This window comes from Ornithorhynchus anatinus, chromosome 11 (assembly GCF_004115215.2).
Source record: "Ornithorhynchus anatinus isolate Pmale09 chromosome 11, mOrnAna1.pri.v4, whole genome shotgun sequence".
NCBI lineage: Eukaryota > Metazoa > Chordata > Mammalia > Monotremata > Ornithorhynchidae > Ornithorhynchus > Ornithorhynchus anatinus.
This window is the reverse complement of record NC_041738.1, coordinates 59,578,434-59,704,105: the sequence shown is the minus strand read 5'-3', so window position 1 is coordinate 59,704,105 and position 125,672 is coordinate 59,578,434. Positions and strand designations below refer to the sequence as shown.

The window sequence follows — 125,672 nt, the reverse complement described above, 5'->3', positions numbered from 1 at the left end:
GTCAGGTGGATGGAAATGCTTTGTTTTGGGGGTGTCTAAGAATCACCTGCCTGTCCTGGAACCATTTAGGTGTGTGTTTGGGATTGGGGAGGTCTATCCAGGGGCAGAGAAAAGGACATAATGACCTCTGGAGGCCTCTCCCAGCCCATGTCTGTGAAACAAGGAGACCCATGTGGGGGAAAATAATAATAATTATCATGATAATAATAATAATAATGCTATCTGTTAAATGCTTACTATGTGTCAGACACTGCTAAGCGCTGTGATGGATACGAGCAAATCGGGTTGGACACCAGTCCCTGTCCCATGTGGGGCTCACAGTTTCAATCCCCATTTACAGATGAGGTAACTGAGGCACTTAGTTACCTCTGAGGCACAGAGAAGTGAAGTGACTTGCCCAAGGTCACACAGCAGTCAGGCTCAAATAGATGATAAACCATTGCAAAACGCCAGAATCCGCTCTTTTGAAACACGATAATACAATTGTATATAGGCATTTGTAGGGAGTTGGAGCGGTGGAAAAGCGAAATCTGCCAGTTCGGCAAAGACTTTGCAATTTTAACCTGGGCTCCGGGGCATGTCAGAGTTTCCCACGCCTGCCACCGCCTCCAGAAGCAACGTTATCTATTTAATGTATCTTTTAGGGAGCCTCGGGCAGCGGCCTGAGAGCACACCCTGTTCTAAGGCCAGCGATGAGTTAGCAAACATTACCGACTCCTGCCCCTTCCCAATCCACACTCCGTACCCTCGGTTGCCCTCGGATCTTCCCAGAATGTCAAAATGAATGAAGGTGGAGCCTATGAAGGAGGAATACCAAGAAATTGCAGGCCCTCGTAGGGGAAAAGGTTTGTTCGGGCCGTTTCTTTGGGTCCGAGGGTTGCCGAACAGGGAAATATCCTGATGGTTCTGCCAGCTATGGGTTGGGGAGAGGCGGGGTAGAGCGGAAATCTGGATCGAATGATAATAACAACAGTAATAATAATTGTGGTATTTGTTAAGCGCTTACTCTGTGCCAGGCACTGTAGTAAGCACTAGGATGGATATAAGCAAATCGGGTTGGACACAGTCCCTTGTCCCACGTGGGGCTCAGAGTTTCATTCTCCATTTTACAGATGAGGTAACTGAGGCACTTGTGAAGTGACTTGGCCAAGGCCTCTCAGCAGGCAAGTGGCAGAGCCGGTATTAGAACCCATGAGCTTCCGACTCCCAGGCCCGAGCTCTATCCACTATGCCAGGCCACCACGCTGCTTCTAGGAGAGCAAACTGAATTGACAGTTCTGGATTTGCATCTCGGCACTTGCCTTTGACCCGGATTTGCTGAGCCCCGGTTCCAGGCGGAGCCATGCACCACGTGCTGGAAGGAGAGTCCCTGCCCTCGAGGGACTGCAAGTCTGATGGGGGAGACAGGGCACACACACACACATATATTATATTGGGTGCTGGGGAAGGACAGAGGGAGGAGAGTATATGCTTACAAGGGACTGACATTCTGATGGGGGAGGCAGGACAAATGCACACACATGCCGTGTACTGGGAGTTGGGAAAAGGGCAGGAGGAGGAGTCACAGTCCCTCCCCTCACCCCCCCGATGGGGCTGCCACTCTGGTGAGGGAGACAGAGCACACACACATACATACACATACTCTGCTTGACACTGGGGAAGGAATAGCAGGAAGTAGAGAGGCAGTCCCTGACCTTGATGGGGAGACAGCCACATCAAGGCCTGAAGCACCAGGGACAGAGGCAGATCCCTAGGAGCACAGAGAGCAGATGGGGACACACACACACACACACACACACACACACTCACTCACCACTGACACACAGTTACAACCAGTTCCAGAAGCAACCGTAAGTGACTGGGAGGAGCTGGAGGGATTGCAGTGATCAGAGCCAGGGCCATTCAATCCATGCAGGCTTTCCTGGAAGAGAGTTTCTTTTGCAGAATGTTCCAGCAATTAGTTGTGTGACCTTGGGTCAGTCACTCACCTTTCTCGGCCTCGGGGTTCTCCGCATGCAAAATGGGACTGAATGCCGGTGTCTATCAGCTCTGTTACGCTGTTCTCTCCCAAGCACCTAGTGCAGTGCTTGGCACACAGCAAGTGCTCAATAAATACAATCGATTGATTGATTGATTGGGAAGTTCCTGTTTTAGATGAGGAGGCAGAAAATGAGCTACTTTGGATGAGTGGAGATATGAGCCCAAAGCATTGTTGTTTATCCTTAGTTGCCCCGCTCGTGTTGAAGAACAGGGCTTAAAAAGGTAGGTTAAGAAAAATGGAAATGATTAGGTTGGAGGAGAAAGATAGCACCCTAAGAATTGGTCTGCTTTGCATTCTCTTCCCCTAAAATGGAAGAAATGTGACCTGGAGAAGCAGCATGGTAGTGTAATAATAATAATGTTCATATTAAAGAGCACGGGCCTAGAAATCAGAGGATCTGGGTTCTAAATCCAGCTTGGCCACTTGTGGCAAAGGCTTGTGGCAAAAGTTCCCTACCCCTGGGGTTGGGAGATCCTGGAATGGGTTATGGGGAAGGGTGGGGGTGTCTGCAGTGTCCCTGTATGGACCACTTATTTCCCTCTAGAATGTAGACTCATTGTGGTCAGGGAACATGTCTACCAGCTCTGTTCTATTGTCCTCTCCCAAGTGTTTAGTACAGTGCTCTGCACCCAAGTAGAGCTCAATAAATGCAATGATTGACCTTGGGTAAGTCACTTCACTTCTCTGTGCCTCAGTTTCCTCATTTGTAAAATGGGGATTAAATTCATTCATTAATCGTATATATTGAGTGCTTATTGTGTGCACAGCACAATAGTATAGTAATTGGAAAGTACAATTAAGCAATAAAGAGAGACAATCCCTGCCCACACCGGGCTTAAATCCTTCTCCCTCCTATTTAGACAGGGAGTCCCACTGGGTCAGGGACTGTTTCCAATCTGATTATCTTGTAGGAACCCCAGCTCTTAGTACAGTGCTTGACGCATAGTAAGCACTTAACAAGTACTGAAAGGAAAAAAAAAAAAAAAACAGGAGCAGATGGGGCTGGAACTGCAGCAGGAAGGCTTGTGGCAAAACTTCCCTACCCCTGGGGTTGGGAGACCCTGGAATGGGTTATGGGGAAGGGGTGGGGGTGTCTGGATGTAGGGGGATGGACGAGCTGAGGGCCCCTCCCAGCTGAGGCACCGAGGGTGAGGAGGGTGAAGATGGTGAGGATGGATGGGATGGTCAGGAGACTGGGGCAGGCGGTGGAGAGCGGCAAACTAGCACTTGCTAAAAGCTTCTGGTGATTTTTCTTCCTTGGAGGTGCAGGAAAAACCACCGGGATCATGAAATAATAATCTTCCCGGAGCTTCCCTCCCTAGCGGCTCCCAGATCTCAAAGCGCGTAGCTCAATCGGGACAGGGCCGGAGGATGGAGTGGAGGTAGGGGGAGAGGAAAGGGCTCCCAGGACCCGAATCCAGGTCGTCTCCATAGCCGGGGGGGGGGCGAGAGGGGAGGGGGTGGGGCCTGGCTCCTAGGACCTGAATCCAGGTCGCTTCCAAAACTGGGGGCGGGGGGGGTGGTGGGGGACACGACGACTCCCAGGACCCGAATCCAGGTCGCTTCCAAACCCGGGGGCGGGGCGAGGGCTCGAGTTCCTTTTCCTGTTCCATCCTCCAGGCCAGGAGTAAGGGTCGGGGTGGCGAGGAAAAGCCGGGGGTCAGAACTGGGGATCCCGCCATCAGGCCCGGGGAGACAACAGGTGCGGGGGGAGAGGAAGAGCCGAACCGTTAGGTGACCTGCAGGCCGGGCTGGCTCAGGAGGGGAGGATGCAGTCTCCCCCTCCCCAATTCCCCAGACCCGGGCGAGAGCAGGGGTGGTCGAAGGGCCGAGGGGAGGGAGCATATAACCGAGGGGCCGACAGGACAGAGGGACGAAGAGACGACGCCCCCCCCCCAATATTGGGGTACCAAACCTCTCAGGGAGGAGCCCGTAGTAAATGCTCAATAAATACCATTAATCGATTGAACGGGATCTTTGCTGAGGACCGGGGATGGGGGTGGGGTGGTCTGCTGGAGGGGGCCGTGCCCACCTTCGACCTGTGAAAAAGTGGGGGGCGGGGGCCGAGCTCCCCGAAACTCCCCTTCTGGGCCGGGCAGGGCCAGCTGCAGGGCAGTGGGAGGAGGGTGGGAAATGGGGGAGGGGCACAGGAAAGCAGCAGCCGCTGCTACAGCACTGAGGAGGTAAGAGATGCAGGAAGCAGATGAGGAGGAGGAGGAGGAGGAGGAGGGGGAGGAGGAGGAGGAGAAGGAGGAGGGAGGCTTTGTGCCGGGGAGTTCTCTGGGTCCGCGTGCCCCTCGTATTCTGTGGGCCTTCTGCGACCCTCGTGAGGGGCCGGGGACGAGGGCCTTCACTCCAGAAGGGTAGGCTCTGCAGGGAAAGAGAAGAGAGGCCGGGTCTAGCGAGGGGGTGGGTGGAGCGGTGGGAGGGACCAGATCTGGAGAGATAGGCCTTCCATGTCGCCATCCTCCTTCCCCCACTCTAGACTGTGAGCTAGTTGTGGGCAGGGATTGTCTCTCCTTAGTGCTCTGCACACAGTAAGCGCTCAGTAAATACGATTGAAGTGAATTGAATTGAATTACACCAACAACCCCCCTAAGCACAAACACACACACACACACACACACACACACCGCTGCCCTAGATGGCCGTCCGAGGTGCCCGCAGACATAAATGGGTGTTCAGGGTGAGGAGAGACACGGAATGGAAGGTTGAGGTGGGTAGCCAGTCCCGTTCTAGACCCCTGCCCCTGACTCTATGGACCTTGGTGCGGAGGCGACCCACCCCCTCCGCCCCCCTCCCCATTTTTGAAGGCTTCAAGGCATCCCCTTCTGGACGCCAGGACAAGGGAGGGTTAAGATTGGCACGGATGAATTTTCCACGCCGGTGGCGCCTTCTGCCTTTACCTTTGCCAGTCGGTGTGAGCTGCACACGAGTCCAGTGACTCATAGCTGAGAGACGGGACCCAGGAGTTCCCACCCCCTCACCTCCTGCTCTGAGCCTCTGTGTGTGTGTGTGTGTGTGTGAATTGGGGGGGGGGGGTTCCTGGCCTCAGAGGCCAGCCCAAGGGGTCCCCTCCTCCAGACCCTACCCCATTCAGGGCCACCCATTGGGCTTCCCACTGCACTGTCATTTATACTGATGCCTGCTTCCTTGTTTTGATCTCTGCCTTGCCCCCTTCTAGCCCTTAAGCCCTGTGTGGCCAGGGACTGTCTCTCCTTATTGCTGTAGTGTGCCGTCCGAGCGCTTAGTACAGTGCTCTGCACCCTATAAGCCCTCAGTGAATACGACTGACTGAATGAATGGGGCTCCCGCAGCCTCCCCAGAGCTGGGCGCATCGAAGGGAAAGATGAAAAATGAAACCATCGGCGGATGGTGGGGGGAGTGGGAGGGGGCTTCGAGGGTATCCCTCGGAAAACGGGAGGGTCGGGCGGTCTGCGCTTCGGGGTCCGGGCTGGGATGTCCCCCGGGCGGGGGAGGGAAGGCGGCGGGGAGGAGGAGGCCCTTTAGGACCCAGCGCTCCCGCCCCCCACCCCCAGCAGCCGATTACGGCAGCGCTGGGCGCTCGGGCTCCAGCGGCGGTAGCAGCAGCAGCCATTCAAGCAGGAGGAGAGAAAGGCGGAGGAGAGGGGGTCTCCGTGCGGGGGTCGTGGGGGAGAGGGGACAGAGACCGTGGCCGGCCCCGGGGTGGCGGGGGAAACCCCGTGACAGCGGCAGGAAAACGGGGGGCCGGAGCGGCGTCGAGGTAAGGGCCATGGCCCGGGCGCGCCCGAGACCCCCGGCTCTCTGATCTGGGGGCTTTGGGGGGGAGGGGGCCCGGAGCCCCGGGGAGGGGACGGGGGGGAGGACCCGGCTCCCGGCTCCCGGCTCCCGGCTCCCGGCTCCGACACCGCCGGGGCCGGAGGATGTGAGCTGGAACCGGGCCTCGCCGCCGTCAGCCCGGGCGAGAGGAGGGGGGGGCGTCCGGGGTCCCCCTCCCCACCCCCCCCTCCCCACCCCCACCCGCCCAACTATGATGAAGACGGAGCCCCACGCCTCCAGCCCCGCGGGCGGGGGTCCTTTGCGGAGCTCGTCCCCCCACCGCAGCGCCTACGAGGCCGGGGTCCAGGGCCTGAAGACCCCCAAGGATGGACCCGGCGCGGACGAACCGGCGGCCAAGAACCCCAATAAGAAATACGGCTCCAACGTGCACCGCATCAAGAACATGTTTTTGCAGATGGGGACGGCCGGGCCGGGAGGGGGCGAGGCGGGGGCGCCGGGCCCGGGGCCCGGGGAGCCCCCCAGGCCCCACGACCGGTCCTTGCGGCTGTCGCTGCCCCGGCCCAGCAGCCGGCACGACCCCGCCGCCCCGGGCGCCCTGCTCAAGCTGAGCACCAGCGTGTCGGAGCGGGTCAGCCGGTTCGACGCCAAGCCGGCTCAGCCGCCCTCCAAGCTGCAGGAGACCCGCAGGATCTTCGAGGAGAGTTCGCAGGAGAAGGAGGCGGCCTCCCGGCTGCTGCTGAGGAAGGAGCGGGCCGGCCTGCAGGCCCGCCGGCTGGACGTGGTGGTGCGCTTCAACGGCAGCACCGAGGCCCTGGACAAGCTGGACCCCGAGGCCGTGTCGCCCACCGTCAGCCAGCTCAGCGCCGTCTTCGAGAAGGCCGACCTGAGGAACACCTTACACCGCGGGCCCGGGGTCTTCGGGCCCAAGCTCGCCGGCAAGCGGGCCCGGGGCTTCCCGCCGCCGCCCCCCGCCCTCGCCGGGCCCGGAGAGGCCGAGCGGGGCTCCGGGAAGGCGGGGGCCGGGCGGCCCGCAGAAGCCCCCGGGACCCCCGCCCAGGGTCGCGAGGTGCGGAAGATCAAGCCCGTGGAGGTGGAGGAGAGCGGGGACTCGGAAGGGGAGGGGGCCCCGGGGGGCCCGGGGGAGGCCGTCCGGGCCGAGGTCACGGTCCACGCCGCTCTGGAGAACGGGGGCGGGCCCGGCGTCCAGCCCCCCGCCGCCCCCACCGCCGCCCCCGCCCCCGCCACCGCGCCGGCCGCCGGGGATGACCAAGAGGAGGGGGCCGGGAAGGCCGAGGGACCGGCGCCGGAGGACTTCTCCGAGGCCGAGCTGGTGGACGTGAGCGCCTACAGCGGGGGGCTGGGGGAGGACTCGGGGGGCAGCGGGCTGGACGAGGAGGAGGAGGCCGAGGCCCCCTACGAGCCCGAGTCCAGCTGCCTGGAGATCCCCGGCCTGTCCGAGGAGGAAGAGGAGGAGGAGCCGGGCCGCAACCGCCGCATCCACTTCAGCACGGCGCCCATCCAGGTCTGTCTTCCACCGCCCTCCCCCTCTTTACCCCCCCACCCCGTCCCCACCAGCTCCAGAAGCCCCCCTCCATCCCTCCCTCCTTACTAGGACCCTTGCCGGCTCTGCCCAGAGCTGGTTTGAATTCTGTGTGTGCGTATGAGTGTTTGGGGGGCTTGTATGTGGACAGGGGTCCTCCCCACAGGCCCAGCCTCCCATCCCCAAGTGACTCGGTCCCCCCTGGCGAGAGAAGAAGGGTGGGGGGCGCTGCGGCTGGGGCTGGTCACCACTGCCTGGCCTAGCCCCCTTCTCTCCTTGCCCCAGCCCTAAACCTGACCTGCCTTTGCCCCTCTGTGCAGTGCCAAGAGCGAGGCAGGTAGCATCCTGGCATCCAGCCAGATGCTGCTCACTCCGCTGAGGAGCCCATTTCTACCTTGGCTGTCCTCACCCCCTTCCCCAGCGACCTAATGGCAACCCCCATCTCCCCCTTGGCAAGAGGAAGGGAGGAAGGGAGAGAGAAGGGAAAGGAGGAGCGCCCTCGAGTGGCTCTCACGGGGTTCCTGCAGTTGCCCGTGGTGGGCATCAGTGGCCCCTGTGCCCCTCTGTCCCCTGCAAAACCCTAGACCTGGACTGAGGGCAGCCCTTGCCCATCCTAGGGGCCAGCTGAGCTAGGGGGTGGCACGGGAGGGCCAGGAGGGAACTCCCACTCCAGCCCCGGCTGCCCCTTCCCACCGGGTTTGGCATGCCCCTTCTGATGGCCCGTCACCTCCGGTTTCCCACCGGCCTCCCCCTGCCCTGCCAGGGGCCCTGGGCCCCTAGGTCCTGTGGCATTCTACCCTGAACCCCTTCTCCATCCTGGGCCCCTAGTCCACCGTCCACTGGCGTGAGGAGTGTTGGAGGAGATCGGGAGCCCAGCTCTGTCCCCTTCGCCCCTCAGCCGTTGTCCCAGAGTCCAGAGGGGCAGGGTTGGGGGAGGGGTGCAGGCTGAGGGAGGCAGCATCCACTACCCTACCCCAGCTTCTGTGTGCAGAAATGAAAGGGGAAGTTGGACAGGCCGGCAGAGAGCCATCACATGACTTGACCGCCTCAGGCCTCAGACTTCTGCAGGCCTGGAGGGAACCCTCGCCTCATTTCCGTGGTCTCAGGGCAGGAGGGGGCATAGGGTTGGCACTTTGAGAGCCTTAAGGGATGGGGGCCTCAAGCAGTACGTGGGAGCCAGCGCCAGGATCCCAGCTGGGAAACCCCAGCCTGTATCTCGAGCCAGGGATGTGGGGAAGAGCCAGGGGCTGACCCGTGTGGGGGCTGGCAGTGACCCTCTATTTCTGTCTACTGACACTGGTACCAGAGGCCTCTCTGCCTTGTCGGCTGGGCAGCTGAATGACTAGGGCTGGGGAGTCCTGACACCACCCCTGGGGCTGGCTGCGGAGGAGAAGGCTCTCATGCCTCTGCAATGAGACAGGGTGGGAGGGAAGAACTAGGTGCGGAAACTAAACTAAGAAGGGTAAGCCAGAGAGCTGGGGCCTAGGTCCTCTTCCTCCTCAGGGGACCCCTCCCTCCTCTCCCTCTTCACCAAATCCCACAGGACCCTGGAATGGCTTTGGGATCCTTAGAGGCACTGTAGCATGGTGGATAGAGCATGGGCCTGGGAGTCAGAAGGACTTGGGTTCTAATTCCAGCTCTGCCACTCGCCTGCTGTGTGACCTTGGGCAAATCACTTCACTTCTCTGGGCCTCAGTTCCCTCATCTGCAAAATGGGGATGAAGACCGTGAGCCCCATGTGGGACAGGGACCGTGTCCAACCTGATTAGCTTGTATTTACCCCAGCACTTTGAACAGGGCCTGGAACATAGTAAGCACTTAACAAACACCATGATTATTATTATTATCTTTAGATGTGAGAGGGGAAGGGAGGCACTGGAACAGGTCCCTGAGAGGACGGCTTTTAAATGCCCAGCTGTGCCTCAGAGGGGCTGGAGAGAGGCCTGGGAGAAGCCAGCCCTTAAACTGGGAATCCAGGAGATCAGGAAGGACATCCATGCCTGTGTCACCCGGAACCAGTTTCTAGCATCCCTGAGATTTGATGGGAGTTTCCATAGCGACATCCCTGACTAGGACCAGCCCTCCTCTTCCCAGAGACTGGTTGGAGGGTCTGGGGATCTGGCTCTCGGCACTGCCCTCCGCCTTCCCTGGGTACACAAAGATGCTAAGGTTCCCACCCTGGCCCTCTTCCCATCAGTCTCCACCCACGAACAACCCATCAAGGGATTCAAGGGTCAAACCCCCAAGGTCTCACCTCCATGTGCCCGCTTCACACCCATAGCATGCCGGCTGGGCTGTAGGCCAAAGGGGGGCTGGATTTGCTTCTGGGGCTTCGGAGCCTTTGACCTTTAAACATTACCGGGCCCCTCAACCTTTGTTTGGATATTTCCCCTCCTCCCAGCTGCACCTTCCCTTCTGACCTCCTTAATTCCCACCTGCAAGCGGAAAACTGAGGCCCAAAGACCATTTCCATTGAGCATGGGGCCCAGGGGTCTGGATTACCCGGTAGGAATCTCCTCTGATCCCAGTGTGGGGAGGGAAAGACGGGGGTGGGGGGCAGGGCAGAAAGGGGAAAAACTCTTTCCACCCACCCTCCCCCCTCCCTGTCCCTCACCCCCAGCTGGCACCACTCTGCCAGCCTGTCGCTGGCAGCGGTGAAACATGCAAATGCCACCGTGTGGAGTCCGGGACGGTGCTCATTAATGTGCCACAATGAGCACCCCCAGTCGGGCCCGGGAGCAGCCAGCCCCCGCACAGCCTGGCAGCGGAGTGGGCGGGCGGGTGGCACTGCTGGCAGCGGCAGTGATAGGGGAGGGGGCAAAGACATCTGGCCTCGGGGAGGCGGGCAGAGTTATATCAGGGCACCTATGCCCCTCTTCCCTATCTCTCCTATCTGTGGCTCTTCCCAAACTGGCCCCGTGTTGGGGAGGGCTTTGGGAGCCCGCAGAGAGGCTGGCACTGTAGGGGTGCCAATGTGATCCCCGTCTCTCTACCCTTCAAAGAGCTTCCCCCAAACATCCCCTCTGTGCCCGCCCCTAATCCAGGGTGGGGTCGATATGAAGGTGTTGGGAGGACTGGGTTAATCATGGGGGTCAGCCTGGGGCTCCAAGTCTTCCATGTCCACTTTCATCCACCCACTTTGTCTCACATCTGCTCTCCTCTTTTTTCCTTCTTTGCCTCTCCTCCCCCGTCCTGCTTTCTCCACCGAGCCGACTCACCGGCCGAGACTCTCCCTGCTACCACCCTCCATTCCTTGACTTCCTCACCTCCCTCCCCGCTCATTCCTTTTTTTTTTTTTAAAAAAAAGGTATTTGTTAAGCATTTGCTATGTGCCTGGCACTGTTCTAAGCATTGGGGAGGATACAAACTAATCCGATTGGATGCTGCTAATGTCCCACGTGGGACTCACAGTCTTAATCCTCATTTTATAGATGAGATAAACAGAGGCACAGAGAAGTGAAATGGCTTGCCCAAGGTCACACAGCAGAGGAATGGCAGAGAGGGGATTAGAGAATGGCAGGCCCTCCGACTCCCAAGCCCAGGCTCTTTCCACTAGGCCACGGTGCTTCTTCCCTGCTCTTATCATTCTTTCTCCTCCACCAGTTTTTCTCCTCTTTCTTTCTTGTGCACCCCCTATGCTCCCCCTCCTTATCCCTCCCTGACACCCTCTCCTCCTAATATGGATTGTGGTATTTATTAAGTGCTTATTATGCATCAAGTAGTTTACTAAATGCTGGGATAGATTCAACATCATCAGATCAGACACAGTTACTGTTCCATATGGGGCTCACAGTCTAATTAAGAGGAAGAACAGGTATTTAATCCCCATATTACCAATTAGGAAACTGAGGCACAGAGAGGTGAAGTGACTTGTCCAAGGTCACCCAGAAGACAGGGAGACAAGCCTGGATTAGAACCCAGGTCTCCGGACTCTGAGGCCCATACTTTTTCCTCTAGGCCACAGTATTTGTCTTCCCATCTCTCCATATCTTCAGGGTTTTTTTTTCATCTCTCTGCCTCTTTCCATCTGCCCCCATCTCTCTCCTTGTTCTTCTCTCCCACTCAATTCCCTCCAGTCCAATCCTACTTCTCCCCTCCCTTAACACCCCCCCAACACACACACACACAAGCTCACACATTCACACACACACACACACACACACACACACACACCCCACCACTTCTTTGTACCCGGGCTCCTATGCCAGGATTTCCCTTGCCAAGAACCTTGGGGGAGCCAGACCCAAGCAGATCAGAGGAGTAAAGGGCTGATGGGGTTAGATATGAGTGGGGGTGGAGACTAGCCCTTCCCTGTCCCGTCCCCTGGCTGCTCCCTCCCTTCCCTGTCCAGACCCTGCCTCCTTGTGGCCTGTGCCTTCTCTGGCCCCTCCCTTTCTTGTCTACACTCCACCTCCAGGCTGCCCCTTCCCTCCCTCCCTCCCCTTCCTGTCTGGAGCCCTTCCCCTGGTCCCACCTTCACACCTTTCTCTGTCTAGGCCCCACCCCCGGCCCCTAACTCCCTTCCCATCTGGGCCCTACCCCCAGCCCCTCCCTCCCCATCTGGGACCCACTCCTCCCACTCCCTCCCTCCCTCCTTGTCTGGTCCCCACCCCCTGCCCCCTCCCTCACACCCTCTCTGTCTGCCCCCCCCTTCCTTCCCTTTCTGGGCCCAACCCCCTGGCCTCTCCCTCTCTCCTTGCCCACCCCCTCCCGCCCTGAACCTCATCCCCTGACACCTGTCTCCTGCCACCTCCTCCAGGTGTTCAGCACTTATTCCAACGAAGACTACGACCGTCGCAATGAGGATGTAGACCCCATGGCTGCCTCGGCCGAGTACGAGCTGGAGAAACGAGTGGAACGCCTGGAGCTGTTCCCTGTGGAGTTAGAAAAAGGTGGGACTGGGTTGGGGGGCTGGGGCTAAGAGTCAGGGCCAGGGATGAGGGAGAGGGTGGAGGACCAACCCTCTTCCCTTCCCTCCCTGCCCCTTTTCCCACCCTCTCCCTACTTAATCAATCTATATCATTTATTGTGTGCAGAGTGCTCAGGAGAGTACAACATTTATTTATTCATTCAATCATATTTATTGCATGCTTATTGTGTGCAGAGCACTGTACTAAGCGCTTGGGAGAGTACAATATAATAATAACCAGACACATTCCATGCCTACGAAGATCTTACAGTCTAGAGTGATTGTGGACATGTTTTCTGCCCACAGTGAGCTTACGGTCTAGAGGGAGAGACAGGCAATATAAATTACGGATATGGACATAACTGCTGTAGGGCTGAGGGTGGAGGTGATTATCAAGTGCTTAACAGGTACAGATCTAAATGCAAGGACTGACGCAGAAGGGAGAGGGAGTAGGGGAAATCCCTGGCTGGCATACACACCCACCCACCCTCACACACACACCTGCACAAGCCCAACTCAGCATGGGTGGGGAGGGGGCCTCCCGAAAGGGGGATCAGAAGCACCCAGGCTTTTGAGTAGGTGGAATTGGCCCCAATACGTCCATGATGGGCTCTCAAGGGACCCCAGCTTTCAGGTTCCCCATGAAGCAGTGCTGTTTTAATCCCATTTCCCTGGACGCCTGCAGCTGGCATCTCCCCACAGCCTCTCCATGCCCACCTCTGTCGGCCTCTTCCTCGCCCCCCTCTTCTCACCCCTACCAGTCCAGACTCCTCCTGCCTCCATGCAAGGTTGAGTCAATCCCCACCTGCCCACCTCGTCTCTTCATCGTCCCTGTGCCCCCCATCCTCTCTGCCCTCCTTGCTTGCTGCCTCGACCCCTGGCCCCCAGCACCCATTCCCTGCTGAAGCCAGTTTGGTTCACCCATCCACCCACCTCTCCCCCGGGCTTTGTGGGCACCCACTGGGTTGTGCTGAAGCTTCCCACCCCATGCCACCCCTGCAGACTCAGAGGGCCTGGGCATCAGCATCATTGGCATGGGCGCTGGAGCCGACATGGGGCTGGAGAAACTGGGCATCTTCGTCAAGACAGTGACCGACGGCGGCGCTGCCCACCGGGATGGCAGGTAATACACCCCGCCTCCCTGATCCTGCCCCACCTAGTCTCAAGGCCCCTTTGGAGAGGCAACGGTGGGCAACGGGTGGAAACCCGGCTGGCATCACCCTGAGTGGTCCTTATGGGGTGGCACTGGGGCACCGACCCTGGTCACACTCGGGAAGACTGGGCAGGAGTGGGGTTAGGTTGGAGAAGGTCTTCACTGTTGCCAGGACCAGCATGCACAGTGTGCCCCAGCCTGAAGGTTGTGTGTGGAAAGAGACTAGATATGGAGGGGCAGTGTAGACAGGTTAGCGGTGTTAGTTGGGCTTGCGGTGTATGTTGTGTAACCCTCAGTTGTGAGGGTGCTGGATCCAGTTGAAGGGTGGTTGGATGGGGACGAGAGGTATGAGTGTGTTTGTGTATGTGCACATCTGTTCTGGCATGACTGAATTGTGTGTCTGCAAAATGCTGGTCTGCAAAACGTTGAATTGTGTGTCTGCAAAATGCTGGTCTGCAAAACGTTGAATTGTGTGTCTGCAAAATGGGAGAGCTGTGGGGAAGGCTGGAGGACACAGAGTCTAAATCGTGGAGTTGTGCACGTACCTAGGCTTCTCAGGGAAATTGTGGTGGCCACTTCTCAGGGAAATTGTGGTGGCCATGGGGGCTGTGTCTGGGAGAGACCCGGTTGGCTTTGTGCATTCTTAGTTGTTGACTAAGGGCCTTTAGATAGGTGTTCTATGGGCTAATGGAGTTGTGCATTCATGGGCAGCCTGGGAGTTTCAGCATGTGGGTACCGTTGTTGGATCTGCCATGATTCTGTGCCTGTGAGGCTGGTATGTGTGTGTCGGTGTATGAATATGCTTATGTACGTATCTACTGCCAAGGAGTCAGAGGACTAGGGTTAATAATAATAAGAATAATAATGTTGGTATTTAAGCGCTTACTATGTGCCGAGCACTGTTCTAAGCGCTGGGGTAGACACAGGGAATCAGGTTGTCCCAAGTGGGACTCACAGTCTTAATCCCCATTTTACAGATTAGGTAACTGAGGCACCGAGAAGTTAAGTGACTTGCCCAAAGTCACACAGCTGACAAGGGGCCGAGCTGGGATTCGAACCCATGACCTCTGACTTCAAAGCCCATGCTCTTTCCACTGAGCCACGCTGCTTCACATTTGAAGGGTTCTGATCCCAGCTCAGTCACTTACCTTGATGTGTGACCTTGGGGAAGTCACTTAACCTCTCTGTTCCTCAGTTCCCTCATCTACAAAATGGGGATTCAATACTCCTCCCTCTTCTTAGTCTTGTCCCACTTGGTTATCTTGTATCTGTCCCAGTGATTAGACCAATGCTTAGCACATAGTAAGTGCTTAACAAATACCACAGTTATTATTGTTTGTGTCTCTTTGTGTCCGTGTGTGAGGGTGTATCTGTTTGTGTGCGGGTATGTCTGTGTATGCAGGTGTGGGTGTGTTGTGGGTGTGAGTTGTTTCCAGTGGGCTGCTTCCTCTGTTTCCTCATGGGAATTCCTGGGCAAGCCATCATCTCTAGAGCCAGAGGTCCGGCCTAGGCTGGATCCTCCCACTTGGGATGGACCGGAGAGGCAATCAGTCAACAGTCTTTATTGAGCACTAACCGTGTGCAGAGCACCTGAACGAAGCACTTAGAAGTAGCAGTAACACACTAGCCTGGTCATGACCCTGGCCATCTTTAGTCTGCCCTAACCCTAATGGTACTTGTTAAACTCTTACTTTATGCCAAGTGCTGTTCTAAGCGCTGGGGTAGATAATAATAATAATGGTATTTGTTAAATGCTTACTATGTGCGAAGCCTAAGCACTGAGGTAGATACAAGGTATTCAGGTTGTCCCATGGGGGGCTAACAGTCTTAATCCCCATTTTATGGATAACTGAGGCGTAACAGAGAAGTTGAGTGACTTGAGCAAAGTTACCCAGCTGTCAGGTGGCAGAGACAGGATTAGAAGCCACAACCTCTGACTCCCAAGCCCATACACTGTCTGCTAAGCCACGGCGCTTCTGGCTCGGTCATCTTCAGTCAGCCCCAACCCTGGCCCGTGCTTAGGTCACCTTTAGTCAACCCCAACCTTGGCCTGGTTATATTTGGTCAGTCCCAACCCTAGTCTGTGCTTAGGGTCTCTCCCACTTCCACGCAGAAATGGAAGCGAAAGAACCAGTCAGAGGGTGTGTGTCATGTTGCGGGGGGTGGCAATCCGGTGTCCAGGAGTGGGTATGAGGATGTGTGTATGTGTGTGTTTCTGCAAGGACATATGGTGGTTGTGCGAGACTGCGGAGTGTGCCTGGCATGTGACTGTGCATCTCTGTCTCCGGACACGTTTGTGGGTTCATGTGTTGCATGTATGTGTGCATATATGGAAGAAGCAAATGAGGAGCATGGGTGAGTGAATATGCCATCTGCATTAGAGTTTGAGCATTGCCTGAGCCCATAATAGGAACTGTGGTTTTTGCTAAGTGCTTGTTACGTGCCAAGCACTACTAAGCGTTGGAGTAGACACAAGATAATCAGATCCCACTTGAGTCTCAAAGTCTAAATAGGAGGGAGAACAGGTGTTGAATCCCCATTTTGCAGATGAGGAAACTGAGGCACAGAAAAATTGAGTGATTTGGCCAAGGTAACATACTAGGCACATGGCAGAGACAGGATTAGAACTCAGGTCCTCTTCCTCCCAGGCCTGGGCTCTTTCCACTAGGCCATGCTGCTTCATATGCCCGCCGGGGGCCCTCTGCTTCTACTGGCACAGTTGCATGGGCAGAATACAGAGCTGCAAGTGGGCACACTGGAGTATGGGTCTGTACATATCCTAGAGTGGTGTGTGGTGTGGGCTGGTCCGTTGCCGGGGTCTCTGGGCCTGGGTCCCCAGCGACTGGGCAGACTGGTTAGTGTCTAACGGGTGTCCTTACTCTGGTGTGTGGTGGCTCTCTGTCCTGGAGCCATATGGCCAGGATTACATCTACACAACTGTATGTGTTTGTGTATGTGTGTTTGTAAGCTCTCTAAATCTAGGTACCTAGGACTCTGCTTGTGTTGTGTGAGTATTGATGTGTGTGTGTTGAGGTTGAGGGTGTCCGAGACTGCCTTTAAGAGGAAGAAGAAAGAGAACAGGCTGAGAGTCAGGAGACCCAAAAAAGAGGAAACTGAGGCATTGAGAAGTTAAGTGACTTGCCCAAGATCACATGGCAGGCAAGTGGCAGAGCTGGAGTTAGAGCCCAGGTCCTCTGATTCCCAGGTCCTTGCTCTTTCCGCTAGGCCAGGCTGCTGTACCTTAGACTTTGAGCTCCATGTAGGACAGGGACTATGTCCTAGTGGAGTGTCTTGTATCTACCGCAGTGCTTAGCACAGTGTTCGGCACAGAGTAATTGCTAAACGAATATATATGTGTGCCACTGATTGTCGGGGACTGAGTGCGATACTGCTTCTGGGAGAGGTGGTATGATAGAGTGGCCACCCTGAGGAGGTTGGGGGAAAGGGAATCAGCCTGCAGCTGCAAGTGGGGGCTCCCAACACTACTGAAATTCCTATCTCGTGTTACCAATCAATCAGTCCATCCATGGTATTTATGGAATGCTTGTTGAGTGCAGAGCACTGAACTGCATACTTGGGAGAGCATAATAGAGTGAGTAGATAGTACGCAGAACGCTAGGTCCGGTGGGGGAGAGTGGGTGGACCTCTGACCTGACCCTTGACCTGACCCCACCCTAGGATCCAGGTGAATGACCTTATCGTGGAGGTGGATGGCACCAGCCTGGTTGGGGTGACGCAGAGTTTCGCCGCATCTGTGCTGAGAAACACCAAGGGACAAGTGAGGTATGAGAACTGAGGGGAGGGGAGGGTGACTGGTAGTCAGGGTTGACCCGCAGGTCCAACCCCTGTCCTACCCCAGTCCATCCCAGCTCTGCTCCTGTCCCTGGAACTCTGTTTCCCTTTGTAGACAGAAGAAGGAGGTCTGGGTTTCTGGAAGTATGAGATGGCTAAGGGTCCCCTCTCCCCCTGCCTCCTGTCCTCCTTCTCCTCAGCCTCCTGCCCTTTATTTCCCCCTACCTCCTTCCCCCTATCAATCTCCTTCCCTCCCTATCCTTCTGCCTTCTGTCTTCCCTCTCCTCAACCTTCTATCCCTCCCTCTCCTCAGATCCTGTCCTCCCTCTCCCTCCTGCCCTCCCTCTCTCCAGCTTCCTGTCCTCCCTTTCCCCCTACCTCCTTCCCTCCCTATCCCTCCTGTCTTCCCTCTCCCCAGTCTCCTGTCTTCCTTCTCCCCTCCCCCATCTTCCCTGTCCCCTGCCCCTTTTCTTCCCTCTCCGCAGTCTCCTGTTCTCTCTCTCCCCAGCCTCCTGCCCTCCTTTTCCCCCTACACTTTTCCCTCCCTCTCCCTCCTGTCTTCCCTCTCCCCAGCCTCCTGTCTTCCCTCTTCCCTCCCTCCTGCCCTCTCTTTCCCCCTACTTCCTTCCCTCCATTGGTCTCCCCCCCGCTCTCTCTTTACCTCCCATCTTCCCTCTCCCTCTCCCTCCCAACTTCACTCTCCCCTGGCTCCTGTCCTCCATCTCACATGCCTCCTATCCCCCCTTTCCTTCTGCCTCCTTTCCTCTCTCTCCCCAAACTTCTATCCTCCCTCCCCCCAGCCTCCTGTCCTTCCTCTCCCCCACTTCCTGTTCTTCCTTTCCCCCACTTCCTGTCCTTCCTCTCCCCAGCCTCAGTTTGTCTCAAAGCCTGAAGCCTAGACTAGCCTAGCCATAAAGCCTAGCCACATAGAAGACAGATAACCCTCACTCCTCTCCACTACCCCTTAACCCCAAACCTCCCCCTTTCCTTCCTCACCCATAGGCCAGAGGGCTTAAATGGCACTGACATTGATGTATCATTTTCTTTACCTATACCCCGCCACTCCTGTCTCCTCCAATCCCGAGGACTGGGTTTTACCATCCAGAGCAGCCTGGGTCTGGGGCCTGCAGCCTGGATTTGGTCAGCGATGTTGCGAGAGTCCTTTGGGAACATGGTCACCACTCTGGTGCCTGGAGCACTGCTGGCAAGTCCCTGGGAGCTGCCTCGGGGCCATGGGAGGGTATCCAGCACGGTGGCCTCTGCCCAGATCTGCTGTCTTTTGAGCTCCGATTTTGCCACGTCTGGGTTCTAATCTCAGCTCCGCCTCTTGTCTGCTGTGTGACCTTGGGCAAGTCACTTCCTTTCTCTGTCCCTCAGTTCCCTCATCCGCAAAATGTGGATTAAGACTGTGAGTTCCATGTGGAACAGGGACTATGTCCAACCTGATTAACTTGTACCTACCCCAGTCCTTAGAACAGTGCCTGGCACATAGAAAGCTCTTAACAAATACCATAAACAGAACAAACAACAAACCTAGCAGTGAGCTCTCTAGTCTCATCCAGAAATAAACCTCACATTCCACGCCCTAGGTGTTGGAGATTCTGCGGGTCTGGTGACCCAGGACCTTCCCCCCCAGATCCCATCATTCCATTCTGTACCCTTTACCCCTGGTTTGTCGGGCCCCAACTCTGTCCTCCACCCAGGTTCGGAGGAGGAGCGGCTTGGGGTGTCCAGTTCCTTTCACCTCCACTACAAACTGTCAACCCCCACCCTCTGGGATGGGAAGCTGAAGGAAGCAGGAAGCTGGGGCGGGTGGGGGTCGGTGGCGGGGAGGGGAGGGGACCAATGGAGGGAAGCAGGAAGCTGGGGGGGGCGTGATGAGGGGAAGCTAGGGCCACCAGCCATTTCCTCCTGCTGCTAATCTCAATGTCAACATCTCCCCTCCCCTTCCTGTAGCTCCGCAGGGCTGGGGGAAACCCAGGGAAGTCACCTGGGCCAGCCTCCTGCCTCTAGGTCCTTCATCAGACCCATAGGCTTTCACTCCAGCCACTAAACCCCACCCTTCAATCACCCCCCACCCTCCAATTGCCCCACAGGTTGCCATGTTCATTTTCGTGCTGTCTGGCATCTTGTTTGCTCCTTGCCATCACCTGTGGCTTCCCAGCCTGAGCTGTAGAGACACAAATGGTTAGGGGTCTGATTCTGGGGGTCCTGGGGATCCTGGGGGTCCTGACTCTCAGTCCAGGGGGAAGAGGATCTGAACTCTCCTCTTGTCAATGGGAAAGGGGTCAGGGGCAGGTCCTGTGTGCCCTGGTGCCAGAGTTCAATTCCCAGATCATCCTTTTATTATTTTTTTAATGGTATTTGTTCAGCACTTACTATGTGCCAAGCTCTGTACTAAACACTGGGGTAAGTGCACACTAATCAGGTTGGACACAGTCCATGTGCCACTAGGGGCTCACTGTCTTAATACCCATTTTGCAGTTGAGGTAACTGAGGCACGAGAAGTTAAGTGACTCGCCCAAGGTCACCCAATAGACAAGTGGCAGAGCCGGGATTAGAAACCAGATCCTTCTGTTTCTCCCTGCTCCTCCTGTTACCCCTCCTCCTCTTTCTCCTCCTCTTCCTCTCTAAGCATCCCCCTGCTGCAGAGCTAACGGAGTCATTTATACCACTCTGTTAAGTGCTTTGAGTCTCTGGGGCCATTTGTGCTCTGAAAGCTGCTGGGAAGGAGCTAATGGGCAGCATGGTGATGGTGATGATGGTGACCTCAACTCAGAGGGAGGGACTTTTAGCTACCTGTCCCATAGCCAGAAGATTTAAAAGGCAACAGCAGATTACTGAGGGAAGCTGGCTGTCACCTGGGAGAAGCAGCGTGGCATAATGGATAGAACACAGGCGTAGGAGTCAAAAGGTCATGGGTTCTAATCCTGACTCCTCCATGTGCCTGCTGTGTGACCTTGGGCAAGTCGCTTTACTTCTCGGTGCCTCAGTTACCTCATCTGTAAAATGGGGATGGAGACTGTGAGCTTCATATGGGACTGGGACTGTGTTTAAACTGATTTGCTTTTCACCTGCACTTAGTACAGTGTTTGGCACATAGTAAGTGCTTAACACATACCACAATGATTACTATTATTAGTGTGAATGAAGTCAAGATCAGATTTATCTGAGAAATGACAGTATAAAATTAGGACCCGCTGAAACCACCCCCTCAAAGGTCACCAATGACCTCCTTCTTGCCAAATCCAACAGCTCCTACTCCACCCTCATCCTCCTCGACCTCTCAGCTGCCTTTGACCCTGTTGACCATCTCCTTCACTGACTGTGTTCTCTCCTTGTTCTCCTCTTATCTTTTTGACCATTCATTCTCAGTCTCCTTTGTGGACTTCTCCTCCCCCTCCCAACCCCTAACTGTAGGGCTTCCTCAGGGGCCAGTACTTGGTCCCCTTCTATTCTCCATTTACATTCACTCCCTTGGTGAACTCATTCGCTCCCATGTCTTCAAGTATCATCTCTATGCGGATGATACCCAAATCTATATCTCCTCCCCTGTTCTCTCTCCCTCCCTCCAGGCTCACGTCTCCTCCTGCCTTCAGGACATCTCTACTTGGATGTCCTCTCACCACCTAACACTCAACATGTCCAAGACAGAGCTCCTTATCTTCCTTCCCAAACCCTGTCCTTTCCATGACTTTCTCATCGCTGTGGACGGCACTTCCATCCTTCCCATCTCACAATTCCGCAATCTTGGTGTCATCCTTGGCTCCGCTCTCTCATTCATCTCACCTATCTAGTCCGTCACCAAGGCCTGCCAGTCTCACCTTCACAACATCTCCAAGATCTACCCTTTTCTCTCCATCCAAACTGCTACCACGTTAGTATAAATACTCATCCTATCCCTATTGGATTACTGCATCAGCATCCTTTCTGACCTGCCAACCCGCTATCTCTCTCCACTTTAGTCTGTATTTCAATCTGCTGCCTGGATTATCTTTCTACAGAAACGTTCTGGGTATGTCCAGGAGCACTGTGGCTTAGTGGCAAGAGCATGGGCTTGGGAGTCAGAGGTCATGGGTTCTAATCCCACCTCTGCCACATGTCTGCTGGGTGATTTTGGGCAAGTCACTTAACTTCTCTGTGCTTTAGTTACCTCATCTGTAAAATGGGGATTAAGACTGTGAGCCCCAAATGGGACAACCTGATCACCTTGTATCTACCCCAGTACTTAGAACAGTGCTTGCCACATAGTAAGTGGTTAACACATACCATCATCATTATTATTATTATTATTATGATGATGTCACCCCTCTCCTCAAAAATCTCCAGTGATTGCCTATCAACCTCCATATCAAGCAAAAACTCCTCACTATGGACTTTAAAGCTCTCCATAATCTTGTCCCCTCCTACCTCACCTCCCTTCTCTCCTTCTACATCCCAGCCTTCACATTCGGCTCCACTGGTGCTAATCTTCTCACAGTGCCTTGTTGTCGCCTGTCCCGCCGTTGGCCCCTGGCCCATGTCCTACCTCTGGTCTGGAATGCCCTTCCTCCTCAAATCCGCCAATCATGCTGTCCCCTTCAAAGCCCTACTGAAGGCTCATCTCCTCCAAGAGGCCTTCCCAGACAAAGCCTCCCTTTTCCTCAGCTCCCCCTCCCCTTCCCATTGCCCCAACTCTCTCCCTTTGCTCTACCCCCCTTCCCTGTCTCACATCACTTGTGTATATATGTACATATGTGTAATTCTACTTGTTTTGATTTGTATATATTTATAATTCTATTTATATTGATGCTACTGATGCCTGTTTACTTGTTTTGATGTCTGTCTCCCCCCTTCTAGACTGACAGCCCATTGTGGGCAGGGATTGTGTCTCTTTATTGCTGAATTGTACTTTCCAAGCGCTTAGTACAGTGCTGTGCACACAGTAAGCGCTCAATAAATATAATTGAATGAATGAATCACCCTCTTCTCCGCCCACTCCCAACCCTTCCTCTGACCAGGATCCACTAAGGGGAAGACAGGGGAGACCAAGGGGGAGGCAGAATGAGAGAAGGGGCAGTGGCAGAAGCGAAACCTGGTGAACTGCCCTTCCTCAGCCCTGATCCCCTCTGCCCCTGCTGGGGAGACTGACCCCCCAGTTTGGGGCGGGGGGGAGGGGCTAGATCTCTATGTGGGTGGGACTTCTGACCCCTCACTGCCTCGCAGGTTCCTGATTGGCCGGGAGAGGCCGGGCGAGCAGAGCGAGGTGGCGCAGCTCATCCAACAGACCCTGGAGCAGGAGAGGTGGCAGAGGGAGATGATGGAGCAGAGATACGCCCAATACGCAGAGGACGACGAGGAGGTAACGCCGGGGCGGTGAGCTGCGCCCCCTGGTGGCTGCACCCGGCACCGCGGGACATTAGTGGAGTCAGGAGGACCTGGGTTCTAATCTCATCTCCGCCACTTAACTGCTGTGTGACCTTGGACAAGTCACTTAATTCCACTTAACATTTAACTTGGGGATAAAGACTGTGACCTCCCACGTGGGAACAACCTGATTACCTTGTATCTACCCCGGTACTTAGAACAGTGCATGGCACATAGTAAGAGATTAGCAAAGGCCATGGTTATTATTTTTATTATTAACTTCTCAGTTCTTCAGTAACCACATCTGTAAAATGGGGATTCAATACCTGTGCTTCCCACTAGTTAGGCTGTGAGCTCCATGTGGGACTTGGTTATCTTGTGTCTACCTTAGTACAGTGCTTGGGACATAGTAAAGCTCTTAACAAATACCACAATTATTATTAATTATTATTACCCAATCGAAGCCTCCCTCTCTGGTGTGCAGTACCATCAATCAATCAGTTTATTATGTGCAGAGCACTGTACTAAGTGCTTGGGAGAGTACAATACAACAGAATTAGCAGACACATTTCCTGCCCATAATGAGTTTATAGTCCAGAGGGGGAGACAGACATTAATCCACAATTCACCTTAATCCACAATCAATATCAATCAATCATATTTATTGATCGCCTGCTGTGTGAAGGGCACTGTAATGTAAGTGCTTGGGAGAGAACACAAAATATGACAGACACATTCCCTGCCCACATTGAGCTTACAATCTAGATAGTAAATCAATAGTATTTGTTTAATCAATTAGTGGATAGAACATAGTCCTGGAGTCAGGAGGACCTGGTTCTGCTTTGTGACTTTGGGCAAGTCACTTAACTTCTCTGTGCCTCAGTTTTCTCATCTATAAAATGGGAGTTAAGACTTTGTCTAATCCGATTAGCTTGTATTTACCCCTATGCTTAGTACAGTGCCTGGCACATAGTAAATACTTAACAAATTCAGTAATAAAAAATCAATCAGAGGAATTTATTGCTCACTTATTGTGGGTAGAGTACTGTAGTAGGCACTTGGGAGAGTATAATACAGTAGACATGTTCTCTGTCCACAAGGAGATTACAGTCTAGGGGACTATGCACTTCCCCACAATTCATCGACGGCAATGTACAGTACTCTACAGTACAGTGCTCCGAACACAATAAGTGCTCAATAAATATGATTGATTTGATTGATATGGGGTTCTTGGAAGGATCCAGTAGGGGTAGAAGACATGGTCTCTATCTTCAAGGAGCTTATCCTCTGATGGGAGAGACAGATCCGAAATTTGGAATGGGAGGAGGAATGCGATTGGTTATTACAAGAAAATGGGAAGGTGCATAAGGGGATAAATGGGTGCTTAAATTCTAGAGGACAGAAAATCGATTGGCACTTAGGTGCAACAGAGGGCTGTGAGTGCTTAAGTGCTGAGATGGTAGTTAAGTGATGCAAGAGAAGGATAATTAATTGGGGAAGGCCTCCTGAAAGAGGTGGTATTTCAGGAAGGCACTGAAGATGGGGAAAGGGTGGGTATGTGGCATGAGTGGTTATGAAGACCCAAGATCAGTAATACAGTGCTCTGAACACAGCAAGTGCTCAATAAACGTGATTGACTAGTGATAATCAATCATGGTATTTATTGAGCATTTACTGCATACAGAGCACTGTACTAAGCGCTTGGGAGAGTATAATACATTAGAATTGGTAGAAGGAGGGAGGACAAGCTTTAAATCTCCATTTTACAGATCAGGAAATGTAGACAATCAATGAATCAATGGCATTTTTTGAGCACTTACTGAGCGCAGTGCTCTGTTTTAAGCACTTGGGAAAGTATAATACAAAAAAGTTGGTAGACATGATTCCTGCCCACAAGGAGCTTACAGTCTAAAAGGGAGACAGGCATTAAAATAAATTACAGATAGGGAAAATAGTAGAGAATAAGGACATGAATATAAGGGCTGTGGAGTTGGGGTAAATATCAAAGTGTTTAAGGGATACATCCTTAAATGCATAGATGAAGCAGAGGGGAGGGCAGGTAAGGGAAATTCATTCATTCATTCAATAGTATTTATTGAGCGCTTACTATGTGCAGAGCACTGTACTAAGCGCTTGGGATGAACAAGTCGGCAACAGATAGAGACAGTCCCTGCCGTTTGACGGGCTTACAGTCTAATCGGGGGAGACGGACAGACAAGAACAAGAACATGAGGGAAAGCGCTTTGGAGATGTGATTTTACTAGGGCTTTGAAGGTGGGGAGAGAGGCGGTCTGTCAGATGTGAAGGGGGAGGGAGTTCTGAGCCAGAGAGAGGATGTGCGGTAGGGATCAGCAACATGATAGATGAGATTGAGGTACAGAGAGTAGTTTGGAGTTAGAGGGGTGAAGTATATGGTTTGGGTTGCAATAGGACATCAGCGAGGTAAGGTAGGACGAAAGAGAGCTGATTGTCTTAAAGCTGATGATAAGGAGTTTCTGTTTGATATGGAGGTGGATGGGCAACTGCTGGAGGTTCTTGAGGAGTGGGAAGATGCGTATTGAACTTTTTTTCAGAAATAAGATCCGGGCAGCAGAGTAAAGTATGGACTGAGGAGGGAAGAGACAGGAGGCAGGGATTCAGCAAAGAGGCTGGTTCAGGAGTCAAGATGGGAAATGATGAGTTGCTTGTATCAGCGTGGAAGTAGTTTGGATGGAGAGAAGCAGTGTGGCCTAATGGAAAGAGCCCAGGTCTGGGAGTTAGAGGACCTGGTTTCTAACTCCGGCTCCTCTATTTGCCTCTCTGTGTCTTTGAACAAGTGACTTAACTTCTCTGTATCCCTGGAAAATGGGGAATCATTACTTGTTCTCCCTCCTGTTTAGACTGTGAGCCTCAGGTAGAACCTGATAATCTTGTATCTACCCTAGTGCTTGGCCCACAGTAAACATTTAACAAGTGCTGTTATTATTATTATTAGAAAAGGGCAGATTCTAAAGATGATCTGTCTTGTGATACAGGGAAGATGGTGGTGTTGTCTAAGGTGATAAGAAAGCCGGGGAGGATAGGATTTAAGTAGGAAGATGAGGAGTGCCATTTTGTTCTTCTGACTTTCAGGCTTGTGTTTTCCCCCTAGGCCACGCTGCTTCTCCTAACCCCAGCTCTGCCAGCTGTCCTGCTGTGTGTCTTAGGGCAAATCACTTAACCACTCTGGGCCCATTTCCTCATAAATTGGGGATAAGATCTTCAGCTCTCTCTACCTCTTAGACTATAAACCCCATGTGGGGCAAGGGAATGAGTCTGATCAGATTATCTTGTATTTACCCCTGCACTTAGTACAGTGTTGGAGCAGATTAAGCACTAGCAGCTGTCAAATTAGTTCACAACTCACTCCTCTGTCTCTGGAAGAGGCAGCGAAGGCAAGCTAGACTGCTCACTGTGCCTTATTCTCAACTCTTCTATTGGAGTCGTCTTGGCTCAGCCCCTCCCTCCTTATTGATTGATTGCCTGGGACTTCCTCCCCCTTCACATCCAGCAGAGCAAAGCTCTCCCCAACTTCAAAACCCTTCAGGAGGCCTTCCCCGATTAATCTTTAATCTCCCCCATCTTGTATCTATCTCCTAAGTACCACCTCAGTCCCTCTGAGCCTTCTAAGCACTTAAATTCTCACACCGCCCTTAACACTTAGGTACATATCTTGATACTCCATTAAATACATCCTTCCTGACTGTAATTTATTTAAGTGCCTGTCTTCCCATCTCAAGTAAGCTCCTTAAGGGCAGGGATCATGTTCAAAAATTCTACTGCACTCTCCCAAACGCTTAGTACAGCGCTCACAGTAGGGGCTCAGAAAATGCTCTTGACTGATCGATTGATTAATAAGTACCTAAACGATCATAATAGTGATTGGATCCCTGCGGAGGGCGTGGTGACCCTGAGCCCCTCACACCTCGCCACACCTCATTTCTTTCTCCGCAGACGGGTGAATATGCCACCGATGAGGAGGATGAGATGAGCCCTATGTTCCCGAGCAGCGAGATGGCCATCGAGGTGTTTGAGCTGGCAGAGAACGAAGACATGCTGTCCCCTGTCGAGATGGACCCCGAGAAACTGGTGCACAAATTCAAAGAGGTGAGAAGTGTGGGGTTCGGGGGAAGACCTGTAGCCCAGGAAGCAGGAGCCAGGGGAGGGTGGTACCCCCTGTTGGCCCACCTCCAACTCCCCCACCCCACTCCACTGCCTCTTCCCTCTTGATGCTCCTTACTGAAGGCACATCTCCTCCAAGAAGCCTTCTCTAACTAAGCTCTCCTTTCCTTTACTTCAACTCCCTTCTGCCTCCCCCTAACTTGCTCCCTTTCATCCCCCCTCCCAGCCCCACAGCACTTACATACATATCTGTAATTCTTTTATATTAATGTCTGCCTCCCCCTCTAGACTCACTGAGGGAAGGGAATGTGTCTGTTATACTGCTATATTGTATTCTCCCAAGCTCTTAATACAGTGCTGTGCACACAGTAAGTGCTGAGTAAATATGATTGACTGACTGATTCTGCCCAGGAGAGAAGCAGCATGGCCTAGTGGATAGAACTTTCTAATCCCAGCTCTGCTCTTTGCCTGCTGTGTGAACTCGGGCAAGTCACTTCACTTCCCTGTCCCTCAGTTACCTGTAGAATGGAGATTAAGACTGTGAGCCCTATGTGGGACAGGGACTGTGTCCAACCTGATTACCTTGTACCCAGCCCAGCGCTTAGTCCAGTGTCTGGCACATAGTATTAATGCCAGAATTAAAAAAAGGAGATACAGCTGCTTCTGGGGTGGAGCGTGGTTGCCTGGCAAACCCAGGAGCAGGCATGGGGCTCCAGTGGCCCCACTGGGGCATTGGACTGAGTGCTCTGTCCACCCCTCCTTGGCAGCTCCAGATCAAGCATGCTGTCACCGAGGCAGAGATCCAGCAGTTGAAGAGAAAGGTGAGCTGTGGGGAGTGGGGTGACCATTGGGTAACACCCTCAGCGAGCGCCCCCATCCCTCACTCCCTTGTGGCCTCCACCATAGTTCCAGAGCCCCAGGGAGGGCGGGACCTCCCGCTACTGGTCCTCTTGCCCTCAGACCTCCCCAGCCACTGTCCACCCTTGCCCTCCCACCCCAGCTCCAGACCATCGAGCAGGAGAAGGCGCGTTGGAGGGCGGAGAAGACGCAGTTGGAACAGAGTGTGGAGGAGAACAAGGAGCGCATGGAGAAGCTGGAGGGCTACTGGATGGAGGCTCAGAGCCTGTGCCAGGCAGTGGACGAGCACCTCAAGGAGACCCAGGCCCAGTACCAGACCCTGGAACGCAAGTACAGCAAGGCCAAGCGACTCATCAAAGAGTATCAGCAGAAGTATGTGGGTTAATGGGAGGGACACGCGTCATAGTGGGGAGCAGGTGTGGCCTAATGGAAAGAGCACAGGCCTGGAAGTCAAAGGATGTGGGTTCTAATCCTGGCTCTGCCACATGTCTGCTGTGTGAGCTTGGGCAAGTCACTGAACTTCTCTGGGCCTCAGTTACCTCAGCTGTAAAATAGAGATTAAGACTGTGAGCCCCTTGTGGGACAGGGACTGTGTCCAACTTGATTGCCTTATATCTACCCTTGCGCTTAGAACAGTGCTTGGCACATAGTAAGCACTTATCAAATACTGTAATTATTATTATTAGTAGTAGTAAAGCATGGGAGGGCTATGACGGGGAACAGGGTGGGCCAGGCGGAGGGAGGGGAGTGGGATTGTGGGAATCCTGGGGGCTGAGATCAAGTTTAAGTTCCCCTGGAAAGCGGGATATTTGGGAGTGTTCTCTCCAACAGTAATCCTTGGATTCCAGAGACAAGACACACAACCCTCAGTGGGGATGAGACCCCAGGTCCTGGTCTCGCCCTGCTCCAGCAGCCGAGAGAACCAGGGGCTGGTAGAGGGTATTCTGAGGCTGGGTGGTTTTGCTGGATGCTGACAAAGGTCCAGACCCCTGGCCTGCCTATCCCCCTTCCCTCTTGTACCAGGGAAATCGAGTTCCTGAAGAAGGAGACTGCCCAGAGGCGGGTGCTGGAGGAGGCGGAACTGGCCCACAAGGAGGAGACGGACAAGCTGAGAGAGAAGGTGAGGAGCTAGGTCACTGCTGGGGTCACTGCAGGGTCATTGTAGGCGTCACTGCCGGGCACCATCCAGTCCAAGGTAAGCACTGAGCTTGCAGAACTGGACCCAGCTTGGCACCACAGGGCACTGCCCTGCTGTAGGGTGGAGATGCATATCACCTGGGTGAACCTGGAAGGACGGGCAATTTTAGACCCCTCTTGCCCTCACCTCTCTGGCCTCCTGAGGAGACACACGGGGCTGAGCCTGTGTGATTTGGATCATGGTTATTGGGGGCGACATGGCTGTCTCAACAACACCCCATCTCCTACCTCTTCCTCCTCCACCTCCTCCTTTTCCTCCTCCACCTCATTCTTCTCTCCTCCTCCTCATTAATTAATTAATTCAGTCATATTTATTGAGCACTTATTGTATGAAGAGCACTGTACTAAGTACTTGGGAAAGTCCAATACACATGGCTTAGGAGTCAGAGGACATGGGTTCTAATCCCGTCTCCGCCACTTGTCTGCTTTGTGACCTTGGGCAAGTCACTTAACTTCTCTGTGCCTCTGTTACCTCATCTGTAAAATGGGCATTAAAAGTGTGAGCCCCATGTGGGACAACCTGATTACCCTGTATCTACCCCAGTGCTTAGAACAGTGCTTGGCACATAGTAAGCATTTAGCAAATACCATTATTATTATTATTATAAACAGTGATATTCCATGCCCACAGTGAGTTTACAGTCTAGATGTGGGGAGACAGACATCTATACAAATAAATAATAGTAAAGATACGTACATAAATGTTGTGGAGCCAGGAGGGGGTAAGAGCAAGGGGAGTAAATCAGGGGAAAATATGGAATGTTTCATGAATTTGTGTGTCCTCCTCCTCATTCTAATGCAGAGTCCTCATCCGTCCCTGTGGATCAGGAAACCAGTGGAGGGCCTCCCAAGAGATCTGGAAGCCTCCATTCATTAATTCATTCAATCATATTTATTGAGTGCTTACTGTGTACAGAGCACTGTACTAAGTGCTTGGAAAGTACAATTCGGCAACAAATAGAGACAATCCCTACCCAATAACGGGCTCACATTTTTTTCCATGCCTTCTGGAGCATGGATCCTGTGCCCCCTTCCCCAAACTGTTCCCAGTGTCTCTGTCCTCCCACTATGCCCTGTACACCCCAGTGCCCACTGTGTCCCCTCTCTCTGTGCCCCCCATGCTCCCAGCCCAATCCTGAGCAGAGACTTATCTTTCCTATTTGTGTTTTTTTCAGATCTCGGATTTGGAGAACAGTCTGCAAACACTGAGAAATTCTAATTCGACTTAAAACCCTGAAGAACCAAACCAACCTTAGCCCAACCTGTTGGACGATTCCCCCTCCCTCACCCCACCAGCCAGCCCCCAACGCCCAAGGGGACAGGCTCCCCACCCCCTACCCCCACCCTCCCCGCCCCCCTCCAGCCCCTGGGCTCTCTGGGAAAATCTCCCGTTTGCTGCTCACAGCGGCTTCTCTTCGATGGATGTGCCGCTCCAGCGATGCCCTCTGGGAGGTCTGCCCGCCCCTCGCCTGCCCTCCAGGCCGGAGCCTCGTCCGAGCCCCGGAGTGGACAGGTGACCGGGTGTGCCCCGAGACTTACAGCCATCATCTCTAGACTGAAGCCGGAGTGAGGGGGGGTCCCTGGGGGCTGCTGGTTGTGCCCCCTGCCCCCCTCTAGGCTCACGGACTACAGAAGCGTCCTCGACTGCCATGGGTGGCGGGAGAGGGGTTGCTCTCTTGAACTTTGACTTTTCGTTCCTTCCTCTCCCCTAGCACTGCCGCTTCCAGCCCCACCTCTGTTCTGATCTCCCCTCCCCTCATTGCCCCCGGCCTGCCCCTCTCACCCTGCCATGCCCCCTTTCCCCCTGCCCCCTCCCCAGACTCTGGGGTGAAAGTGGCCATAGAGGGAGGAAAGGAGGGGATCCTCACTGCCCCCTGCTACCGGCTTCTCCCAGGCCCCTCCCTAGAACACACCGGCAATGTGCCAAACAGACATTATTCTTCGTGTTGTTATTACCATCATCGTTATTATTATTATTATTATTAATAATTATTATTATTGCTATTATTGTTATTATCATTCTCCAGTCCCATCTCTGGGCTGCTCCACCCAGGCCACCTTTGAGGAGAGAGAAGAAGAAAGTGGGGTGGCAGACTGGGGGGATGGAGAGATGGGGGTGTTGGGCAGGGTTGACGTGGACTCCTCGGGGCCTGACCAGGGTAGACTGGCTGGCGTTAGCCCCAGGCTAGGGGCCAAGCCCTGGTCCCTCCCTCTATGCTATTGGTTTGAGTCTCTGGCTTTGCTCAACGTCATGGGGGAGGGGAAGGAAAGGAGAGAAGGAGGGTTGCCCACAGCCTGCTTTCTCAAGAAAGTCTCCTTCTCTAGGAGTCCCTGAAATCCCCCCCACCCACTCAACAAACACCCAACTCTACTCTCTCGGCTGAGGGTCCCAGAAGGAGCTGGGGGGTAGGGCTGGGGGGGGGGGGGCGTCATCTCCTTTGCCTCTGACATGCCAGCTCTAGACTTGGTTATCTCCCCTGCCCACCCCAATACCTCTCTCCGGTTCTGGGCAGCTGGGTGCCCCCTCCCGGTGCCCCTCACATCCCCTTGCCCCAGGGTACAGTGGGTTTTTAAGTGAAAATGTGCCCATCCCCTTCCCACAGCTCCTCTGTAAATAACCCACCAGTCAGTATTCCCTAGGGTGCAGGCCTCAGGATGAGAAGGGGGCGGGGGTCTACCCCTCCTTTGCCACCTTCCCCCCCAAACTGGATCCCAGCAGCCCCAACAGCCACTGGGATCAACTGGGAGACCCTGGGGGGAGGTGGGGGAGGGCAAGCAGGGGAAGGGGGAGGGTTGGGGACTGGATATTTTTCTGATCCCCCTGGCCGGGGCCTAGCGTGTCTGTATATAATATATATATATATATGTATGTATGTACTGGTCTTGGTTTTGTAATGCTAAGTCCTTGGTCAAGTCATTCTCGATAAACAGGCCCCTCATGTGCCTCCACCTTGACTCCTTCCTTCCTGCCGGGGTCGGGGGAGATGGGCAGGTGGGAAGGAGGGAGGGAAGGAGAGGTAGGGGTGGGCAGGGGGAGTGGTCATGGAGAGGGGAGAGCAGTGAGATGGGAAGGGTTTGGGTGTTTGAGGTGGATCCAGGGAAGAGGGGGACCTCTCCCTTTCCATTATGGTGGAAACTGCAGCAGAGGTGGGAATCATCGTGGCCTAGAGAAGCCACGAGTGGCCACTTACGGCCTAGAGAAACCCACTAATAATAATAATAATAAATTATGGTAGTTGTTAAAAATTTACTATGTGCCAAGCACTGGGGTAGATACAAGTTAATCAGATTTAATGCAGTCCCTTTCCCACATGGGGCTCACCCTCTTAATCTCCATTTTACAGAGGAGGTAACTGAGGCTCAGAGAAGTGAAATGACTTGCCTAAGATTAGAACCCAGATCCTGCCAACTCCCAGGCTTGTGCTTTAGCCACTAAGCCACTCTGCTTCTCTAGGCCACTAGTGTTTACGTGGCCTAGAGAAGCGACATGGCCTAGTGAACAAGCATGGGCCTGGGAGTCAGAAGGATCTGGGTTCTGACCCTGATCCCGCCACTTGTCTACTGTGTGACTTGGCCAAGTCACTGAATTGCTCTGTGCCTCCGTTAGCTAATCTGTAAAATGGGGACTAAGACTGTGAGCCCCATGTGGGACATGGACCGTGCCCAATCTGATTAGCTAGTGTCTACCCCAGCGCTTAGTACAGTGGCTAGCACATGGTAAGCACTTAACAAATGCCATTCAAAAATCAGGTTGGGAGGCTTGGGCAGGGTAGGGGCAGGAGCCCAAGTACTCCTCGCACAGGAGGAAAAGGGTCAGGGAAGTGTGGCTGTCTGGAAATCTGAGCTCTCCCCTCTGGCCCTGTGTTGAATTTAACCCCAGATCTGGGGAGATAGAGGGGGTGGGAGGTGAGGAGCAGTGTGGCCTAGAGGAATGGACACGGGTCTGGTAGTCAGAGGACCTGGGTTCTAATCCCTGCTCTGCCACGTGTTTGCTGCATGACCTTGATCAAGTCACTTAACTTCTCTGTGCTTCTGTTCCCTCATCTGCAGAATGGGGATTCAATGCCTGTTCTCCCTCCTATTAGACTGTGAGTTCCATATGGGACCTGATTATTTTGTGTCTACCCCGGTGTTTGGTACAGTGCTTATGAGAAGCAGTGTGGCTCAGCGGAAAGAGCCTGGACTTGGGAGTCAGAGGTCATGGGTTTGAATCCCGGATCTGCCACTTGTCAGCTGTGTGACTGTGGGCAAGTCACTTCACTTCTCTGGGCCTCAGTTCCCTCATCTGTAAAATGGGGATTAACTGTGAGCCTCATGTGGGACAACCTGATTACCCTGTATCTACCCCAGCGCTTAGAACAGTGCTCTGCACATAGTAAGCGCTTAACAAATACCAACATTATTATTATTATTATTACAGTGCTTGGCACATAGTAAGCGCTTAACAAATACCACAGTTATTGTTATCATTATTAAGAGACCTTCTTGATCTCTAGCAGTCTTTTTTATGGTACTTGTTCAATTCCTTCAGTTGTATTTATTAAGCAATTTCTGCATGTAGAACACTGGATCAAGCACTTGGTTAAGGGTTTACTATGTGCCAGGCCCTGTACTAAGTGCTGGGGTAACACGTGCTAATCAGTTTGGACAAACCCCATGTTCTTTATTGGGCTTATGGTTTTACTTCTATTTTACAGGGGAGAGAACTGAGGCACAGAGAAGTGAAGTTACTTGCCCAAGGTCACACAGCAGACAGGTGGCAGAGCCGGGATTGCAGTGGTGCTGGGAGCCTGGGAGCTAGGGGCAGGATGAATTGAGTTCTGAGGAGTCCTGTTTTCTGGAGGATTCAGGAATGTTCTAGGCCTTGTCTAAGAATGAGATTGGAAGGTGGGCTGTGCCTCAGTTACCTCCCCTGTAAAATGGGGAGTAAAACCGTGAGCCCATTAAGGAACATGGACTGTGCCTAAACTAATTAGCTTGTGCTACCTCAGCACTTAGTACAGTGCCTGGCACGTAGTAAGTGCCTTGCCTAAGAATGAGATTGGAAGGTGGACTGTGGGGGACAGAGAGACTCTGGGGGTCCAGGACTTGGAGGTGTTTTCCACCTCAGCAACCAGGCTGTAGTGTGACTTAATGGAAAGGTCCTAGAATTCCGAGGACCTCGACGTAGTGGACAGAGGCCGGGCCTGGGAGTCAGAAGGTCATTTCTAATCCTGGCTCCTCCATATGTCTGCTGAGTGACCTTGGTCAAGTCACTTCACTTCTCTGGGCCTCAGTTCCCTCATCTGTAAAATGGGGATTGAGACTGTGAGCCCCACATGGGATAGGGACTGTGCGCTATTTGTCCTGTTTGCTTGTATCCACCCCATTGCTTAGTACAGTGCCTGGCACATAGTAAGAGCTTAACAATATGCTGGGAAGCAGCGTGGCTCAGTGGAAAGAGCTCGGGCTTGGGAGTCAGAGGTCATGGGTTTGAATCCTGGCTCCACCACTTGTCAGCTGTGTGACTGTGTGCAAGTCACTTAACTTCTTTGCGCCTCAGTTACCTCATCTGTAAAATGGGGATGAAGACTGTGATCCTCACATGGGACAACCTGATTACCCTGCATCTACCCCAGCATTTAGAACAGTGCTTTGCACATAGTAAGCACTTAACAAATAACCACAGCAACAACAAATACCGCAATTATTATTTTTAGTCCAGGCTCAGCCACTTGCCTGCTTGATGACCTTGGACAAGTTACCTAATTTCTCTATGCCTCAGTTCCACATCTGTAAAATGGGGATTCAATGTCTGTTCTCCCTTCTACTTAGACCAGGAGCCCCATTTGAGACAGGGCCCATGCCCATCCTAGTTACCTTGTATCTACTATAGGGCTCTATTTAAGAATAATGATGATAATAATAATGATGATGGCATTTGTTAAGCACTTACTATGTGCCATGCACTGTTCTAAGCACTGGGGTAGATACAGGGTAATCAGGTTGTCCCATGTGAGGCTCACGATCTTCATCCCCATTTTACAGATGAGGTAACTGAGGCACAGAGAAGTTAAGTGACTTGCCCACAGTCACACAGCTGACAAGCGGCGAAGCTGGGATTCGAACTCACAACTGCTTAACAAATGTCATAATAATAATTACTATTTTGTATGATATTTGTTAAGCACTTACTACTCTGTGCTAAGGCACTGTACTTAGGGTAGATCCAAGGTAATCAGGTTGGACACAGCCCATGTCCCAGATGGGCCTCACATTCTTTAATCCCCATTGTACAGTTGAGGGAATTTAGGCACAGTGAAGTGACTTGCCCAAGGTCACACAGCAGATGAGTGGCAGAGCTGGGATTAGACCCCAAATCCTTCTGACTTCCAGGCCTGTGCTCTATCCATTAGAGTTTACTGCTTCTTCTTTCCCCTAGGCAATTTTGAGTGGTGGGGGTGGAGCCACCTTGGAGGGGCTCAGTTTTAAGAGCTTGGAAGAGAGAGACGGTCACTGGACTAAACCGGTTTTATCGGGCTTTAACTGGTCTACTGCAGCAGACCCAAGCCCGGCAACAGGACCGTTTCCAGGGACCCAGTGGGGAGCCCTGAACCCATGGCTTTTCAGATCATTTTTTTTTAAATGGAATTCATTGTGACAGGCACTGTACAAATAGCTGGGATAAATACAAGCTTATCAGGTTGGACACTGTCCCCATCCCACATGGGGCTCACAGTCTTATTCCCCATTTTACGGATGAGGTAACTGAGACACAGAGAATAATAATCGTGGTATTTGTTGAGTACTTACTAAGTGCCAGGCACTGTACTAAGTATTGGGGTGGATACAAGCAAATCGGGTTGGACATAGTCCCTGTCCCATGTGGGGTTCACAGTCTCCATCCCCATTTTACAGATGAGGTAACTGAGGCCCAGAGAAGTGAAGTGACTTGCCTCAGGTCACACGCCAGACACGTGAAGAGCTGGAATTAGAATTCACGACCTTCTGACTCCCAGGCCCACGCCCTATCCACTATGCCATGTTGTTTCTCAAGTTAAGTGACTTGCTCAAAATCACACAGCAGACAAGTGGTAGAACTGGAATTAGAACCCAGGTCCTACTGACTCCCAGGCCTGTGCTCTATCTACTAGGCCATGCCGTTTCTCCCCTCCCTACCCTGTCCCACTGGGCATTAGCAGGAAAGTATGATTACTAATTCATACTGATGGTCTCTGGTTCCAGTACTAATGGCGACGAGAGTGGGGGGAGCTGGGGTCCCCCTGGGGGATGGGGGAGCTGGGGCGAGGCTCCAGGAGAGAGACAGAAAGGAGAAGAAGAAGCTAAACTTTTGGTCCCTGGCCCTGAGGGAACCCAGAGAAAGATCTGGACAGATCAGCCTGGAGTCCCTCAGCTCTGACAATGTGGCTTAGTGGATAGAGTATGGGCCTGGGAGTCAGAAGGAGATGGGTTTTAATCCTGGCTCTGCCTTATGTCTTCTGTGAGACCTTAGGCAAGTCACTTAACTTCTCTGGGCCTCAGTTACCTCATCTGTAAAATGCGGGTTGAGTGTGAGCCCCATGTAGGACAGGGACTGTGTCCAACCAGTTTAACTTGTATTTACCCCAGTGCTTAGAACAGTACTTGGCACATAGTAAGCATTTTAACAAGTACCATAATAATAATAATAATAATAAGCTCCCCTAGTGCTTCGAATAGTGCTTGGCACAGAGTAAGTGCTTAACAAGTCCATAATAATAATTATTATTATTATCTACCCAACACTTAGAACAATGCTTGGCGCATAGTAAAGAAGTACCATAATTATTATTATTATCCTACCGGAGTGCTTAGAACAATGCTTGGCACATAGTAAGTGCTTAAGAAGTGCCTTAATTATTATTATTTACCTGACTACCCAGCCACTTGGGAGAAGTCTCCAGGGCATCCATCCACCTGTCCCTTGTTGTCCAGGGAAGCCACTGCTGGGAGAGGTTCACTCAGTGTGGGGACCTCTTGTGGGACAGGGAGTGTAAATGATTTGATTATCCTGTGTCTATTACAGTGCCTAGCAGTGTGCTTGGCTCATAGTAGATGCTTAACAAATACCACAGTTATTGTCACTAGTGGGAAGAGGTCCCCAACCTTGAGGCACTAACAGTTTAATAGAGGAGATAAGAGTCACCCCTGGACCACACACACATACACACACACACTGTTTTAAGCGCTGGGGTGGATACAAGCAAATTGGATTGGACGCAGTCCCTGTCCCACGTGGGGCTTGCAGTCTTAATCCCCATTTTACAGATGAGGTAACTGAGGCACAGAGAAGTGAAGTATCTTGCCCAAGGTCACACTGCTGACAAGTGGTGGAGCTGGGATTAGAACCCTTGACCTTCTGACTTCCAGGCCCCGGTTTTACTCACTGTGCAAGGTTTGAGGTCAGGACAGTGCGATGCGTGGCAGGTATGCTGATGTGTATGTGGTGTGGCTTTATGCCGGGACTGTGTGTTTTGTGGCAGCAGTTTAATATGTGTGGTGTGACTATGCTAGGATGTGTTGTGCAGTGGTGTGTTGGGGTGTATGTTGTGTGTTGGGGTGCATGGGGTTTGCCTTTATGATGGTATATGTGTACTGCAGTTGTGGGCTGGAATGTGTGTTGTGTGGCAGTAGGTTGGAGTGTGTTGGATTTGCCTGTATGCTGGTGTATGTTTTGTGCCGTTGTCTTCTGGGGGGTAAGCTAGACTGTAAGCTTACTGTGGGCAGGGAATGTCTCTGTTCATTCATTCAATCATATTTATTAAGTGTTTACTGTGTGCAGAGCACTGTACTAAGCACTTGGGAAAGTAAAGTACAACAATAAAGTGACAATCCCTGCCCACAGTGAGCTCACAGACTAGAGGTGGGGAGACAGACAGCAGTACAAATAAATAAAATTACAGATATAGACATAAGTGCTGTGGGGCTGGGAGAGGGGCAAAGAGTACAGGGAGCAAGTCAAGGCGATGCCAAAGGGAGTGGGAGATGAGGAAAAGTGGGGCTTAGTCTGGGAAGGCTTCTTGGAGGAGAAGTACCTTCAGTAAGGCTTTGGAGGCAGAGTAATCTGGCAGGTTTGAGGAGGGAGCCTGTTCCAGGCCAGAGGCAGGACTTGGGTCAGGGGTCAGTGGCAAGACAACAGAGATGGAGGCACAGTGAGAAGGTTAGTGGCACCAGAAGAGTGAAGTGTGCAGGCTGGATTGTAGAAGGAGATAAGTGAGATGAGGTATGAGGGGGCTAGGCTCTGCTGCTTGTCAGCTGTGTGACTGTGGGCAAGTCACTTCACTTCTCTGGGCCTCAGTTCCCTCATCTGTAAAATGGGGATGAAGACTGTGAGCCTCACGTGGGACAACCTGATTAACCTGTATCTACCCCAGCGCTTAGAACAGTGCTTGACACATAGTAAGTGCTTAACAAATACCAACATTATTATTATTATTATTAGGTGATGGAGGGCTTTAAAGCCAATGGTGAGGAGTTTTTGTTTGATACAGAGGTGGATAGGCAACCACTGGAGATTTTTGACACGGGAGTGGGGAGGGTGACAGGTCTTAAACGTTTCTGTAAAAAGATGATCTAGACATTGTTATATTGTACTCTCCCAATGACTATTATAGTGCTCTGCACACAGTGGTTGCTCAATAACTACGAATGAATGAATGCCCCTGGGTTGTGCATTATGTGGCAGCGTGTTGGGCTCACCGAATTCTGCTTCGAACCGGCCTCCTGGCTGTTGTGCTGGTCTTGTGCCTGCGTACGTGTGTGTGTCTGCAGGAATGAGTCCAGCCCACGTTGTGTGTTGTGCTGGGTAAGCGTTTTGTGGCCTGCTGAGAGGGTTGTGAGAGAAAGGTGTGTGTATGCGTGTGCGCACATCAGATGTGCTACTGCATGGCTTGCTGGGGGATGCACGGTGGGAATCTCTGACTAGGCCTCTGGGTGGGCTTCTCCTGCTCCCCCCCTTGTCCACCCCCCACGACCACCCCTCCCCGTCTCCCCATCAGCCCTTTTAAAACCGCCGAGGCGGGATTGGGGACCCCCCACCCCCCATGTTAAGGGTGCGGATCGCGGGACCCTGGGATTGGGAGAGCTACGGACCCCTGCCCCAAATTCAGATGCTGTGGGGGTCGCTCCTGGCCTCCCGTCCCTAGCGTCCGGTCCCTCGGGGCGGGGGGCGGGGGGGGAGATCCGCAGCGACCTGCCGGGGCCGGGGGCTCGGAGAGGAGTGTGGGGGGGTCCTCTGTCGTAGTCCCCCTCCTCAAAAAAACAACAACAAAAAAAGGCCTCGGTCCTCCCCAGAAGCAGCCGCACGCATCCTCCCGCGTCCGTTTTTCCGCTCCTCTTTGTCTCTCCGGCCCCGGTCTTCCGGACCCCGGCGGCCGGTCCTCCAGGGTCCGGTCCCTCGGGATGCGTGGCCTTGTCTACGCCGAGGATGCGGGCCTCGAACCGGGCGTCCACGAGGTGGGGGTGGACACTGGGCGGAGGGAAAGGGGGGACATAAGGGTACGGGGGGGAGGGAGAGAGGGACAGAGAGGCGTGCACACATGCACACCCAGACACACACACACACACACACACACACACACACGCACACACACAGTGGCGCGCGCGCGCGCACACACATACACACACATCACGCACACACTGCCACACCGCATCCTCCTCTTCTGTCTCCCAGCCTAGCCGGCTCCGCCCGGCCGACCCTCCCCCTCCCCCCCGCCCCCACGGAGGTCAGGGAGGCCCTCCCGGAGGAGGTTCTTCCCAGGAGAGGGAGCGGGGTCCTGGGGGAGGGGTCTGCCCCGCCGCCCCTTCCCCCGCACGCTGGATCCGTGAGGCGCTAAGGATGCCAGATCCTGGAGGTAAGAAGTCCCGGGCCGAGGGGCCGAGCCTGGGAAGGGGTGGGGGTGGGAGAGGGTCTCTGCAGCTTGGGGTACCTTACCCCCCCTTCCCGGTTCAGTGGTCGACTTAGGCCCCTTGGTCTGGAGATGGGGGTGGGGGGAAGTGTGATTGGGGGTGGGAGATGCCCATGTTCGGAGAGCTGAAATGGGTGGAGGGGGTTATTGAGGTGAGGGGACTGGCTGAACAGAGGTATTATTGGGGGGGTTATTGGGAGGGGGGTTATGATTTGGGATGGGGGTTATTGGGGATTTGTTGGGGTGAGGGACTGGATGAAAGGGGATGCTATTGGGGGTTTATGGGGGATGAAGGCTGTGATGAGGGTTATTGGGGGTTTGTCGGGGTAGGGGTCTGACTGGGGGTGATGAGCTGGGATTGGGGAAGAGAGTTATTGGGTTTATTGGGGTGGGGGTCTGGCGGGGTGGGAAGCTGTCATTGGGGAAGGGGGCTGTGGGGTGTTTATTGGAGTGAAAGGTTGACTGAGAAGGATGTTATTCAGGGTTTATTGGGGCGGGGGCTATGATTGGGGAGGAGGGTTATTGGGAGTTTATTAAGGTAGAGGTCTGACTGGAGGGCGGGAGCTGTAATTGAGGAAGGGGGCTATTGGGGTGGGGGGCAGACTGAGGAGGGGGGTTATAAGAGGTTTCTTGAGGGTGGGGGCTGTGATTGGAGCGGTGGGGGGCTCATTGGGGAGGGGGCTGGGCTCCCCCCTTTCCCCCACCAAAGCCTGGGGGGCTCCGGTCGGTTTAGGAGTGGGCGGTTCCGTGGTAGGGGCTGGCGGAAGGCAATTTGATGTTTGAATCTCGAATCCCCCGGCTCTCCTCATCCTGTTGCGATCGATAAATTAATAAAGAGCGCCGCGGAGGGGCTGGGAGCCTGAATGGGGTGGGGGGCGCGGTGGCGCGAGCGCTGGGCTTAACCCCTCCCTGCCCAGTATTCCCCCTCACCCCCCATCCCACGATTCGGAGAATCCAGCGAGGGGGCCGGGATGGGGGGGGCCGGGAAGGCAGGGCCAACTGGGGCTTCCGTAGCTCCATGTCCATCTCAACGGGGTCGTCAGAGCCCCCCTCTCCTCCTGGGGGGCGGGGGTGGAATGCCAGTTCCATCAGAGGGAGACCCTCTCACCCCCTCCGGAGGCTTGGGGGCTGGGGACGGCTTCTACTGGTCTCGGCCCTGTCTGCCTCCAGGGTCCAGCTTCACCCCGCCCTTCTCCTCTCCCTCCATCCTTCCTTAAACTGCCCTTTCATTCATTCATTCATTCATTCATTCATTCATTCATTCATTCATCCATCCATCCATCCATCCATCCATCCATCCATTCGTATTTATTGGGCTCTTACTGTGTGCAAACTGTACTAAGCGCTTGGGAGAGTACAATATAACAACCTGCCCACAATGAGCTCACTGTCTGGTTGGCCCTGGGTCTCTTTCCTCTGCCTTCCACTGGTCTTTTCTCGCTCCCTCCTGGCTCTCCTCTCCCTCCCTCCTTTCTCCATCCTTCCCCTGTCCATCCTTCTCCACCTTTCCCTATCCTCCCTCTCATTCATTCATTCCTCTCCCCACCCCTCCCCTCCCCTCCCCTCCTCCTCATCAGGACCGGTCTCTGGCCCGGGGGGCGTGGGCAGGGGGAGTGCGCCAGGATGTACCGGACCCAAGAAAGGGTCTGAGTTCCCCAGACCCACCCCGCCGTGTCTTGAGGGTGACCAGGTCGGGGGTGGGGGGGACCTAGTCTCCGGGAGATGGAGAGGGGGGAGACCTGGGTTTAGAGCCAAGGGGCTGATCTGCCGAAGGACCCTCCTCCCTCCATGTCTCTAAGCGAGTGAGGGGGCTTGGCTGGGGTGTGGATGGGAGGCGCAAAGGGACTTAACTTCTGCTGAGTCAAAGAGGGGCGTTGCCAGAAGAAGAGAAACCCAATTCCCGGGAGGGAGAGAGGAGTCGGGCAGACGGGCCCCTCCTGGGCCAAAGCCTCTGGGGTTTGTCTGGGTTGAGTTGTACCCCCCAAGGTGCACCTGCCGCACGGACCCCCTGAGATGCGAAGGGCAACTGAACCCCCCTTGACTCCCTCGACCTCAATCACAACCGGGGACCCCGTGCCAGGATCTCAAAGCTCTTAGCAAATAGGAGTGGGACGAATTAGTAAACAGACTTCCAGGCCTGGGAAGGCTGGAATGGGCCAGCTACTTCCCCCAGTGGCCTTCTGGAGTCCAGGTCCCGGCCCAGTGGCCCCAAACCACCTGTTAGCCCGAGCTGAACCTTTTCTGTTGTCCTGCCCAGACCACCCCACCCCCTGCCCCTGACAGTCAGTCCAGTCCAGTCCAGTGCTGGGCAGAACACCATGGGGTGGAGCCAGTATTCCTGCTTCTCTGGGACAAGGACGGTGAGAGGCAAGTGGGCCGGATCTTAAAGTAGAAAAACAGGGCAGGGGGTCAACCCGGATTTGCCTTCAGCTCTTCCCCCCCTCCCCCCGCCGTTAACTCCTTTCTGTCTCTGTGATGGGATTTGTTCTACTCCTTCTTCCACCTGCCACCAAGAAATTAGAGGGGGATGGCAGGGGGTAGAGAGCAAGAGTTCTCCCAGAGACCCCCAGGTCAGGGGGCCAGAAAAGCCCCCCCCAACCACCTCTGTTGGCTCCAAAGTCAGATTTCCTGACAGACGCCTGGCCATGAGAGACCAGCTTGTAGAGGGTCACACGTATTCTTAGGGGGACTTGTGCCCTCATATGCATAGGTCTGTATGGATCAGGCAACCCACCTTGGTCAAGGGCTGTCTTTCCTCACCCAAGAGTGACTTAAGGTCTTAGCACAGGGCAGGGCTGGCTTCAGACCTTCAGTGACCCCGACACCAGGCAGAAACAAAGAAACCAAGATGGCACCACCATCTTTGGAAGATCCATCAAGGATGGCTGCCATCTCTGGAAGGACCCATCTTTGGAAAGCCTCATGTAGTCTCCCTCAACATATGGTGCCCCAAAATGAATGCCTAACTTGCTTATGGTATGGTACTGGCCCTGGTGGAGCAGGCCTAGGAAGAGGCTAGGTGGATGGAGAATGGGTGAGGGAAGTCCAGGAAAGCCTCTTGGAGAAAGCATCTCTAGACTATAACACCACTGTGGGCAGGAAACATATCTACTAACCTTATGATATTGTAGTCTCCCAAGTGCTTAGTACAGTGCTTTGTACATAGTCACAGCTCCGTAAATACAGTTGATAGATTGGTTGATTAAAGCTGCGATGTGAAGATGGGCAGGCTCAGAGGGGAAGAGGGAGGATCATTCTCTTGTTTGCATCCTACTCTCTGATCCAAAGCTTTACCTGGGGTCCACCCCAGCCCCATGGCCTTTCACCCCATTCTGGGCAAATAATAAGCAGTCGACAAGTGTCACAATTATTGTTGTTATTATTATTCCTCCAGACTGTAAGCTCATTTTGGGGGCAGGGAACGTGTCAAACAACTATGTTATATTGTACTCTCCCAAATGCTCATTAAATAGGACTGATAGTATTATTATTATTACTATTGGGCTGTGGAGGTTGAGAGAGGTGAAGAGACTGACCCAAGGCCACAAAGCATGTCAGTGGCAGAGCTGGAATGAAGGGAGTAGGGAGTGGTAGCAGCTGCCTGAGGAGGAGACACCTCAATCTCTCTCTCTCTCTCTCTCTCTCACACACACTCCCTCCTCCAGTTCTCCTTCGCCATGGCTTCCTCCAAGCTACGAGACACAGACGAGGTTTTTGGTAAGTGACCTGGCCTTACCGGGAGGGCGGAGTTATCGCATGGAAGTTGGGGATCTGCTGGTCTCTGTCCCACTCGAAGCCTGGTATGGGGACGTGGGCTTCATCTGAGAGAGAGGCTCTGGAAGGGAATGTATCTGTTATTGTTGAATTGTACTCTCCCAAGCGCTTAGTACAGTGTTTTGCACACAGTAAGCGCTCAGTAAATACAACTGATTGAATGACGGAGAGGACCCTCGTGGTTGAGGGAGGAGAGGCACCTCCCTCTTCTAGATGGTAAGTTCATTATGGGCAGGGAATTTGTCTGTTATATCGTTATATTGTACTCTCCCAAGCTCTTAGTACAGTGATCTGCACACAGTAAGTGCTCAGTAAATACGATCGACTGGCTGGCTGACTCCTCTGCAGTGAGCCAGGGGCTGACAGGCACCTAAGCAGGGGAATAAGGTGACGTGATGGGGGGGCTGGTTGGCAAGGGAAAAAGAAAGCCAACTGATGGTAAGGATGGCTCCTTACCAGTGCTTAGTACAGTGTCTAGCATATAATAAGCACTTAATATATACCATCATTATCATTACCTCTCTCTTCCACCCTTCCCAAAAAGGGGGGGGGGGCGGGCGTCCAATCCAGAGCTGACCAATACTTGAGTGAAGATCTTCCTCCCTTTCCCTTTGTCTATCCAGTTACTTTGACGTGTATTTTTTGTGTGAGATTGTGGTGTGTGTGACTTTGTGTCTCAGTTTTCTCAGCTGAGGACTCAACACCTGTTCTCTGTCCTCCTTAGGCTATGAGCCCCATGTGAGACAGGGATTGTGTCTGTAGTTATCTTCCCCAGCACTTAGTACAGTGCTTTAACAAATACCACGATTTTATTTTTGAATGGTATGGGTTAAGTGCTTCCTCTGAGTCAAGCACAGTTCTAAGTGGTGGGGTAGATATAAGTTAATCAGATCAGACACAGTCCCTGTACCACATTGGGCTTCTGGTCTAAGAAGGAAGGAGAGCAGGTATTGAATCCCCATTTATACAGCTGAGGAAAGTGAGGCATAGAGGAGTTAAGTGTCTTGCCCAAGATCACATAGCTAGCAAGCAGCAGAGCTGAGATTAGAACCCAAGTCCTCCAACTCCCAGACCCGTGCTCTTTTCATTAGGCTACGCTGCTTGTTATTATCATTTCACTACTTCTTATTATGAAGGGGCTTAGATAGGTTGGCTGTGTCTAGGCATATTGGGGGGTCTGTCTCGCTCTCCTCTTCTCCCTAGCCTCCCAGAGGCGGCTGGAGTTGCATTTTGATCCCTAATTCCCAGGAAGACCCCGCCCCTTACTCATCCCCGCCTGATTAAATGTTAATGAGCTCCCGCAGACCTAACGCTGAGCTCTCGCTAACGAAGGGTTGAGACGGAGGGAGGAGATTTTTCTCATCTCCCTGCCCCGAACCCGCCCCATCTATTTGGATCAGAAATCTCTGCAGTGACCAGGGGCACCGCCCAGGTAAGGGGATTGGCACCCTAGCCTGCCCCCTGGCACTACCATTCTCCTATCACTGTATGTCCATCTCCCTGCCGACCCCCTCACCCATGTCCTGCCTCTTGCCTGGAATGCCCTCCCTCCTCAAATCCTGTAGACAATGACTCTCCCCTTTTTCAAAGCCTTATTGAAGGCCCATCTCCTCCAAGAGGCCTTTCCTGACTAGGCCTCCCCTTTCCTCTTCTCCTACTCCCTTCTGCGTCGCCCTGACTTGCTCCCTTTGTCCACCCCCTCCCCTCCCAGGCCCACAGTACTTACGTACATATCTATAATTTATTTATTGATATTGACGTCTGTCTACCCCTCTAGACTGTAAGCTCACTGTGGGCAGGGAATGTGTCTGTTTATTGCTCTATTGTACTCTCCCAAGCACTGTGTGCGTTTTCATATCATGCCAGAGTGCCCAGGCATGTTAGAAGCAGCCTGATGTAGTGGAAAGAGCACGGACCTGGGAGTCAGAGGTCCTGTGTTCTAATCCCCGCTCTGCCACATGCCTGTTGAATGACCTTGGGCAAGTCACCTAACTTCTTAGTGCCTCAGTTCCCTCATCCGTAAAATGGGGATTAAGACCCTGAGCCCCACATGGGACAGGGACTGTGTCCAACCCGATTTGCTAGTATCCACCCCAGTACTTAGTATAGTGCCTGGCATGTAGTAAGCACTTCACAAATAATATTATTATTGTAGGGGCAGCACATGTAGCCCAATAATTGAGGACGAGCACTCAATAAATACTAACTATTTAGTATTGGGAGAGCACACTTGGGAGACTACTATATAACTGAGTTTGTAGGCATGTTCCTTGCCCACAGCGAGCTTACTAGAGGGTAATGAAGATATCACTGTAAATGAAGTTGTAAATGCAGATAGTAAGTTATTGATTCATACCCCTCTCCCATCCCCATAGCACTTATGTACACATCTGTAATTTTTTTATATTAATATAATTTATATTAATGTCTCTCTCCCCCCTAAACTGTAAGCTCATTATGGGCAGGGGAACTATCTGTTATATTGTTATATTGTATATTGTTATATTATAACAATATAATGAACTCTCTCTAGCACTTAGTACAGTGCTTTGCACACAGTAAGCACTCAATAAATATGATTGACTGATTGACAGAGTCAGGAGAGATGGAGTAGGAATGAATGAGGAGGGGGGCTGTTTTACCACCTACCTCACCACCTCTTCATCTCTTGCTATCTCTTTCACTGTGACCAACTCTGTGTGTCTTCATCATTATTACTGCTTACTGCTTCTGCATATCTTTCTATCTCTTCCAATATCTCTGACAATCTCTGTGTCTCCTCTATCCAGACCTGGATGACGCGGTCCCAGAAACGGCCCGGCTGGACAGCAGCCTGCACAAAGCACGGGCTCAGCTGCTCGCCAAGGGCAGACGACACCGGCCATCTCGCTCCCGCCTGCGGGATAGCGCCAGCTCCACTGAGGGCGACGAGGGTCCTGAGCGCAAGGTGAGAGGGTCGGGGGGCAGGGGGAACCCCCTGCGGGTAGAACACCCAGCCACGTGGGGACTAAGCTGCACCCGGGCCCCTGATAATAATAATAATAATTATGGTATTTGTTAAGCGCTTACTATGTGCCAGGCACCGTACTAAGCGCTGGGGTAGATGGCAAGCAAATCCCTGTCCCATGTGGGGCTCACATTCTCAATCCCCATTCTCCACAAGAGGTCACTGAGGCCCAGAGGAGTGAAGCGACTTGTCCAGGGTCACGCAGCAAAGTGTGGAGCCGAAATTAGAACCCATGACCTTTTGACTCCCAGGCCCATCCTCTATCCACTACGCTATGGTGCTTCTCTGATGTGACCAAGTCCCAGTGTGACACTCCCCCAGTGCGAACACTAACTGGGAACCAGGCCCCTCACGCAGTGTGGCTGGAACCAGACCCCCCAGCTCAGACACTGTGGTCAGGCCCAGGCTCTTAGCATGTGTCCAGTGTGTCCAGAACTGGCCCCTCCGGCCTGGCCCCTGAGGTTGGACTCAGACGGCCCACCCAAGGCGCGGGGGGTCTCACGGTCTCCTTCCATCCACAGGCTGATGGTGCCGGCAGCCCCTTGCACCGGCTACGCTCCCCGCTGCACTCGGCCCTGCCTGGGCTGGGGTCCGGCCTACCGACCTCCGCAGGCCTGGCCAGCTCCAGCCCCTTCTCCCGAGGCTCCGACTTCTCCTTTGAGGCGGCCGGCCTGCGCCGTGGGGGTCCGGAGGAGGACGAGTCCCCCGCCTCCCCCCTGGCCCGCTACCGTCCACTCCACAACACCTCCTCCCACGAAGCCTTGGCCTCCCCACTGGCCTCCTCGCCTCCCAAGTCCGGCCACAGCTCCGACAGCTCCCCCGTCTACGTGCGCCGGGACCCCAGAGCCGAGCGGCACAGCGAAGGTGAGTCGGGGCGCCCCCTCCAAGTTAATAATGTTGGTATTTGCTAAGCGCTTACTATGTGCCGAGCACTGTTCTAAGCCCTGGGGTAGATACAACGTAATCAGGTTGTCCCACGTGAGGCTCATAGTTAATCCCCATTTTACAGATGAGGTCACTGAGGCACAGAGAAGTGAAGTGACTTGCCCACAGTCACACAGCTGACAAGTGGCAGAGCCGGGAGTCGAACCCTGACCTCTGACTGCGAAGCCCAGGCTCTTTCCACTGAGCCACGCTGCCTCTTCAGCGTTTAGTATAGTGCTTTGCACATAGTAAGCGCTCAGTAAATACGATTGAATTGAATGAATCTTCAATGGACCCGACTCGGGGATCCTCCGGGCCAAAGTACCTGCCCCCCAGTGGCCAGAATTGGGATTGCAGCTGCAGGGAACTTGCAGCTCCGTGGCCCACAGTGCCCTCTCTCGTTCAGGGCAGGAATGACATTCATTTATTCAATCGTATTTATTGAGCGCTTACTGTGTGCAGAGCCCTGAACTAAGCGCTTGGAAAGTACAATTCGGCAACAGACAGAGACAATCCCTACCCAACAAGAGGCTCACAGTCTAGAAGGGGGGAGACAGACAACAAAACAAAACAAGTAGATTGGTATCAAGGGCATCAAAATAAATAAATAGAATTTAAAATATATAATATAATGTTGGTATTTGTTAAGTGCTTACTATGTGCGGAGCACTGTTCTGAGCGCTGGGGTAGACACAGGGTAATCAGGTTGACCTATGCAAGACTCACAGTCTTAACCCCCATTTTACAGATGAGGTAACTGAGACACAGAGAAGTTAAGCGACTTGCCCACAGTCACACAGCTGACAAGCGGCAGAGCCGGGATTCGAACCCATTACCTCTGGCTCCCAAGCCCGGGCTCTTTCCACTGAGCCATGCTGCTTCCCATATACACACATATATATATGCACGTCATTAATAAAATAGAATTCATTCATTAATTCGCTCACTCATTCATTCAATCGTATTTATTAAGCGCTTACTGTGTGCAGAGCACTGTACTAAGCACATGAGAAAGTACAATATAATCAGTGACATTCCCTGCACACAACGAGCTTACAGTGTCATTCATTTTCATTCATTCAGTCGTATTTGTTGAGCTCTTATAGTGTGCAGAGCACTTCCCTGAGCACTTGGGAGAGTAAAATATAATAATAATAATTATTATTATGGTATTTGTTAAGTGCTTACTAAGTGCCCAGCACTGTTCTAAGCGCAGGGGTAGATACAAGGTAATCAGGTTGTCCCACATGGGGCTCACGGTCTTCATCCCCATTTTACAGATGAGGTAACTGAGGCACAGAGAAGTTAAGTGACTTGCCCAAGAACAGACAGCAGACGAGTGGCGGAGGGGGGATTAGAACCCACGTCTTCTGACTCTTAAACCTGGACTCTTGCCACGAGGCCATTCTGACACAGTCTCTGCCCTCAATTATTTTACAGTGTAGAGGGGGAGACAGACATTAATCTCAGCCCTACGGAGGGCTGATCATAGCAGTGTGGCTTAGTGGAAAGAGTACGGGTTTGGGAGTCAGACGACGTGGGTTCTAATCTCTCCTCCACCACTTATCTGCTGCGTGACCTTCGGCAAGTCACTTAACTTCTCTGTGCCTGTTACCTCATCTGTAAAATGGGAATTAAAAGCGTGAGCCCCACGTGGGACAATCTGATAACCCTGTATCTACCTTAGCACTTAGAACAGTGCTTGGGACATAGTAAGCATTAACAAATACCTTAATGATTAATTATTATTTGGCAGTTGCAGGGACTACTCCCTGCTGGTCAGAAGTGAGACTGTCGGCCCACCATGCCTCCTCTCCCCACCCGTTGGGCAAATGTTCTTTTTGGGTTTGGATTACTAAGTGCTTAGTACAGTGCTCTGCACATAGTAAGCGCTCAGTGAATACCACTGATTGAGTGTAGTGACCCCCAGGGTGAGGGAGGGTAGGGAGGAATCAGCAGGGGTATCTGAGGAAAAGGTATGAGGACAGGCCTACTGCCCTCCTAGATGACTGCCGAGATGCCAGCCCCCCTGAGCTATCCAGCCCCACCATCGGCCTGGACAAGAAGACGAGACACAAGTTCTTGGACCTGGGGTGAGTTGCAGGCAGCCCCTAGGGGAGGACCAGAGGTGGCAGGGGGTAGAGGGTAGAACCGGGGGTTTGAATGTCCAGTCTGGGGGAGGGGGACATGTGCTAAGTGATGCCAGTTAGACAATCGGGAGGGATGGGGGTCCAGTCTTCTATCTCCAGGGCTCCCACTCCATCGCTGGGTCCAGACCCCTGCCTCCCCGGCCCCTCATTCTGCCACTAATTCCTCCCTCAGGGTCACCCTGCGCCGGGCCTCGACGGGAAAAAGCCGGAAAGATAAAGGTGGCAGCCGCCTGTCCATGGGCAGCAGGTACCAGCTTCTTGCCCCCTGCCTCCCTGTATCACACACCCCTGTCCCCTGGGAAGCCCAGGCACCAGCTTTGAGGCCTTCTTGCAGTTCCTCCGTCTCATCCATTTCACCACCGACTCTTAGTCCACATCTTACCTCTGGCCTGGTATGCCCTCCCTCCTCATATCTGACAGACAATTCCTCTCTCCTCCTTCAAAGTCTTACAGAAGGCCCATCTCCTCCAAGAGGTCTTCCCTGATTAAGCCCTCCTTTCCTCTTCTCCTATGCCCTTCTGTGTTGCCATGACTTGCTCCCTTTAGTCAACCTCCCTCCCAGGCCCACAGCCCCAGTGTCCATATCTGTAATTTATTTCTATTAATATCTGTCTCCGCTTCTAGACTAATCTTGTTGCAGGCAGGGAATGCATCTGCTTACTGTTCTATTGCACTCTCCTAAGCTCCACACACAGTAAGCGCTCAATAAATACGATCGAATGAATAAATGAATGAACGGACCCCCTGCCCACACCCCCCTTGCTGTCTTGGCAGGGAGTCTGTGGAGGGCTCATCCCGAGGGGGCAGCTCCCCATTTCTGCCCTTCTCCTGGTTCACGGACAGCGGCAAGACCTCCACATCCTCGGGCAGCACAGCCTCCCCGGCCTGCTCCCCCAAGCACGAGGGCTTCAGCCCCAAGAAGTCCGCATCGCAGGTCAGTGCTGCTGTCTCCCTGACCTCTGTGCCTCCCCCCAAGATTGGGATACCTTCCGATCTCCCTCCCTGGTGGGAGATGGGTGGGCATGGGCGGGGGGGGGGGACCCTGGCCTCTTGACCCACCCACTCATCATATTAGTGGAGTGCTTATTGTGTGCAGAGCACTGTACTAAGCGCTTGGGAGAGTACAATACAAAAACACCCCCCCGCAGGAGTCCACGTTGAGTGACAACTCGACGCCCCCCAGCAGCAGCCCCCGCCTCCCCAGCAGTGCCCGGCCCAAGTGTTCGTACCCCTACCACACGCTGTCTCAGTCCTCTGATGAGGTGAGTGTGATGGCCGCTCCACTGCCTCCGGCCAAGGCCAAGATCTCTAGACTGTAAGCTCGTTATGGGTGGGGGATGTGTCTTATTGTTGTATTGTAATAATAATAATAATGTTGGTATTTGTTAAGCACTATGTGCATAGCACTGTTCTAAGCGCTGGGGTAGATACAGGGTAATCATGTTGTCCCACGTGAGGCTCACAGTTAATCCTCATTTACAGATGAGGTAACTGAGGCACAGATAGGTGACTTGCCCACAGTCCCACAGCTGACAAGTGGCAGAGCTGGGATTCGAACCCATGACCTCTGACTCCCAAGATCGGGCTCTTTCCACTGAGTCACTCTGCCAAGGGCTTAGTTCAGTGCTTGGCACACAGTAAGCACTCAGTAAATACAACTGACTGACAGACAGGAGGCTGAAGGCTGTGGAGGTCAGGGTGGGGGGCTGAGCCGCCTCCGCTCCAACAGATGACCCCCTCCTCAGGTCAGTCACGTTACCTCTCCTGTCCCACTCCCTCACTCTGCCCCCGTCTCTCCCCCGCCGCAGTTCTTGGAAGAGGCTCCTCCCCTCCCCACAGCCACTCACTGGACCAGCCAGCAGGTGGGTCAGTGGCTGGAGAGCCTGCGCCTGGAGCAGCACGTGGCCGAGTTTGCTGCCCGCCGGGTGGACGGGCAGCAGCTTCTACAGCTGGACGGTGGCAAACTGAAGGTAGGGGTGTGCGTGTGTGTGTGTCCCCATCCTGCAGGGTCATGCCCTCGGAGCTCCGAACATAGCCCAGGGCCTAAGACGGTCTCTGCGAGCCCTGATCTTAGGCCCAGAGATCCCTCAGAAAGTTCTGAGCCTAGAACGATAATGATAATAATTAGGGTATTTGTTAAGTGCTTACTATGTGCCAAGCACTGTTCTATGCACTGGGGTAAATACAAGGTAATCAGATTGGACACAGTCCCTGTCCCACATGGGGCTCACGGTCTTCATTCCCATTGGACAGATGAGGTAACTGAGGTCCAGAGAAGTGAAGAGACTTGCCCATGGTCACAGAGCAGACACGGGGTGAGGCTAGGATTAGAAGCCAGGTTCTTCTGATTCCCAGGCCTGTGTTCTATTCACTAAGCCATGCTACTTCTAGGACCAAACAGCCAGGCCCTAAAGCCCCCAAATTCTTGGAGATCTGCCCCTGGGGTGGGCAGAAGGTTCCGCGGAAGCTCCCTCCCACCGGGGGATGGGCTGGGGAGAATGCAGGGGTTGGGGTTGGCACAGGGACAACTATTTGGGGGATTTTCCCTGGAGAGACTCTGCTGTGGCTGGGTCTAGAGGCAGGGGACTGCCCGGGATGACCGCTGGGATGGACCTCCTCCAATCCCCCTCCATAGAGCCTGGGGCTCAGCAGCTCCCACGACCGGGCTCTGGTCAAGCGGAAGCTGAAGGAGCTCAGCGCGGCGGCAGCCAAGGAACGCAAGGCGCAGGAGAAGGCAGAGCGGCAGCGTGAGAAACACAAGCGCAAGGAGACGGAGTCCCACCGGAACTAGGGGAGCAGCCCCCCTCGTCACCGATCCCGGCCCCTCCCCCACCGCCGTGCCCGGCCCGGCCCTGGGGTCTGCCCCTCCCGGAGGGGGCATCACACGGACGCAGAGAGGGTCTGAGGCACTGACCGGGGCACTGGGCAGGGCACGTGGACTGGCATGGGAGCCCGTCCTGCCCCCACCCTGGGCAGCTCTAGCATGGAGTGTGGGACCCAGCACCCCTTCCCCACCACCCCCACTGCTGTACCAGGGCTGCCCCTCGGTGGCCCTCCCCATGAGAGAGGGTGGGCACGGCACCCCACCACCACCACCACCATCACCCCCACACTCCCTGCCCAGCCAGGGCTGCCCTCTGGCGGTCCTCCCCACGGGACAGGGTGGGCACAGCGACCCCACCCTGAGGGGAACAATAAATTCCACTGCAAGAAACGGCTGGGCCTCATCATGTCCTGGGTGGGGATGGGCAAAGAGGGATAGTCTCCCCTTCCTCCTACCCCCTGCTCTGGCCTGCTTTGACTTCAAGGGGGGGCAGGCGCCCCGCTGGGAAAATCTGGAAATGAGGATCTCCCTGGCTGACTTTTTTTAGTGTGGGCACTGCCCTGCATCCCGCCTGCTGCCAAAATGACCTGAGCTCCCATTCCTAAACTCTGAGGCTGGGACCGGAGTGGGGCAGCATCACACCCAGCCACCAAGGGAGAGGCGATAATTGGCTAACAGGGGACAGTATCACTCGCCCACAGGGGAAGAGGCAGGGATTGGCCAGTGGAGGACCCCACCACACCCACCAGGGGAGAACTGGTGATTGGCCAGCAGCGGGTTGGCACCGCACCCACCAGAGGAGAAGTAGGGATTGGCCAGGAGAGGGAAACACCACATCCATCAGGGCAGGGGCGGGAATCGCACCACCATACCACTCCAGCCAAGCCACCATTTGTGCCTCTTCCAGCTCTTTATTGCTGTATGTCCCCGCTCTGGACATACAGAAGCTAGGAGAGCAAGTCACGCCAAACACATGCGTGTGCGGGGTGGGACCGAGGAGTGTCAGGGGCCTGAGAAAGCAGGCTGGGGGGCGGGAGGGCAGGGGAGCCACCCCAGCTTGGTGGCAGAGCCAAGGGAAAGGCCACCAACAAGGTTCTCTCCAGCCCCTTCTCTTGGGGGTGGAGGGCTGGAGACCCCAATACTGACCTGGCTGCAGGGGGTGGGGCAATCAGGCCCTCAACTCCCTCTTTCTTCTCTTTCCACAGCAGCCTGAACCCCCTCAAGATGAGTGTATGTAGGAGGGGACCGGTGAGGGAGAGATGGAGAATTCAGCCGATGGGACCCAGGCAGGCAAGAGAGGAGTGTATGAACAGAGGGGGAGGGCAGCAGGCAGACGACCCCCCCACCACCTACCAGTGGGTACCACAAAGGGGAATGGATTCTGGTTGCCGGGGTAACCGGTCTCTGGTGAGATCTTCCCTCCCCCCAGGGGATGGCCACAGGGACAGGTCACCTGGGCGGTCAATCCGAAGTCGCAATGGAGACTGTGCAGGAGAGTGGACACCTGGGACGGGGGCACTGGGCGGCCCGACTAGCTGACCCGGTACGTAGAGGTGTTCTTGGGCTCTGTGCTGGGCACACACCAGTCTCCCGCCTCCTGGATTGTCTGGTAATGGCGCCAGGCTGACTTGTTGTACACGGGCAGTCGCTCCACTGAGTCTGTGGACAGGGCCTGAGAGGGTGGCATGAAGGGAACAAGTGGGGGACCGGCTTCAGGTCTGCCCTCCACCACCTCCCTACAGCCCCCGGCCTCTGCTCCAGCATGGCTTAGTGGATAGAGCATGGACCTGGGAGTCTGAAGGATGTGGGTTCTAATCCCAGCTCTGCCACACGTCTCTTGTGTGACCTTAGGCAAGCCACTTGACTACTCTGTGCCTCAGTTACCTCATCTGTAAAATGGGGATTAAGGCTATGAGCCCTGTGCGGGACAGGAACTGTGTCCAACCCAATTACCTTGTATCTACTCCAGTGCCTGTCACACAGTAAGTGCTTAACAAGTACTATAATTATTATTATTAATTGTTTTGTGCGTGTTTGTTGTCATATTGAACTCTCCCAGGCGCTTAGTACAATGCTTTGCACACAGTAAGCACTCAATAAATACAATTGAATGAATGAATATCTACATCAGTCATGGGGGCACAAGCACCACCCCAAATGTTTTTGGGAAGTGTCACCAGCCCCCTCCCTGCCAGGAAGTACTTAATAATAATAGCAACTGTGGCATTTGTTAAGCACTTACTATGTGCCAAACACTGTACTAAGTGCTGGGGTGGATACAAGTAAATCAGGTCGGGCTCAGGCCCTGCCTCACATGGGGCTTGCAGTCTCAATCCCTATTTTACAGATGAGGAACTGAGGTACAGAGAAGTGACGAGACCTGTCCAAGGTCACACTGCAGACAAGTGATGGAACCGGAATTAGAAAACATGACCTTTAGACTCCCAGACATGGGCTTTATCCATTAGGCCATGCTACTTTACTTCTGAGTGCTAACACTGGGTGCCCTACCCCTCTACCTGGGACCCTGGGGCACTGACAGAGATGGGGTACTCAGGACAAGCGGAGGCCAGAGGAGCAAGCTTCGCCCTCCAGATAACCTACCAGCAGGCATCTTCTGGGCATCTCCTAATGTCCACACAGTGGGGCATCCCAGATGGGTGGGGTTGGGAGTCCCAGCAGGCAACTGGAGGGCACCGGCCCTTGTCCCGATTTGCTGGTACTATTAACCTGCCCCCACGGTCCACCCAGGAAGCCCAGGGGCTAGACAGCAGCAAGTTCATCCAGTACTGTTGCCCCAGCAACGCCACCCACCTCAACTCCCTGGGGTCCCACCCACCTTCAGGTAGATGACAGCATCTGTGCCGAAACCCTCCATGGAGAAGAGCTGCAGATCCCCTTGAAAGTACTTGGCGTAGAGGCGGGAGATGGGGAGGCCGTAGCCAAAGCCAGCCTGGGGGCAGGCAGCTGGTTAACGGGAGGACCGGGCGAGGCACGGACAGGTAGACGGGCTGGGGGAGGCTGGGCAGGAGGGCTGAGAGGGGTGTTGAGGGGCATCTGGGAAGGGGGAAGGGCAAGACCCCCCCAAGGCTGGGGATGTGGGGAAGGGAGATGCTGAGATACAGAGACCAATAGGGACAGGGAAGATCCGGAGAGAAATACAGGGATACTCGGAGACCCCGGGGGCCGGAGATGTGGAATGGGAAAAGGGTGGGAGGTTCGCGGGGGTTGCTTGACTCACCAGGGGGGTCCCGCCGGTGCCCGGATGGGGCGTGGGGGCCGTGGAGTACATGTAGCTGAAAAGCCGGTCAATCTTCCGCAGGGGTACCCCGCCCCCCCGGTCGCTCATCTGATGCAGGATTGGGTGGGGGGTGGGGAGAAGCCAGTCAGTCCCCCCGGCTCCTCCTCCTGGCAGTCCCCCATCCTCCAAACCCAGGCGTCCCACCTCCCGGCCCCTCGCTCCCTCGGCTCCATCTCAATCGATCAATACGATTGATCGACAGATTGACGAATCTCTCTGTCCAGGTCACCTACTTTGATGGACAGGTCTTCCTCACCCAGAGCCACCATCACTTTGATGGGTGGAAGGGTGGGGCTGGAATCATGCATCTCCACCGTTGCCCGCATGGCATTCTAGGGGGAAGGGGAAAGGAGGGTGTCAAGGGCAGTCAAGATTCCGCATGCCTCTCCCTCATCCCTCCCCGCCCCTCCTGGGCCCGAGTTGGTCCTGGTCACCATCAGACAGTCACAGGGGACTCACCTTGAAGAGCTCAAACAGCATGTGATAGAGGTGGGAGGGGACATACACCATGTGGATGGGCTGCTTGGGGCTGGAGGCTGCAGGGGGAGAGGAAAGTCAAGGGTTAAGGGTTAGAGAGCACCAGGGGAACCTGGAAAGAGGCCATGTCATCATCCCCCTGCCTCTGGGGAGGAGTAATAATAATAATTCTTAATTATGGTATCTGTTAAGCACTTACTATGTGCTAGGCACTGTATTAAATGCTCAGGTGGATATGAGCAAATCGGGTTGAACACAACCCCTGTTCCACCTGGGGCTCACAGCCTCAATCCCTGTTTTATAGATGAGGTAACTGAGGCACAGAAAAGTGAAGTGACTTGCCCAGGGTCACACAGCAGACAAATGGTGAAGCTGGGATTAAAACCCATGACCTTCGACTCCCAGGCCTGGGCTCTATCCACTAGGCCATGCTGTTTATCCCCGCACAGAAGTAGAGAGGGGAAGGGAACGGGGAAATGGAGAGTCAGTCAGATAGTCAAACATATTCATTCATTCAATCCTATTTATTGAGGACTTACTATGTGCAGAGCACTGTACTAAGCACTTGGGAGAGTACAATATAACCCAGTTGGTAGACACATTCCCTGACCACAAGTCTAGAGGGGGAGACAGATGTTAATATAAATAATATGACAGATATGTATCTAAGTGTATCTATGTACCTAGACAATGACTATGCCCTCCTTCAAAGCCTTATTGAAGGCCCATCTCCTCCTATTATCCCGTATCTACCTCAGTGCTTAGAACAGTGCCTGGGACAGAGTAAGCGCTTAGCAAATACAGTAATAATAGTAATAATAATAATCATGATGATGATCTCCCAGAGTCCCCAAACTCACCATTGATCTCCTGGATCTGTAGCTCGGGAGAGGCCATGTAGTATTTATCACACAGGAGCTTAGACATGTCATAGGCATCTGAGGGACAGACAGACAGAGGCAGGGACATACAATGCCCCCTGGGTGCCTGGGTCACCGGGGCTCAAACCAGGGGCACTGCCAGGGTGAAGGGTGGACTCACACATGACCCATTTGCCAGACGGTGCATCTGCACAGGGAGGGGGTGGAAAGGGGGTGCTCGGGAAGGGATGCCAGGCCAGCACCAGGCACCCCTCTGCCACGCGGGCAAGGCAGGGTCTGCTGGGAGTCAAGGCTGAACCCCCTGGCCTCCCAGGGCAGACCAGATGGGGGGAACACTCCTCAGGGTGGCACCTAGCTGGGCCCACTGTTTCAGCCGTTAGGCTTGAGGCTCATCTGGGGACCCCAGGAGGTCCAGATGGGTGGCGGGGGGTGCATTGAGGGTGAGACCAGGGCCTACAACACCTATTGCATGATCCAGTCTGAGCCAACGAGGGAGGCCCCCTCTCTCTTGGCCCCCTTGGCTTGGCAGCCAATCAGAATGAAGGCTCTGTGGCCTCACCCCCGTCCTCCCAACTCCATCCCCCACCCAACACTCCACCTTTCCCATCCAACTCCCACTCACCTTTCACCACCTCACAGACATCGCAGTTTGGGTCAATGCTGCCAATGTGTTTGGGGTGGGCGGGGTTGGTGCTGCCATCAAAGATCAGGGCTGTCGGGGGTAGGGGTGCAGGTGGAGTCCGGCCGGCTCCCGACTCCGACCCCTGACCCACCCCCATCCCATCCCTGCCCTCCAGGTTCATCCCCAACCCCACCCCTGCCCCCTAAACCAGCCTTCTGGCCTGCTGCTGGGCCCCCAGGCCCCACCATCCTTCACCCACCCTCATCCCCCCATGGACCATTCCCACCCTGCCCATTCTGCCCCTGGGCCCCGCCCCTTGGGGGGGGGTCAGGGACAGTGGGAGAGGGGCTCACTGTGCTGGTTGATGAGCATGCGGATGGATATACGACTCAGGTAGAAGCGGTCCAGGAAGTACTGGATGTTCTGGTTGGAGACGGGGTCGTCCCCGTAGGCCTCCTTGTACTCCAGGACGCCCTGGGCCATGGTGGGCACCACATCATTGTGCCGGTTGCGGATGGTCACCAGGGCATCTGTGAACCTGGAAGGTGGGGAGGGCGACATTAATAGACATTAATGGGGGTCTGGGCTTCCCCCAGGCCCAGTGGGGACCCTCCCACTCCCAGTGCCTGCCCTACTCACTGGCTGAGAGTACGGTGGTCCTCGGGGTCTCTGTCCAAGAACTCCATGATGTCCAGCAGGCTCTGGACGTACCTGTAGGGACAGCTCGGGTTGACTCTGACCCTCCCGATCTCCTGCTCCAGAGGCCCACGGCAGGAACCCCATGGGCTGGGGGGCACGGAGCCAGACTTGGGGCAGCTGGGAGGATAAGTTGGGGTGCTCTTAGGTAGTCAAAGGATGACTATTATTGGCTTCCACTGCCCAGGTGAATGCCCTGCCCCCAGAGAAGGAGAGGTGAATTGGCGGTGAGGATACCCTCTGCCTGAGTTCACCCCCCCTCCCAGTCTGAACTGATGAGAGAAGCCATCTCCCTCCCCGGCCCTTGGCTTGGCAGCCAATAAGAATAGAGGCTCTGTAGCCTCACCCCTTCCCCGCCCCCACTAGCACGCCACCCTCCACTTTGATTAATGAGGCTAACCTTGGCAGGGTTGGGGGTGGGCAGTGAACAGCTGCCAAAAGCTGGATCAGCTGAGGCTCAGGGAGGGGCTGGTTTGGGGCCAAATCGAGGCTCTGCCCCCTGCTCTGGTACGGTTGAGTGGAGAGGTGTCTGACAGAGCCCTGGGACGAGGTGGGGTGGTGGGTCGGGGAGCCTGCCCGGACATCCTCTCCTCAACACCAGACCCAAGGATGGGCCAATGTGGGTCAGCCAGGGGCCCACCCAGGGATGGCTGGATCAGAGCCCTCTCCAACCGGAACTGGGGGACGCCGAGGGGGATGGGCATGGAATTGCCCCTGCTTGGCCCCAAGCCCTCAGAGACTGCGGGCTGGACTTCCCAAGCTCCTTGGCTCCAGGCCGGGTTAGCGAGGATGATGCCCATCACATGGGCACTGAAGCAAAGCAAAGTTCCCGGAGCTTACGGCTGCCAGCCTGTTGGCCCCCGGGCCCTCATAGGGCCAGCAACTTCTGTGCTCCTCGCTCAGCTCTGTTCTCCTGGGAATGATGTAGTCCATCTTGGGATATTCATTCATGCGACTGTATTTATTGAGTGCTCACTGGGTGCTGAGCATTGTACTAAGCACTTGGGAGAGTACAATATAACAACAAACTGACACATTCCTTGCTCACAACGAGCTCAGTCTAGAGGATAGTGGCTCGGGAGTACACTGGAAAGGCAATCCCTGGGGTGAGCTGGGGCCGGCTCCCAACCCCACAGGGGCAGTGGGCCTCTGCCCTGGCCCTAGGCAGATCCAGGTTACGCAGATCCCGAATGCCACTGAGAAGCACAGGCTGGCATGGTCCGTGGCATTCCGGCTCCACCACTTGTCTGCTCTGTGACCTCAGGCAAGTCATTTTTCTTCTCTGTCCCTCAGTTCCCTCATCTGTAAAATGGGCATGAAGACTCTGAGCCCCCTGTGGGACAGGGACTGTGTCCAACCTGATTGCCTTGTATCTAGCCTAGCACTTAGAACAGTGCTTGGCAGAGAGTAAACACTTAACAAATACCATAATTATTATTATGGGGCCAATCAACCAGCTCGTCGCTCACCACCCACTGGGCACAGCCAGCCAATCAGGGCAATCGATGTAAACCTGTCCCTTCTAGGCTGGGGGGCCACGACCCTGGGGATCAAGGTGTTTCACCCACCCTGAGGAGCAGGAACTGCCTGCTGGGTTGGTTCGAAAAGAACCAAAGAAACAGTGTGGCCTAATAATAATAATAATGATGGTATCTGTTAAAGGCTATGTGCCGAGCACTGTTCTAACTGCTAGGGTAGGTACATGGTAATCAGGTCATCCCACGTGGGGCTCACGGTCTCAATCCCCATTTTACAGAGGAGGTAACTGAGGCACAGAGAAGTTAAGCGGCTTGCCCAAGGTCACACAGCAGGCAAGTGGTAGAGCTGGGATTAGAACCCATGTCCTCTGACTCCCAAGCCTGTGCTCTCTCCACTGAACCACGCTGCCTAATGGAGAGGGCACAAGTCTGGGAGTCAGAAGCCCTGGATTCCGATCCTGGCTCTGCCACTTGTCTGCTGTGTGACGTTGGGCACTTAACTTCTCTGGGCCTCAGTTACCTCATTTGTAAAATGGGGATTTAGTCCTCCCTCCAATTTAGACTGTGAGCCTCACGTGGGAAAGGGACTGTGTCCAATCTGATAAACTCGTATCTACCCCAGCACTTAGTACAGTTCTTTATACATAGTAAGTGCTTAAATACCATTAAAAAAACAAAACTGCTCCCCTTCTCTTGGGTAGCTGATCAAGTGAAAGGGGATTCTGGGAAGGCTGACTTTAAAAAGCACTCCATCAGCATTCTCCTTATTACCTGTCCTCACTCTCTTCCCACTACACCCCAGCTCACACTCTTTGCTCTGCTCTAGCTAACCTACTCACTGTGCCTCATTCTTGTTTCTCCCGTCACCACTCTCTTGCCTGTGCTCTCCCTATTACCTGGCAACTTCCTCCCACTTTACATCTGCCAGATCACAGCTCTCTCCTACCTCTTTTAATTTCACCTCCACCAGTTGGCCTTCCCTCAATAATTTCCCGTCTCCCCACCTTAAACCTCCCATTACTGCCTTTACAGCACTTCCACGCCACCTGAGCTCTTAAAAGTACTCACAAAACTCTGCGGCCCTTAAGCCCATACTCTTGCCCATCCTATTAAGCACTAATTCTTGACCACAACCTCTTTCCCTTCTTCCTCTTGTAATTTATTTAGTGCTTGTATCCCTCACTAGACTTGAGGGCAGGGATCGAGTGTACTAACTTAACTGTACTCTCCCACGTGCCTAGCGTAATGCTCAGCACACCCAGGCCCTCGGTGAATACTACAGATTGGTTGATCTCATAGAGTGCCTCGTAAAGGCAGGTCCTAAACTCCCACCTCTCCTCACTCCCACAAGATGCAGTTGGTGGTACATCACCAGAGAGGGTAAGAGGCTATCCTGGGGTCACACAGCTAAAGCTGTCTGGGGGTGGGGCAGCTAGCTTCCCCTCCCTTCTACGTCTTTTTGGCACTTGGCTCTGTGACCTTGGGACATTTGATATTTGCCCCACCCTCAACCCCTGAGCACCTACGTACATATCCCCCCACTAGACTGCAAGCTCGTTGTGGGCAGGGAATATGTCTATGTACTGTATTCTCCCAAGTGCTTAGTACAGTGCTCTGCACACAGTAAGTGCTCAATAAATATGATTGAATGAATGGATAAATTATTTATGTCTGTCTCCCCCTCTAGAGTGTACGCTAATTGTGGGTAGGGAATGTTTGCTAACTCTGTTGTATTGCACTCTCCCCAGTGCTTAGTAAAGTGCTTGTGCATTGTAAGCTCACAGTAATTCCATTAATTAATTGATTGACTGATTGGAGGACTCGGAAGATCAGACCTCCTACTTTCTCCTCACCGGACAACCGACAAATCAACTGGTAAGCAGTGACCCTTGCGGTCATTCACTTACATAAGTCCACAAACCACAGAACTGTGGACTGGACACCAGGGTCTAGGACCTGTTCACTGACCGTAGATTCTAGTAAGGGAGGCAGGAAAGAGCCTGTAAAGTTGGGTAGAGATCGGACACATTGGGAGGTGAATATATAACCTGGATTCCTGAGGCAGGAAGTGCCCTTGAGAGGTCAACTTGTCCATTCCCTGCTCGGCACATAGTAAGCGCATAACAAATACCATCATTATTATTCATAACCTTAGAGAGGTTTTTGTTTTTATCATCATATTTGTTAAGCACTTGGGGAAATAAAAGAGAATCAGGTTGGACCCAACCCTTGGCCCACACGGGGCTCACACTTTTAATCCCCATTTTCCAGAGGAGATAACTGAGGCCCGGAGAATTGAAGTGACTTGCTCAAGGTCACACAGCAGACAAGTGGCGGAGCGAGGATGAGAATCCAGGACCTTCTGAATCCCAGGCCACTCTATCCACTAGGCCATGATGTTTCTCACAAGGTTGGCCAGTACCACGGCTCTGAGGCCCTTTTGCAATCACTTAGGGACGATGATTTTCCACCAAGTCACGCCGCCTCCCGGGTCTTCCCAGAGGGCAGGCATGCGGCAACAACCCAGCTCTGGAAGAGAAGTTTCCAAAGCCTCCACCTCAGGCAGTTTTGTTTTGTTTATGGTATTTGTTAAACACGTACTGTGTGCCAGGACAGTTCTAAGAACTGGGGTAGATACAAGTTAATCAGGTTGGACACAGTCTTAATCCCCAGAGATTAGGGAACCGAGGGACAGATAAGTGAAGTGACTCGCCCAAGATCACACAACAGACAAGTGGCCAGGATGAGAACCTAGGTCCTTCTGACTCCCAAGCCTATGCTCTAATCACTAGGTGGTCTCAGGAGCCCAAATGCACCTGGTCTGAATGATCAACATCTAAAAGTAAAAAGCACTGTGGGTTGTTGACCTGCCTCCACCTAGTCCCCGGATTCCCTGGGGCCTGATTCCAGGAATGGATTATCTGGTGGAAAACTGAGAATCTGGGTTGGTTTCTCTCAAACTATCACCTTGTTTTCTCCAACTGAGAAGCAGTGTGTCCTAGTGGAAAGAGCACGGGCCTGGGAGTCGGCAGATCTGCTATCTCATCCCACCTCCACCAACTGTCTGCTGTGTGACTTCAGGCATGTCATTTTACATCCTCTGTGCCTCAGTTACTTCATCTGAGGTAGTTGACCTCAGCATGGCCATGGCCAGAAACAGCATGGCCTAGTGGCAAGAGCACAGGCTTAGGTGTCAGAGGATGTGATTCTGATCCTGGCTCTATCACTTGTCTGCTGTGTGATCTTGGGCAAGTCACTTAACTTCTCTGTGCCTCAGGGACAGCATCTGTAAAATGGGGATTAAGACTGTAAGCCCCATGTGGGACAACTTGATTACCTTGTATCTACCCTATCATTTAGAACAGTGGTTGGCACATAGTAAGTGCTTAACAAATACCATAATTAATATTATTATTCATCTGCAAAATGGGGATTAAATCCTCCTCGCTCCAATTTAGACTGTGAGCCCCATTTGGGACAGGGACAGTTCAACCTGCCGAGTAAGAGCTTAACAAATAACATCATTATTATCATTATTATTAACGAATCCCCTGTACAAGGGCTAATGCCCCAGGCTGAGCATTGGGGTAGATCCCCTCTAGACTATCAGCTCATTGTGGGCAGGAAATGTGTCTATTGCTGTACTGTACTATCTCAAGTGCTTACTACAGTGCTTTGCACACAGTAAGCACTCAATATATATGATTGAATGAACTTGTATCTACCCCAGTGCTTAGAACAGTTCTTGACACATCATAAGCGCTTAAAAAAATACCATAAAAAACAAAACAAATGCAAAACTTCTCAGACCAGGCCCAAGGATCCACTGTCCTCGGCACTATGTATATATCTGTAATTTTAATTATTGTATTGATATCTGTTTATCTGTATTGATGTCTGTCTCCCCCCGCCAAACTGAGAGCTCGTTGTGGGCAGGGACTGTCACCGTTTATTGTTGTATTGTACTTTTCCATGCGCTCAGTACAGTGCTCTGCACACAGTAAGCGCTCAATAAATACGACTGAATGAATGAATGGCCTAGCGGGAGGAATTGGGGCAGGGAGTCAGGAGAGCTCTGCCCCTGGCCTGCTGAGTGACCTTGGGCAAGTCACTTAACCTCTCTAGGCCTCATTTTCTCCATCTGTCAAATAGGCATAAGATCTCAGCTCTCCCTCTTAGGCGCTGAGTCTTGTGTTGGGGGAGGACTGGAAGATCTGGTGATCTCCCATCTGCTTTATCCCTCAGTTTAGTTCTTGGCACAGGGTCAGCGCTTAGCAAATACTGTCACTGTTACTATTATTATCAGCCAGCCCTATCCACAAGGTCAGGCAGTGGGAAGATGACCATGGGTCCCTCATGGTTGAAATCAGTCACCCTAAAGAAACTCGGGCATCAGGGCTCAGATTATGAGCCCCATGAGTAAGAGGAACTGTGTTTAAATCCCAACTGTGTACCCCAGTGCTTAGAACAGTGCTCTGCATACAGTAGGCCTTAATAAATGCTATTACTACTACCGGCAGTTAAGATAAATTAGCCATCAAAGAAGTTAGGTTAAATGGAGAACGTATTCCTAACCTCTGTAATTAGGCACTCATGTATTTTCATTGATATAATCAACATTTATTCAGCTATCGCGATCCTGACATATCTGTACAGATGGCTCTATTTCTGGCTACTACTTGTTCTCTCCTGGCTCTTCCTTTTCCTCCAACTATTTGTAATCAATCAATCAAAAGTATTTATTCAGCACTTATTATGTTCAGGGCACTGTACTAAGCACTTGGAAAAGTACAATATTGCGTGACGGTGGAGAGATGCAAGAACCGGTGCCCAAGAGAGGCTCCAGATAACAGTGATCCACCTGGTTGGGGGCAGTCCTGGCCTGGAGGCAGAGGGATGGACAGAGTGAAGCCAGGATTATGTAAATCCTCCAGGGTTTTCACTGGGTCCTGCCCTGCCCCCTCCCTGCGTTGGGAGATCTGTGGTTCCATTGCCAGTAAGATAATCGATTGGTTGATTGATTAATGCTGGGATAGATGGTTGTGACCAAGTATTCCAGAAGCCACCATCTCCAGACACCCTCCTGCCCCACTTCCTATCTCCCCATTATCCCTGTTTCAGAAGGAGACCTGATTTAGAGCTGAGAAGCAATGTGGTCTAGTGGATAGGGCCCGGGCCTGGGACTCAGAAGGACCTGGGTTCTGATCCCGACTCTGTCACTTGTCTGCTGTGTGACCCTGAGTAAGTCCCTTCATTCCTCTGTGCCTCAGTTACCTCATCTGTAAAATGGGGGTTAAGATTGTGAGCCCCATGTGAGACAAGAACTATCCAACCCGACTTGCTTGTATCCACCCCATTGCTTAGGACAGTGCTTGGCTCATAGTAAGCACTTAACAAATGCTATCATTATTATTATCATTATTATTTGCACACTCCCGTGTCTAGGGGCTCCTGGCTGGGTCCCAGAATTAGTGAACGCTCATTGGTGAGTGGGACAGGGATTGTGTCCGATTATTATTATGTTGCATCGGTCCCAGTGCCAAGTACAGTGCTTAGCACATAGAAAGTGCATAACAATAATAATAATGATATTTGTTAAGAGTTTACTTTGTGCTAGGCATTGTTCTAAGCACTAAGCATAACCATAAGCATTTCATTCTTATTTAGCCTGGTTTTGTTTTATGGTACTTAAGTGCTTACTATGTGTCAAACACTGCTCTAAGCACTGAGGTAGGTACAAGTTAATTAGGTCAGACACAGTCCCAGGGTAGTGGCTTTTAAGCATTCAATCACCTTACCTCCTCCTACCTCATCTCATTACTCTCCTTCTAAAACTCAGCCCGCACACTTTGCTCCTCTAATGCCAACCTCCTCAATACAACTCGATCTCATCCATCTTGCCGCCGACCTCTCACCCACATCCCGGCTCTGAAACTCCCTCCTTCCTTGTATCTGACGGACAATTCCTCTCCCCACCTTCGAAGCCTTATTGAGGGCCCATCTCCTCCAAGAAGCCTTCCCTGACTAAGCCCTTCATTCCTCTTCTCCCTCTCCCTTCTGTGTCATCTTGACTTGCTCCCTTTATTCATGCCTCCTCCCAGTCCCGCGGCACTTTTGCCCATATCTGTCATTTATTTATTTCTATTAATTTCTGTCTCTTCCCCTCTAGACAGTAAGCTCGTTGCGGGCAGAGAATACGTCGGCTAGAGTGCTATAACGTACTCTCTCAAGCGCTTAGTAATAATAATACTAATTGTGGCATTTGTTAAGCACTTACTACATGCCTGACACTGTACTAAGCACTGGGGTGGATACAAGCAAATAGGGTTGGACACAGTTCCTGTCCCACATGGGGTTCACAGTCTCAATCCCCATTTTCCAGATGAGGGAAGTGAGGCCCAGAGAAGTGAAGTGACTTACCCAAGGTCACACAGCAGATAAGTGGTAGAGTTGGGATTACAACCCATGACCTTCTGACTGCCAGGCCCGTGCTCCATCCCTTAGGTTATGCTGCTTCTCTGCACAGTACAGTGCTTTGTACAGTGCTCTGCACACAGGAAGCGCTCAGTAAATACCTTTAACTGACGAGGGGGCAGGGTGGAGAAGGGTTGTGCCAACTGATGCTCAAATGGGGCTGGAACCAGGGGCCCAGTGGGCGGGGGCAAATGATGAATGGGTGGGGCTTGGATGAGGGTGGGCGGGACTGAGGAGGTGGGCTTGGCCAAGTGGGCACTGACCAGCTCTGCACCAGCTGCACGGAGGGCGTCCCCAGCACCCGATCCGGCAACAGGTTAATCTCCTTCATGATGTTGGCGAGGCGCACGGGAAGCTCCTGGCGCAGGAACGTGAAGGACGTTTTCTCGCAGGCATTGCTGGAGCCTGGGAGAAGGAGGGACAGAGGATGGAAGGGTGACCGCCATCAGCCCAGAACCCCTCCACAAAGTCCCGTTCCCTCTCTACCGACACACCCGAGGCAGCCTCTCCCCCACTAGTCAATTTCCCTATGGAGAATTTCCAATTTGGACCAGATGAATGGGGCTCACAAATCAACCAGGACTTAGTACAGGGCCCGGGGCTTAATATAGTGTCTGGCATAAAGTAAGCGCTTAACAAATAGCATCATTATTATTTCTTTTCCTCACTGTTGGCTGGAAGGGAGGAGTCTGGTGGAGACCCTTGGCCCAGTACTAATAGTAATAATAATAATAATAGTGGAATTTGTTAAGCGCTTACTATGTGTCAGGCACTGTCCTAAGTGCAGAGGTAGATCCAAGGTAATCAGGTTGGACACAGTCCATGGCCTATGTGGGGCTCAAAGTCTTAATTCCCATTTAACAGATGAGGGAATTGAGGCACAGAGAAACGAAGTGATTTTCCTAAGGTCACCCAGCAGACAAATGGCAGATGCAGGACTAGAACCCAGGTTCTTCTGACTCCCAGGCCCGGGCTCTGTTCACTAAGCCACCTTGCAAGAAGCTAGGATCTCTAAGCATGTTGTTGCCTCCATGCCAGGGAAGCCCTTTGGGGAGTACCCAGCCCACCTGATTATCTTGAATATACCCCAGCTCTTAGTAAAGAGTCTTGACACACAGTAAGCGCTTAACGAGAGCTATTATTAGTTTTATTATTATGGCTGTTATTATTCACGGTATTATTTTCCTAGAGCTCAGAGCCAGGTCCTGGCCCAGCCCCGAGGGGAGAGGCAGGGACAGATGGAGAAGAGGGGATGGAGGAGAAGGAAGCGGTAATGGTGGAAAGGAAGCTGCCTGGTTCCCAAGTCCCCAAATCTGTGGGATCTGGAGACAAGCTGTCTGATCATCACAGGCCAACTGTGCCCATCCTCTGCCCCATATGGCAGGGCAAGCACGGCCTGGCACAGATGCCACTGCCCAGAACTGTCCGGCTGCCAAGGAGTTTGGAGGCTCCGAGGCTCAGCTCTCCCCACCCCCAGTGAATAACCCGCCCGTGGTGCCCAGCTCGGACTGGACCTCGCTGGAGGGAGAATTTCTTTTTTTAATTCAATGACATTTGTTAAACCCTATGTGCCAGACCCTTTACTAAGCGCTGGGGTAGACACAGGCTAATCAGGTTGGACACAGTCCATGTCCCCCCTTGGGGCTCACAGTCTTACTCCCCATTTTGCAGATGAGGTCCCTGAGGCTCAGAGAAGAGATCTGCCCTGATTTCAGCATAACAGTTTAGATGTGGCCTTGCCCGCAACGGGTCCAAGAAGTCCAGACCCGGAGTCCTAGAAGCTCCTGGAGGGAAGACCCCCCACCCTCAACCCTGCTTTCACCTCCCCCTCCCGGGGGCCTTCCCAAGGAGAGATAGCAGAGCTACAAAGGCCCCAGGAGTGGCACCTTGCCAGGCTCACCAGCTGCTGAGCCCTGCCAGGGAGGCGGGTGTTGGGACGCTGAGCGGACCCAACAGGTGCGGACTCCCGACAAGCCCGCACGATGCCTGTTTCATGCCCAGCGCCTGGTGCCATGTAGACCAGCCCGGGGCAGGACCCGGCTGGGGCTGAGGGGATCGCGGGCAAGGGGGCCGAGGGCACAGGGGCACGAGGCTCCTTTAAGGCCTTCCCCTGGCTCTCCCCGCCCTGCAAGGAAGACTGCCAGGCTGCACAGGGGAAGTCTGGGAGTCAGTGCCTGCGAAGGGGGAAGATTTGATCTTCAGGTGTCCTTGCTCCCGAAGAGCAGTTTACAGAGGGAATTGGGGGGGATGGGGGCAGGACTGGCAACCTCTCCCCTCCCCCACATCCGCGCAAGTCACTTAACTTCTCCGTGCCTCAGTTACCTCATCTCTAAAATGGGAATTAAGACTATGCACCGCACGCGGGACAACCCGATTACCTCGTACCTACCCCGGCGTTTAGAACAGTGCTTGGCAAAGAGTGAGCGCTTAATAAATACCCTTATTATTACCATCATCATCATTATTATTACCTCCCTCCCATCCCAATCGTCACCCCCTTCTCCCTTAGTGAATTATTCCCCCCCTTCCTCGTCCCTACTCTCCAATCCCAGTAACGGCTCTGCCACTTGGTAGCTGTGTGACTGTGGCCCAGTCACTTCACTTCTCTGGGCTTCAATTACCTCATCCGTAAAACGGGGATTAAGACTGTGAGCCTCACGTGGGACAACGTGATGACCCTGTATCTACTCCAGCGCTTAGAACAGTGCTCCGCACATAGTAAGCGCTTAACGGATACTGACATTATTATCAATAATGATGCTGTTAAGCGCTTCTTGGGTGCCAGGCACTGTCCTAAGCGCTGGGGTGGATCCAACCAATACCCCCACTCGCTGATTCCTGCGCGTCCCCTCTTGTCTCCCCAGATTCTCATTAACCCTTTCTCTCCCAAGTCCCATTTCTGGCCCGGGCCCCTCCGGGGGTGGCACCCCCATTAACCCCTTCCTTTTCAAAGTTTGCCTCCAACTGTCTCCTCCTTCTTTCACACCCCTCCTTAGGTGCTATGCCGCCCCCCACCATAGCAAGCCCCTCCCCAACTCCAGCCTGTGTGCGTGTCCAGCATGTGTGTGCCACCTCCCTATTAACCCTTTCCTATCCGGACCCGCCCAATAGCCCTTCTAGATCCGCCGCCCATCCTTCGCCCCCCACCCCCGCCCGGCCTTCTTCTCACCCCTCCGCATTAACCCTTCCCCCGCCCGACTCTCCCTGACCCTCCCCGGTACCGAAGTCCAGGAACTGCTTCATGGACAGCGGGGACGGGGAGAACTTGCTGAAATGCTCGATGTATTTGGGCGCCCCGGCCAGGGTGGCATTCTTCCACAAGGCCCGGACCCAGCGCATGTCGACGACGACGACCTCGATGGAGGGTCCGCTCCGGGCCCCTGGCGTCCCCGGCCCCCCCGGCTCCGGCCTGTCCAGCGCACTCCTCCGGCCCCTGTCCGTCCCTTCCCTCGCAGCCAATCGCCGCCCCTCTCCGTCCGACCGCAGCCAATGGGATCTCACAAACAACTTCTCGCCAGCCAATCCGAGGGCGCTCCGGCACGTGGCTTTACCGCCTCCCGCCTCTTTAACCGCATCCTCCCCGCCCCCGGCTCGCTACGGCGCTCCCCTCCTCTCCGAAGCCTCCCTCATCATCATCCTCACCATCATAATGATGGCATTTGTTAAGCGCCTACTATGTGTCAAGCACTGTTCTAAGCGCTGGGGGGGGGGGGGGGGCCGGATACAGAAGCAGCGTGGCACAGTGGAAAGAGCCCGGGCTTGGGAGTCAGAGGTCATGAGTTCGAATCCCGGCTCTGCCCCTTGTCGGCTGGGTGACCGTGGGCAGGTCACTTCTCCGGGCCTCAGTTCCCTCATCTGGAAAATGGGGATGAAGACTGTGAGCCTCACGTGGGACGACCTGATGACCCTGTATCTACCCCGGTGCTTAGAACAGTGCTCTGCACATAGTAAGCGCTTAACAAATACCAACATTATTATTATACAGGGCGATTGGACCGTAAGCCCGTCAAAGGGCAGAGACTGTCTCTATCTGTTACCGATTTGTCCATTCCAAGCGCTTAGTACAGTGCTCTGCACATAGTAAGCGCTCAATAAATAGCTATTGAATGAATGAATGAGCAGGTTGTCCCACGTGGGGCTCCCAATCCTCATCCCCATTTTCCAGATGAGGTCACTGAGGCACAGAGAAGTGACTTGCCCAAAGTCACCCAGCTGACAAGTGGCGGAGCTGGGATTAGAACCCACGACCTCGGACTCCCAAGCCCCTGCTCTTTCCACTGAACCACACTGCTTCTCTATCATCATTATCATCATCATGCAGCATGGCTCAGTGGAAAGAGCCCGGGCTTGGGAGTCAGAGGTCATGGGTTCGAATCCCGACTCTGCCACTTAGCTGTGTGACTGTGGGCAAGTCACTTAACTTCTCTGGGCCTCAGTTACCTCATCTGTAAAAGGGGGATTAAGACTGTGAGCCTCACGTGGGACAACCTGATGACCCTGTATCTACCCCAGCACTTAGAACAATGCTCTGCACATAGTAAGCGCTGAACAAATACATTATTATCATGGTATTTGTTCAGCGCTTACTATCTGCCCGGCACTGGGGTGGATACAAGACGAGTGGGTTGGATGCAGTCCCTGTCCCACAAGGGGTTCACAGTCTCAATCCCCATTTTATAGAGGAGGAAACTGAGGCACAGAGAAGGGAAGTGACTTGCCCAAGGTCACACAGCAGACAAGAGGATTTGGAATTAGAACCCATGACCTTCTGATTCCTGGGCCGCTCTGGCTACTAGGCCATGCTGTTTAGCCGGCCCAGTCCCGAATTTGACATTTCTAGGTAACCCCCGGCTACACCCAGGTGCTCTACCCACTCCCAGAACCCCACCATTAAACCTTGCATATGTCGGATTCCTCATAAAGTCCTGCTCACTACCAGGGGTGGTAGCTATTTATTACCCTATTTATTTTGTTAATGATGTGTATATATGATTTTATTTATCTTGATGATATTGACGCCAGACTACTTGTTTCATTTTGTTGTGTCTCCCCCGTTTAGACTGTGAGCCCATTGTTGGGCAGGGATGGTCTCTATCTGTTGCCGATTTGTACATTCCAAGCGCTTAGTATAGTGCTCTGCACACTTTCTCTCTCTCCCTCTCCATTTAGCATGAGAAACAGCATGACCAGGGGCATCAGGGCACATGTTTTGTTTTTTGGGTGTTTTTTTTTTAAAAAAGGTATCTGTTGCGCACTGACAACGTGCCATTAACTGTATTAACCACTGGAGTAGATCCAAGCTAATCAGGTTGGACAGAGTCCCCGTCCCACCAGGGGCTCAAAGTCCTTAACGTTGTATTCCAGATGAGGTAACTGAGACCCAGAGAAGTGAAGTGACTTGCCCAAGGTCACCCAGCAGGCAAGTGGTGGAGCCGGGATTAGAACCCATGACCTTCTGATTCCCAGGCAATGCTTTATCCATTAGGCCATGCATGCTCCTGACCCCATCCTCAATATTAATTGTGGAAAGAGCACGGGCTTTGGAGTCAGAGGTCATGGGTTCGAATCCCGGCTCTGCCACTTGTCAGCTGTGTGACTGTGGGCAAGTCACTTCACTTCTCTGGGCCTCAGTTACCTCATCTGTAAAATGGGGATTAAGTCTGTGAGCCCCACGTGGAACAACCTGATTCCCTTGTGTCTACCCCAGCGCTTAGAACAGTGCTCTGCACATAGTAAGCGCTCAACAAATACCAACATTATTATTATTATTATTATTAATTGTCCTCTAGACTGTAAGCTCGTTATGGACAGGGAATGTGTCCACTAATTCTGTGTACTCTCCCAAGCACTCACTACAGTGTTCTGCACATAGTAAGCACTTAATAAGTACCCCTGATTGATTGTTAAGCTTGCACTCTGTGCCAAACCCTGTTCTAAGAGCAGGGATTGATACAAGATAATCAGGTCAGACACAGTCCCTGTCCCACTTAGGGCTCACAGTCCAAATAAGAGGGAGAATGGTCATTTAATTCCCATTTTACAGGTGAGGAAACGGAGGCACAGAGAAATGAAATGGCTTGCTTTCATCACAAAGCAGGCAAGCAGTACAGTAAGGATTAGAACCCAGGTCCCCTGACTCCCTATCCAATGCTCTTTCCTCTAGGCCACACTGTTTCTCAGCTGCTCCCCAGGAGGGAAGAGGTGCATAGGGGAGAGCGTGGGAAGGAGATGAGAATGGGAGGCAGGCAAGTGTCTGTATCCACTGGGTCCTTGTAACCTGCAGCTCAGGATTTCTGAGAAGCAGCGTGGCCTAGAGGATATTGCAGGAGTCTGGGAGTCAGAAGGACCCGGGTTCTAATCCCAGCTCCTCCACTTGTCTCCCGTGTGACCTTGGGCAAGTCATTTCACTTCCTCTGTGCCTCGGTTACCTTAGCTGTACAATAAGGATTAAGACTATGAACCCCGTTTGGGACGGAGACTGTTTCCAACCTCATTATCTCGTACCTACCCCAGTGCTTAGAACAGTGTTTGCCACATAGTAAGTGCTTAACAAATACCATAATTATTATTTATTCATTCATTCAATAGTATTTATTGAGCGCTTACTATGTGCAGAGCACTGTAGTAAGCGCGTGGAATGAACAAGTATTATTGAGAAGCTGTGTGGCCTTGTGGAAAGAGCACGGGCCTGGGGGTCAGAGGACCTGGTTCCACCACTTGTCTGATGTGGAAAAAACCTTGGGAAAAATACTTAACTTCTCTGTGCCTCAGTTACCTCACCTGTAAAATATGGATTCAGTATCTGCTCTCTCTCCTATTCAGACTGTGAGATTCTTGTGGGACAGGGATGGGGTCCAACCTGATTATCTTGTATCTACCCCAGTGCTTGACACATAGTAAATGCTTCACAGATACAATAAAAAAAAATCCCTCTGCTAATAATAATGATGAGGATAATACTTATTTTGGTATTTTTTAAGCACTTACTGTTTGCCAAGCACTGTAATGAGTGATGTGACAGATACAGATTATCAGATTCATAGTCATAGTCTTCTGTCCTACACAGGGCTCATAATCTAAGAGGAAGGGAGAACAGGTAATTTATTCCCATTTTTACGATGAGGAAACAGAGGCTCCGAGGGGTTAAATCAAACAGTCTGTGGGATTTATTGAGTACTTACCATGTGCAGAGCACTGTACTAAGCACTTTAGAGAATCCAAGAGAATAGTTGGTAGGCATGTTCCCTGCTCCTAGTAAGTTTACAGTCTAGAGGGGGAGACAGACATTAATAGAAATTATAATAATGATGGTATTTGTTAAGCGCTTACTATGTGCTAAACACTGGGGCATATACAAGGTAATCAGGTTGTACCATATGGGGCTTACAGTCTTAATCCCTATTTTACAGATGAGGTAACTGAGGCAGAGAAGTTAAGTGACTTGCCCAAAGTCACACAGCAGACAAGTGGCAGAGGCAGGATTAGAATCCACGATCTCTCACTCCCAAACTCCTGCTCTTTCCACTAAGCCACTCTGCTTCTCAATATAAATAAATATGATTAATAAATAATATAAAATGTATAGCTTATTATGAGAAGCAGTGTGGCTCAATGGCAATAGCCCGGGCTTGGAAGTCAGAGGTCATGGGTTCGAATCCCAGATCTGCCACTTGTCAGCTGTGTGACTGTGGGCAAGTCACTTCACTTCTCTGGGCCTCAGTGACCTCATCTGTAAAATGGGGACTAAGACAGTGAGCCTCACGTGGGACAACCTGATGACCCTGTATCTACCCCAGCGCTTAGAACAGTGCTCTGCACATAGTAAGCGCTTAACAAATACCAACATTATTATTATTATATGTGCTTTATAGCTATGTACATAAAAATGACAAGGCCACACAGCAGGCCACTAGGGAGAGCTTAGATTAGAACCCAACTCTCCTGACACCCAGCTGTGGTACAGGGACATTTTGTAACGATAGGTTTCCTAGCACTTCTAGGAATTTAGCAACTTCCCCTTTGAGTTCCCTCAAGATTCTTGGGTGGGTGCCATGAGGTTCCACTGAGTTGTTTCCATTTTGGGAAGCAGCAAGGCCTTATGAAAAGCACATGGGAGTGGGAGTCCTATGATAAACAGTGTGGCCTGGTGGATGCAGCAAGGGCCTGGGAGGCAGAAGGACCTGGGTTCTAATTCCGGCTCTGCCATTTGTCTGCCGGGTGATCTTGGGCAAGTCACTTCACTTCTCTGGGCCTCAGTGACCTCGCCTATAAAGTGAGGAATAAGACTATGAGCCTTCTGTGGGACAGGAACTGTGTCCAACCTGATTTGCTTTTATCCACCCCAGTGCTTAGGACAGTGCCTGGCACATAGTAAGTGCTTAACAAATACAATTATTATCAACTTGTGTCTATCCCAGTGCTTGGTACTGTTTATTGCCATTGTTTTTGTCTGTCTCCCCTGATTAGACCGTAAGCCCGTCAAAGGGCAGGGACTGTCTCTGTTACCGATTTGTCCATTCCAAGCGCTTAGTACAGTGCTCTGCACATAGTCAGTGCTCAATAAATACTATTGAATGAATGAATGGTACAGGTCCTGGCAAATAGTAAGCGCTTAACAAATACCATAAAAAAAGTCAGAATATCTGGGTTCTAGCCCTGACTCTGTCACTGGCCTGCTAGGAACAGCAGTGTGGCCTAGGGGATAAAGCACGGGCCTGGGAGTCAAAAGGACCTGGATTCAAATCGCAGCTCTGCCACTTGTCTGCTGTGTGACCTTGGGCAAGTCTGTGCCCGAGTTACCTCATCTGTAAAACAGGGATGAAGACTGTGAGCCCCACGTGGGAAAGGGACTGTGTCCAACCTGACCGGCTTGCATGTACCCTAGTATTTAGAACAGTGCCTGGCACAAAGTAAGTGCTTAACAAGTACCATTTTAAAAAAGCAAAAAATCCTGGGCAATTCCTTTAGCCATTTGGGGCTTCAGCTTCCTCATCTGTAAAATGAGAATAAAATCACCGCTTTCCATGCTTTTAGACTGTGAGTCTGTGTGTTAGGGACTGATGACCTTGTGTCTGTCCCAGAGCTTGGCACAAAGTAGTAACAGACGCTGCCAGTGGTGAGACGGCACATCTCTGTGTATCTTGGAGATACTTCATATTCTTCACATCCGCTAGATGATCAGTCTCACATGCTTCAAAGCCTTATTAAAATCACTTCTCCAAGAGGACTTTCCCGACAAAGCCCTCATTTCCCCTACTGCTTCTCCCTTCTGCGTCATCTTTGTACTTGGATTTGTACCCTTTTTTCATCCCACCCTAAGCCCCATGGCCCTAATGTTTTTTAATATCTGTCTCCCCCTCTAAACTGTAAGCTCCTTGTGGGCAGGGAATGTGTCTAAGAACCCTATTCTATTGAACTCTACCAGGAGCTTAATACAGTGTTCTGCACACATTCAATAAATACTGATGATGTTGATGATGGGTGGGAAATATGTCTACCAATTCTGTTACTTTGTACTCTCCCAAGGTCGTTGTGGGCAGGGAATGTGTCTGGCATATTATTAAATCATCCTCTCCTGAGCGCTTAGTACAGTGCTCTGCACACAGTAGTGCCCAATGAATACGATTTATTGATTGACCGATTGATAGAATGTCTTATTCATTTGGTTGATGCAAATACCACCTTCTCTGGCATATTACCATTAGGGTGGGCACTGCTCAGCCCTCAGTGGTGCTGAGGGCGAATGCTTAGTTGATAGAACACAGGCCTGGGAGTCAGAAGGGCCTGGGTTCTAGTCCTGGCTCTGCCATTTGTCTCCTGTGTGACCTTGGGCAAGTCATTTCACTTCTCGGGGCCTCAGTTTTCTTATCTGTAAAAAGAGGATTAAGAGTGTAAGTCTCATATGGACAGGGTCTGAATTTGGCCTGGTTAACTTGTTTGGACTCTCTTCCTCCATCTAGCTCAGTCAGGGGACCTGGGTTCTAATCCTGGCTCCGTCATATTCATTCATTCATTCATTCATATTTATTGAGCACTTACTGGGTGCAGACTACTATACTAAGCTCTTGGGAGAGTACAATACAACAAAAAACAGACACATTCCCTGCCCACAACGAGCTTACAATCTAGAGGGATGTCTGCTGTGTGACCTCGGGCAAGTCATTTCATTTCTTTGGGCCTCAGTTACTTCATCTATAAAATGGAGATTAAGAGTTTGAGCCCAATGTGGGACAGGGACTGTGTATCTACTTCAAGACTTAGAACAGTGCTAGCCACATAGTAAATGCTTGACAATTACCAAAATTATTATTACTACTATTATTATTATCTACCCCAGTGCTTAAAACAGTGCTTGGCACATAGTAAGCGCTTAACAAATTGATACGGCTTGGGACTAGGAGTCAGAAGGCAATGGGTTCTAATCCCAGCTCTGCGATTTGTCTGCTGTGTGGCCTTGGGTGAGCCGCTTCACTTCTCAGTTCCCTCATCTGTAAAACGGGGATGAAGAATCCCCCTCCGCCTCTCCCCTCCCCCCCAACAACCCCCTCCCCTACTTTCCCATCCTTCCCTGCAGTATCCTCAGAGGAGATCTCCTCCCTCCTCGCAAGTGCCACCCCCTCCACCTGCGCCTCGGACCCCATTCCCTCTCACCTTCTTAAAACCATCGCCCCTGCCCTCCTCCCTTCCTTAACGTCTATTTTTAACCACTCAATCTCCAAGGGCTCCTTCCCCTCTGCCTTCAAACATGCCCACGTCTCCCCCATCCTAAAAAAACCCGCTCTTGACCCCACTTCCCCCTCCAGTTATCGTCCTATCTCCCTACTACCCTTCCTTTCCAAAATCTTAGAACGAGTCGTCTACAATCGATGCCTAGAATTCCTTAACTCCCATTCTCTCCTAGACCCCCTCCAATCTGGCTTCCGTCCCCTCCACTCTACCGAGACTGCTCTCTCTAAGGTCACCCATGACCTCCTTCTTGCCAAATCCAATGGCTCCTACTCCATTCTGATCCTCCTTGACCACTCTGCTGCCTTTGACACTGTCGACCATCCCCTCCTCCTCCATACCTTATCTCACCTTGGCTTCACGGACTCTGTCCTCTCCTGGTTCTCCTCTTACCTCTCTGGCCGATCATTCTCGGTCTCCTACGCTGGAGCCTCCTCCCCCTCCCATCCTTTAACTGTTGGAGTTCCTCAAGGGTCAGTTCTCGGCCCTCTTCTGTTCTCCATTTACACTCACTCCCTCGGTGAACTCATCCGCTCTCACGGCTTTGACTACCATCTCTACGCAGATGACACGCAGATCTACATCTCCGCCCCTGTCCTCTCCCCCTCCCTTCGGGCTCGCATCTCCTCCTGCCTCCGGGACGTCTCCACCTGGATGTCGGCCCGCCACCTAAAACTCAACATGAGCAAGACTGAGCTCCTCATCTTCCCTCCCAAGCCCGGTCCGCTCCCAGACTTCTCCATCACCGTGGATGGCACGACCATCCTTCCCGTCCCGCAGGCCCGCAATCTCGGTGTCATCCTTGACTCGTCCCTCTCGTTCACCCCACACATCCTATCCGTTACCAAGACCTGCCGGTTTCACCTCTACAATATCGCCAAGATCCGCCCTTTCCTCTCCACCCAAACGGCTACCTTACTATTACGGGCTCTCGTTATATCCCGGCTAGACTACTGTGTCAGCCTTCTCTCTGACCTCCCTTCCTTCTCTCTCGCCCCGCTCCGGTCTATTCTTCACTCCGCTGCCCGGCTCATCTTCCTGCAGAAACGTTCTGGGCATGTCACTCCCCTTCTTAAACAACTCCAGTGGTTGCCTATTGACCTCCGCTCCAAACAAAAACTCCTCACTCTAGGCTTCAAGGCTCTCCATCACCTTGCCCCTTCCTACCTCTCCTCCCTTCTCTCTTTCTACCGCCCACCCCGCACGCTCCGCTCCTCTGCCGCCCACCTCCTCGCCGTCCCTCGGTCTCGCCTATCCCGCCGTCGACCCCTGGGTCACGTCCTCCCGCGGTCCTGGAACGCCCTCCCTCCTCACCTCCGCCAAACTGATTCTCTTTCCCTCTTCAAAACCTTACTTAAAAATCACCTCCTCCAAGAGGCCTTCCCAGACTGAGCTCCTCTTCCCCCTCTACTCCCTCTGCCATCCCCCCTTTACCTCTCCGCAGCTAAAGCCTCATTTTCCCCTTTTCCCTCTGCTCCTCCACCTCTCCCTTCCCATCCCCACAGCACTGTACTTGTCCGCTCAACTGTATATATTTTCGTTACCCTATTTATTTTGTTAATGAATTGTACATCGCCTTGATTCTATTTAGTTGCCATTGTTTTTACGAGATGTTCTTCCCCTTGACGCTGTTTAGTGCCATTGTTCTTGTCTGTCCGTCTCCCCCGATTAGACTGTAAGCCCGTCAAACGGCAGGGACTGTCTCTATCTGTTGCCGACCTGTTCATCCCAAGCGCTTAGTACAGTGCTCTGCACATAGTAAGCGCTCAATAAATACTATTGAATGAATGAATGAATAAAAAGAATGTAAGCCCTGTGTGGGGCACGGACTGTGTCCAACTGGATTTGTTTGTATCCACCCTGGCACTTAGTACAGTGCCTGGCACATAGTAAGTGTTTAACAAATACCATAATAATAATAATTATTATTATTATTACTATTATTATTACTCTTTCTGCCAGCAGAGTGCGCTCAGGACTCGTTATTGCAGCAGTGGTGATGATTGGCATGAACGCCATCCACTCTCTCTCCCAGTCACCCTGCACCCAGTCCAGGGAGTCACTTGGCAGGGACAACGGGTGCAGACTGAGTTCACGGAACAGAATGTCTCCGAAACCTCAACAACAGTAGTCACCATAATTCCTCCCTGGTTTGATAAGCCATTTTTTTTTAAAAAAAGTAACTGTTACGTGATTACTCTATGCCAGGCACTGTACTAAGCTTTGGGGCAGACACGAGTTACTAAGGTTGGACACAGTCCATGACCCACCTGGGGTTCACAGTCTTGACCTCCATTTTCCAGATGAGGGAACTGAGGCACAGAGAAGTGAAGTGACTTGCCCAAGGTCACAGAGCAGACAAGTGGCAGAGCCGGAATTAGAATCTAGATCTTTCTGACTCCCGGGGCCTATGTTCTATCCACTAGGCCATGCTGCTTCACTCATGGTTATTCATTCGTTTATTCAATCGTATTGAGCGCTTACCTGTGCAGAGCACTGTACTAAGCGCTTGAGAGAGGACAATACAGCAACAAACAGTCACATTCGGATGATACTCAAGTAACGTAATAGGACTGGTGGGAGGTGGCTACAGGGAGGGAGTGTGGGGGGACTCTTTTCTCTCTTGCAAAAGCCAGAAACGAAAAACCGAAGAACTATAATAGCAACATGTTCCTTACACAGCCAGCAAGACGGGAGTTGGAAACGGGCCAGAGCATCAAGGCAGGGCATGGGAAGACAGGATGGTTATTTATGGTGCATTTATGGTGCAGAGTGAGGTACATAAGAGAAACCTAATATTGCTACCACTCAGGGAAGCAATAGATTCAAGCGGTTAGAGCAACAGAACAGGAGAAAAGGAAACCACATGCCTAGTGGAAAAAACACAGGCCTGGGAGTCAGAGAACCTGGGTTCCAACCTGGTTCCACCACTGGTCTGCTGTGTGACCTTGGGTAAGTCACTTCACTTCTCTGTGCCTCAGTTTCCTCATCCGTAAAATGAGGACTAATACCATGAATCTCATGTGGGACCCGGACTATGTTCAACCTGATAAACTTGTATCTCCCCCAGTGCTTCATTCAATCATATTTATTGAGCGCTGTGTGCAGAGCACTGTACTAGTGCTTGGGAGAGTACAATATAACAATAGACACATTCCCTGCACACAATGAGTAAGTGCTTAACGAGTACCATAATTATTATTATTATTCTTGCAGAATTGTCACCTCTGGGCAGATTTGAAGGTTTGATCTCAGCAACTGATCCACTGCAAAGCCACTTCCTGATAGCTACCGTTCCAAGCAAAGGGCCTCCAGACCCCCGTCTCCTGGAGCCATCAGCCGCCCAACAGCTTCGCCCGGGCCGTGGCGTCCACCCAGGCCTGGACTGCCCTCTCGTTGGACTTGTTAATGTTGGGCAGAAGAGGTATGAGGAAAAAGCGGTGCTTATAGGTGGTGATGCAGTAGTGGAAGATAAGTGAAGCAGCATGGCCTAATGGATAGAGCATGGTCCTGGAAGTCAGGACCTGGGTTCTAATCCCAGCTTTGCCAGTTGTCTTTTATGTGACCTTGGGCAAGTCACTTCACTTCTCTGGGCCTCAGTTAGCCCATCTGTACAAAGGGGATTTAAAATGTGAGCCCAATGTGGGATAGGGACTGTGTGGAGCCCAATCGCACACATGTGGGACAGAGACTGTGTCCAACCTGATTAACTTGAATCTACCCCAGCGCTTAGTTCAGTGCCTGGCACATAATAAAGGCTTAACAAATACCACAATCATTATTATTATTCTCTTGGCCTCAGTTCCCTCATCTGTAAAATGGGGAGAGGCCCATATGGGACACGGGCTGTGTCCAACCTGATTAACTTGTAGCTACGCAGTGCTTAGAAGAGTGCTTGGTACAAAGTAAGTGCTTAACAAGTACCATAATTATTATTACCACTAATCCTCGGTGAAGCAACATAGCCTACGGTGTTGAGCACCAGACCAGAAGCAAGGGAAGCAACATAATTAGTGGAAAGAGCACAGCCCCAGGAGTCTGAAAACCTGGGTTCTAATTCCAGCTCCGCCACTTGCCTGCTGGGTGACCTTGGACTCACTTAAATGCTCAGTGCCTCAGTTTCTTCACCTGCAACATAGGGGTTAAACACCTGTTTTCTCCTCCCCTTAGGCTTTGAGCCCAGTGGGGGACAGGGCCTGGGTGTGATCTGACTTTATGGCTATGATAATAATTATGGTACTATATTATGGTAATAATAATTATAGCATTAGCCCAGTCCTTGTCACACAGTTAACTCTTGACAAATATCACAGTTATCATTTTTTACCCTCCCCACGTGCTGGATTCCCTTTAAAAGCCCAAATGTTATTTATTGGTCACCCCCCGTGGGCAACGTGTCCAAACCAATTATCTTGTATCTACTCCAGCGCTTAGTACTGTGCCTGGCACATAGTAAGCGCTTAACCAATAACACAGTTGTCATTATTGTTATAAGGTACTAAGTGCTTGGTAAAGGAGGACGCTAAGAAGACCGGGAACGGTTTTCCGCCTGTGAGGAGCTGACCCGACCCCAGCCCATCCCCTCCCCCATCCCCAAAGCCTTCCCCTGTGGGAAAGGGGCATGGACGAGAAGAAGGTGGAGGAGGGGACACAAGTACAAACCAGGAATGGGTTTATTGGCCCCAAGTTGAAGCCCCGTCCAGTGAAGGCCCCGGGTGGAGGTGGGGGGGGGAGGTGGGAGGATGGGGATGACTCTCCTGATACAGTACCGTGGAGGGTGGGGGCTGGGAGAGAGGGGCCTGGGGCTGGCAATGGAGGGGCAGGGGGAATTCTCGGGGGGCTGCCAACCCCCTTGGCATATGGAGGGGGGCGGTCCTTGTTGGCACAAGTGGAGTGTGTGGAGGCCCTGGGGGCGGGGGCAGCTGGGGATGGGTAGGACAGTCAGAGAGCTGCAGGGGTCCAGACTGCTGCTTCTGGAGGGATGGGAAGAGAGTTGCCCCCCTCCATCACCTGCTCCTTCCCCAGGTCTGCCCCCAGGGACCAGAGTCATGTTGGGAGGGGGCCAGGCAAGAGAAGGAAAGGGCTGTTTCAGCCATCCCCCTTCCTCCAGGCAGTCCTACCCTTCCTCAACAAACGTCCCACCTCTTCATCCACCTTCACCACCGCCCAGTCCCGCTCCCTGGTTGGGGAGACTAACCACGCTCCTGCTGCTGTCTGCTCTGGGTTGAGATGGAGGTGGCTGTTCCTACGGGCACCCAGCCAAGGCCCCTCCCCACTCCCGGACACGCTCCCTGCCGCCAGGCTGGGGAGGCCCCAGGTTGGAGAGGCCCCACGGTCCCCGAGGATGTCTGGGCGGTGCCGTCTCCAGGGTCAGCGGCCGCTTTGGTCAGTCAGCAGCACGGCCGCAGACACAGCAACCTGTCGCTCCACCAGACCCGCAGGTCCAGCCACACGACAGGCTCGGGGTAGCCTTTCCTGCTGTCCTTCCGGTCAGAGGGCCGGTGGAGGGGGCGGGCATCGAGGGATCAGGGTTGGGGGCACCGAGGGAGGGGGGTGCTCTCCATCAGGTGATGCCACAGACCCTGTGCCTCCTCCACATCCCCCGCAGGCGAGAGGCAGAGGCAGCATCCGGTTGTGTGAGGGCAGGAAACAGGACACACTAAGGGGGAAGGGATGCCAGGAGTGCCAGGCTCTGTGTGTGTACGGGGGGAGGGGGTGTCGTCTCTAAGTGACTGTGTGAGCGAGCAGCCTGGATGGACACAAGTAGAATCGGTGTAGGAAGTGTGTGAAGCTACATGTGTGGGCACAGCCTGCTCTGGAGTCAACCCAAACCTCCACAGTTACAGGTGGTGGTGGGTGGGGGGGGCAGGTTGTGTGAGTGTGTGTTTGGTGGGGGTGTGTGTGCGCGCATGCACTCACTCCCAAGCCCCGCAGGTGCCTGGCTCCTGGTGTTCCCCACCCCCGAGAGCAGGAAGGGGTGGAGGGCACCGGAGCCAGGTCCCGGATGCTCAGCTGAGCTGGCGGGCACAGGTCAACGCCAGTGCCACCTGGGGATCCAGACAGCAGAAGGCATAACTTACGATAAATAAAGGGGGTGTGGGGGCTCTGGGGACCCGAGGGGCGCTGGGGGCATCAGTAGTATCGACCCGGATCCTGCCAGTTTGTGACCCACTGCCTCTTGTTGGGGGGCGGCCCCCCGGGGGGCCGGTACCGCTCCTCCTCACGGATACGCACCGCGTGGTACTTGGGCATGATGCGGTAATACTGGGTCCTCTTGAAGAAGTCGAACTGTGGGGGCGGGGGCGACAGTCAGCACGGGCCACCCAGTCACCCTGCCGCCACCCAGGGAGTCATGCCCACCTCTGCCCATCTCCCACTCCACTGATGCCTGGGCCCTCCTTGCCAGCGCTGTCCAGTAGCATCCAGCGATGCCCAGCTTCTACCCCTCCTCAGTCCCCGGGCCAGAGTCCCACGGCAAGACCCAGGGGACCCTCCCCCACCCTGCTCTCCATAGATGGAGACTCCCCCGTATCCTGTCCCGCCACAACCGCAAGCAGACAGAGAAGTAAGGAGGAGGAGGGGGACGAGGAAAAGCGGAAGGAGAAGCAGGAGAGGGAAGAGGAGGAGGAGAAGCAGGAGAGGGAAAAGGAGGAGGAAGACGAGGAGGATGAGAAGCAGGAGAGTGAGAAGGAGGAGGAGAAGGACGAGAAGCAGGAGAAGGAGGAGGAGAAAGAAATGTTAGGGAGAGGCCAGACATAGGAGCGGCTGACCAGTCTCTCTCATCTTCCCTGCCTTTCTGGATGACCATGGGAGGTGTCAGCGAGCAGGGTGGGATTGAGCACTGCCATCCTGCATGTCCAGAATGCCTAGGGACACTGACTGATCTGGGGGTGCCTTTCCCCCCATCAGAAAGAAGGGGAGACTCAGGGACAGGAGAAGCAGTATGGCCTAATGGCCTGTCCTCCCCTTTAGACTGGAAGCTCATTGTGGGTAGGGAATGTGCCTGTTATATTGTACTCTCCCAAGCACTTAATACAGTGCTCTGCACACAGTAAGTGCTCAATAAATACAACTGACTACTCACTAGTGGAAAGAGCCCAGGACTGGGAGTCAGGAGAGACCTGAGTTCTAATCCCGATTCCGCCATTTGCCTACTGTGTGAGCTTGGGCAAGTAGTCGCTTCACTTCTCTGTGCCTCAGTTTCCTCATGTAAAATGGGGTTTAAACACCTGCTCGCTTTCCCCCTTTTAGATCGTGAGCCCCACTTAGGACAAGGGCTGTGTCTGGTTTGGTTATAACTTACCAAACCCAGCACTTAGTGCAGTGCTTGGCACCAAGTAAGCACTTAACCACAATTATTAGAAGATGTTGGCCAGGCTCTTCTCGGGGAAGTCCTCAGGACAACATGATGTGTGATCTTGAGGGAATAATTTAACCTCTCTGGGCCTCTGTTTCCCATTCTCCCTCCTGGAGAGAGTGGGAAGACACTTGGGAGAGAGAGGGAGGAAGCCCCAAAAGTCGGAGAGCTACAGAGCAGAGACTCTGCAGCTGTTGGGGAGATGGGACCCTCCTCAGCCAAATGCCTACAGAGCCAGACCCGGCCAGGAGGCGGGACAGGCCCGGGAAGAGACCGGGACATCTGAGTCCCCTCTCCAGCGAGCAGATCTGGGGGCTGAGGGAGCAAGGTCTGGGGCAGAGAAGAGAGAGGCTGGAGGGAGACAGAGCAGGACAGAGCAGGCGAGAGGCGAGGGCCAGAGGGGCTCCCCGCAGTGGTCATTACCCGGGGGGGGCGGGAGGGGATTCGGGCCAGGTGGCTAGTAGTCGTCGGTCAGCCGCTCTGTCTCAGACGGCTGGCTCCTCATCTCCGCTCGCTGGCCCTTGGCCTCGTACAGGGCCCGGGTGCTGGCTCGCTTGAAGAAGCCGCACTGCGGGGAGGGAGTGGAGGGAGAGACATCTTGAGCCAGAGCCGGGGGAGATTGGGGGGCCAGGGAGGGAGTCTCGGGTTGGGAACCAGGATGTCTGGGTCCTGTGCTGGGAGGACAGGAGACCAGGATGCCTGGGTCCTGCACTGGAAGGCCTGGAGACCCAGGAGGCTTTAGTCCTATGCTGGAAAGCCTGGAGGCTAGGACATCTTGGTCCTGTGCTGGGATGAGTGGAGACCAGAATGCCTGCGTCCTGAACTAGAGACCAGGGTGCCTCGCTCCTGTGCTGGGGGCGAGGCTAGAGACCAGAACGCCTGAGTCCTGCACCGGAAAGCCTGGAGACCAGGATGCTTAGAATCTGTATCAGGGGATTGGAGACCAGGAATCCTAATCCCTGATCTGGGTGACTGGAGACCAGGATGCCTGGGTCCTGTGCTGGGAAAACTAGAGACTAGAACACCCAGGTTCTGTTCTGGGGACCTGAGAAGGAGGTGGATTTCGGGACAGGGACCAGGACATCTGGGTCCCGAGCTGGGAGACTGGAAGGGGTCTTGGCTGGAACACTGTTTCCAGTTTCTGTCCCAGGTGGGGGTCCCAGAGCAGGGGAGTAGGATTCCTGGGCCCCATCCAAGGAGGGGGCAGGTTGGAGGTATCAGGGGCTGATGTCCTCTCAGCCATTTAGTCAATGCCTCATTGAGCCATGCCACCTGTCACCCCCTGCCCTTTCCGTCCCCTACCCTCTTAGGTCTCTTCTAAGTCTGTCTCCCTGGCCACACTGCAAGCTCTGGAGAAGCAGCTTGGCCTAGTGGATAGGGCATGATCCTGGCAGGCAGAAGGATCCGGGTTCTAATCCCAGTTTTGCCACTCGGCTGCTGTGTGACCTTGAGCATATCACTTCACTTCCCTGGGCCTCAGTTACCTCATCTGTAAAGTGGGCTTAATACTCTGAATCCCTTGTGGGACATGGACAGTGTCCAACCTGATTACCTTAGAATCTACCCTAGAGTTTAGTACAGTGCATGGCACATCGTAAGCATTTCACGAATACTATGAGAAAAGGCTCCTTAAGGGCAGAGAACCTGGGTCTTTGCTTTTGATTTCCTCTCCCAAGTGTTTAGTTCAATGCTTTGCTCTCAGTAGGTGCTAAGTAAATACCATGGATGGATTGTTTCATCTAAGAGGTGGGTTGGTCTCAAGCCTGTCCAATTCTGTCTAGAAGGGTCTCAGGGCTAGAGACCAGGATGCTTGGGTTCGAATCCCGTCCTGGGAAGTTTCAGGGCTGGAGACGAGGATGCCTAGATCCCAACCCTGTCCTCAGAGGATTTCAGTGTTGGAGATCATGACACCTGGGCCCCAATTCTGTCTAAAAGGGTCTCAGGGCTAGAGACCAGGATGCTTGGGTTCGAATCCTATCCTGAGAAGTTTCAGGGCGGGAGGCCAGGACAATTGGACTCCTGGATGGGAACTGTTTCTCCTTCTTAGGGCCATCAGTGTGGCTAGAGTGTCTGTCTTCACTGGCTGGGGCTGGTAGAGGAAGGACAGGGAGCAACGACTCAGGGGGCATGAGGGTGGGGATGCCAGGAATGAATGGGGAGAGGGGGAGCGTGGGAGAAGGGGATAGGAAGGGGGAGGGTAGTGGGGAGGAGGGGGAAGGGAGGAGCAGGGGAGGGGTGAGGGAGGAGGGGAGTGGGGAAGGGCATGGCAAGGCATGGGGATGAGGGAGGAGTGAGGGGGAGGAGCACGGGGAGGGGGCAGAGACCGGGAGAGGTGAAGCAGCATGGACTAGTGGATAAAGCATGGGCCTGGGAGTCAACTGGTCATTGGTTCTAATTCCTGCTCTGCCACCTGTCTGCTGTGTGACGCTGGGCAAGTCACTTCACTTCTCTGTGCCTCAGTTACCTCATCTGGAAAATAGGGATTGAGATTGGGAGCCCCACGTAGGACAGGGACTGCGTCCAACCCAATTTGCTTGTGTCCACCCCAGCGCTTAGTACAGTAGCTGGCACGTAGTAAGTGCTTAAGAAATGCCACAATTATTATTATTATTAGAGAAGTACCGGGAAAGGAGACTGACCTTCCAGAGCAGAAGGACGATGAGGCCCAGGAGCAGCAGACCGGCCCCCACGGCTACCAGCACCAGCCACAGGTCAATCTCGGCCGGCAACTCCTCCGTCAGCTCCGAGTCAATGTCCACAGAGAACTGGGGCGGGAGAGCAGGGGCGGGGGGTGGGTGACAGGATGCCAGAGGGTGACTCGAGGGATGGTGGCCCTGCATTCCTGCTTCTCCCAAGCAGGGAGGCAAGCAGGGGGCCGACAGGAGAGGAAATCCCCATTTTCGACCGTCAAATCACCTGGTGACCAGCTCAGCTCGGTGTCTCTTATATTCCCCCTCCCCCCCGGCCCCGCGCCGCTCCCCCGCCTCCCTTGGCCACCCACGGAAGCCCCTCACACTCCTCTTGGCATTGGAGCGCTCAGTGCTCTGCACACAGTAAGCGCTCAATAAATACGAATGAATGAATTAATTGAAATCCTTCTTCAGTCCAGCCCAAATCCATCCTGCTGCTGTTTGACCTGCTTCCTCCTGTCCCCTGCCTGCTGCCCCCAGCCACGATCCACCCCCCCTCGGAGCCCGGCCACCCACTCGGACAGTCTTGTTGTCCATGTTGATGGAGGAAACGCTGCTTCGCAGGAACAAGGTGGCCCAGCCCTCTACCCTGACCCGGTCAAAGTCACTGTAATCCTGGAGATGAAGGAAGGCAAAGGGTTGGGGTCAGGTCCACCCCCCCCCCCCCAATAACTCCCTTCTCCAAATCCTGAGCCAAGAAGCGGCAGAGAAGTAGGCCCTCGTAACCTCATCCATCAACGTGGCTTTCCTTCAGGACCCCAGCCGCCCCACCCACCCTTTCCCAGAGGAAATTAAACCCACCTCCCCACCCATTCCCTCCCCGTAGGACACCGCAGGCCAGACCTCGATGAAGGTGCTGTTCCAAACCCGGGCCCAAACGGTCACGTTGGACAGGACCCAGGCATCCGGAATGGGGCATTCGAACCAGACGCAGCGGGCAAGGGCATTGGCACAAGTCTGCAAGGGGACAGGAAGAAGGCAGGAGACTCATTCATTCACTCATTCATTTGTTCATTCAACTGTATTTATTGAGTCCTTCCTGTGTGCAGAGCACATACTTGTCTCTGATGATGTGCCCAGCACCATACGAAGCACTGGGGCAGAAAATAATAATAGTACTTGCTAAGCGCTACGTGCCAGGCACTGTACTAAGCACTGGGGTGGATACACGCATATCACATTGGACACAGTCCCTGTCCCACGTGGGGTTTCACAGTCTCAATCCACATTTTAGAGATGAGGTAACTGAGGGCCAGAGAAGTAAAGTGACTTGCCCAAGGTCACCCAGCAGACATGTGGCAGAGCTGGGATTAGAAGCCAGATCCTTTTGACTCCCAGGGTCGGACTCTATCCACTAGGCCATGCTGCTTCTTGCTGCCCACTCCCTCCCATCGCCCCTCCCCGGGGCACACCCATCTGGTCACTCACCAGCAGTGTTTCGGACTTGGCTTTCTTGGCAGCGGCCAGAGTGATGGCGGGCGGGCTCGGTCCCCCAGGCTCCAGCTCCCTCCGGTTTCGGCGACGGTTCAGGGTGGCTCCGGGGAACTGAGCCGGGCACCGAGAGGGGAAAAAAAGAGAGGAGAGGGCAAGCTAGGGGTGGCAGTCCCGGCGCTGTGAGACCCCTTGCAAGGCTGGAAAGCCCCGGGGGAGGGAAAGAGGGAGGGGGCTCAGCTCTGACACCTTCAAAGCCTTATTGAAATCTCATCGCCAAGAGGCCTTTCCTGACTAAGCCCTCCTTTCCTCTTCTCCCACTCCCTTCTGCTTTGCTCCCTTTACTCACCCCTCCCTCATCCCATGGCACATTTGTAAGATCTGTAATTAATTTATTTAGTCAGTCAATCTTATTTACTGGACGCTTACTGTGTGCAGAGCACTGTATTAAGCATGTGGGAGAGTACAATAGAATATAACAGACGTATCCCTTGCTCACAACGAGCTTACTGTCTAGAAGGGGAGACAGACATTAATATCGTTATAGTGTACTCTCCCAAGCACTTAGTACAGTGTTCTACACACAGTAAGCGCTCAATAAATACAACTGATAGATTGACGGGGGTCCCCATGCTTCCTGGGGGGTTTGGGCCAGCCCACAGGAGGGGGGGTGGTGTCTTTCAGAAGGAGCACAACCAATAGGGAGGGGTTTTGGGGAAGAGTGGCAGTTTAGTCCACCAGTCACTGAAGACCATGAAAATGAGATGCAAATGAATCCAGGGCTGAGAAGGGGCCAGAGGATGGAGGGGCCGAGGGATGGAGGGCACGAGAGGGGTGACCGGGTCCTTACCGTGAGGTTGAGGGGGTTGATGAGGTTGCCCGGAGGGTGGCACCGAAGGCTCCCGTTGCCGCGGATAGTGATCGCCGTAGGGTACAGGAGCCATTTTCCATTGTTCACCTCGTAAGGCCACTCCCAGCCCAGGACCAGGCTGCCCAGAGCAGCCAGGCCCTCCCTGGCCGGGCTCACCTACGGACACACAGGTAGGGGTCAAGGGCGCCGCCCACAATGCCCCCCTCGCCCCGCCCTGGCACGCCTCCCCCCATGGCGACCCCTCACCTGGAACTCCAGCTTCAGAGGGCTCCCCACATCCGTCACGTTCCGCATGGCTGCTTCCCCCATCACCGTGCCCCCAAAATAGCTCTGCAGCCGGTAGGTGGTCCTGGGTCAGGAGGGGAGTGGGCATGGTGAAGGGTGGTACGGGGTTGGAACAGGTTAAGGGAGGGAGGAGAAAAGTGGTGGGAGGGTGGAAGGCTCCCGGGGTCCCCCCACAGTAAGCTGAGCAGACAGCATCCCCCCGGATGGCCCCGAGGCCGGCCAGGGCTGACTCCCTAAGGGATCGGTGGGGAGGGGTGGGGAGGAGCGGACCAGTCGGAACTGGCCCAGGCCCCTCCCGGTCCCCTGTCCCCAGGGGAACAGTACATTCCATGTGGGAAAGGAAGAACTGGAGACAAACCAATTCTAGCCTCTTCGTTCTGCAAGGAACTGACCTGTCTCCTGACCTCAAGCCCTTCCCAGGCCCAAGTCCCCAGAGGATGGTAGGTTCCAGGCTGGCTGGGAGGCCGGAAATGGCCAGTCTCCCGAGGCCTCAGGCAAACTCAGGGTCACTGATGGGCACGGCTCCCTTCCTGTCTCCCACGGGTGCCCCACCCCCCAGCCAGTGGGGCCCTGCCCGGACCTCAGTGGCCACCCCAATTGCCCGATCTGGGGCTATCAATCCGGCTCCGCCACTTGTCTGCTGTGTAACCTTGGGGAAGTCACTTCACTTCTTTGTGCCTCAGTTACCTCATCTGTAAAATGGGGATTGGGACTGTGAGCTCCATGTGGGACAGGGACTGTGTCCAACCTGATTTGCTTGCCTCCATCCTAGCTCTTAGTAGTGCATGGCACACGGTAAACACTTAACAAGTACCATAATTATTATTATTATGAGGAGGGAGCCTAAGGCCAATGAATGCTGAATCTATCTCTGGGTGGAATGCTTGCTGTGGGCAGAAAATGTGTCTGTTTATTATTACATTGTAATAATAATAATGATTATGGTATTTGTTAGGCGCTTACTATGTGTGAGGCACTGTACTAATTGCCGGGGTGGATATCAGCAAATTGGGTTGGATACAGTCCCTGGCCCACGGGGGCTTCCAGTCTCAATCCCCAATTTCCGGATGAGGTAACTGGGGCACAGAGAAGTGAAGTGACTTGCCCAAGGTCACGCGGCAGACAAGTGGCAGAGCCGGAATTAGAACCCATGACCTTCTGACTCCCAGGCCCGTGTTCTATCCGCTAAGCCAAAGCGCTCTCCCAAGATCTTAGCACAGTGCTTTGCACAGAGTAGGCGCTCAATAAATATGATTGGATGAATAAATGAATGAATGAATGAATGGGCATTAGGGGTAAGGGCAGGAACGGTCAGGGCCAGAGAAGGAGCAAGATGGGTCAGGGGCAGGAATTTCCCACGGGGGCAGTCACCCACATGCTGAGTGAGGCTTGGAGGGTATAGTCCACCTGCAGGGTCACCGTCACGGGGGAGAGGTCCTTCTGGTAGCTGGAGCTGTGGGGAAGAAACTGTCAGAGGATGCAGAGGAGAAGGCTCTAACGCGAGTGGGTGGGACGGCGGCAGAGGAGCAAAGCGGAAGAGGCCGGAAGGGCGGAACCCCCTGCTCCCTCCCTGACACCCCCACGGGCACCTACGTGGAGAGCTGCAGCTGGGCCACGATATCCCGGGTGTGCAGAGTGATCCCCACCACCTCAAAGGCAATCAGCAGCTCCATCTGCGGGCGGGGGGGGGGAGGGAAGGGGGTTACAGACGGAGGGCATTACGGACGGACAGACGGAGAGACCCAATCAATCACCAATCGACTGAGAATACCGACTGATCAGCTACTGTGCGCTCCTCAATCAATCAATAGTATTTATTGAACACCTGTGTGCAGAGCACTGTACTAAGTGCTTGGGAGATTATAGTAGAACAATATGACAGTTGGTAGACACATTCCCTGCTCACAACAAGCTTACAGTCCAGCGGATGAGCTTACAGTCTAGAGAATGCTGATGTTCCAAGTGTTTGGGAAAGCAGGGTGGTCTAGTGGAAAGAGCCCGGGCCTAGAAGTCAGAGAACTTCTAATCCTGGCTCTGCCATGGACCTGCTGTGTGAACCTGTGCAAGTCACTTAACTTCTCTGTGCCTCAGTTCCCACATCTACAAAAGGGGGATTCCATACCTGCTCTCCCTCCTACTTAGACTGTGAGCCCCAGGTGGGACCAAATGAATTAGTATCTCAGTGGGGGTTTTTTTAGAGAAGCAGCGTGACTTAGTGGAAAGAGCACAAGCTTGGGAGTCAGAGGACTTGGGTTCTAATCCCGGCTCCACCATTTGTCTGCTATGTGACATCAGTTAACTTCTCTGTGCCTCAGTTACCTCATCTGTAAAATGGGGATTAAAAGTGTGAGCCCCAAGTGGGACAACCTGATTACCTTGAATCCACCCAAGTGTTTAGAACAGTGCTTGGCACATAGTAAGTGCTTAACAAATACCATAATTATTATTATTGTTCTTATGGTATTTGTGAAGAGTTCACTATGTGCCCGGATTGAATTAATCACTGGGGTAGATACAAGTTAATCAGGTTGGAAACAGTCTATCTCCCAAATGCCAAAAGAGTAGCCCCTTTCTTGGGAAGACCCCAAGGGGTTGTTGTGGATCCTTTAATAATAATGTTGGTATTTGTTAAGTGCTTACTACGTGCAGAGCACTGTTCTAAGCGCCGGGGTAGATACGGGGGAATGAGGTTGTCCCACGTGAGGCTCACAGTCTTCATCCCCATTTTACAGATGAGGGAACTGAGGCACAGAGAAGTGAAATGACTTGCCCACAGTCACACAGCTGACAAGGGGCAGAGTCGGGATTTTAGGGGAACCCCCTCACCCCACCCACGTCACAACATCCTCCCCATCTCACCTTCTGCTTCCTCTTCAAGGGGTTTCCCAGCTCGCACAAGATTGTCTCATTGGCATGGCAGGCACCAGCCTGGGGTTGGGGGAAACACAGTGAGACACCCCCCTACTCAACTCCCCCATGACCCAAAGTTGGCCCCTACCCCAGTCTCTCAATGGGGGGGGGGGGCTCAGTCAGGTCCCCCCTTCCCTGGAGAGAAAACTCAGGAGGTGCAGCAGGAGAGGGGCAGGGTTTGGGGGATCCCAATTGGGGGCTGCAGCAGGGAGAAGGATCTCGCGTTAGGGTCGGCTGCAGCAGGGGAAAGGCCCCTGGGGTGGGAGGTCGAGGTACAGCAGGGGAGTGGTCCCCAGGGAGGAGGTATGATGGGGACTGACCTGAAAGGTGGTGGAGATGGGGGGTGGGTGGGGGGCTGGTGCTTACAGGGCGCACGGAGGAGAGCAGCAGGGCAGAGGGGATGGTGAGGTTGAGCAGGGCCTCGTGGGCGTCTTCCCCGTTGTGTGCAGTGCTGGGCTCATTAGTGACGTTGATGCTCATGAACAGCTTCCTCACGTCCCGGCTGTACTGGAACACCTGGATCCCGCCGATCCTGGGCCAGAACACTCATTTATTCATTCAGTTGTATTTATTGAGTGCTTACTGTGCTCAGAGCACTGTATTAAGTGCTTGGGAGAGTAATAATAATAATAATGTTGGTATTTGTTAAGCGCTTACTATGTGCCGAGCACTGTTCTAAGCGCTGGGGGAGATACAGGGTCATCAGGTTGTCCCACGTGAGACTCACAGTTAATCCCCATTTTACAGATGAGGGAACTGAGGCACAGAGAAGTTAAGTGACTTGCCCACAGTCACACAGCTGGCAAGTGGCAGAGTCGGGAGTCAAACTCATGACCTCTGACTTTGAAGCCCAGGCTCTTTTTCCACTGAGCCACGCTGCTTCCCCAATACAACAATAAACAGACACATTACCTGCCCAGGGGAGTGGTACGGTGGGGGTGGTGGGGGGTGGTGAGGGGCTCACCTGAATGGCTCAGCCTCATCCCCTCAGCCCAAGCCTGGCCACGCAGGCCCTGCCCCCAACCTCAACTTGCTCCTCCTACTTCAGCTAGAGACACAAACCACACCCCCGAACCCTACCCTTCTAGACTGTAAACTCACTGAGGGTAGGGAACGGCACATTGTTATACTGTACTCTCCCAAACACTTAACGCAGTGCTCTGCACACAGGAAACACTCAAATATGATTGAAAGAATGAGCCCCAGCTGCCTCATGGGCCATATACCAGCCCTTGCCCAGCCACACAGGCCCCACCATCCTCACCGGCCACCCCAACCTCACTGGTCACCCCTCCCAATCTCAGCTGGCCACATAATCCACACCCCCAGCCCCACCTGCCCACACAGATCACACCCCCAACCCTTGTCAAGCCACACAGGCTCGGCACCCGGTCTCCCCTGGCCACATGGGACCCACCCTCAAATTCACTTGGCCACCCCCCAACCTCAGCTAGTCACATAGACCCCGCCCCCAGCCCTGCCTAGTCACGCAGACCCCTCCTTCAGCCCCCCACCAAGCCCCACAGGTCCCACCCCAAGCCCCACTCAGTCACCCAGGCCCCACCCCACCTCGCCCTTTCCCCCCCGTGGCACCTGGCGAGTGGCTGCATGTGCTCAGTGACAAAGGCCGCCTTGAGCTGTAAATTGCTTTTGCAGATGTTGTCCAGCCCACACTCCTTCTGGAATTGAATCTGAAGGGTGGGGGGCAGGAGAGTGGGGGGTCTCAAGGCTCAGCCGGAGCCCTGGTTGGGTCTCCCCTCGCCCCCACAACCCCTCGGCCCCCCACCCCCATCACCTCAGTGTGGTTCTCGCGGGGCTGGGCCTGGTTGAGGACAGGGTAGGGGTCCAGGGAGCGGGGTCCCAGCCTGGGCTTCATGTCCCGCTCCAGCAGAGAGTAGTTCATGGACAGCGTGATGGGGTGGAGCTTGTCGCGGATGTTGTCCTAGGCGGGCGGGGGAAGGGGAAGGGGAGGAAGGAAGGAATGGGGCCCGAGCCGAGGACCCCCTTAGACCCCCGGATTCCATCCCCCTCCTTCCCTCCTTCTCTCCTGGGTCCCACCCCTCTCTTCCCCCTACTGGAGTCCCATGTCCCTCCCTCCCTGGGGTCCCCCCTGCCATCTCTGCTGGGCCCCGTCCCTCTCCTTTCCTCTCTCAATAATAATAATAATAATGATGCTATTTGTTAAGTGCTTACTTTGTGCCAGACACTGTTCAAAGCACTGGAGTAGATACACGATAATGGGGTTGGACACAGTCCCTGCTCCATACAGGGCTCACAGTCTTAATCCCCATTTTACAGATGAGGGAACTGAGGCACAGAGAAGTCAAGTGACTTGCCCAAGGCCACATAGCAGACAAGGTCTCTCCTGGGTTCTGTTTCCCCCACTTCCCTCCCCACTGGGGTCCCATCCCCCTCCCTTCCTCTCTCCTGGGTCCGTCTTCCTCAATCACTCCCTTCCCCCAAAGTTCTACCCCCCTCCCTCCCGAGTGCCACCCCTCTGAGCCCCCTCCTCATCACACCAGGGTCCCATCCCTATCCCTCCCTTTCACCCCCCAAAGTCCCTCCCTCCTCTCCCTCTCCTTGAGGCACACCCCCACCCCGCCAGACCCTCTCTGTCCTGGGGTCCCTCCCGAGCCGCCAGACTCAGCCCACTGGGGGGTGGTCTCTGGACCCCCAACTCACCACCAACAGGAGCTGCAGGTTGTGGCAGCGGCTCTCGGGCATGGAGAAGAAGCCGTGCTGGACGGCAGAGAGGCTCTGGGCAAAGCGGACCCGGGTGGGCCTGCGGTCTCGATCCGCCTCCAGGGTGTAGGCCAGGGCTGGGGGAAGGGTTGGCTAGGGGTCAAGGAAGGGACCGGCCCCTGGCCCCCCGACCCCATCTCTCACCGCTTCCCCGGCACTCACTGATGTTCCGTCGGTAGTTGGAGCTCCCCGCGCTCTGGTTGTAGGAGAAGCACAGCTCTACCTGCAGGCTGGGGTGGTAGGGGAACACAGGGCCCGGGGAGGGGGTCAGGGGTTGTCTGCTACCTCCCACCCCCCCCAAAAAGGAGACAGAAGCTCAAATTCCCAGCTCCTCAGTGAATTTATGTACACCTTTCTAGATGCTATCCCTTTTTCTGGTCTGCCATTTGCTTAAGGGTATGGTACCCTGGCTAGATTATAAAAACTCCCCGAGGGCAGGGATTAGGCTAACTAATTCACTCTAGACTGAGAGCTCGTGGGCAGGGAATATGTTTGATGCTCTACTGTACTCTCCCAAATGCTTAGTGCAGTGCTAAATACACTTAATAATAATTCTACTGTACTTTCCCAGGCGCTGAGTACAGTGTTCTGCACACAGAGGAGTTTAGTACAGTGTAAACCCCCTGAGCTCTCCTCTAAGAGGCTTTCCCTAAACGCTCTTTTCCTCTTCTCCCACTCCCTCTGTGCCACCTTGATTTGTTCCTTTTATTCATTCCCCCTCCCAGGCCCAGGGCACTAACATCCATATCTGTCATTTTATTTGTTCACATTAATGTCTGACTCCCCCTCTAGACTGGAAGCTCGTTGCAGGCAGGGAATGTGTCTCTTATATAGTACTCTCCCCAAGTGCTTAGTCCAGTGCTCTGCACCCAGTAAGTGCTCAGTAAATATGACTGACTAGTGAATGGGCTACTTACCAAGACGTGGGGGTGCACCTGGCAGGGTCCAGGAGGGTGGGCTTCACCGTCAGGGTCTTGTTGAGGATGTTGATGACGGGGCGGGCCCTGTGTGGTGGAGAGGGGGTGCGGGCTTCAGTGGCAGCACCCACAGGGCAGCCCTAGGGGTCTTAAGGCAACAGGGGCACCCAGCAGGGGGACTGAGACACAGCCAGATGGGGACAGAGACTGAGAGACAACCAAATGACGACAGAGATGGCCAGATAGGGACAGAGATGGAGAGACAGGAAGATGGTGACAGAGAGAGACCGCCATGTGGTGCCAGAGACAGCCAGCCTTTGCAGGAGGCAGAAAGACCAGGACAGGGAGATAGGAATCGTTAGGCATCCTCAGGGGGTCAGGCACACAGGGGGGCTCCCCTCTCCCCCACCCCTGCCCTACCCCCCTCCCCCTCACCGCAGTAGCACGATCCTCTCGGCCAGGCTGCCTACTAGCAGGTCCGGGTATGAGTTGTTGTCCACATCTAGCTGCCCGCTCAGGGAGTAGCCGAAAGTGGAGAGACCCGGGACCCCCAGCTCCTCCCCGCTGATCACCTGGGGCCGGGGGCAGCGCAGGGGGTGGGTGAGGGGGCCGACCCATCTCAGGGCCTGCCGGGGGTGGGCTTCGTCCCAGTCCCCCTCCCTGCCTTGGTGGCCCCAGGCCCAGGGACCCAGGGTTGCAGGGTGTGGAGGAAGGGGCACGGGTGGGGGCGGGACCGGGTGGGCACGGTGGACAGATGGACGTGTGGACGGGTGAGAGACACGTGGGGGAGGAGGGGACAAGTCAGACAGACGGGCGGACGGTCAGACATTCAGGCAGACGGGCCCCCTGCCCGGACCCCCCACCTGCTGGGCCTTCTGGTGGAGGCCGGTGGAGCTGCTGTGGAAGATGTACACGCGACCAGAGCCTTCAAAAGGGGCGCCCACGGCGATGTCTGGAAGTAGAGAGGGGGCAGAAGCAGGACTGCAATTTCCAGCACACACTACCCTGACCTGAACCCTCGGCGCCTCACCTCATCCGAGCACTTAGTACAGTGCTTTGCACACAGTAAGCACTCAATACAGTCAATTGAATGAATGAATGAATGAAAGTCCATCCACCCAGTCTGTCTCCCCTGGGAGAGTAGAAGCTGCTTGAGGGCAGGAAATGGGTCACTTCTTCATTCTCTACTACCCAAGTGCCTAGTATAGTGCACTCCCCCAAATGGGCATTCAATAAATACTCCTACTATTGGGCAAGTGGAGGGAAGCTGAGGGTGGGGCCTTCTGGGAGAAGATTAAAAAAGGAGGAGGTGAAGTTGGGTGATGGGTCTTGAGACTTTAGAACGAGATCCTGAGGGGAAGAATTATCATCATTAGTAGTAGCAGTATTGAGCACTCAGCAAATGCCACAAGTATTATTACTATTATTAACAACAACAACAATAATAATAATAATAATAATAATTGTGGCATTTGTTAAGTGTTTACTATACGCCAAGCACTGTTCTAAGTGCTAGGGTAGATACAGAATAACCAGCTCCCACATGGAGCTCACAAAGTAAGTAGGATAGAGAACGGGTACAGAATCCCTATTTTGCGGATGAGGAAAATGAGGAACAAAGAAATTAAGAGACAAACCCAAGGTCACACAGCAGGTAAGTGACAGAGGTGTGATTAGAACCCAGGACCTCTGACTACCGACTAGGACTTGCTGCTTCCCAATTTTTGCCCAGTTTCATTAGTGCTTTCTCATCTGTGCCCACTCTGTTCCCACCAGGGCCCAGAGGGCAGAGAGAGAGGAGATGGGCAAGGACGCAGCACACGGCCCAGTGTGCGCTAGGACTATGAGCTCATCATGGGCAGGGAATGTGTCTACCAACTCTGTTATATTTTACTTTCCCACATGTTTAGTTCAGTGCTCTGCACCCAGGAAGCACTCAATAAGTACCGCTGATGACTGATAGTGAGGAAGTGCCCTCGGAAGGGCTTGAGGCGCAGGGACCACTGGCAGTCACAGGGACCGCGGCTCGGGGCTGATGCTGGGCTGGCACCCCGGGCCGATGCTGGGCTGGCACCCCATGACCGATGCTGGGCTGGCACCCCGTGACCCGGTGGGAGAATGGGCTCAGTAGCCACTGCGGTCTCTGCCACCCGCGCTGGTCAGCTAGGCCCCAGGATTTCCTCCAGGCCTGTCCACCTCATGAAACACCCTGAAACCCGCCCTGCTGATTACACAGCCCCAGCAAGAGGAGCTGGGACTGGAATCCAAGTCTCCTGATTCCCAGAGCTGGGCTTTTTTAGGTAGTCCTTAAGTGTTTACCAAGTGCCAGACGCTGTATTAAGCACTGGGGTAATAATAATAATAATAATGTTGGTATTTGTTAAGCACTTACTATGTGCAGAGCACTGTTCTAAGCGCTGGGGGAGATACAGGGTAATCAGGTTGTCCCACGTAAGGCTCACAGTTAATCCCCATTTTACAGATGAGGTAACTGAGGCACAGAGAAGTTAAGTGACTTGCCCACAGTCACACAGCTGACAAGTGGCAGAGCCGGGAGTCGAACCCATGACCTCTGACTCCGAAGCCCAGGCTCTTTCCACTGAGCCACACTGCTTCCCCTAGTAGATGCAAACTAATCAGGTTGGACACATTTCATAACCCACATGGGGCTCACAGTCTTGACCCCCATTTTACAGATGAGGAAAGTGAGACACAGAGAAGTTAAATGACTTGCCCAAGGCCACACAGCAGACAAGTGGCAGAGTCAGAATTAGAACCCAGGTCCTTCAGACTTCTAGGCCCGCATTCTAGCCACTAGGCCAAGCTGCTTCTCATGGAAACCACTGGAGGACTGCCTGGTGCCTCTGGGCATTTGGTGAGGACCAAACAGCTAAATGGACAGGGCATAGATTGATTGATCGATTGGAATAGGACTGCAAAGAAGGGATTGACCGCCCAGGGGGAGGAGCCTAAATGTGCAGGGGGTGGGGCCGGTGACTCTGGGAGGCAATGCACTCTGGGAGGCAAGGCCCAGACTCCTGGTGTGGACAAGGAATGTGACTGCTTACTGTTATTTTGTACTCTCCCCAGTGCTTAATACAGTGCTCTGCACACAGTCACCATTCAATAAATACGACTGAATGAGTGAATGGGGCCCACCAGCCTCCAGAACCCTACCCTGGAAGCCATCTTGGTTGACGTCCCCAATGCTGGCCACGGAGAAACCAAAGGCGGAACCGCTGGGGCCATGGAGGGTCTGGGTGGGCTCTGGGGCAAAGGTGCCCCCCTCATTCGTGAAGACGTAGACGGCTCCACCCTCCTCCTTCTTTCGCTCAAAGTAGTAGGGGGCTCCAATCACGAGGTCCTGCCACCTGTAGGGGAAGGCAACTATAGTTATGCAAAATAACAATAATTATGGCATTTGTTAAGCACTCACTATGCACTAGGTCACTGCGCTAAGTGCTGGGGTAATCGGGTTGGAGAGAAGCCCTGTCCCACATAGGGCTCACAGTCTTAATCCCCATTTTACCGATGAGGAAACTGAGGCACAGAGCAGTGAAGTGACTTGCCCAAGGTCATAGAGCAGACAAGTGAGGGAGCTGGAATTAGTACCCATGACCTTCTGACTCCCAGGCCCATGCTCTAGACCCTGACCTTACCTAACAGCATCTCTAGCCTACCCTGCAATGGGCTAAGAGTGAGTGGGCAGAAGTGCATAAATTTGCATATTGCTGCCCATTTAACCTGCAAGGGCAGGACCAGATTTAGAGGGAAATTGTGAAACATGTCCAAGTTCATACCCTGTAGAGCTACCAAGTTCCTCTCCTCCTTCTATCCTCACCATTCATCCATTCATTCATCCATCCAATTGTATTTATAATAATAATAATAATAATTGTAGTATTTGTTAAGTGCTTATTATGTGCCAAGCATTGGGATGGATACAAGCAAATCAGGTTGGACACTGTCTCTGACCCACATGGGGCTCACAATCTCAATCTCTATTTTACAGATGAGATAACTGAAGCCCAGAGAACTGAAGCGACTTGCCCGAGGTCACACAGTAGACAAGTGGCAGAACTGGGATTAGGACCCATGACCTTCTGACTCCTAACCCAATGCTCTATTCACTAGACCATGCTGCTTTCAGTACAATAGAATGATAAACAGACATATTCGCTGGCCACAGCGAACTGCCAGTCTACATCCTTCCAGGGCAGGATTAATCTCCCCATTCTCCAGATTAAGAAATTGAGACCCATCAAGGTTAACAGACTTGGCCCAGGCCAAGCCGGGGGCCAGGGGTAGAGCTGGGAGGGAAGATGCATTAGAACCAGGGTCCTCTGAATCTCAAAGCCCCTGTCCACTCTCCTAGGCTAGAAGGGGGGGACCTTTCAGGCCCACCCTCAACCCCAGCCCTGCCCTTACCCCAGCATGCTCACCCATCGTTGTTGAGGTCCGTCAGGGCAATGGAGCTGCCAAAGTAAGCCCCGACCTGCTGCCCTTCCAGGACCTGCCGCCTCTCTAGGTCCTTGCCCACCTTGTGGCTCATCAGGAAGACAGCTCCTGCGTGGCGGTGGCGGGGGGCTCCTGACACGATGGTGAGGTCCTGGGGGTGCAGGATGGCACTGCCCACCTGTACCGTGTACCCTGGTGAGGGGGTGGAGGTGGTGGGCATCACCTAGGGTTGGGGGGGTGCACCTTCCTTCCCCTCACAGATCCCATTGGCATGATTTGGGCTTCTGGCCCACCCCCAGGTCTCACTGGCCCTTGGGGAGGGTGAGCAAGGTGGGGCAGAGCCTTTTCTCCCCCTTCATGCCCAGTCTTACCAATATAGATGTTGCCCTGTTCTTTTTCATTCGCGTAGCTGGACTCGGACAGATCCCAGTCTTTCCTCTGGATCATGTAATTTGTTCCTAGGTGGGCAGAATGGGACATATCAGCTTCTGGACCCATTCCCCACCCCCGCCCATCGGCTCCCCGCCCTCCTCGGCCTGCTGGCCCCTGCTGGGCAGAATCCGGTGCCATCCAGCCTCTGACCAGAAAAGCAACCCCAGCCACCGGTGAGGCTCCGGGGTGCAAATTCGAACTCATGACCCACTGCCGCTTGGCCTTAGGGGGGCTGCCTCTTCTTTGCCCTCCAGAAGGGCCGGCCATCCTGGCAATGGGGGTGGTCTCCCTGTGGTAGACAGCCAGGGTCCCCCGGTTGCCACAGACGACGGATGGGCAAGGAGTAAGCTCCGCTCGCTGCTTACGTTTGCTGGGAGGTGGAGGCGGAGGAGGAGGAGGAGGAATTTATTTATATTAATGTCTGTCTCCCCCTCTAGACTGTAAGCCTGTTATAGGCAGGGAATGTGTCTCCTTATTGTTGTATTGTCCCAAGCACTTAATACAGTACTCCGCACACAGTAAGTGCTCAATAAATATGATTGACTGACTGAGGAGGAGGGGGAGAAGGAGGAGGAAGACAAAGCCAGGTATCCCTAGGTCAGGAGGAACTAGAACTGGAGACCCTGCTCTCTGCCACAGCCAGTGGGAGAGGACGGGAATTCCGGCTGTTCTCGATCAATCTGCCTGTAGCTAAACCAGGGTAGATGAATCCAGCCCTGTGGGTTCAAGTAAAGGTGGGGCAGAGGGGAGGGAGGGGCAAAGTGGAAAGAGAGAAGCTATCTTCTGTCATCCCTCTGAGAAGCAGGGTAGCCTAGAGGGAAGAGCAAGGACCTGGGAGTCAGGGGACCTAGGTTCTAATCCCGGCTTCGCCACTTGCCTGTAATCAATCAGTCGTATTTATTGAGCGCTTACTATGTGCAGAGTAGTGTATGAAGCGCTTGGGAGAGTACAATACAACAGAATTAGCAGACACACTCCCTGCCCATAATGAGCTTACAATCTAGAGAGGAGCTAAAACAACAACTTCCTCCTGTTAGACTGTAAATTCCTTGAGGGAAGGGTTCAGGTCTTCCAACTGTATTGTACTCTGTTGACTGCTTAGTACAGTACTCTGCCCACAGTAAGTCATCCATAAATACCCTTGGTTAATTAACTGATTGACTGTGTGACCTTGGACGAGTCACATCACTTCTCTGTGCCTCAATTTGCTCATCTGTAAAATGGGGATTCGATACTATTTCTCTCTCCCCCTTACACTGTGAGCCCCATAGAGAACAAGGACTGTGTTGGCCCTGATTATCTTGTGTTGACCCCAGTACTTTGCACAAGGCTTAATACCCTAATCCCCAGGAGGCAGGGGAACTGGATGCCACCTCCTCCCAACACCTTACCTTGCCAGTTGTAGGCACCTGGGGCCCCAAAGTACACGGAGTTTTCGGTGAAGCCTCCGCTGGTGCCCAGCTGGCACATGCCCGTATCCAGGTAGTCGGTGTTGCTGTTGCACATCTCGTTGTGGTATGTCTGCCACTCGTCACCCAGGTCCAGCCCCAGGTCATTGCCCCGCACGTAGCACTTGCCCACCATGCGGCGCTGGTCCTCCGTGCCGGACCACAGCACCTTGGTGTACCGGTGGGCACAGACCTGGCCGATGGTGCGCTTGCGTCAGGGCCTGGGCTAGGGGAGGCCCAGGACCCCACCCAGCTGTGGCCACCTGGGACTCCTGGACCTGCTCCCCATCCACTTCTTTGTTGACCCAGACCTTCCCCGAATGCCAAACCGCCACTGCCCATCACCGGCCTGGGCCTCCACCCCCAGTGTGAGCTGGCCCAGGCACCCTCTCTTCCACTGCCCGCTGGCCTGCCCCCTCCCCACACCCTGCTCATGGGGCTACAGCAAGACCCCTGGGATAAAGTGGGTGGTAGTCTCAGCCATGTTAGCAGAAGCCCCCGGGTCTGGGAGCTGGGTCTCAGCTCTGGCTTCTTTTCCGCCCCCTGGCACCAGACCCGGATTTAGGGCAGAGCAGGACATGCCTGGGGCAAGGGATGCCAACTCACCAACACTCGTCCGGCGGGGCCCTGACTGGCCACTGTCACCCCCAGCCACATGTCCTCAATGATGTGCTGCTGGGGGTCCCCTGTGGGCATGGGACAAGAAGCCTAAGTCTTGGTGGACACCCCAATTGCCCGACACCCCTGGTTTGACCTGTCCCACGGCCTGCCCCTCCTCCCAAGCAGAATGGCCCAGACCAGGTAACAATATAAGAGTGCCGACAGACTCTTCCTCAAATTAATGTCCCTCCTCCCTCCCTTCCACTGTCTCTGCATCCCTCTTCCCCTGCCCATCTAACATCCCTGTCCCCTCCCTGCCTTCCGACTCTCACTGGTCTCGTGAATGTCCACACGCTCGCAGTCATCTGTCTTGGAGCTGAGGGGGCAGAGGTAGACGGCGCCCGTGTGGTTCGTATTTCCATCGGGGGGTGCTAGGTCTCGGGGGGCACCAGCCAGAAGCCTGGATGGGTCGGGTAGGGGTCAAAGAGGGGCAGAGCAGAGGAGGGGGGACTTGAGTCCTTCATGTGGCTGGGAGGAACAGAGGCCCTGGCCCTGCTAAGGTCACCCCAAGGGGCCTGGAGTCCCCCCTGCAGTGCCTCAGTTTCCCTCCCCACCTGCCCCAGGGCCAGTGGATGCTTCAGAACCCTGGCCGCTCCAGGGAGCCCTGATTAAGCCCCTCCTCCAGCTCCCCGGAAGCTTCCCCCGGCAGCAGCTAGCTGGTTGCCATGGTGATCTGCCACAGCAAGATGTGCCCACGGATGTTGCCCCGGCCCAGTGCATAATTATTCTATGACCCCGGGCGACCAGCCTTCTGGGCGGACAGGGCATTCATCTGCCCTGTCCTGTCTTCGAGACCCAGGTCCACAGGCTGGGGTCTGCCTCATCAGGTCGGCCCCAAGAAGGCAAGAGGTGACGGCTCTGCCACCACAAAGCCAGCTTGGGGAGCAGCACGGGCACTTCTGTGGCAAGGGTGGAGGCTGGTGGGATCAGAGGGTAAGTGTCCTTCTCCTTCCAACCTCCCCCTGTTCGCTTCTGGCTCTAGGCCCTGCCACGTTCTGTTTCCCCTAAGGTCAACCCCGGTCCAGGTCAGCAACCTGGAGGGCTCCCCTCCACTGAGGTTTCAGGGCCAGGACAGAGGGTCTCTACCCCAAGGCGCCATTGAGGGCACCCCATTTTCTACAGGGCTCTGAGAGAAAAAAAATATCCTGACCAACTTGATTCTCCCCCACCTGACCATGGGCCAGCCAAGGGCTTTTTGACAGCACGATTTAGGAATGTGGAAGCTTCTGCTTCTGGAAGACACACCCCTCAGAGCCACTCCTCCACACAGCCCACCCCCAGAATCCCACCTCTTCAGAGCCCCCCACCTCCCAGTCCCCGAGCCATATTCAATGGCACTTATTGAATGCTTACTGTGTAAAGAGCACCATACTAAGTGTTTGGGAGAGTACAAGAGTTGGTAGACACATTCCCTGCCCACAAAGAGCTTACAGTCTAAAGGGGGAGAGAGACATTAATATCAATAAATTACATATATGGACATAAATGCAGTGGGGTTTAGGGTGGGGTGAATACCAAGTGCCCAAACCTCCACATAGCCACACCCCCTCAGAGTCCCATTCCCACACAGCCCACCCCCAGGATCCTCAAGAACACATTCCCTCGGAGCCCAACTCCCTCGATGCCATACCTCCACATAGCCATGTCCCCTCAGGATCTCACTCCCACATAGCTCACCCTCAGAACCCCCCAAAGTCACACCCCCTCAGAGCCACGCCTCCACATAGATCACCCCCAGAACTCCCCAAAGTCACACTCCCTCAGAGCCCAACTCCCAGAGAGCAACACCTCCACACAGCCATGCCCCTTCAGAGCCCCAACCCCACATAGCCCATCTTAATAATGTTGGCATTTGTTAAGTGCTTACTATGTGCAGAGCACTGTTTTAAGCACTGGGTAGATACAGGGTAATCAGGTTGTCCCACATGAGGCTCACAGTCTTCATCCCCATTTTACAGATGAGGGAACTGAGGCACAGAGAAGTGAAGTGACTTGCCCAAGGTCATACAGTTGACAAGTGGCAGAGTCAGGATTCGAACCTATGACCTCTGACTCCCAAGCCCGGGCTCTTTCCACTGAGCCACGCTGCACCTTATAACTCCCCAAGTCACACCTTCACAGAACTAGAGTCCATCAGAGTGCCTATCAATCTAATCATATTTATTATTATTATTATAGTATTTGTTAAGTGCATACTACGTGCCAGGCACTGTACTAATCACTGGGATGGATACAAGCAAATTGGGTTGGACACAATCCGTCGTCCCACGTGGGGCTTACCATCTCAATCCCCATTTTAAAGATGGGGTAACTGAGGCTCAGAGAAGTGAAGTGACTCGCCCGAGGTCAGAGTGCTTACTATGTGCAGAGCACTGTACTAAATGCTTGGGAGACTACAACACAACAATACGGCAGACACATTCCCTGTCACCAACGAATTTACAACCCTTCAGAGTCCCACCCCCGAAGAGTCCACCCACAGACTCCCCTGAGTCCCACCCCTTCAGAGTCCTACCCCCACATTCCCCAGAGCCACACCCCCTCAGAGCTCCAACCCTTCAGCGCATCAGTCGCTCGCGGGCAAGGGAGAGCCAGCATCACACACCCCAGAGCCAGACTCACGCCAAGCTCTGTCCCCACGCTTTCCACACCCCCAACCAAGCAGAAGGCGGCTGTCATGGATGCCTTCCCCCTCTCTCCCTGCCCCCTCTTCCCGGCATCTTGGGGGCCTCGCCCCTTTCCCCAGGGCTTATGATGCCAGCACTGGCGTCATGCCCAGCTCGGAGCTCTGGATGCTTTCCATCTCTGAGGCTGAGGGGGCCAGGGAGGGGGTGGGTGTTTATGCCGGCCCTGTCACCTTCCTCACTGGGAGTGCCAGGTACCAGGAGGGCTATATCTCCACTGGGGATGGTCCCCTCAGGGCCCGGCCCATCTCGTGTCACCCCCTTTCTGGCCCCAAGCCTCGGCTGGAGGGGTTGTGGGGAGGGTGTAGAGGGAGGATCACAGAACAGCATGGGGCGGGGGAAAAGGGGGAACAAGCTATCTCCTTACCCTCTGGGGACAAAGCAGGAGGATACAGGCTGGAACCGCAGCAGGAGAGATGGTGGTGAGACAACAGGAAACTCTGCCCAACTCCAAACCCCGGAAGACCTTGGGGCCCAACGAGGCCCCTCCCGCAAGGCCCCAGAGTTTCTTACAAAAGCCAGCCTGGCAGCGCTGAGAAACAGGCCAGGCTCCGGAGGCTGGGGGATGGAAAGGAGGACCCCAGGAGCAACCTATCAAACCAAGAATCCTGTGAACTAGGGTCTGGGCTGTGGTGGATGCAGACACCAGGACCCCCGCCCCTGCCCCAGAGGCCAGCTCAGGTCACTGAGGTCACAACAATAATGATAATAATAATAATTGTGGTATTTGTTAAGCACTTTCTACGTGCAAGGCACTGTACTTAGCACTGGGGTAGGTACAAGGTAATTGGGTTGGACAGAGTCCCTGTCCCACACAGAGCTCTCAGTCTTAATCCCCATTTCCCAGATGAGGTAACTAAAGCCCAGAGAAGTGAAGTCAGACATGTGGCGGATCCTGGATTAGAACCCAGGTCCTTCTTGACTCCCAGGCCTGAGCTCTATCCACTAAGCCAGTCCCGGAGGGGGGGCAGGGAGAGGCCCAGGATTAATTTTCCTGTGGGGAGACTCTCCCTGCCTAGCTTTCCCGCCTGGGGCGGCCTATTCCTCTCCCAGGTGAGGCATGCCCCAGCCTGCCCAGCCCCACCAGCTGGGCTCCCCCCACCTCTTTCGGGATCCCTCCCGTTTGGCCTCTGCCTTTCCCCTGGGGCTGGTATTTTTAGCATCCGGCCTTGCCACGCAGAGCCGCCAAAGGCTCTGGCCAGGACCCAGCCTCCAGATGATGGCGGCAGCGCCAGAGCCTTGAGCAGGGGAAAGTGGGGGTGGGGGGTATAGCAGCCCTGAATCTAGGATCCCAGGGGATCAGCCATCCAGCTGATTTCTCAGGGTGGGCCCATCCTGCCCCTGCCACCATCCTCCCCCATCACCCGGAGCGAGGGATTCTGCCGGGGAGGAGGGTCAGGGCCTAACAACCTGTAAATTCATTCAGTCGTATTGACTGAGCCCGTACTGTGTGAGGAGCAGTGCTTGGGGGAGTACAATAGAACAACAAACTGACACATTCCCTGCCCAGAACAGGTTTAGAGTCTAGGGGGAGAGACAGACATTAAAACAAATAAATAAATTACATAAATGTACATAAGTGGTGGGAGGCTGGGAGGGGGTGATGAATGAAGGGAGCAAGCCACGGTGATGCAGAAAGGAGTGGGAAAAGAGGAAAGGAGGGCTTAGTCAGGGAAGCCCTCTTTGAGAGATGTGCCTTCAGTGAGGCTTTGAAGGGGGAGAGAGTCATTGTCTGTCGAATCTGAGGAGCGAGGCATTCCAGGCCAGAGGCAGGAGGTGGGCGAGAGGTCTGCGGTGAGATAAACGAGATGGAGGTACAGCGAGAAGGTTGGTATTAGAGGAGTGAGGTGTGCAGGCTGGGTTGTAGTAGGAGAGTAGCAAAGTGAGGTAGGAGGGGACAAGTTCTCTCTCTCTCCATCCTACCATGAGCCCACTCTTCCCTGAAGCACTGGGGAAGCCAGGAGACAGGAGTTAGTTTGTTTATATGGTTTATTAATAAACCATATTTAATAATGGTAATTATTAAGGGCTTACTTTGTGCCAAGCTAACACTCTTAATCCCCATTTTGTAGATGAGGTAATTGAGGCACAGAGAAGCTAAGTGACTTGCCCGAGGTCACACATTAGACAAGTAGTGGAGCCAGAATTAGAACCCATGACCTCTGACTCCCAACCATGTGCTCTGCCCCTAAGCCATGCTGCTTTTATGTATTGAGTGCTTACTGTGTGCTGAGCACTGTATTAAGCGCTTGGGAGAGTACAACAATAAACAGACACCTTCCCTGCCCACAACGAGCTTACTGTCTAGCACAGGAACATGGACAGAAGAGCAGACTCAGGGTTATGACCACATCATTTCAAGAATGGTTTGGAAGGCGTCCCCTGGAGACTGGGGGATGGATTAGAAAACCCCTAGAGGGCCTTGCAAGTTGGGAGGAAGGAAGCAGCGTGGTTTAGTGGATAGAACACGGCCTGGGTGTCAGAAGGACCTGGGTTAATAATAATAGTAATGTTGGTATTTGTTAAGCGCTTACTATGTGCCGAGCACTGTTCTAAGCGCTGGGGTAGACACGGGAATCAGGTTGTCCCCCGTGGGGCTCACAGTCTTAATCCCCATTTTACAGATGAGGTAACTGAGACCCAGAGAAGTTAAGTGACTAGCCCACAGTCACACAGCGGACAAGTGGCAGATCTGGGATTCGAACTCATGACCTCTGACTCCAAAGCCGGTGCTCTTTCCACTGAGCCACGCTGCTTCTCTAGGTTCTAATCCCAGCTCCACCACTTGTCTGCTGCATGACTTTGGGCAAGTCGTTTCACTTCTCTGGCCTCACTTACCTCTTGTAAAAAAAAATGGGGATTACAACTGTGAGCCCCATGCAGGACATGGACTGTGTCCAAAGTGAATACCTTGGGTCTACCCCGGCGCTTAGAACGGTGCCTGGCACATAGTAATAATAATAATAATTTTGGTATTTCTTAAGCACTTATTATGTGCCAGGTACTGTACTAAGCACTGGGGTGGATAGAAGCAAATTGGGTTGGGGACAGTGCCTGTCCCACAGGGGGCTCACAGTCTCAATCCCCATTTTACAGATGAGGTCACTGAGGCCCAGAGAAGTGAAGGGACATGCCTAAAGTCACACAATATGCAAGTGGCAGAGCTGGGATTAGAACCCATGACCTTCTGACTCCCAGGCCCATACTCTATCCACTACACCATGCAAAGTATTTAAATACCTTAAAAATGATTTAAAAAAAACCCATTAGGAGGCTTCCCCCTGGAGGCAGGGGGATGGATGAGATGACCCCTCGAGGGTCCTGCAAGCCACAAGGAAAGACGCTAGTCTGTCAGAGAGGCATTCATAGCACCGCCGCCCCCTCCCGTAATGCCAGGGTTCCCAGATGCCCCCGCCCCTGCCCAACATCACCATTTGCCCAGGAGGGAAGAAGCAGAGCTAAAGGGGAAGCCACTGAGCCCCATATCTGGGTGGAATCTGCATGCTGTGAAGGGTGGGGCCACCCCACAGGGTGTGAATTAGATACCCCACATTCTCCACCCAGAGGCAGCACCCCTGGGCCATGAGCCCCACATGAGACAGGGACTGTACCCATCCCGATTTGCTTATATTCACCCTAGCGCTTAGTATAGTGCCCGGCACATAGTAAGCGCTTAACAAATACCGTGATTATTATTATGAGCCCAGCTCCCACAACAGGTGGGGAGAGGCCAGGCTGGACCCCAGGCATGGCAGGGATGACCAGGAGGGTCACCGCTGAGCAGAACAAAATAGTCACTTGTCTGCTTTGTTACCTTGGGCAAATCACCTAACTTCTCTGTGCCTCAATTACCTCACCTGTAAAATGGGGATTACGATTGTGAGCCCCTTGTGGGACAGGGACTGCGTCCAACCTGATTAACTTGTATCAATCCCAGCGTGTAGAACAGTGCCTAGCACATAGTAAGCGCTTAACAAATATCTTTTTTTAAAAAAGGTCAGTCAATCGTATTTATTGAGTGCTTACTGTGTGCAGAGCACTCTACTAAGCATTTGGGAGAGTACAGTATAACAATATAAACGACACATTCCCTGCCCATAACGGGTTTACAGTCTAGAAGGGGCGATGGACATTAATAGAAATAAATTACGGATATGTATGTAAGTACTGTGAGGCTTGGATGGGGAGAAAGAATAGAGGGAGCAAGTCAGGGTGACACAGAAGGGAGTGAGAGAAGAAAAAAGGAGGGCTTAGCCAGGGAAGACCTCTTGGAGGAGATATGCCTTGAATAAGGCTTTGAAGGGAAGTGAGGAGAGAGTAATTGTCTGTTGGATACGGGGAGGGAGACATTCCAGGCCAGTGGCAGGACACAGGCAAGAGGTTGGGGCAAGACAGAAATACAGGGAGAAGAATGGCAATAAAACAGGAGCAGCCTGACTTTAGCTCCCACTGGCAGGGCCCATGCCTGAAAGAAGGGGTCTCCCTCAGTACCTGGGTGCACAGAACTGGCCTTCAAGCTGCAGCGGAAGGGACTGAGGTTAGAGTAGGGGAAGTATTCTCAACAGATAATGGACTGAGTGAGGGGGTGGAGCACCCTTAGAGGTACTTGACAGAAAAGAGTCTTTTTTTTGGCTGGGAGGCAGAGGCTGACCCAAATGACGTTTTATTCATTCATTCAATCATATTTATTGAGCACTTGCTGTGTGTAAAACACTGGACTAAGCACTTGTAATATAAAAACAGACACATTCCTGCCCACAACGATCTCACAGCTTAGAGGGGGAGACAGATATTACTATAAATAGATAAATAAATAAATAAAAGATACATACATGGATGCTGTGGGGATGGGAGGGAGGATGAATGAAGGAGCAAATAAGAGCGGTGCAGAAGGGAGTAAGACAAGAGGAAACTATGTGTGAGTCTAGGAAGGCTTCTTGGAGGAGATATGCCTTCAATAGGGTTTTGAAGTGGGGAGAGCAACCTCAAGGCCCCTCCCATCTTGGACCAAGTGGGGGTCTTTTCAACCTCACTAGCTCACTCGCTGGGCTGGCTGCAGGCAGCTGAGAATGAGTGGAGCATAAAAGAAGCTTGACTTAGTTGACAGATCTCAGAATTTGGAGACTTCAGCCGCTTACATAATAATAATAATAATAATTATGGCACTTATTAAGCACTTACTATGCGCCAGGCACTGTACTAAGTGCTGGGGTGGATACAAACAAATCAGGTTGGACACAGTCCCTGTCCCTAGTGGGGCTCACACTCTCAATCCCCATTTTATAGCTGAGGAAACTGAGGCCCGAAGTGAAGTGACTTGCCCCCAAGGTCGCACAGCAGACAGGTGGTGAAGTCGGCATTAGAACTCATAACCTTCTGACTCTCAGGCCTGTGCACTACCTCTACTCCATGTGACCTTGGGCAAATCACTTAACTTCTCTGGCCCAGTTTCCTCACCTGTAAAGTGGGGATTAACTAGCTGCTCTCCCTCCTCTTTAGACTGGGATGGTCTTTGATTAACCTGTATCTGGCCCAGTATTTGGCACCCAGTAAGTGCTTAACAAATATCACTATTATTATTTTGGAAGGCAATAGGTAATGGAAGAGGTGAGTAGCCTGGGGGATGGGCAGTGAGCTTTTTCTGCGTAAGGGAAGTGACGATTGAGAGGAGATTAAACCTCTTATGCTCCTGAAGGAATGCTAGGCAGGCACAGTAATAGCTGTAAAGGTATTTATTGAGTGTTCACTGGATACAGTGCCCTGTACTAAGTGCTTGGGAAGAACAAAACAAGCATGTGACACATTCCCCTCCAACAAGCAGCTTCCCTTTAATAATAATGATGGTTCTTATTAAACCCTTACTATGTGCCAAGCATTGTTCTAAGCACTGGGGTAAATAGAAGTTAATCAGGTTGGACACAGTCCCTGTCCCACAATCACACTCTTAATCCCCATTTTTTACCAATGAGGTAACTGAGGCAGGGAGAAGTAATAATAATAATAATGTTGGTATTTAAGCGCTTACTATGTGCAGAGCACTGTTCTAAGTGCTGGGGTAGACACAGGGGAATCAGGTTGTCCCACGTGGGGCTCAGAGTCTTAATCCCCATTTTACAGATGAGGTACCTGAGGCACAGAGAAGTTAAGTGACTTGCCCACAGTCACACAGCTGACACTGACATATTTATCGATTCCCAGCTCTGCCACTTGTCAGCTGTGTGACTGTGGGCAAGTCACTTAACTTCTCTGTGCCTCAGTTCCCTCATCTGTAAAATGGGGATGAAGACTGTGAGCCCCACGTGGGACAACCTGATTCCCCTGTGTCTCCCCCAGCGCTTAGAACAGTGCTCTGCACATAGTAAGCGCTTAACAAATACCAACATTATTATTATTAAGTGGCAGAGCCGGGATTCGAACACATGACCTCTGACTCCAAAGCCCGTGCTCTTTCTACTGAGCCATGTTGCTTCTCCAGTTGCTCTCTCTAATGGAGGGCAATGGACAGTAGAGGTTGTACAAATCAAAATAAGTATTTGAAGGTACAATCGAATAAACACATAAACATAAATGCTCAGAATGGATTAAGAGTGGCTGATGAGTTTATATGACTTGGGATGCTGGGAATCGTTATTCATTATCAAAGTGTATTTACTGAGCACCTATGTGGAGAGCACTGTACTAACCGCTTGGGAGAATATAACCAACAGAGTTGGTAGACGCGTTCCCTGCCCAAAATGAGTTTATGGCCTACAGGGGGAATACAGGGAAGGCATGCTGGTTGAGGTGGTTTTCCAGGAGGATCTGCCTGATCAATCAAAATCAAGCATATTTATTGAGCACTTACTGTGTGCAATGCATTGTACTAAGCGCTTGGGAGAGTACAATAAAACAGAGTTGACAGACATGTTCCCTATCTATGAGTTTAAAGTCTGATGTGGAGAGGGAGGGAGTTCCAAGCCAGGGGAAGATTGTAAGAGTCAATCAATCATTTATTGAGTGCTTACTGTGTGCAGAGCGCTCTAGTAAGCGCTTGGGAGAGAACAATACAAAGTTGATAGGTTCATGAGCTTGGTGCTCAGGGAACGAGACGTGGCTATTCACCACCTCCACTACACCATCAGGAGTGAACAAGGGTTTAGGATGCAGCAAGAGTGAATTAGGTTAGAGCGGAATTATGGGTCAGGTGGTGTAAACTCATTCAGCACAACACTAATACTCAAGACTTTTCATTTTAAGAGCATTTTTTAGGGTCTCCGGAGAAAGCCTCTTTCTGCACCATGTTTCTGGGTCAAAGAACCAAATTTCAAAATAATATTTCAAATTGAAAAACAAAACTGGTACTCCCTGTAACCAATCTCTACTTCCACACTGATGTTTTGAGATTAGTGAATTCAAAAAGCAGCATGGCATAGTGGAAAATGCACCCGCCTAGGAGTCAGAAGGTCATGAGTTCTAATCCCAACTCTGCCGCTTGTCTGCTGTGTGCCCTTGGGCAAATCACTTTAATTCTCTGGGTCTCAGTTCCCTCATCTGTAAAATGGGGATTATGACTGTGAGTCCCATGTGGGACAGGGACTGTCCAACCTGATTTGTTTTCATCCACCCCAGTGCTTAGTACAGTGCCTGGCACATACTATGTGGTTAACACATACCATATTATTATTATTATTATTCCAGTCTGCCCGCCTCCACCCCAAGCCATCTGGAAGCAGTCCTGAGCTTGCCCTTTTTGCTCCTCCCAAGCCAACCTTCTTAGCTGCACCTTGCTTTTTTTTTAAATGGTATTTGTTATGCATTTACTACATGCCAGGCATTGTATGTAAGTGCTGGGGTAGATACAAGCTAATCAGTTTGGACACAGTCCATGCCCCTCGTAGAACTCACAGTATTAACCACCATTTTACAGATCAGGTAACTGAGGCACAGACAAGTTAGTGACTTGTCCACGGTCACACGGCAGACAAGTGGCAGGGCCAGGATTAGAACCCAGGTCCTTCTGACTTCCAGGCCCACGCTCTGTCCACCAAGCCGTGCTGCTTCTCTACCATACATCCACTGGGCCATGCTGCTTCTCTACTATTACCACTACCGAAGTGGACAGAGCATGGGCCCGGGAGTCAGAAGGTCACGGGTTCTAATCCCAGCTCTGCCGCTTGTCTGCCTCAGTTACCTCGTCTGTAAAATGGGGATTGAGACTGTGAGCCCCACATGGGACGAAGGCTGAGTGCAACTCGACTTGCCTGCTACCAGCACATAGTATACGACCTGTCGCAGAGTAAGCACTTAAATACTATTATTAGTCTTTTTATTATTAACAGGAGCTCCACCTGTGGGCTGAGACCTCTCTGGTACAGACTTCTCCCTAGACAGCCACATTCAGCTGCAATTATCTGTCTGATACGAGGAGGGAGGGCATTCCAGGCCAGAGGCATGAGGTGGGTGAGAGGTCTATGGCGAGATAGACATGATCGAGGTACAGTGAGAAGGTTGGCATTAGAGGAATGAAGTGTGTGGGCTGGGCTGTAGAAGAGGCCACTTCTCTGCCTCAACCTCTCTGGATCTTACTTTCCTCCTCTGTAAAATAGGGGTAATAAAACCTGTCTCTCCTTGCCTCTCAGGGCTGTTTGTAAGGATGAAATGAGATCATTGATATGGAAGCACTTTGAGGAAATAAAAGCCCCGTCTTAGCGCAAGGAACGATTACCGTTGTTAATAAAACGCCAGGCGTCCCATCAGCCCCTGCCTCTGAGTCTCCCCCTCAGCCGCCTCGCTCAGGTCCTTTGATGTCCTAAAAATCAAATCCCCACTGATTTGAAAAAGGAATCAATAGCTCATCTAAGCCAATGGGCACCCCCCCCCAAAAATAAATAAATGAATAAATAAATAAATAAAACCCCTGATTCCTGCACAGACTGAAAGCCAGAGTCCCGACTACGGGAAGGCGGGGGGGGGGGGGGGTGGGATGGACCGAAAGGGTGCAGCTCACCACGTGGATTCTGGCTTCTTGCAAGCTGCCTCCATTTCCTGAATTAGCCTTCTCTCTGGGGGATTGGGGGTGGGGGTGCAGAGAAGAACCATCAGCTCCTGTTTCAGCCATAAACTCAAAACCCTGCGGCGGCAACGAGTAGGCCCTGGCTCTCCCTCTCCTCCCTTCCCATCCCTATGACTCGGCCTCCTCGCGGGGGTGGATCGGGGACAGAGGTTCGGGACTTGAATGGGCTGGATGGACTGGACTCTTGGGTTCTCAGGCCCATAGAAGGGAGGGAAAGAAGACTGTAATTTATTTATTTGGACAACTCAGTTGACTTCTCTGTGCCCCAGTGATCTCATCTGTAAAATGGGGATTAAGACTGGGAGTCCCATGTGGGACAGGGACCGTGAGCCCCACGTGGGACATGGATTGTGTCCAAATGGATTAGTTTATACCTACCCCAGGGCTTAATACAGTGTCCTGCATATAGTAAGCGCTCAATAAAATCATTGATTGATAATTTGTATTAATGTCTGTCTCTCCTAGACTGTGTGCTCACTGTAGTCACACAGTGCCTGTGCCTGTTTATTGTTATATTGTACTCTCCGAAGCACTTAGTACAGTGCTCTGCACACAAGTAAGCACTCAATAAATATGACTGAATGAACAGCAATGATGGTATTTGTTAAGCGCTTACTATGTGCCAAGCACTGGTCTAAGCGCTGGGATAGATACAAGGTAATCAGGTTGTCCCACACGGGGCTCACAGTCTTCAACCCCATTTTACAGGTGAGGAAACTGAGGCACAGAGAAGTTAAGTGACTTGCCCAAGGTCACACAGCAGATAAGTGGTGCAGCGTGGATTAGAACCCACGTCCCTGAATGAAAGGATGGTGGAGGACACAGAGGTGGCCTTATGGATAGAGCCCGGGCCTGGGAGTCAGAAGGAGCTAGGTTCTAATCCCAGCTCTGCCACTTGTTTGCTGTCTCCTTGGGCAAGTCACTTGCTTCTCCTCAGTTACCTCCTCCGTAAAATGGGGATTAAAACTGCGAGCCCCACATGTGACATGGACTATGTCCAACCTGATTAGCTTGTATCTTACCCCAGTGCTTACAGAGTAAGAGCTGAACAAATACCACAGAAAAGTCATTCCGTCCACCCCCGACCTGTGACAAATCAGACAAAATAGGAGAGGAGTCGCCCTGATTTGCTCCCTTCATTCATCCCCCCTCCCTGCCCCACAGCACTTATGACCATTTCTGTCCTTTATTTATTTCTATGTCTGTCTTCACCTCTAGACTGTAAGCTCATTTGGGGCAGGGAATACGTCTGCTAGAATGTACTCTCCCAAGCGCTTAATACAGTGCTCTGAACACAGTAAGCACTCAATAAATATGATTAACTGACTGAAAGGCCTCCAAGGAAGCAAATCTGAACACCACACTCCACCCTTCCCCAGGGCTCTACAGTCGGAAAATCTTTCCTGAGGTGTGACTTGAATCCTTCCGGCTGCAGGGGTGGAAATAGAAAGCAGCAGCTCCCTGTTGTCGCGCTTAACAGCTCCAGAGACTTGAAGTTAGTGATTCAGTTTGTTTCCCCCAGCTCCTCCTCTCCAGGCACAAAACTACCCCAGCCCTCTATACCGGTTCCCCCACACGTCTGTTGTGTGGCCTTGGGCAAATCACTTCACTTCTCTGTGCCTCAGTTCTCATCTGCAAAATGGGGATCGAGACTGTGAGCCCCACATGGGACAGGGACTGTGTCCAATCCGATTGGCTTGGATCCACCCCAGAGCTTAGTACAGTGCTTGGCACATAATAAGCGCTTAACCAATACCCCAATCATTCTCTCACAGTCTGGCTAAGGTGTCTCGGCCTCAGAGGTGACAGTGTGAAGCAGCCCTGGCTCCAGACAGCAGGCCAGAGGAGGTTGACTTTTTAGGGGAAGTGGGAGGGAAAAGGGGGGCAGGGGGAGGTGACACCTAGCAGGTATTTTTCCCCCGGGGCTGGAGTCAGCCACCCTTCCCTCCACAACTGCTTCCTGGTTCTAGTTCTCTCTCCCTCTCCACGGGGCTGGGACAGCACCCAAAGAGGAGGAATGGGGGAGGGGCTTCCGGAGGAAGACACTGGGAAGAAGCTGGGAATCCAGGCCTGCCGCCTCCATTCCTCCCTGCTGCAGAGAGAGAATGGGCCTTGGGAATCCCTCTGCGTTTCCCCACTGTTGGTTTCTGGGCTCAAACCTCCAAAACCCAACTTCGAGGTACACCTTCCCCACCTTCCCGACCACCATCCAACTCTGCTTACAACAGCCAGGAGGTCAGGCTTGGAGCACAATATGCAATTGAATTCTAGTGTCTCTGCCACTTGCTGTATGACCATGGACAAGTCACTTCACTTCTCTGCACCGCAGTTTCCTCATCTGTAAATAAAACTCTTTTTTATGGTATGTTAAGCACTTACTATGTACCAAGCACTGGGGTAGATACAAGCTAATCAGGTTGAACACAGTCCCTGTCCCACATGGGGCTCACAGTCTTCATCTCCATTTTACAGATGAGGGAACTGAGGCCCAGACAAGTGAAGTGACTTGCCCTAGGTCACACAGCAGACCTGTGGTGGAGCTGGGATTAGAACCCAGATCCTTCTGATCCCCAGGCCTGCGCTCTATCCACTAGGCCATGCTGACTTTCTCTTTCCCCTTTAGACCACGACCACCATGTGGGTTGGAGATTTCTGACCTGACTGTTTATATTCTGGTACTTAAAAGTGTCAGAGTATAACATAACTCATCTCCTTCAAGAGGCCTTCCCTCATTTCCTCTTCTCTCACTCCCTTCTGCGATGCATTTGCACTTAGATTTGCACTCTTTATTCACCCCACCCTCAGTTCCACAACACTCATCTATATCTCTGTAATGTATTAATTTATATTAATGTCAGTCTCCCCCCCTAGACTCTAAGCTCCTTGTGGGCAGGGAACATGTCTACTAATTTTGTTATACTGTACTCTCCCAAGAGAGTATTGCAGTGCTTTACACATAGTAAGCACTCAGTAAATGATTGACAATAAGCAATTCACAAATGACATCATGTATACAAATCTGGGCAGAAATCTGTTCCCCAGCTGACCCCCATGACAGCCTGCAGCACTCAGGAATAGCAGCAGGTCCAGAGATTTGGGAGTGGGAGAGAAAAGCAATAATAATGTTGGTATTTGGTAAGCGCTTACTATGTGCAGAGCACTGTTCTAAGCACTGGGGGAGATACAGGGTAATCAGGTCATCCACGTGAGGCTCACAGTTAATCCCCATTTTACAGATGAGGCAACTGAGGCACAGAGAAGTGAACTGACTTGCCCACAGTCACACAGCTGACAAGTGGCAGAGCCGGCAGTCGAACCCATAACCTCTGACTCCGAAGCCCAGGCTCTTTCCACTGAGCCACGCTGCTTCCCCTAGCAATGGAAAAGCAGGGTGGCCTAGTGGATGGAACACGGGCCTAGGCAACCGCCACTTTAATCCTGGCTCTGCCACTTGTCTGTAGTGTGACCTCGGGCAAGTTACTTCACTTCCCCGTGCCTCAATTACTTCATCTGTAAAATGGGGATTCATCCATTCAATCATATTGATTGAGCGCTTACTGTGTGCAGAGCACTTTACTTAGTACTTGGAAAGTACAATTCAGCAATAAAGAGAGACAATCCCTACCCACAACAGGCTTACAGTTTAGATTAAGACTGAGCCATATAAGGGATATGGACTGTGTCTTTGTTATCTATCCAGCACTTAGTACAGTGCCTGGCACATAGTAAGTGCTGAATACAAATAAGAAAAGGAGGGGGGGAAAAGGGGGAAAAGCCGGGGGGTGGGGGGGGGAGAAGGGGGCTAAGAGGGGGAAAAGGAAACCATGCCAGACTGACTCTTAAAGAAAGAGTCATGCATCAGTTCTGCTTAGAAGCATCGGCCAGCCCAGAGGCTGGAGCATACGCCCACACGAGACAAGAAGCCCGGAGCAAAGACCAGGGTTCAAGGATATCCCAGCAGCAACCCCAGGGTCCAATGGTTCATGGTCTTCCCTTTCGCCCTCAGACTGTCAGCCTTCTCACAGGCCCTTCCCCAGGACTCAGTTTCCCCAGCTGTAGAATGGTGGTGGCTCCGTCAATCTGAGATCAGAAGTAACTCATTGGGAGGGGAGGAAGAACTGGGCAGGGAATCCAGGTGTTCTGCCTTCCGGGCTGGATGGTCAGGGTGGGGATGAGCCAGTCTCCCGCTGGATTCCTGGGGGAAGTTAGCCTTCCCTAGGCAAGACCCAGTGTTGAAGACAGTGCCCTCCCTGCAGAGATCCCAACCACTGGGAGGGAAGGGGAGGAAAGGCAGACGTGTAGAGGATGGATGTTAGCATTGGGGGCCGGGGGAAGAGGGGTCGGGGGGCCAAGGACCCACCACTGCCGGGAGGGAGGTCAGTAGGATTAAGGACCGGTCACTGCTGGGTTGGAGAAGGAGTCAGGGGCTGGATATCAGCAGTAGGAGGGAGGAGAGAGGGGAAAGGGAGTCAAGAGGATAAAGGCCAGTCACAGCTGGGTTTGAGGGTGGGGGCAGAAGCTGGATGTCCACCTTGAGGGGAGGGGAGAGCAGTCACTGCTGGGATAGGGGAAGGAGAGGGGTCCTCCAGGGGCCAGGTCATCCCCTCAAAGGAGCTTCCCACAGAGGGTGGATGGTGGCCGCCCAAGTAGGGTGATTTGGGGGGGTTGGGGGCAGTGATGGTTTAGTCACATCTTCCCTCCTCCCCACAACATTCTCACAACATGGGCTGGGGGAAGTAGGGAGTTAGTGCTAAATCCTGGGCCCAGCAGTATTATAGAGCACTGATTGGATAGAGGGGCAAGTGGCATGGAGTCTACCGCATTTCCAAGGCCCCACCCTCACACACCTTGAGAAGCCCGGCAACTAGTGGAAAAAATCTGGGCCTGGCAGTCAGAGGATGTGGGTTCTAATTCTGGCTCCGCCACGTGGATGCCATGTGAACTTGGGCAACTCATTTCACTTCTCTCTACCTCAGTGCCCTCATCTGTAAAATGGGGATTGAGACTGTGCGCCCCATACGGACAGGGACAGTGTCCAAAACGATTTGCTTGTATCCAACCCAGTGCTTAGTACAGTGCCTGGAACATAGTAAGCACTAAATACCACAATTATTGTTATTATTATTGTTCTCTCCACCTCCATTCTCTCACCTGTAAAGTGGGGATTAAGACTATGAGTCCTATGTGGGACACAGATTATATCCAACCTGGTTATCTTATATCTACCCCGATGCTTAGTACAGTGACTGGCACTACTGCTTAAATACCATTACAACAAAATGATAAAAGAAACACCCCAAAGGGCACCAGAAACCCAGGTTTGTTCATTGCCAAGCTTCAGAGCCATTTCTCCAGCTACTGCTACTGAGGAGGAATGGGGGGGCAGTACTCAGTTTCCTTTCCCCTTCCCCTCACCCATTCCCCCAGCCTCCAGGGCAGCTATACACCTCTGTCTTGCCAAGCCCTCTCTCATTCTGACTCTGGGGACAGGGAATATGCCTGCTATACTGTACTCTCCCAAGCCCTTAGTACAGTGCTCTGCACACAATAAATGTTCAATAAATAAGACTGACTGAAGGGAGACGCCAGCCAGGATAAGAAAGTGGCAGATATGAGGCCCAGAGGGGAAAAGGAGGGCAAAGCCCATCTCTGCGGTGGGGGCCGGGATGGGATTCCACACCCTGAGGAGGTGCTTTGCCCTCTCCTTCCCCCTGGGCCTCATTCTCACTCCTTCTTGAGAAGCAGAGTGGCCTAATGGAAAGAGTACGGGCTTGGGAGTCAGAGGTCGTGGATTCTAATTCCAGCTCTGCCACTTGTCAGCTGTGTGACTTTGGGGAAGTCAATTTATCTTCTCTGTGCCTGGGGAACCTCATCTGTAAAATGCAGGTGAAGGCTGTGAGCCTCACATGGGACAACCTGGTAACCCTGTATCTATCTCAGCACTTAGAACAGTGCTAGGCACAAAGTAAGCACTTAACAAATACCATTATTATTATTATTATTATACAGCACAGACCTGGGAGTCAGAAGGACCCGGGCTCTAATCCCGGCTCTGCCGCTTGTCTTCTGGGTGACCTTGAGTAAGCCACTTCACTTCTCTGGGCCTTGGTTCCCTCATCCGTAAAATGAGGATTAAGACTGTGAGCCGCATGGGGGACAAGGACAGTGTTCAACCCAATTTGGTTGCATCCCCCTACCCCCAGCACAGTGCCTGACACCCAGTAAATGCTTAACAAAGACCATAATCATTTTTATCCAAGTAGAGGGACCACCGATATGCCCTGGTTAGCAACTGTCCCCAAACCCTGTGCCAGGCTAGAATGAGAGAGGGCTAGCAAGGCAGAGGGGGCACAGATACCCTCAAGGGGCATGGCGGTGGGCTAATAATAAATAATAATAATGTTGATATTTGTTGAGGGCTTACTATGTGCAGAGCACTTTTCTAAGCACTGGGGTAAATACAGGGTAATCAGGTCATCCCACGTGAGGCTCACACTTAATCCCCATTTTACAGATGGGGTAACTGAGGCCCAGAGAAGTGAAGTGACTTGCCCACAGTCACACAGCTAACAAGTGGCAGAGCCGGCATTCGAACCCATGACCTCTGACTCCCAAGCCCGGGCTCTTTCCATTGAGCCATGCTGCTTCCCCTAAAAACACTGCCACCTCCAGACCCCAACAGCAACAACCGAAGAAATAGCCCTGACACTTGGCAACAAACAAATCTGGAGTTCTGGTGGTATTGGGGTGCTCTTTGTCACTGGCTGTCTGGAGATTTCTCCTTGGCACCTTACGCTGACCGCCTGCAGCCCTTGAGCATTCCCAAATCCCCCAGGTCCTCACTTCTGGCTTCTCCCATGGCGTAGTGGATCGAGCTCGGGTCATGGGTTCTAATCCTTGCTCTGCCACTTGCCCGCTGTACGACCTTACACAAGTCACCTCACTTCTCTGTGCCTCAGTAACCTCATCTATAAAATGGGGATCGAGACTATGAGTCCCACGTGGGACAGGGACTGTCCAACGCGATTTGTTTGTAACCACTCCAACGCTCAGTATGGTGCTTGGCATATAGTAAGCGCTTAACAAATACCGTAATTATTATTATCCCCTCTCTGCTGGACATGCAGACAGCAGTTCCGAGCGAGCAGGGCGGGTTCGTCCCCATGTCCAGCAGGGTGGAGGTAAAAAGGGTGGGCGGTCGGAAACTCCCACCCGGTGGGGGGGTTCGAAGACCCCACAGGGCTTGGAGGCAGTCGGAGCCATCGTTCCACCGGGCTCTAACCACACAAACCGCTCCGTCCTGCGTTTTCCAAATGAATCCGAGGAATGCGGGGGAGGAAAGAAGGTCGGGGGGGTGGGGGGCGGTTGACAGAAGCCCGGGCCGGCAAGACGAAAGGGGCGGGGTCGGGTTGAAGCTGCCGGAGGTTGATGCGGGGGATTATTCCAAGATTCGGGGGCAGCAACCACCGGACCAGTGGGCAAAGCTCAACAGGTTCTGGTCTGGGCCTCCCCTACCCACCCGGCCCCCGAGGGGCTGGAGGGGGCGGCGGCAGGTGGGGGGTGGTCCCAGGCTCGGGGTGCAGGTAGCTGAAGAGTGTGTGGGGGTGGGTGGGCGACCCACCTCGCCCTCCCGCACACAGGTCACCCTGCAGCACCTCGGCCGGCAGCTGACCACCGCGGGGTTGGGTTTATTCATTCTCCCCTATGCACCTCCACGATCGCCATCGCTCCCCATCTCTGCAGCCCACCCCCCTCAACTCCCCGCCCCCATGACTCCCACCCACTGGGGGAGGGAGTCCAGGATAGAAAGGACCGACCGTGCTAATAAGATCCGGGATTCCACAGGGGAAGGGAAGCCCGAAACTGAGTCTGCGGGAAGTGGGGGGAGGTCGGGATGCGGGGAGGGGTCCCCCACGACCCCTACCTACCCTGGGGGCGGGAGTCAGGATAGGAAGGACCGGCCCCTCTAATAGGATCCGGGATACCACGGGGAGAAGGGAAACCTAAACTGAGTCTGCGGGAAGTGGGGGGAGGCCGGGATGCGGGGGAGGGGTCCCCCGCGACCCCCACCCACCCTAGGGGAGAGCTCGGGATAGGAAGGACCGGCCGCGAGAACGGGAGCCAGGGTCCCACGGGGAGAAGGGAAGGGGAAGCCAGAAACCGAGTGTCCTGGAAGTGGGGGGAGGCCGGGATGCGGGCGTGCAGTGTGGGTGGGTGGGATTCCGGGATCCCTGGCTGCGGGGGGTCCCCCGCCCCACTCACAGGTAGCGGTTCTGTCGCTCGGTCTGCCGGTGGAGGGCCACGGAGTATCCGAAGAGGCCAGCGGCCGTCCGGCCCTCCTTCAGCACCAGGAACCGGGTGTCCAGGTTGAAGGCGGAGGCGGCCCCGCAAAGGGCGGCGCAGAGGACCAGGCGCGAAGCGCAAAGGGCAGGGGCGCGGGCTGCCATGCTGCGGGAGGTGCCCACCCCACCGCCTCCGGACCCTCCCTCCGGACCCCCCTCCGGACCCTCCTCCGGACCCCTCCGGCCGCTGGATCCCGGCCCGACTGGGAGGGAGGGAGGGAGGGAGGGAAGGAGGGAGGGAAGCGGGGACCCCGCCTCTCCACCTTGCGCTGTGCCCTGCGGCCCCGCGGCTCTTCCGGGGAAAAGGGGAGGGGGGCGGCTACCGACTCTTAAAGGGGCCGCGCCCAGGCCCGCCCCCCGCCCACCCCCCGCCCCAACGATCGCCGAAGCCGCCGGCTGCAAAGGCAGCATCGGCCCCGGCCGCAGAGGCAGAAGGTCACGGGTTCTGATCCCGCCTCCGCCACTTGTCTGCTGCGTGGCCTTGGGCAAGACACTTCATCCATTCATTCGATCGTATTTATTGAGCAGTTACTGTGTGCGGAGCCCTGGACTAAGCGCTTGGAATGGACAGTTCGATAACAGAGACCGTCCCTGCCCGGTAAGGGGCTCACAGGCTCTTCTCTGGGCCTCGGTTTCCTCTTCTGCAAAATGGGGATGAAGACTGTGAGCCCCAAGTGGGACAACTTGATTCGCTTGTATCCACCCCAGCGCTTAGAATAGGGTTCGGCACATAGTAAGCACTTAACAAGTACCATTCTTCTTCTTATTATTAATAAAACTGCAGCAGCAGGGCCTAGTAGCACAAGCCTGGGCTTGGGAGCCAGAGGACGTGGGTTCTAATCCCGACTCCGCCACTTGTCTGCTGCGTGGCCTCGGGCAAGACACTTCACTTCTCTGAGCCTCAGTTTCCTCATCTCTAATATGGGGATGAAGACTGTGAGCCCCAAGTGGGACAACCTGATTCGCTTGTATCCACCCCAGCGCTTAGAATAATGCTTGGCACATAGTAAGAGCTTAACAAATACCATTATTATTATTATTATTATTATTAAAGCTGCAACAGCATGGCCTACTGGCACAAGCCCGGGCTCGGGAGCCAGAGGACGTGGGTTCTAATCCTGGCTCTGCCACTTGTCTGCTGCAGGACCTTGGGCAAACCACTTTACTTCTCTGGGCCTCTGTGACCTCATCTGTAAAATGAGGATGAAGACTGTGAGCCCCACCTGATTACCTTGTATCTGCCTCAGCACTTAGAACAGTGCTTGGCACATAGTAAGCACTTAACACATATCATTATTATTATTACAAGATCATCAGGTTGTCCCACATGGGGCTCACAGTCTTAATCCCCATTTTACAGATGAGGTAACTGTACAAATGGGGTACAGATGAGACACAGAGAAGTAAAGTGACTTGCCCAAGGTCACACAATAGACATGTGGCAGCACGAGGATTAGAACCCAGGTCCTTCTGATTTCTAGGCCCAGGCTCTATCCACTAAGGCACACTGCTTCTCTGGGCCTCATCCTTAAAAGGGGGATGAAGACTGTGAGCCCCACGTGGGACAACCTGATGACCTTGTATCTACCCCAACACTTGGAATAGTGCTTGGCACGAAGTAAGCGCTTAACAAATACTGTAGAAAAATCTCTCTGGATGGGGCAGGGGCTTTTTGCTTTGACTTCCTTCTCTGGCCTCCCAAGGCACCCGGGTCTGTGGCTCCCAGGCTCGGGCACATGGCTGTGTGACCCTCAAGGCCGCCATCCCTCTCTGGCCCCCCCGGAACAGGCTCCCCCACCCCTGCCCTCGGCTGAGGACATGCAAACTCCAAAGCGCTCAGCAAAGGCTGCTTAGATTGGGTTAAAAAACGCATCAAGACGGAGGGGTGTTTGTGTACTTTTCCACAGTGCTCAGTACACGGCTTCGTATGCAACAGGCCCTTGATAAATGCTAGTACTTCCACTAAAACCCCGGACTCCAAATGGAATCTCAAATAACATTTCAAGGAAAATGGGCCCATCCCATTTAGAAGAAGCAGCATGGCTTAGTGGATAGGGTCTGGGCCTTGAAGTCAGAAAGACCTGGGGCTCTAATCCCCTCTCTGCCACGTGCCTACGTGACCTTGGCCAAGTCATTTAACTTCTCTGGGCCTCGGTTACCTCATCTTTAAACGGGGATTAACTGTGTGAGTCCTATGTGGGACAGGGACCGCGTCCAACCTGATTAACTTCTTTCTACCCTAGCACTAAGAACAGTGCTTAGCACACAGTAGGCGCTTAACAAGTGCCACAGTTATTACTATCTCCCTGTTGTCTTCCTCACACTCCCTCAGATAGTTATTCTTTTCTGTTACAAGGCAAAGCTGAGGATGGGACTCCTGGGATGGAAAAGATACTT

At 53.3% G+C, this 125,672-nt stretch overlaps 4 protein-coding genes across 5 annotated transcripts; 2 read left to right on the top strand and 2 right to left on the bottom strand.

Moving 5' to 3' along the window:
* Positions 1–6,038: 6,038 nt before the first annotated feature.
* PPP1R9B (protein phosphatase 1 regulatory subunit 9B) lies at positions 6,039–31,687 on the top strand. Its single transcript, XM_029074914.1, has 10 exons — positions 6,039–7,325; positions 12,103–12,235; positions 13,255–13,375; positions 17,084–17,188; positions 22,403–22,538; positions 26,516–26,668; positions 27,451–27,504; positions 27,684–27,913; positions 28,565–28,661; positions 29,914–31,687. Exons 1-10 carry the CDS (start codon positions 6,054–6,056, stop codon positions 29,965–29,967), a joined length of 2,355 nt encoding a protein of 784 aa, XP_028930747.1. The 5' UTR covers positions 6,039–6,053; the 3' UTR covers positions 29,968–31,687.
* Positions 31,688–39,484: 7,797 nt separating this feature from the next.
* Positions 39,485–52,732, top strand: SAMD14 (sterile alpha motif domain containing 14). The gene is made up of 10 exons (XM_029074915.2): positions 39,485–39,609; positions 43,329–43,380; positions 46,227–46,384; positions 46,966–47,308; positions 49,374–49,461; positions 49,691–49,765; positions 50,293–50,452; positions 50,667–50,780; positions 51,327–51,488; positions 52,154–52,732. The coding sequence occupies exons 2-10, from the start codon at positions 43,341–43,343 to the stop codon at positions 52,307–52,309; spliced, it is 1,296 nt and encodes a 431-aa protein (XP_028930748.1). The 5' UTR covers positions 39,485–39,609; positions 43,329–43,340; the 3' UTR covers positions 52,310–52,732.
* Positions 52,733–53,233: 501 nt separating this feature from the next.
* PDK2 (pyruvate dehydrogenase kinase 2) lies at positions 53,234–69,695 on the bottom strand. Its single transcript, XM_029074917.1, has 11 exons — positions 69,493–69,695; positions 66,535–66,676; positions 58,263–58,334; positions 57,977–58,161; positions 57,624–57,713; positions 56,981–57,058; positions 56,103–56,179; positions 55,877–55,975; positions 55,584–55,691; positions 55,182–55,295; positions 53,234–54,014 (listed from the first exon to the last, which is right to left on the bottom strand). The coding sequence occupies exons 1-11, from the start codon at positions 69,608–69,610 to the stop codon at positions 53,874–53,876; spliced, it is 1,224 nt and encodes a 407-aa protein (XP_028930750.1). The 5' UTR covers positions 69,611–69,695; the 3' UTR covers positions 53,234–53,873.
* Positions 69,696–81,651: 11,956 nt separating this feature from the next.
* On the bottom strand, positions 81,652–123,541 carry ITGA3 (integrin subunit alpha 3). 2 transcript variants are annotated; one of them, XM_029074913.2, is made up of 26 exons: positions 123,196–123,541; positions 103,470–103,597; positions 103,144–103,223; positions 102,481–102,730; positions 101,029–101,115; positions 100,642–100,849; positions 99,377–99,570; positions 97,063–97,151; positions 96,635–96,771; positions 96,200–96,286; positions 95,445–95,512; positions 95,223–95,359; positions 94,336–94,482; positions 94,134–94,231; positions 92,907–93,072; positions 92,490–92,558; positions 91,224–91,303; positions 91,006–91,083; positions 89,592–89,694; positions 89,325–89,501; positions 88,472–88,588; positions 87,887–88,000; positions 87,560–87,658; positions 86,993–87,118; positions 84,777–84,921; positions 83,209–83,284 (listed from the first exon to the last, which is right to left on the bottom strand). In XM_029074913.2, exons 1-25 carry the CDS (start codon positions 123,378–123,380, stop codon positions 84,811–84,813), a joined length of 3,135 nt encoding a protein of 1,044 aa, XP_028930746.1. In that variant the 5' UTR covers positions 123,381–123,541; the 3' UTR covers positions 83,209–83,284; positions 84,777–84,810. The 2 variants fall into 2 exon arrangements, with proteins under 2 accessions (XP_028930745.1, XP_028930746.1); XM_029074912.2 differs by lacking the exon at positions 84,777–84,921 and having other exon boundaries at positions 81,652–83,284.
* Positions 123,542–125,672: the final 2,131 nt, after the last annotated feature.

Excerpts from the sequence above, each read along its gene's own strand:
- PPP1R9B (XM_029074914.1), top strand. The coding sequence starts at position 6,054 with ATGATGAAGACGGAGCCCCACGCCTCCAGCCCCGCGGGCGGGGGTCCT. Across the intron at positions 26,669-27,450 it reads TGGTGCACAAATTCAAAGAG|CTCCAGATCAAGCATGCTGT; the intron begins GTGAGAAGTGTG and ends CCTCCTTGGCAG. Across the intron at positions 27,505-27,683 it reads TCCAGCAGTTGAAGAGAAAG|CTCCAGACCATCGAGCAGGA; the intron begins GTGAGCTGTGGG and ends CTCCCACCCCAG.
- ITGA3 (XM_029074912.2), bottom strand. The coding sequence starts at position 123,380 with ATGGCAGCCCGCGCCCCTGCCCTTTGCGCTTCGCGCCTGGTCCTCTGC. Across the intron at positions 101,116-102,480 it reads AGGTGCCTACAACTGGCAAG|GAACAAATTACATGATCCAG; the intron begins GTAAGGTGTTGG and ends CTGCCCACCTAG. Across the intron at positions 96,772-97,062 it reads TCCACCAGAAGGCCCAGCAG|GTGATCAGCGGGGAGGAGCT; the intron begins GTGGGGGGTCCG and ends CCCCGGCCCCAG.
- SAMD14 (XM_029074915.2), top strand. The coding sequence starts at position 43,341 with ATGGCTTCCTCCAAGCTACGAGACACAGACGAGGTTTTTG. Across the intron at positions 43,381-46,226 it reads AGACACAGACGAGGTTTTTG|ACCTGGATGACGCGGTCCCA; the intron begins GTAAGTGACCTG and ends TCCTCTATCCAG. Across the intron at positions 50,453-50,666 it reads CCAAGAAGTCCGCATCGCAG|GAGTCCACGTTGAGTGACAA; the intron begins GTCAGTGCTGCT and ends ACCCCCCCGCAG.
- PDK2 (XM_029074917.1), bottom strand. The coding sequence starts at position 69,610 with ATGCGCTGGGTCCGGGCCTTGTGGAAGAATGCCACCCTGGCCGGGGCG. Across the intron at positions 56,180-56,980 it reads ACAGATCCAGGAGATCAATG|CCTCCAGCCCCAAGCAGCCC; the intron begins GTGAGTTTGGGG and ends CTCCCCCTGCAG. Across the intron at positions 54,015-55,181 it reads ATGCTGTCATCTACCTGAAG|GCCCTGTCCACAGACTCAGT; the intron begins GTGGGTGGGACC and ends CCACCCTCTCAG.